The sequence below is a fragment of the Rhinolophus hipposideros genome, assembly GCF_964194185.1.
Source record: "Rhinolophus hipposideros genome assembly, chromosome: 9".
Classification (NCBI taxonomy): Eukaryota; Metazoa; Chordata; class Mammalia; order Chiroptera; family Rhinolophidae; genus Rhinolophus; species Rhinolophus hipposideros.
The window spans coordinates 85258093-85388781 of record NC_138055.1 but is presented as its reverse complement, the minus strand read 5'-3'; the positions used below and the strand labels follow the sequence as shown (position 1 = coordinate 85388781).

At 39.0% G+C, this 130689-nt stretch overlaps 2 protein-coding genes across 8 annotated transcripts; one reads left to right on the top strand and one right to left on the bottom strand.

Annotated features, from left to right (window-relative positions):
• Positions 1-14068: 14068 nt before the first annotated feature.
• MRPL42 (mitochondrial ribosomal protein L42) lies at positions 14069-84805 on the bottom strand. 6 transcript variants are annotated; one of them, XR_013994094.1, is made up of 10 exons: positions 84680-84730; positions 82962-83125; positions 78111-78174; positions 75458-75542; positions 68823-68986; positions 28146-28217; positions 24953-25198; positions 19541-20670; positions 14835-14892; positions 14381-14686 (listed from the first exon to the last, which is right to left on the bottom strand). XR_013994094.1 is itself a non-coding variant. In XM_081061171.1 (9 exons), the coding sequence occupies exons 2-8, from the start codon at positions 83029-83031 to the stop codon at positions 14880-14882; spliced, it is 714 nt and encodes a 237-aa protein (XP_080917297.1). In that variant the 5' UTR covers positions 83032-83125; positions 84680-84730; the 3' UTR covers positions 14069-14686; positions 14835-14879. The 6 variants fall into 6 exon arrangements, 4 of the variants coding, with proteins under 4 accessions (XP_080917297.1, XP_080917296.1, XP_080917298.1 ...); XM_081061171.1 differs by lacking the exon at positions 19541-20670 and having other exon boundaries at positions 14069-14686; XR_013994095.1 differs by lacking the exons at positions 14381-14686; positions 14835-14892 and adding an exon at positions 34120-34258 and having other exon boundaries at positions 19894-20670.
• A 16839-nt stretch (positions 84806-101644) lies between these two features.
• UBE2N (ubiquitin conjugating enzyme E2 N) lies at positions 101645-130212 on the top strand. Of its 2 annotated transcripts, none has more exons than XM_081061568.1 (4): positions 101645-101891; positions 127351-127597; positions 127770-127910; positions 128512-130212. In XM_081061568.1, the coding sequence occupies exons 1-4, from the start codon at positions 101862-101864 to the stop codon at positions 128550-128552; spliced, it is 459 nt and encodes a 152-aa protein (XP_080917694.1). In that variant the 5' UTR covers positions 101645-101861; the 3' UTR covers positions 128553-130212. The 2 variants fall into 2 exon arrangements, with proteins under 2 accessions (XP_080917694.1, XP_080917693.1); XM_081061567.1 differs by lacking the exon at positions 101645-101891 and adding an exon at positions 102352-102588.
• The last annotated feature ends 477 nt before the right edge of the window (positions 130213-130689 follow it).

The window sequence follows — 130689 nt, the reverse complement described above, 5'->3', positions numbered from 1 at the left end:
GGCCTGCAGACCCGAGAGCGCGCGTTTCTGCGATTTCCCGCTAGGCGGGCGGGAAGTTCGGAAAGATCAGTCGTTTGTTCTCTGCCCGGGGACCCTTCACCTCCTCCCACCCGGATGGAAGTCACCTAGCCTCAGTTGGAACACATCTCCTTGCCTGCACGCCCGCCTCCGAAATGTGACCTACTTTAAATGTGACCTACTTTTTAAAAACCATTAACACTCGTGGGAAAACCGGATCCAAAATTTCGATAACCATTTTTCTTTGAAATACTGTTCTATTGCATCATTGCTCAAAAGCTTGAAAGGTCAATGGCCACTTTTAGTTGAAGCGGTGGCTATGGGGAAGTTGGGCGAGGAAGCAGGAGGATCCGTGGGGGAGGCGAGGCTCACAAACGTTGCCTGGTGCCCCCCCTGTTGGGTCTGGGAGGAAGCGTGTGCTCCCAGCCTTCCCCGCCGGGAGTTGGAGATGGTTGGTTTTCTCAATATTAGTGCTTTTGAGTCAATAATTATGCAAATGATAGGCAGGTGAACCAGGGAGGGATGAGGCATTTTCCAGCTAACAAAAGGCTTTCTCAACGATGGAGTCGTGTGCACAGAATCATGTTTGTTAGGGTCTTTGATGTGAAGGCAAGAGCTAATTGAAACCCTCTCTAAAGTAGCTGAAGACTTTGCAGGGATCATTTACTGTCTTTAGGCCCTTGACCTTTTCTCTAAAATTAAGGGATTGGACTCCGGTTCCGGGTGAGCGACTGGAATGAATGAACAAACCAGATTTCATGTAGAGCTTGAGTGTAGTCTGAGGCCCAGAGCGTTTAAGAACCACTACATCTACTGGGATTCACTATGTTCTAAATTATTACATATGGCTTCTCCCTCCTTGTTAGAGAATCCCAGAAGAAGGGTGTACTCACTGTTCTGTAGTTTAAATTAAAAGTTATTTAAAATTTTTTTCAAAGATAAAATACATTTCTATTTAGTTGTCAATTGAAATGAATCTGCCAGGAACGTTTCTTTAATGTGCTTTCCTCTTGCTTTCTAACACAGGCTGTTCCAGCCTCTCCTTAGAATGCCCTGCCCCAGGCTGCATGACCAGCTCTCATCATTCAGGTCCCAGCTCCGTCACCTTCCCAGAGAGTCATTGTACACAAGGTTACAATAAGTACAATACAGAACTTTGTACTAAAGTACGATTTTCAATTTTTGTTTCTAAAATGTTTCTCAGCATTTTGTTGTCCTTTTTCATTCCCAAGAAGCACAAACGGGAGCCTCTTAGGAAAAGGTTTATGGGATCACATTAAGTGAAAAAAAGTAGAATTTGAAATTGTATCTATGCTATTACAACATTATAACATTTATGTTTGCATGTGGGTAAAAACAGGAGGGAATGTGGAGAAATGAAAGCAGGTGTTTGTAGGGTGGCAGAATATAGGTGAAATTTTAAATTCGGCTTTTCTTAATACTGTTCAAGTTTTTTTGATACAGTCATCATTTTCCCAAAACGTGGGTCAGTGTCTTCAATTACTCTAAGAGAGTAGAGTAGTTTATAGGGCTTATAATTCCACTCCTGATGGACCTCTCTCCTGAACTCCAGACCTGCCACTCAGCATCACTTTCGAATATCTGCTAGGCATATCCAGTTTAATACGTCCCAAACCAAAACCTGAAAACCTCTAAAAACCATCTCCCTTTAAAACAAAAACCATTCCTCCTTCAATCTGCCCCACCTCTGAAAATGTCAATTCAGTCGTTAGTGGCTCAGGCCAAGGCCCTGACTGCTCTGTCTCACCATCCCACATCCCACCTGGCGACCGATCCTGGCACGCTGATTTCACAATAAACCAAACATTGAAGCATTTGCCGCCTCTCTACCACACACAGTCTAAGCCCCCTCATCTCTGCCTGGCTTAGTGCTGTAGCCTCTGCTGCCCTCCCTTACAGACTCTCCTAACAGAGCAGGGAGAGTGAGTGATTCTGTTTAAACTCAGTCATTTCATGTCCCTCCTCTGCTCCAACCCAAACGACTACATCACACCAGAGTAAAAGAAAAAATCCTAATAGCCACTCCCAAGACCTTACAAGACCTGGCCGCATTTGCCTCTGATCTCATCTTCTACTCTGTTCCTTGAGCACTTTGCGCAAGTCACATTGGACTCTTTCTAGAACATGCTGCCTTCGCTCCTTCCTCGGAGCCTTTATTTATACTGTTTCCTCTGCCTATCATGCTCTTCCTTTCAGATACCTGCATCGTTTGTTTCCTCGCTTCCTTGGATCTTTACTCAGGGTCACATTCTCAGTGGGACCTTGCTAGACCACCCTATGCAGAATCGACCCTCCCCCCACACACTTACCTCTCTTCCCTGCTCTAGTCTTTTCCTTTGCAGTGATCACTACCTAACCTAATTTATATTTTATTTATTGTTCTGGTTTCCTGTCTTTCTCCCCCATTAGAATGAAAGCTTCATGAGGACATGTATTTGTCTTTGCATTGTTCATGGCTGTTCGCCTTAAATAGCTCCCAGCATGTAGTAAGCATTTCACATAATTGCTGAATGAATGAATGGGTGGATGAGTACTCTAGTAGAATAACTTTAAAGTTAAACTGCCCAGGCATGAATCCTCACTCTGGCACTGCTTGCTACATATGTGATCTTCGGCAAATTATTTAGCCTCTTACAAAGAGGAACTTACTTTATAGAACTGTTGTGAGAATTAAATGAGATAATCTATGAAAAATGCTTTGGCACTCAGTAAGTAGTAGATATAAGCTATTATTTCAACTATCATCCTCTTACTCTTGGTGCTTTTGGATTTTTCTCCCCATGGGTAAGATCATCATTTTTGTCTGTAGACATTCAACAGTCACCCTCCCGTGGCTGCCTGAGAATTTCTTGTAGTTTATTCCCTGGAGCTCATCTTCAGCTTTAAATTTATAGGGTAAAAAAGAGGTTTCATTTGTTCCCAGATGTTCAGAAACATATCTGTTCTGTTCAGTGGGGCAGGTGCGTGGCTGCAGTGGTGAACTGTCACTCTGCTTGAGAAGAAAGGGACAGGGGTTTTCACAAAGCTCGAGAGTTTCTTCTGTTGCTTGCATTGAGGAATTGCCAAGGCTCGAAAATCCTCTCTACGTGCCAAACCCGACCGGACATTCTTGGTTTTGCAATGCACATGTTTTAATACTGGAATTGACGAGTACTCCACACTGAGCTTCTGCCAAGTTGCAGGGAGAGTTTTCAGTTTTTGTTGTGAGGATCGGGGAACTATAGGATGGTCCTTGGCTGTTGTGTTTGAAGCACTTGTGGGCAGAAGGTATGCTTTTAAATGACCACCATCCCTTCCTGTTACAGTTTGCTATCTCACCACCACCACCACCACACACACACACACACACACACACACACACACACACACACACACCCTGCCCTCAAACTCCCTGTGATTCTGGGACAGACTTTTCTGTAGAGCATGTGACCCAGGATAGACAATAGGAATACCTCATGCTCCTAGATACAGGGGTCTATCCAGTATCACAGCCCAAGAAGACTATTTTATTTTTTTAGGATTTGATGTAAACGGTGCAAGAGAAACAATCCCTCCCCTTCTGAGATGATGAGCAGTAATGACCGTGTAAGCCAATTCTTCTACCACTTGGAGAGGGCCCGTCAAAGAATGAAGGTAACAGAGCCAAAAGCAGAGGTTCAGATGAGAGGAGGAGATTCCTGAGCACTGAATCCAACATGCCTGAAGCTGTGCTACCCTGGGGCTTCTCAGATACAGGAGCCAATGAATTTATTTTTCCCAACCTGGTTTGATTTGGGTTTCTGCAACTTGTAATCAAAGACACTCACATGGGGTGTAGTGGGTTGGATGTGGAGGGTTCATGGGAAAGAGTGGAATGGAGAACTGAGAAAACAAAGAAGAGAGATAACCATCTATTTTAATGAGTATCTTACTTTTCCTCTGGTATTTCTCAGCACCAACTTCCTCTATAATGTCCGATTTGCTCCACCCCCATAATGGAGGACACTCCCTAGTGAACAAAGGAAGAGGAAGAGGAGCTGATGCTGCCGTCTTCAGTGCCCTGGGTTAGGGATGGAGGGAGAGAGACACCAAGCAGATGGCTTACCCCAAGAATTTGGGGACCTAGGAACATGGGAGATGGCCATGCCCTTGGTCTTTGCTCCCACAGAAATTGAGGGGAATCCTGTTCTAGGACAGTGGTTCTTAATGTTAAGTCACAGATCTCTTAGGAATTCTGGTAAAATCTATAGAGCAGAGTTCACAAACCACCTGTCTATGGGCCATATTTGACCCCTCCCCAGGGTGTTATGGTTAGTATGCCAGGATTCTAAAGGGGGAAAAATGTGAATCAAATTAAAAATCTGGAGATTTCACCCTCAAAGAGATCTAGATTTCTGCCTTCTTTTAACCAACCCAAGATGTGTCAACACTGGGTCCTTCTCCCTCAAGGCAGTGATCAGCTAAAGCCCAGTGGTGGCTGCCCCCTTGGAGGGCACGTTCACTACAGCCCTCACCATCCTCCGTGGTCTCTTCAACACTGAATACTACTTGCCATTTGTAATCACCTTTTCATTGTTATTTTGCTTACAGTGGAGAAGTATTTTTCTGGACCCAAGTCTCTACCAGAAGCAGGGAAATAAAAGACCAAAAAGAATGAATATTTCGGGACACATGGGAGTGAACTTATTTTTCTGTGGAAGTGAAGCATATTTCTCTGTGTTCAATAGGCAAAGTGCGGCTGGGTTCTCACACCTGACCTATTCCATTATTCTTTATTCCTACCTGGCCCTGTAGTCATTTGTGTGCAGGCTCCATCTAAGACTTTCTCTACAGGTGTTCTGGGGGCACAGACTTGGGGGGTTAATCAACAACCTGAAGCCTGATTATGAATCCACAGAGACCTATTGACCTCAGGTGAGGTCCTGGGGTGGATGGTCGTTTCCATTAAAGTACTCCTGACAGACGAAGGTCTGCCTGCAGCATTCTGTGGGACCCTCTTTATTGGAGTTGGTCTATCTAGTCAGAGGATCACCATCAATCATAAGACTTTGGTTCTGGATTTCACTAGTGCAGAATACTTTTCTTTATCTCCTTTCTTCTCCCTCATGATGCTCTAACCCTCTGGGCTCCTTGTATCTCAAACACACCAAGCATGCCTCAGGGCCTTTGCACTGGTTATTCTCTCTGAAATGCCCTTTCCCTCATATTCTCATGACATCACTCCCTCCCTTCATTCAGTCTGTGCTCAGAGAGGCCTCCCCTTTCTTATCAGTGACTATTTCTTTCCTCTGCTTTATTTTTCACCCCAGCACTTAACACTACCTGACATTTATAACAGGTTTCCATTTGTCATTTGTTTAATGTCTCTCCCACTGGAATATAAGCAGAGACTTTGTTATATTCACTAGTGCCTAAAATAGTTCCCGGTCCGTAGTATATACCTACTATAAATTTATTGAATGAATGAATGAATGAATGAATGCACTATAAGTGAGGAACCTGAAACACTTTTATTACCTTCTTCATGGCCTGGATCCCTTTAACGCTCGTCTTCCTTTACTTAGCTGTGCTTCTCATCGTAATCTATAGCTTAGTCTGCAGATTCTGGTCTGCTACCAAGAGGAGCTTGGCTCTCTTGGAGTTTCTCTTTAATCTGCCTGAGCCTGGCCTCACAACTTAGTACCTAGTAGATAGTATGTGAGAGACTCACCCACTCAAACATTCATGAGTCCTTAAAATGTTCCAGGTCTCATGGACAAATATAACTCAGCCCACTTTTAAGGAGTCTAGTGAAAGAGACACCATCAGCACAGCATTTTAACAAAGGGTGAAAATTCATGGAGGAATGCACAGAGTAGTTTTGCAAACAGCTGGAAGGCACCACTACAACCACATTGGGAAACCCCGAAAGGATTCATGGGAGAAGAGACCTTGATCAAAACCCTTGCTTCTCTGGATTCTTGTTTTCTCATGAAAAATTTGGATACCATGAGCTGTTACGTTTTCTTCTCGTTCAAATCACTTTCCAAGCTCTGTTCCATGACCTCACAAAGAGCAATTGATGGTATAATTAGAACTAAGCCTGGGAAGATTCTAGGTATGTTTGATTTTTCCAGAAAAGTTCATGAAGGTCAAGGCCTGGTGTGATGATGTGGTAAGTGGAGCAGGCAGAAGAGATAGTTATTAGTAAATAATAAACACCACTCCTGGCTTAGTCATGGAATTCTGAGAAGTAGCAGCACCCAGTGAACCAACCTGGAGATTGGCAATCATGGGTGAGACTAACTTTAACCAAAGGCATGTGGCAGAGCTACAAAAGGCAAGCTGTAAACAATATAAACAGTAGCCACCTCCTCAAGCCACAGGACAACCTCCAGGTCCATACCATGTGGAGAGGACAGCTAATTACACACAGGCCTTTTCTGCTATCCTAGCACATCAAAATTATGATGGTCATACCCTACCGTAAAGCAAAGCAATGTAATGTCATCAATGTGCCTTTATGTGATGGTTTTACTCTCCCTTCACCAATACACCAAAGTATGTAACTGATTTTATTCTTATAACAATACTTTGAGGATGATGGAAAAAAATGCCTACTTTACATATAAATAAATTAAGCCAAAGTAGATTAAGTAGGATATTTTGTACTGGCAAACAAATTTGTCTTTAGGAAAGCAGTATAGGATTTAATATGAACAAAGAACACATTTGCAGTGGAAAAGGAGGTTTGAAGGTAAGTTGCTTTTAAAATAGGTCATTCAAATCTCTGACAGTGCTATTCTAACAAATGTAGCTGTAATATTTTCAAAGGTTATTTACAATATTGAAACATAAACTTGGGATAAAGAATTGTGGGAGAAAATTAGGTTCATTCTGTTTTGTTTTAAAGTACTCCCAATCAGGAAATTGTAATATTTCAGTGTGTGCCAACAATTCTAAAACAAACACTAAAGTCTTCTTTCTTATGAGATCCAAATAGATAGATAGACAGATGACAGATAGATAGATAGATAGATAGATAGATAGATAGATAGATAGGTAGATAGAATCTATGTAGAAATAACTGTGGGAGGAGATGCCAAGATAGTGGAGTAAATAAATACTGTGCCTGCTGCCTTCTGTGAACATATTAAAATTACAACTAAATTATAGAACAATCAACCAAGAGAACCATATGAAGTCTGGCTGAATGGAAGTTTTATAACTAAGGATATGAAGAAGAAGCCAAGTCAAGACTAGTAAGAGAGTCACGAAACTGGCTGGCCCCAAATCTCCATGTGAGAATCAGGAGGGATAACTCAGCCACAGAGGTTTCCTTCCGAGGAGCAAGAGACCACAGCCCCACACCAGGCTCCCCAGCCCAGAGTACTGGTTCTGGGAAGAGGAGGCCCCACAATATCTGGCTGTGGGAAACAGTGGGGATTCCAACCACCCGTGGGGGATGAAAGGTGGTGGGAAACCCAGGCATCCTCTCAAACGCCCAAGCACAGACTCTCTCACTCTCACTCGCAGGCATTCACCTTGTGCTCTGGTGAAGGAACAGTAACTCGGGAGGCATTGCAGGCATAAGGCGGGGGGGGGGGGGGCACCCTGAGGTGTGTGGCTTCAAGGTAAGGGCTAGAGGACAGTTGCCATTTACCCTGTGTGAGGACCTTCTTCCATGCAACTGGCAGGCAGGCGCCATCTTTCCTGTGTTGAGCCCTCTCCCTCACGGAAGAATCTGAATCTGATTGGTCTGGTGAGCTCTGCTGCTCTACCTGGCTGACTCACTGGGACCCCACCCTACCCAACTCCCCAAATGCTGGAGGCACTTTCTCCGAGAGCAGCCACCACCACCCACATTGCACTCTTTCTTGAAAAACTATCAGAGTCCGCAGGACCAAGGTGGGTGGCAGCTGACCTCAGTCTGCTCTGAGACATTTGCTAAGTAGCTCCAGGCTCAGCACTGGCACCAAACCAGAGTCTACGTTAACCCAGTGACCACAACTCTTCCCACTCTAGTGACTCCCTGAGACCCTACCTCACCCAACTCATGTACCACATGAGGCTTTATCAGTGGCTGAACTTTAAGGGAGTTGGCAGGTGGCAGCAGGTCTCGGTGAATCCTGGCTTTTTGCAGAGCTACCCCAGGCCCAGTACTGGTGGCAGCTGTCCTCAGTTTGCAGTGTGGCCTCTCCCACATGCCTAAAGGGTTAGCACCCATGGTTGCTTTGTAGCTCCTAGCAGGTAGTCCCCGACCAGACACAGGCAGTTGGTGGCCTGCACCAAAGCCCTCCCAAGAGGCACAGAACCAACATACGTGGAGGTTGGCTTCAGACTATGGCAGAGCAAGACCCAATTAGCCCCAGAAGAGACACACCCAAAGGGCAGTCTCAACAGGCTTAAGAGCCCACTGGGGCAAATCCCACTCGGTGGGTAAGCCCCCCACACAGCTGCCTGTAAGTGTAGACTTGGCCAAACCACATAGCCAATCAGGCTGAGGGTCAATCTCACACACTGATGTGCTAATAGCAATCATGGCTCAACTATTAAAGGAGGGCACATACAACCCACACAAGGGACACTCCTGGAGCACCCAGAGCAGATGACCAGGGGGATTGTGCCAGGGCCCCACAGGGCACATCATACATAAGGCTAAGACTGGGAGACATAGCAGATCTACCTAGTACATAGAAACAAACATAGAGGCAGCAAAAATGAGGAAACTAAGAAATACATCCCAAGTGAAACAACAGGAGAAAACTGCAGCAAAAGAACAAAACAAAATGAAGGTAAGCAACCTATCAGATACAGAGTTTAAACAATGGTTATAAGGATGCTTAAGAAACACACAAGTTCTGACAATTAAGTTCATGAACTTGTTGCAATGCTGTTGCTAACCTTTTTTGATATCAGACGGATTATTTGTTATCAATTTGTACCAACTGGACAAACAGGTAACCAAGTTTACTATATGGAAGTGCTGAAAAGGCTGCATCAAAAAGTTAGATGACCTGAACTTTTCGCCAACAATTCATGGCTCTTGCATCACGACAATGTACCACCTCACACGGCACTGTCTGTGAGGGAGTTTTTAGCCAGTAAACAAATATCTGTATTGGCATACCTCCCTACTCACTTGATCTGCCCCCCAATGACTTCTTTCTTTACCTGAAGATAAAGGAAATATTGAAAGGAAGACATTTTAATGACATTCAGGACATCAAGGGTAATACGATGACAGCTCTGATGGCCATTCCAGAAAAAGAGTTCCAAAACTGCTTTGAAGGGTGGACTAGGCGCTGGCGTCAGTGCATAGCTTCCCAAGGGGAGGACTTTGAAGGTGACTGTAGTGATATTCAGCAATGAGGTAGGTAGCACTTTTCTAGGATGAGTTCACGAACTTAATTGTCCAACCTTTAACAAAGGTCATTGTTGAACTTTTGTTGTGTGAACTTCAACAAAGACATGGCAAACCTACAAAAGGACATAAAAACCTTAAAAAAGACCCAATCTGAAGAATACAATAACTGAAATGAAGAATGCACTAGGGAATCACCAGAAGGCTAGATGAAACAGAGGACTGAACCAGTGATTTGGAAGACAAGCAAAAAACACCCAATCGGAACAGCAAAAGGAAAAAGGAATCCAAAAACATGCAGATAGTTTAAGAGACCCCTCGGACAAATCAAGCATGCCAACATTTTCAACAGAGGGGTACCAGAAGGAGAAGAGAGAAAACAAGGCATTGAGAACCTATTTGGAGTAATGATGACTGAAAACTTCCCTAACCTGGTGAAGGAAATAGACATACAAGTCCAGGAAGTGCAGAGAGTCCCAAACAAGATGAATCCAAACATGCCCACACTAATACATGTTAAAGTTAGAATGGCAAAGGTTAAAGACAAAAAGAGAATCCTAAAAGTAGTAAGAGAAAGGCAACTAGTAATTTATAAGGGAGCTTCCATAAGATTGTCAACTGATTTTTCAACAGAAGCTTTAAAGGCCGGAAGGAATCGGCACAAAGTATTCAATGTGATGAAAAGCAAGACCTACAACCAAGGGTACTCTACCCAGCAAGGCTATTATTTAGAAATGAAGAAGAGATAAAGAGCTTCCCAGACAAGGAAAAGCTAAAGGAATTCATCACCAACAAACCAGTATTACAAGAAATGTCAGTGGGACTTTTTTAAGACAGGAAAAAGAGAAAAAAGAAAAAAAGACACACAGAGACTGAAAGTAAAGGGATGGAAAATGATATTTCATTAAAATGGACACTAAAACATACAAACAAACAAAAAAAGGTGGGGTAGCAATACTTATACCATACAAAATAGACTTTAAAATAAAGACTATATCAAGAGAGTAATAAGGGCCCCATAATCACACTTTTGGGTATTTATCTGAAGAAACCCAAATGCTACTTCAAGGGGACACATGCATCCATTGAAGCATTGTTTAGAATGGCCCAGGTGTGGAGGCGGCCTGGATGTCTGTTGATAGAAGAATGGATAAACAAGAGATGGTACATATACACAATGGAATATTACTCAACCAGGGAAGGGAACGGGTTCTTGCCATCTGCGCGAGCATGGATGGACCTGGAGGGCACTGTGCTGAGTGGAGTATGTCAGACAGAGAAAGACAGATGTAATGTGATTTCCCTTATATGTGGACTCTAAAGAACAAAATTAACAAACAAAACAGAAACAAACTCTTAAATACAGAAAACATTTTGATGATTGCCAGATAAGAGGGGTTTTGGGAGTGTGGGTGAAAAAAGGAGGTGAAGAGGATTAAGAGGTACAAATTTCCAGGTAAAAAACAAATAAGTCATGGGGATGTAATGTACAACATGGGGATTGAGTCAATAATATTGTGATAGCATAGCACGGTGTCAGATGGTTGCTGGACTTATCATGGTGATCATTTCTTTAGGTATATAAATGTTGAATAACTGTGGCATACACTTGAAATTAATACAATATTGTATGTTAGCTATATTTGAATAAAAATCTTTTAAAAAATAACTGAACACCATGCTGGTAAGTCCTGCCAATTTCCCTGTTTTTAAATTAAATTTATTGGGGTGACAATGGTAGTAAAATTACATAGGTTTTAGGTGTACATTCTATAACACATCATCTATATATCAAATTGTGTGCTCACCATCCAGAGTTAGTTCTCCTTCCATCACACATGTTTGACCCCCTTTACCCTCTCCTACAACCCCCTTCCTCCCTTTCCCTCTGGCAACCACTAAACTGTTGTCTATATCTATGAGTTTTTGTTTCTTCATTTGCCCTTTGGTTTTTTCAATGCTTGTTGGGAAGGAGATTTTTATTGCAAATTCCCCCTTTATAATGCTCCCATTTTTAAAACTCATACTTAAAAGAGACAAATTTGTTTGACAAAGTCATCAGGCAAATCCTGTCTTTCTCTACATAATATTTTTAGCCCACGGTTTACAATGCTTTTGACTCTCCCACAACCACCAAGTTTCCTCTGCCACATGTTCATTGTCAACCAGATTAACTGTATTGTAATCTGTTGATTCCAGACATTAAATGGACAAAAATAAGATGGCACAATAAATAAAGATGGTATGAATAAATAAATAAGATATCACTGATAGCAATTAGGAAATCAGAAGACAGTTATTATATGCCAATATCTCACTCAGAGACCACTGCAAATAAACAAATTACCAGCTAACAGAACTCACTCAAGAAGAAATGGATAACCTGTATAGACTCCAGATTCAGAAAGCTTCACTGGTGAATTTTACTGAATACTTACTGAAGAAATAATATCTATTCTACATAAACTTTTCAAAAAATTATAGAACTCATTTTAGAGAAGATACCAAAGAGACATAAGACAGAAAAGAAAATAATAGACCACTATCTCTCATGAGTACAAAATACTAGCAAATTCAATCCAGATATATATATATATATATATATATATATATATATATATATATATATATATATATATATATATATATATATATAAAGGATAATAATGACCCACTTGGGTGTATTCCAGAAAGGCAAGGATGGTTCAACATTCAAAATCAATCAGTAAAATTCACAATCTGAGCAGACTAAAACAGCAAAGTCATATAATTATCTCAATGCATGTAAAAAAATTATAAAATTCAACATCCTTCCATTATAAAAAAAAAATTCAGCAAACTGAGAATAGATGAAAACTTCATCAATCTGACAAACCTTATCAACAAAAAAACCAACAGCTAACATCATTCTTAATGGTAAAAGATTGAATGCTTTCCCCTAAGATTGGGAACAAAGCAAGAACGTCCACTTTTACAATTTCTTTTTGCCATTGCATTGGAGGTCCTAGCCAATGCAATGAGACAAGACAATAAATAAAAGTATATAGATTGTAAAAGAAGTAAAAATGTATTAAATTGCAAACAGTATAATCATCTACATAGAAAATTCTAAGGAATCAAAAATACAAATAGTTACTACAACAAATCTGTGAGTTTAGCTAGGTTTCAGGATACAAGGTCAAGGTAAAAAAATGAGTTGTTTTTCTATTTACTAGCAACGAACTATTGGAAATTGAAAATGTTAAAAATGCCATTTACAATAAATTAAAAACATGAACTATTTTGATATAAATTTAATTAAATATGTGCAAAGACCTGTACATTAAAAAAAAATTAATGCCAAGAGAAATTAAGGAAGAGCTAAACAAATAAAGAGAGATCATGTTCACGAATGGGAAAAGTCAATATTCTTATGATGTCAATTCTCCGCAAATTTGATCTATAAATTCAACACAATCTTAAATAAAAAAAAACCTCAATAGCTTTTTGTTGTTGTTGTAGAAACTGACATACTAATTCTAAAATTTATTTGGAAATGCAAAGAACCTAGAAATGATTTTTGAAAAAGAGTAACAAAGTTGCAGAATTCACTCTATCTGATTTCAAGATTTATTCTAAAGCTACAGTAATAAAGACAGTGCAATACTCATCTAAAGAGACGTAGAGATTAAAGGAACAGACTAGAGTCTCCAGAAATAGCTCCACCAAAATATAGTCAATTGATTTTCAACGAAATTGCCCAGGTAATTCAACGGATAAAGGATAGTTTTTGACCAAATGATGCTGGAAAAATTGGACTTCCATACTGAAAAAGTGAACCTGACCCGTACTTCATACTATATATAAAAACTAACTTGGATCATGGACTTAAATCTAAGAAACAAAACTATAATATTTCTGAGAAAACATAGAAGATTATTTTATTACTTTGGGTTAGGCAAAGGATTCTTAGATAGGACACAAACATCACAAACCACAAAAGAAAAAATTGATTCCATGGACTTCATAAAAAAAAAGTCTGTTCTTCAAAAGATAATATGAACATATCTCAATAAAGTTGCTATTTTAAAAAAGATGGTGTTAAGAAAACGGGGGGGGGGGCCACAGACTTGGAAAATTATTAGAAAATTCTATATCTGATAAGAGGCTTGTTTCCAGAATATTTATAATGAACTATTACAGCTCAATAAGGATATAAAAAATCCAACTAAAACAGGGTCAAAATATTTAAACAGATACTTTAACCAAAGAATATACATGAATGGCAAATTAGTTCATAAAAAGATGTAAATTTGAATTTAGGGAAATGTAAATTTAAACATGAGAAGATACCATTGCACACCCACTAGAATGTCTAAAATTTTTTAAAAAACTGACATTACCAAACATTGGCAAGCATATGGAGCAACTGAAACTCTCAGATTGCTTGTAAGGATGGAAAATGGTAAAACCACTTTAAAATACCGTGGCAGTTTCTTATAAAGTTAAACATGCACTTGTTATATGATTTAGCAATACCACTCCTGATGTGTATGTGACAAAAATGAACTCATGTATCTATTCTTAGATAGGACACAAACATCACAAACCGCAAAAGAAAAAACTGATACACTGGACCTCATCAAAATTAAAAATTTCTGTTCTCCAAAAGATAATGTTATGTAAACATATCTCAACAAAGCTGTTATTTTAAAAGAGGACGCACATGAGTGTTTATAATTTTATTCATAATAACTAAAGACTGGAAACAGTCCAAGTGTTCACCAACAGGTGAGCAGATAAACAAATTGTGCTACATCCAGACCATGGAATAAGACTCAGCAATAAAAAAAGAACAAACTAGTGACACGTGCAACAATATGAATTAGTCTCAAAAGCAATATGCTAAGCATGAGAAGCCAGACGCAAAAGCCTACACATTATAGGATGCTATTTATGTGAGATTCTGGAAAACAGATCAGGTACTAGGAAATGGAGGTAGGTGAGGAGAATGGCTGCAAAGGATCATAACGGGACTTACAGAATTGACAGAAATATTTTATATCTTGATTAAGGCAGCAGTTACATGACTGTATACAATCAACAAAATGCATTGAATTATACATTTTAAAAGAATAAATTATATTTTATGTAAATTATTCCCCAATAAACCTGATTCTTTAAAAAGTAAAACTAGAAAAGAACCACCTTGGAGAAGGAGAAAGAAGGGGGGAAGCTGGAATCTTACGTTATTCAGGCTAAGGAGTCAGTGTACATGAAAGACTCCATCACTGAATGACTTTTCTTTCCTCTAATCCACATTTTGGCATTTGTATGGCGCTCACCCTGGGAAGACAAAAAGGGTGACAATGATTTTTTTTTTTATTCGTACAGCTGATAGGACTAGGCACACCTCCCCACCTTAATTCAGGTTATTCATGAAAGAAGAGTTCAGGTTCAGTGAAACTACAGATAAGAAAAGATACTGACCTACCTTTAGTATGAAAACCAAGTTTAAAAATAGCACACTTAACAGATCTTAAATGTTCTCACTACAAAAGAAAAAAAAAGAGACAATTATGAGACGGGACAGAGGTATTAGCTAAAGCTATGGTGAGAATCATGTTGCAATATATAAATGTACAAAATCAATATGTTGTACACCTTAAACCTACACAATGTTATATGTTGATTATATATCAATAAAAACTAAATAAAAATAGCACTCATATTTCCCCAGAGGAGCTGAAGGTATTTCACACACATTCATTATTAGCTCATGCTACCTCTGTGGGTGGGTAGAAATTCGGGAAGAACAAGGTGATGTGGAAATTGAACAGTTTTGCCCCAGAGAGAGAAAAAGCTGGATTTCCATGTTGGAGAGACTACCTTGGCAGTCATGGTCTGAAAAGTGAATTTGATCAGGGCAAAGTGAGATAGGCAGACATGGTGGTTGAAATTATCCCTTGACAACAGTAAAGCCCTCACTTAGGGCAGTTAGAGGTAACAGACTTGGGGGGGCTATTGGTTGAATGTGAGGGGTGAGAGAAAAAGTGGCGCCGGGGATTACACTCAAGTTTCTCACTTGGTGAAGGATGTTGTTCCACCAAAGGAAACTAAGACGGAAGGCAATAGGGCGTGCCTAGGAACAGGAAGTGTCCCTGTGCGTTGCATCTGGGCCTTTGCCATAAGCCCTCCTTTCTCTTCCGCTGGCAGGGTCCTCTTCTTCTATCTCCCATTACATTAAATAATTAACAAAAATAATAAAGTATCTCTTTTACGTCCATCTCTCCCACTTAAGTAGGAGCTACTCAAGGGCCGGACCAGTGATTTCTCCATTTCTGAGCAAGTGCAAATGCCTGTCATCTCTTACCAGGTCTGCATGCCCTACCTCGGGTGTCCCACACTTCTCCACTAAGCCCTTCTTCTCTCACCGGCTGACTGTACAGTGCTAGGAGTCTCTCTCTGCCCAAAGTGTTCTCCCTCCCCACCAACCCTCCCATGTATGAAACTCTCTTAATCATTTTTCAGGTCTCAGCTAAGCCATTGTTTCCCTTAGGAAAACTTCAATAACCCCCAAGCCTGGTACGGGGCCTCTCCTGAATGTTCCTCTACTACTGGGAATATTAGTAAAACTCTCCATTCTATTATAATTTCTTGTTTTCTGCATTAGCCTGTAAGTTCCATAAGACCAAAGACTGTATCTGTCTTATTCACTGTGGTAGCTGTAGTATTATTATTATAATATCATAATATTATATAATACATAGTATACTATAATTTAATATTGCATTGTTATATTATGTTAATAATAATAATGATATTGGCTAATGTTTATTAGGTACTTAATATATGCCAGCCTCCTTCTCAGTATTTTGATATATTAACTCATTTAGACTTGACAGTAACCCCTCAATGGAGACCCTACTATTACCACATTTTACATGTCAGGAAACTGAAATACCGAAAGGCAAGTAAGTTGCTCTAGGTCAACATTCTAAGAAGATTATTAGTAAACAACAACAATAGCTATTTATGGTGTGCTCCCTCGTTCCTAGCGCATATGCCCATCAGAGAAATGACGTTCCCTAAATGTTTGCAGAATTGATTTGAGGTGAGGAGGTTGTACTTGAACTAACAGGTTGTCTGGCAGAGAAGAGAGGGCAGACCAGGCAAAACTCTCATAAACACCGGGCACCCACACCAAGTTGAAGGGCCCAGGGCACAGTGGTGAAAACATTCTCCAGCACAGCTGCTTTAAGACCATGAAGAAGGGTTTCCCGGCTCTCAGAATACCTCCAGGAAGATGTTATTTGTTACTCATATCCTTTCCAGGAGACATAGTCTAGACACACCCTTGTATCCCTTGTACTACTTTTTCTCACCCTGTGCACACTTGTGACCCTCCTATTTCCCCCCGAAATGATTCCACGCACCATCCTCGCCCTGCCTTATAGCAGCTTTGTGTGGTTTTCCTGACACCAACCACTTCTCCAACACCCACTGAGTGTCCTACCTGGAGTCAGCTGGCATCAGGTCTCACAAGTTATAGGGCTCAGACTCACTTCAGATGCTCCCACTTCAGATGCCATCCTCAAATGGGGTCCCCGGGTGACCCACACTTTCACCTGATGAACTACAAATTCAGCGTTCCCACAAAGTACCCCTCTAAGTTTGATAATTCACTGGAATGGCTCACAGAAGTCTAGGAAGTGCTCCACATAATATTGCAGTTTATTCTAAAAGATACAAATGAATAACCAGATGAAGAGGTACACAGGGCGAAGTCTGGAAGAGTCCCAGGAGCTTCTGTCCCCATGGAGTTGGGGTACAGCACCCTCTCGGCACATGGATGAGTTCGCCAACCTAGAAGTTCCCTGAACCCTGTCATTTAGGGGTTTTGTGGGGCTTTCATTACATAGGCATAAGTGATTAAATCGGTGACCATCGGTAATTGACTTCGATCTCCATCCCCTCTGCCCTCCCCAGAGGTTGGGGAGTGGGGCTGAAAGTTCTAACGGTCTTATCATGTGGTTGATTTTTCTGGTAACCAGCCCCCTCCTGAAGCTATCTAGGGCCCCCATGCAGGGCTCATTCATTAGCATACAAAAGATAATAATTTCTATGTGTTTGGGGAGCTGTGCCAGGGTCCAGGGACAAAGACCAGATACATCTTTTTATTATGCCACAGTCACCAGTCATTCTCCAGAGCTCCTCGTGGAACCCGGCTGAGGCTGCACACACTTCTGCTAGCTTCTCTGTGCCCTGTCCTGCCTCACTCCTAGCCTCAAAGCCCTCCCCCAGTAAAGCACTTGCACACAACCCTCTTCCGGCTCTGCTTCCCGGGACTCCACCCTAAAATATGCTTGCAGCTTTCTACTCCCCACTGCTGTCTGTGCGTTCTTTCTGAGAGTCCTGTGCCTGGGAGTTCCTTGAGACTGAATCCATATCGTCGCCTTCCTGTAACACCTACACAGGTGCCCTGCACATATAAAATTGTCAGTAAATTTTGTGGCATGAGCATTTCATATTTTAAAATTATTTGCATGGCTAGGGAGGATTGTTAGACGACTAACTTATTTTTTCAAACTCCCATTCTGCATTCCCACCTCCAAAACTTGGCACATGGACAGTTTAGTTCTCTCCCTGAAGATGGGGGCAAAGGATTTCAAGAAACTCCTCACCAGGCTCTTTCCGCCTGATGCCACAGATAAAGAGAGCGGGTCAGTGCATTGAGAGTTTCTGTTCTTCCCGATTTCTATGTCCGATCAAGTTAACCAGTCCCTAAGAGTAAATAAATGTGGCAAAGATAAAACAAATATTTTTTCCAATTGGATTGGTTCGTTCCTTGTGTGAGTTCACATGAAGAAGAAGCACAATGTTTTTATCAAATCAGTTGTTGCCATGAAATGATTTGCTTATTTACAAGCGGGCTGTCATATTTCTTGTCATTATCTACCAAAGTGGGAATTCTTGGTATTGTTGAGAGGACTGTTCTGAATAGGAAAATGGCAAGGTACCTTAACCTAATGTTCTGACTATGTTACAAAGTGTAAAAACACTGAATCAAAAGCAATGCCAAGTACAGCCCTCCATAATTGCAGAATATAGAGAAAAGAGAAGCCGTGGGCTTTCTCCACATCTCTTTTACGAGTCTTTCCTTATAGTGCGTTTCTGATAACTCATTCTACCACTTTCTTTTAATATGCTATGTATGCATTGCACCCAGGGTCTACCAGGATTTGATTTCCTGATAGAGGAAATCAATACCATCTTTGGGATTGCTCTCTGTAACTCCCATGATTCTTTTGTCCCATGAGATGCCATTGCATTCATGGCATTGGTTGTTTAGTTATTAATCATCCAGAGTGATGATAAATGACATTTATTGGATGTATCAGGCACTGTTCCAGTTCTTCACATCTTTATGTGGTAGATAACTTTTTATTCCCTTTTTCCACCTCCCCCCACACACTCTGGCTCAAGCCGTTGTTTCTCAGTCTAGTTGTGTAGGACACAGATCCCTGGCTCATGCTGGTATTAGGAGCCTTGCACTCCCCCGAGCTGAGGTAGTCAGTTGTCAGTTGTCGGTCATCCACTCACAGCAGTTCTCGCCGGCTGCCGGCCACTCACACTGGCTGCCAGCCACTCATGTTCGCCACTGGCCACTCCTAGCAGCTCATGGCAGCCCACGCTGACCTCCACTGCTCATGGCAGCCCAGCTCCAGGGAGAGCCATTATTCACAATCTTAGCTGTAGAGGGCGCAGCTCACTGGCCCATGTGGGAATCAAACCAGTGACCTCAGGGTTCGTTAGGTGCAAGGTGCTCCGGTCACCTGAGCCACCGGGGCCAGCCTGAGGTAGGTAACTTTAATATTCCTATTTTACAATAAAGAAAAAGAAAACAACTGGGCCTTGTAAATGTTAAATAACATGCCCAAGCATAAAAGTTCTAAGTGACAGAGCTGGCTTTGACCCCACATAGTCTGGCTCCAGACCCAAGGTTACTACTGATCACTACAGATACGACCCAGTAGTATTAGTCATAATAGCAACTCTTAACATTTATTGAGTTTTAACTATATGCCAGTAATGATTCTTTGTTGTATGTATTAACATCCTTAATCTTCATAAAAACTCCTTCAGATAGACATTTGTGATCCTCGTTTTACTGAGGCACAGAGAAGTTAAGCAACTTACCCAGGGTTACCCAGCAGGTGAGTGAAAGAACCAGGTTTCGAACCTGTTTGGAGTGCTTTCTGAGGCAGCACTCTTGGGCTTTTCTGCTCTTGCTCAGAGGTACAAGAGCTTTGGCTTTTGGAACAGGTGCACACTACTATCCGCATGCTTCATAAAGTAAATTCTGTCTCTGTCAGAAAATATCCAGAGAGTGATGAAATAAGAAGCCACAGAGATCAAGTCTTCACTACACCTCTGTTCTGGTTTATTTGTTTGTCCAGCATTTCGCCCTTGGTTTTGGTAAGAGCACTCTAGTTTTCTGTTGAGGAATGAATTTGTTTTCTATCATTTTCATAATAAACCATCATAAACTTAGTAGTTTAAGAAACACAGATTTATTATCTCATGTTTCTGAAGGTGAAAAGTCCCAAACAGTCTCGCTGAGCTAAAGTCAAGGTGTCACAGGGCTCTGTTCCTCCCGGAGGTCCACAGGGAGGATCTGTTTCTGTGCTTTTTCCAGTCTCTACACATTCCCACATTCCTTGGCTCTTAGTCTCATTCCTCCATCTTCAAACCCCGTGATGTCAGGCCAAGTCCTTCTCATGCTACTCTCTCTCTTGTCCCTCTTCTGCCTCCTTCTTCCACTTTTAAAGACACTGGTGATTATATTTACCTGGATAATGTCCCTAGTTTAAGGTCAGCTGACTGGCAACCTTAATTCCTCTTTGCCATGTAACCTATTCGTAGTTTCTCAGGATTAGGATATAGACCTCTTTGTAATGGGGTTGGAAGCATTATTCTGTCTGCCACAGGGAACCTCTCCTTTTCACTCTTGGATCACATCTTCTGGGTTAGTCCAACTCAACCCTAGCTCAAAGGATGGGCTTGGGACTTTCACTGGAATTCTTAGAAAAGTCCAAGAGCTAATCACTGTTCATCTCCTCCAAATATGGGTTAGGAGCAGGGCCTCTCCCCAAGCCCTTGAGTGTTTTCTGTGAGCTTTTCTCATATTGCAATGGCCTTCCCTGCTGCCAGGGTTGATTTGCCAGTAGCTGCTGTGTCCACCTTTGCCAAAACATGGGAGGGGTATTCCTAACAACGAGGCCTCTTCCTCTTGCTGCTTCTGCTGCTACATGTGGTAGTTGCAAAATCTAAATAAGGAAGAGGAAGAGAAGGAGAAGAAAGGAAGGAAGAAAGAAAGAAAGGAAGAAAAAGATAAGTAAAAGAAGATCTCTTTGATGATACCCAGCTTGGCACTGTTCAGTAGCACTTTGCTTAGCAAAGTTTGTTTGGTGCTTGTTGGCTAGATTTGAGCATGCGCATTGTACATCAGTGTTCAACATTGATTTTGATTCCTTCTCTAGCCTCACCTTCATTATTCTCAGCATTCCTAAAGTTTGAAAAAACCACGGAAAATCTGTTTGCTAAGATCCACCTGAAGGACGCCTCACTAGTCAGATATCACAGCTATCACACAGCTATGTGAATGCTGTGTAACAAGTGACTCTGAAATCTCAGTGGCTCATCAAAAGCATTTCTTTTTCTGTTCTCCACAGGTCTGTGGGGCAGCTGGAGCAGCTCTGCTTTGGGCTGCAGATATGGATCAGGTCTACTCTATGTGTCTCTCATCGTCCTTGGACCAGCAGCTACCCAGGACAGTTCTCATGCGAGAGGACAAAAGGCCAGGCCAAACTACAGGAGTACATTTAAAGTCTTTGCTCACATCATGTCTACTAACACTCCGTTGGCCAAAGTGAGTCATATGCCAAGTCCAACATCAACGGATGGGAAAATCCTCTGGTCTCTCCAGTGGGAGGCACTGTAGAGCAACATGGCAACATGCTTTCCAAGTTGGGAGAGAAGAATTGGAATGATCCTATCATAGATACCCTCCATTTTGATATTGCCCTTCTCTTTCATGGAAAAGGAGAAAATAACTACATTAAAAGGTCATTTTAAGGATTTCTGCAAAAAAAGAAAATTTAAAGCTATTTCCAGAAGTTACCAGGATTAGGATGATTTCATCCCACATTCTACCTGTAGCTTCTCCATCGTGGGCCTTGTGTAGGAGCACAGGCCCCACTTGGAAGGGCCCTGTACTTTGTTTAGTGCTCTGCTGTCGCTGTCCTGAAGTTTTTACTCATTTTTGAATAAGGGGCTCTGCATTTCTATTTTGCACCAGCCCCTGCAAATTATGTAACCAGTCCTGCCTACATGGGCTATCCTTATGGTCCCAGATAGGGGAATTAATGCTCAGATAGTAACCCTGAGACCTATAGATTCTAGAATGATTAAAAATTGAATTACAATGATCATGTTCTTTCATTCATTCAATGTTTGTTGAGTGCTGGTATAATTCTAGGTTTTAGAGATAAAAACTGTAACCAGCCCTGCCCTCATCCAGTTTTCACTGTGCCATACTTCCTGTAATCTGCCCACCGGACAGATGACTTTCATGTGCAGCTATTAAGGGGAAATAAGATGCATAACAGCCTGCCATAGATAAGGTAAATCCTAGCCGTCAGCAGGAACTCCATCCATCCCAAAATCTTCCTCTCAAGGAAGCAAATCAGAACGCAAGGAAGAGTAATACTATTGGAGAACTCATCTTAAACCCACTCTGCTTTGTAAAGACAATATATCTTTCACAACTTTGCTACTTTGGATATTATTCTCTAAAATACTATGGATGTTAGTCTCTAAAATGGCAAAAAGATCCATTTTAGAAAGGTTTTCAACCATAAAGACTGACGTCAAAGAGCACACCAAGTTTCTGGTTAACATTTCCCAGGGCTGTGCAAACATTGTGAGAAATGCCACGTTGTGACAGCTCAGCTGAACACCAGCCTTGTCCTTGCAGCGAGTCGCTGGAATGGAAACATGTCAAACTGCTGATCTGCTTGAAAGATCAAAACAAGTGTGTTTCATACTCCAGCCGCGGGGATCCTGCTCTGGGAAGGAACCTGTCCTTTTGCACGTTTGCTTGCTTTGCAGAAATTCATGCCCTTAGGCCCAACACCCTCACCGCCCACCCCAAACCACACCCCAAACCAAACTCGCTGCTCCAAGCAGACCCAGCTAGAACAAATGTGTTAACAACACGCACATACGCCTCCCTGAGACAGATGGCACCACCAGTTCTATCAAAACGGATCCCTCCAGACTCCCAGGGCTGTAGTTCTCAGAATCACCTGTGGGGCCTGTTACACATAGATTTTTCAGCGTGCCAAGAGTTTTGATTCAGTAGGTCTTGGGCGAGTCTCCAAAATGTGCTTTGCTGATGAGTTTCCAGCTGCCTGATACTGCTGGTCCGGGTAGCAGCCTTTGAAAGCTCCTGGTTTAGGGTCTTGGGTCCTAAAAGGCTGCATGAGCGCACTGTGCTCAGTACAAAGAATGTCCCCAAATAGACCCTAATTCTCTTTGGCTTCTGACCATCCCCATTTCAACTTTCCTAAATCCCATTAATTCTTCAGCTCCCTTCAGTGGTCCTCCTGCCCCCCACACCACTGAAAGTATTCTTGATGAAGTCAAAATTGATAAACCTGCTACCAAATTTAATGGACAGGGGACATCCCCACTTACTAGGTTTCTCACCAGCTATGTCATAACTCAGCATGTCTAAATTGAACTCACTGTCTTTCTCCCGCACTGTTCATTTGGTGTCTGAGCCTGCCTAGCTGCATGTGTTCCCCTCCTTCTGGCAATAGTATTGCTCTTATTTGTAGCCACTTCCTCTCCCTGTTCAGTGGAGATCAGATGTGATTCCCAATTCTACCTGGATTTTGGACTTCTGGCCTCCAGAACTGTGAGAAAACAAATTTCTGTTGTTTTAAGCCACCAGCTTGTCATACCATGTTACAGCAGCCGCAGAAAACTAGTACATCCTGCTTCCATTGTAATAGGGGGTGGGCAGTAAACCCTGCTTAACATATCTGACCAAAGATATAGAAAGTAGAAAATTTCAAAGCTTCCTCTGGTTTCTTGAAAAATAGTCCAGTCACCAGCCTATCTAGTATGGAGATAGGTACCATATTGGCACAGATACTTAGCTCACCAAAATAGGATTATCTATCTCTTACAGCGGCCCTGTTTATTTAGTATCTTGAAGTTGTAGGCCATTCTCTCTCTGGCAGACAGAGAACAGACTTTCTTTGTATAGCAAATTAAGAAAAAGTTTGTTTCACTGAACAGCTCCTTTCCCAGAAAGCTTAAAATTAATTTCCTTTTAATTTCCGGTAATAAGTGCTGATAGCAAATTTCCTTGCCAGTTTTTGTAATCCCAATGACATCGCAGAATGCCCATCACTGTAGGAAATTGTTCTTCTAGATGGCTCTGATGACATCAACTGCTAGGAGGGGGAAAAAAAGAAACAACAGGAAATTCTGTGTTCAGCTGTTAACTGATAGATAAAGGAGGGACGGTTTTAAAAATAAGTTCCCTTAACAAAGCAGCATTCTCAATTACTTGGCTTTATTTATAGTCTATTTATTATATTTGCATAACCTCACTTGTAGTCCAAGTACCTAGTCAAAAAATTGGGGAGTATAGACCAGAGCTCCTCACTTTGGGGGTCCCCAGGTCACATTGCATCATATCAGGCATGAACAGAGGGCCTAAAATAAGAGACTTAGGCAAGGGCAAGGAGATAATTTTTAGGAAAAAAGGAAGGAAGGAAGGAAAGAAGAAAGGAAGGAAGGAAAGAAGGAAGGAAGGAAAGAAGCAAGAAAAGAAGGAAGGAAGGGAGGGAGGAAGGAAGGAAAGAAAAGAAATTTCAAAAAGAAATGAAGAGAAAAGAAATACAGACGGCCAATAAACAGACTAATTGTGTTAGTCAGGGTTCTCCAGAGAAATAAAACCAATAGGATATGTGTATATAGAGAGATTGAGATTTATTTTAAGAAATTGGCTTATGCCATTGTAGGGGCAGACAAGTCCAAAATATGCAGGAGGGCAGCTAGCTGGCGACTCAGGGAAAAGTTGACCTCAGTCTTTTCTCTTAAGGCCTTCAACTGATTGGATGAGGCCCACCCACATTATGGAGGCTAATCTGTTTTACTCAAAACCTACCTTCATCTAAAAAAATCTCATCTAAAATCTCATCTAAAAAAATACCTTCACAGCAGCATCTAGACTGGTATTAGCCCAAAAACTGGGTGCCATAGCAGCCACAGCTTAGCCAACTTGACACATAAAATTAACCATCACACTAATTTTTTAAAAGCAAATGTAATTTACAATAAGGTATTTTTCACCCAACAGGTGTGCAGAGATTGAAAAGAACCACACTCAGTTTTGTGGGAAGATAACAGAATACTCATACACCATTAGTGGGACCACAGACACCAAAAACTGTTCTGTAGGACAGTTTGGCAGTATCAAAAGGTCAAATGTACATACCCTTTGATCCCACAATTCCACTCCTAGGAACTTACCTTAAGGGGATATTCAAACAAGTACAAAATGGTGGGTATATGTGGGTGCTCCGCAACTTTATATGTAATAATGAAAATTGGAAGTAGCTTCCATGTCCATCAGCTGGGAGCAAGTTACGTAAATTATAGTACAGGCGAGCCTTGGAGATACAGTGGGTTTGGTTCCCGACAATATTATCACGACAATAAAGTATCACAATATAGTAAGTCGTAATCTCTTTGTTGGTGGAGGGTCTTGCCTTCAGTCTGTAAAAAAGCACAACATCTGTGAAGTGCAGTAAAGGGAAGTGCAATAAAATGAGGTACGCCTAACCATCTATATAATGGAATACAGCCTAAACTTTAGAAATAGGGAGGATGGTCTATATTCTTAGATATGAAATGATCTTTACAGTATCGTGTTATACAAAAACATCAGGTTTCAGAACATTATGTAGAATTTAATATCGTTTATGTACAATTGAATAAGTAAACTGACATATTTCATAGAAAGGACATTTACCGAAATCTTAGTAGTGGTTATCTCTGGGTGGTGGAATTTCAGGTTATTTTTTTAAGATTTATTGAGAGCTTCTTATATGTTACGCATTCTTTTAAGTACTTTACAGGGATAAAAGTCATTTAATAATCTGTTTTGTTTGCATATTTTACAAAAACAAAAGTGTGTATCATTTACCCCAAAACTATGAAGCAGTTTTAAAAAAATCTCTTCTGTTCTCAAACTTGGGTAGCCCTTGTTTCCTAAAGCCCTACAACCTTGGGACCACTGGAGTCTGAAACTGCTCCATGCAGATCCCACCCAGTGTAATTACTGGGAATCTCCCCATTTCACAAAAAACTCCCATTGCTGTTGGAGTGTTCTTTTGTTTTCATGCTCCCTCTCTTGTTTATTATGGACTGAGTGAGTAATGCGTTCCCTTTTAAACCTCATTCTTACTCCTATCCCTCTCCCATAGGCAGCCCTTCTAATGTATTGAATTTGCATCCTTCTGTTTCTGTGTGTTCTTATAAAATACGCATTGTTTGATAAGCTTGTATTTTTAATTGACCTAAATGGTTTGGTCTTATATCTCATTCAAGGGTTCTCCCTGCCCCGCCTTCACTTCCATCCATCCAGTGCCAATTCCCATGTAATGCTCTTCCTGTTTCTGCTACTGCTGCCTCGGGGATTCCTGGAGTAGTAAGTATATCCTCTATCAACCACTCACTCCCAATCCCGTGGCTTGCCTCAGTACTTAAGGTTCATTAGGCCACCCAAAAGGCAACCTTGACTTTTTCTCCCCCATGAGTGTAGCCCACTCTACCGAGAAACATGGTATAAATTCCCCATTTGCCAGGTGGAAAGAGTGCCCAGTCACGAGCACTCCTTGAAGACCCCAAACTAAGGCACCTGGACAAGGCACTATCGTCCAGCTCTCTCATCTCCAAGTAACTCCTCTACCTTCCTGAGACCCTTTCTCTTCTCCCCTGGTGGAATGAGCCTGGCTTCCCAGCTGGTGCTAATGCTTACATCTGGAGGCCTGATCTTCAGCCTCAATATTCCTTTATGTATTTTCCAGAATATCTAACACGTCTTTCATCATCTCCGAGCCTCAGAGCTCAACATTTGCCAAAGGAATAGGAATGTATGTGATGAGTCCCCACTGTGACCTTTCTATAGTTTCTGCCTTCTATTCATCCCATTGGCTGCCTTTAACTTTAGTCTGATTTAATCTGTAGAAAAATGCTAGGAGTGGGGCCTGGTTATGAGGCAAAATAGATAGTTTAGGAAATTAACAACCCCCTCCAGGGTACAAGGTGAGGTGCCTCACAGGTTATACAAATAACAAGTGAATGTATCCACTCCCTGCAGCTGGAGAAAAACAAGAACCAGTTTCTTCCAGCTAGGCTGAGGCCTGTGACCAGGACCTTACCTTTAGCTAATTATAACGTCATTATAGTCTCATTTACATTGTGGTTATTAGGACTCCCATCATGCATCTGATGCCATGACAGTTCCGGAGGAGCCATAAAGGGAAGAAAAAGTGAGAAATGGAGGGTTCCTCCCCAGGGGGAGGAGATGACTGAACCACGTCAATGGGACATCACCAATTCCCAGGAGGAATCAAAAACCCTTGATCGTGACATCTTAAGGGGCCACAAATTCTCTAAGTTTACCCACACTTTCCTCTCAAGTGTGTACTTTCATTTTCAATAAATCACTTTCGCTTTCCTGCATCTGTCTCACTCTTGGATGCTCTCTAGTGCGGAGACAAGAACCCACTCAGCACTGCTCTGGGTTGAGTCCTCTCTTGGACTTCCCCTGAGCCTCCAGCACAGTCAGAAGGGGGGTTACCTGGAAGTGAATAAAGCTGAGTTTCAAAGCCCCTAACAGCTACAGGCCCCAGCAGGGGTCCTAACAAGGCGTTCACAACAGCACATGTTTTTGTTAAATTTGCAAAATTAAGACATTTTAACCACAATCAGTAGAGACCTCTGCTTTTGCTCTCAGACTTTCCTTCCATCACAATCTCCTTTGTGTCAGAGAGCTTTGGTGAGGTCTTGGATGTTATGGGATCTGGCTAAAGGGAAGTTGGCTTGGGGATACACATAGTGGGGATCAGTGGATGTATGTACATATTTCTTAAGTACTGTCATATCTTATTACAGTATTTTTATCCGAAAATTGTATTCTTTACTTAAAGGGGTTCCCCAAATGATAATGCTTCCCTCCACATTCCAAAGCTGGGTCTTCCCCCACAGTGAAGCACAGTGTCATTTGCTTCAGAACCCACAGATTTCTAGGGCTGACTTTGGACCTTGATGTCCTGATCTTAGTTTTGAAACACTCCTCTTGTAGGTGGACCCCTAAATTCCCCTTATCAAGTACAGCCCTTGGCTCAGAGTATGGCTTCCAACCCACATCTCTTCGTTGGTTTTTTTTCTGTACCTCTTCTCACCATCTCCCTACACACACACACACACATACACACACACACACACACACACACACACACACACACACACACCCCAGACACACATTCTTCTATCTATGATTCAGTTGAATTTTCTATTTAAGTATCAGAAGCTGGAGTTCGGATTGGCAAAAAGCCAGTTTTAAAAAATGAGCTCAAATGCACCAGGCAAACACTTTCAAGAATGCCCACAGCTGCCAGTCTTAATTTTAGAGAGCAAGAGTAAAAATCAGACTTACGTGCCAGGTGCTCTGTCTGGGTTTTTGGAACGTAAGCTATTTAATGAGGTAGAAATATTTCCAACTCTCCACCTAACAAAACAGTAAAAGGACAGAATTCCTTTAAATTAGAAAACTCCCTCAAATCAACATCTCAGCAAAATTTTAGCACACATAAACAGTGCTCAAGAACTATTAAGTTAACAGAATCTCACTTTCGAGTAAAGCACCCCTATTATTGCACATGGAATCTGTCTCCATCTAAAGTGTCCTAGAAAAAAGTTCTTCCATTAACCTATTTTCAAAATCAAGTTTTTGTGGAGTTTTTTTTTTTTTTGGTTTTGTTTTTTGGCGGAATGGGTAGGCTTGGTGTGTAGGGGTGAATTGTTTTCATTTTCTTTCCCCCCTGTAAAATGCCTTTCTAAAAGTGTGAACTACTTTTTCAAATGTTAACATTCATTTTTCTGGCAGGTTTTTAAGTCATTTTTTTGGTTTTAAAAATAATCCATTTATGTATTGATTGAACAAATATTTACTGAGAGCCTATAATATTTCAGACCCTATTCTATGTGTTTCTTTCACTAGGACAATTTTCCTATATTATTAAATAGTCTTTGCAAACATTATTTAATATCATAATACTTTATGATAAGCAGGCTCCAGAATTCATTTAACCATTCTCTTTTTGTGAAATGTTTAGACCATTTCCAATTTCTTCTCATTGTAAATAATGTGGCAATGACCTTCCTTTTAACAGACTCTCATTTGTATCTATGATTGATTCTTCAGGCCAGATATCTAGGCGAGGAATTACTAGATCAAAGGGTATGAACGCTTTGAAGTTTCTTGTTAAATATTCTGGCAGACTTTCTAATGCATATTATCACCTGGACTTCTTCAATTCCTCTTCAAGTGAAGAATCACCCATCCCTATTTAAAGACAGGCGAGTATATTCTATTCCTTCTGTAGAGATTTGCTGAGTCCTAAAATAATTTCATGTGCTGGTGGCAATAAAAGTCATCTGGTGGTGATAAGATGAACGTTGTTTTCTTGAACACTTGCAGTCAGTCCTTTCCGTACTACACTCACATTCTTAGGATCACATTTCTGCATTCTTTTTTTTTAAATTTATTGGGGTGACATTTGTTAGTAAAATTACACAGATTTCAGGTGTACAATTCTGTATTACATCATCTATAAATCCCATTGTGTGTTCACCACCCAGAGTCAGTTCTCCTTCCATCACCATATATTTGATCCCCCTTACCCTCATCTTCCACCCCGTACCCTCCTTACCCTCTGGTAACCACTAAACTATTGTCTATGTCTATGAGTTTTTGTTTCTCATTTGTTTGTCTTGTTCTTTTGTTGTTTTTGGTTTATATACCACATATCAGTGAAACCATATGTTTCTCTGCTTTTTCTGTCTGACTTATTTCACTTAGTATTATACTCTGCATTCTTTTTGCAAAAGCAAAACACTTCAAGAAGAAACCATCCACACACTCATCTGCAGATTACTATTACTCCCAGCCAAGAAGTCAACCCAGGAAGAAATCATCCATGAAAATACGAAGTCATGTGAAGGTATGTAAGATTGCAGTAATCATCTTCATTACTGTGCTATTGGGATTTGGAGGAGTAGGGAGGAGGATACGTAGCTAAAGACATCTCTAAATAGCCTTGCTCACAATAACAGCACATTGAGTAAATGAGCCTTCGTAGCTCATCAGCATCTCAGCTCAGGCCAGTTAAGTAGTAAAAGAGCCTAATGGAGGAGCATTTCAATATAAATAGAATTTTATTGCATACAATTTTATCCTAATATTTTTTTCTGGAATTTCGTTGCTTGACTCTCTACTGAGAAAAATTCCTACTTTCCAAGAAAACCAGTGCCATTTTGAGAACCCCCTATCCCCACCCCCAGTTCTTGGTGGGTAAGAAGAAAAATTAGGGCAAACAAACAAAAGCAGGATCCAGTCCACTTGGCCTAGTCCAAGGTGGAATATCCGCTAATGGCGTTGTCTTCTTGTCTTATTTGAATCGAAGCCCCTGTAGCAGGAATTTTGTTTATATATGGTCTGCTAAGAACAAGACCTATTAAGATTAAAATTCAAACTCTTCTCTTTTCTGGAAGTCAGGCAGCCTGAACATCCCTGATTGCCTGCTTTTTCCCTCTAGCTGAGTCAAGGCTGTGGAGAAATCCATGATAAGGACAGAATTTCTTCTCTGGAAAGATGTTTTTCCAAAGTACAGAACAGAATCTGTGGTAGGGTGAAGGAAAGGCTTATTCATTCATCCAACAATAACATACTGAATGCTTAGTAGGTGCCAGGAACTAGTCAAGGTGCTGTGTGAATAAAACAGGCCGATAACTGCCCTCGTGCAGCTTGCTGTTGAGTAAGAGGCTAACGTTAAACAAGTAATCGTGTCCAGAAGTATAAAACTGCAGGCTCAGGAAGTGCTGAGGCATCAAGAACACAGAGCCGTGAACGCTCATGGTGAGGGATTTACCTTCCTGCGGAAGGCGGGCAACTGGGCTGGAAAAGAGCATTTCTGGCAGAGGGAAAAGCATGAAGAGCGGAGCTGAAGTTCAGAGAGTGAGTAGAAGTGGGGTGCATGCAGGACGACTCCAGAGAAAGGATCAGGGCCATGCAGGGTTTGGGTCTTCATTGTAAATGAGTGTTTAGAAGCTGAAGGCCCCTACTGCTTGACAATTTTACTCTGAGGTATTTACCCAAGAGAAATGAAAACGTATGTCCCCAAAAGAATTAACATGAATATTCATAGCAGCCTAAAAATAGCCTAAACCTGGAAACAATCCAAATGTCCCTCAACAAGAGAATGGATAAATAAATTGTGGTATAGTCATACTCAATTGAAAGGAATGAACATAGAACCACATGAATACTCTCAAAAAGATTATGTTGAGTAAAAATAGCCAGACATTAAAAAAAGTCCATACTGTGTGATTATATTTGTATGAAATCCCAAAACAGGCAAAACTAGTCTATGGTGATAAAAATCAGATCATGGTTGCCTGGGGGTGTGAGGGGCAGGCAGAGGGCAAAATGACTAGAAAAGAAAAGCAAGGGAACTTTCTGAAGTGATAGAAATATTCTATACATTGTTTGGGGTTGTGTTTTCACTGGCATATCCAATTATCAAAACTCAAACTGTACTGAAGATAGGTGCATTGTATTATTTGTATAATATATGTGAAAGTTTTGTTAAAAGTACACTATACACACATTAAAGTGTTTTAGGCATGAAAATGACATCATATTTGCAATGTGAAAAGAACCACATGGCGGTGGTGTGGAGAAGGATACGGAGAGGCAGGAATGGAAGTAGTTAGATGGGTTCCTCTACTTTACATGAGTGACCTACAAGCCAGAACATCCCTAAGCATCAATGCATATCAGCCCCTCACCTGTGCTCAGTATAGGAGAATTCAGACTTCCCCTTGGCTGGCCTCCCCTAGGAACTGTACAGAATAGTTGTTAATGGGTTGCAAAGGAAATTTAGCTAGAGAAAAAAAACCTGGGAAACTTGTAAGAGAACTAAGGAACCCACAGGCAAAGGAGATAGATTGAACCATGCTTGTATTACAAAGAATCTTTCAAGGAAAGATTAAAGTAATCATGTTTGTTTCTAATATTTCAAATGTGTCAAACCCTTTCTTAGGTTCTCTTCTCCACATCTACAATTTTCTTCTGAAAATTAAGAAATCTAGCAGTCTGGACTGGTGGATGCAAGAGGATGGCAAAGATTATCTTTTACCCAATTGGAATAGACAGAATTAAAATGAGATAAGATAGAAGCAGGTTATGTCTCAAACACAACATGGGTGCTATTACAGCAAGAGAACGAATAAATAAATTGTGGTGTATTCATACTCAATGAAAAGTAGTGAACATATAGCAACATGGAATACTCTCAAAAAGATTATGTTGAGTAAAAATAGCCTGAAAGAGGGTTGGGGACAGGAGGACCAGGTTGTCCAGTCAGGTGTAGGATCCTAAAGGATTTATCCTAGACACTAATACAATGTTGGAAAGGCACTTGTTTCCTGAATGTTTAAAAGAACCACAGAATCAAAGCATTTTGGAGCTGGAAAGGATTCTTAGAGGGCATTTCAGCCTACACATTTCACAGATGAAATGCAGAGGTAAAGGGACCAAATTACCCAGGAATATTCATAGCTAACATTTAATTAGAACTTTACCAAGTACTTCCACATTTATTGCCTCATTAAATTCTCATAAAGTGCTGGCAAATAGCAATTTTTAATTCTTCCTTTCAGAAGAAGAAATTGGGGCTCAGAGAGTAAAGCAGACAAATCTCTCACCAGTATTTGAGTTTCTCCTCTTCTTCCAGGGCATGCCACTAGATCACAACTCCTAGCTCTCTTGCGGTTATCGGAGTGGGCTGGCAGAGTTCTAGCCAATGGAATATGGCAGAATCCCCCTCCAGGGCTGGCTGCTAAAACCTTGCATACAATCCTTTGTTTTCCACATTTCTTTCTTTTCTATTGCCTGCCACCTAGATGAACAGAATCCAGTAGAGGAGTCCAAAGCCCCAGGGGATGGTAAAGCCACCACTTGGTAGAAGCCTGGGTGCCTGAATGACTTTGTGGAGCAGAGATGTTTATCCCCATTCACTGGCCCGATTTAGAGGGTAACAGGAGTGAGAAATAAACATTTTTTGTGTTTAGGCACTGAGGTTTTGGTGGTTGCTCTACCAATATTATAACATAGAAAAGTTAGGAGTGTCATGGAAAATCCATGTATTAATTTATTTAACAGAAGTCTATTGAGCATTTATTATATGTGCCAAACATTGTGCTGGGCATCGGGTGTACATCGATGAATTAAGACAGATCTGGGCCATCTCCTCATGGAGCTTACATCTCGTAAACCACACAGTTATAGACAGGGCTAGAACCAAATAAAAATCTGCTAACTCTCAACTTCTTCTAATTTCTACTCCACATGCTTCCTCCCAAATCATTTGAATTAAATGTATGACTTTTCTCAAATTTTCCTTTGAAAAATAGAAGATTTGTCCCATCATGTGAGTTATAGAATGGAGAAAAAGAGCGAGGGGTTGTTTGTTAAGCTTCTATGTTTCTCCAGAACTACGGAGGCCCAGCCATGGTAAAATTCCCTCCTAGAGCCTTAGTCAGTAAAAAGGACTAGAAAGCCATTATTTTCATATATTTAAATGTTTAGTTATTTAAGGATTAACCTAAAATATGTATTTCTATTTATATTGTTGAAAATGGCACAAGTCCATTTCCCTGCATTAGTAAGTAGTAGGTGATTTTAACTCCTTCAGACCAAAAATTCTATGAGCCTATTAATCTTTCTCTCTAATAACTGTGGCCTTCTGATGTCTCATGGTCACTGCTCAGAATAACTGTTCTCATTATAATGCATCGTTAAGGGACTGGGTAATTCTCTTAGACTTGGGATATCCCAAGCATTTGGTTGGAGTTTTTAGAACCTAGTTTCTTACGCTTTACTCTCTTTTCTAGACAAGTAATTCTGACAAGAATATAGGACAAGTTGATGTGGCCAATGGATTATAAGTTTTCATTTATTTCTCAGATCTTGCTTTAAAAATCAGATACATATGATTTATCCAATTTTTCTTCTTATTCAAGTGAATGTTAAATGATTATTATTACATCAGTAAAGACTCTTTTGGTTATAAATAATAGAAAGATCTACTCAAATGGGCTTAAACAAAAATTAAATTTTGGTTCAAGTAATTAGGACCTGATTTCTCTTTCTCCATTTCTCAGCTTCATAGCACATCGGTTAGCTCCATTCTCAGACAGAAAATCTCCTCATGGTCATAAAATGGCTGCAAGAATGCCAGCCACACAGCCCCTTAAGTTCATATTCAGTGGAGAGGAAAAACATAGCTGCTGGTAGCATTCATAAAAGTCTTGAAATGCCCACGGATTGCACTGTGTAGGTCACTTACCACCTCACGAAAAACGTGCAGGTTTCCTTGGGCCTGGGTCATGGCTCCATTCTTGATGTAAGAATTAGAATGCCCCTGAGACCTCATAGAGTGAGAGCAGGGAAAGGACAAATCCCCAGAAGAAAACCAGAGACTGATTCTGTAAGGAGAGGTAGGCAAAGAAAACGGTGGAATGTAATGATCAACACTGTATTGAATGATTATAAGCACTGAACCAAACTCAGATTCTTTCTAAAGAACAAAGATATTAACCAGCTGGGTTAGCTGTCCTCGAACTAAGCAAATGTCTGGGTAAACGTAGGATTAGGGTTTCTACTTAGCCTTAAGGACTGGAAAAGCTAAAAGAGCAAATAGGGATAGTAAAACTTGTTAAAATAACTCTTGGTTAGAGAAAGTATAAGCTTGAGAAGTCACGTAGGGAGTTGTTTGCAACGAAAGGGAAGAAAGATATGAAAATGTACATATTTTCTCTTACAAATGATTTACTTCTTGTTGCTTTAGAAAGGAAGTATTTGATAAATTGACAAGATCATATACATTCAGTGCAACATTGTGATGGGAGCAGTGAGGAACGGAAATACAATATAAACTAAGGTTGTTAGTAAGAAAGATGCTTGGGAAAGTGCCTGGATAAATGTTCTAATATTAGGCATAAAAAGAGACAAAATCATTTTAAACAACTGCTGTTTTTATTAGGAAAACTTCAACAGCTATTTACATTCACTTTATTTCTTGCCATTTTGGGTGGGATGTTGGAGATACTTATCGAAATGAAGTCAGCTTTTGACAGTGTAAATATACCTTTGATAATGTAAGTTAAAAGCAGAATTATTTGAAGTCGTTGTATGTGATAAGTGACTGAAACACAAGTCAAACTAGCTTAGGCACCAAGGATCTGTGTTGGAAGGTGCATAGAGCTCTGCCATGTCAAGGTCACACCTGTTCCTCACAGACAAGGAATCAGAGATTCAAACACCACCTGGAGTCTTCTCTCATCTCTTCTCTGTTTCTCTTGCCCAGGCTTCCTTCCTAGGAATTATGCCACCCACTAATCGAACGTCCCGCCTCCTCTTTGTCCAGCTCCATTTGTTCAAACCACGAGGAAGGATTGCTATTGGCCTGACACAGGCCATGTCTTCACTCAGGACCAAAACGCTGTGTTTCAATCAGCCCTGCTTGATGTAGTTCCTCATCTCTCTAGTTCAATGGCCAGGAGTTGGGCCTCCCAAGATCTGTTTGTGGTAGGAAAATGGGAATTTTCCAGGAGAAAGATGGTTGGAAGGCTGGGTCAACAAAACTAGAGATGCTCACACCAAATATCCACTTCTTTTCTTAATAATGAAGACTATTAAAGGCAATAAATATAATTATCACTTTAATAAGTAGAGGGTTACAATTGCAACGCTAAAGCCCACATGCCAGTATAAAATGCTTGGCACAGGTAGATAACCCAAATATTTCACGGGTGGTTTCAGGCTTTGCTTGGTGCTTGGCCTTGGCAGACGGCCTTTCTCCCCTGCTGAGATCATTTAATGCCTGTTGAAAGGCAGAACTCTGCCCAGATTCCTGAAATGAATCCTAGCCTTAAAGATACCTTTGGAATTTTATGTACCACTCTCAGACTCAAGGTCAAATCCAATCATCTTTAACCTGCTTCTAACCTGAAGTTTCAGCTCTGATAACAGACCTCTCTGCTTTGCTCATCTTTACCTAAAACAAGTCCTCCCCACCCCATCCTTCCATTTCCTTGTGGGACTACAGCATAGCCACAGCCCTTCCCAGACAAGCTTCTTAAAAGGAATAACACACCAGATCTTGGTTTCTAAACACTGTTTTTCCACTCAAAGGAAAAAGAAGTCCTTAGAGAAATGTCTGATTCCGGGGCTAGGGGAGAGTTAGTGTAAGAAACATTTCAATGTGCCAGAAAGTAAGAGGTGCTCAAAAAATGATGGGAATATGTCAAACAGCTTGAAGGGCTCCTTATCTTACCTGGCTTTTTAGCAGCATATAAAACTAATCTCATCCTCCCTCTTGAAACGCTCTCCTTCTCTAACCTCTGTTCTGTTTTCTACTTCAGATTCTGTTCTTTCCTCAATGACAGCTCCTTCTAAATCTTTTCTGGGTCTGTCATTTTCTGCCCACCTCATAAATATAGGTGTTCCTCAGGGTTTTGTCCTCAGCCCTTTCCTCTTCTCATTCTATTTTTCATTCCTGGTGATCTTAGCTAATCCCAGCTTCAATTACTATAGAAAAAATAGCTCTCAAATATATAGTTTTTAGTATATTTATGTATGAGTAGAAACCATATATTCATCCATTCGTCACCTGGATATCTCCACTTAGTTTAACCCACTGATATGTCAAAGATAATCTGTTAAAAATTGAAGATATTTTCTTCTTCTCATCTATTACTCATTCTTCTTTGAGATTAATATAATGTTTAATGTAATAAAATCAAATTAAAGCAAGAACTACACCTTCTAAATAAATTATCAGAAAAGAAATACACTCCTCCAATGCAGATAATAAAGTGAAAAATAGTGAAAAGGTACTTCAAACATAAGAAAAATGACATAGAATATCTTGGCAGAATTAAAGCCAACAACATTTATTACAGCAGTAATTGGTATAAATGTGTCCATTAAAAAGAAAAAGATCCTAAAACAAAATCCATCTATATGTTAAAAATGAGAGCTACAGAGGATTTAAAATGTAGAAATTCAAAGGAGGTGAAAAATTATACCAAAAATAAACAGATTGAATGAGTTTAAAAAGTAGAGGTATGCTATTAATTAAAACAAATAGATCAATTCCAAATAATAGAGTATAATTCAGAATGAAGACCTGTCATGAATTACCCCAAATAAAACAAATTTAAAACAATTTTTTTAAAAAAGAAGCAAAAGTAACAGAAAATACTGAGGGAACTTTAGCACAATAGCAATAGGAAACAGTAACTTAATTCTTTTGAGCCAATTATCTTTGAATCAGCATTCCAAGGACAACTAAGGACAAGCAATGTTTCTCAAACTGTAATGAAAAGAAAGGAGTACTGGTGAAATTACCTGGTGTGTGTGTTAAAAAATGCATATTACCAGGCTCCAACTCTGGCTTATTAAATCTGAACCTCTTGACATGAAATTTGAGAGCCATTGATTAATAAGATTGATGTAATAGACAAGCCAGATTCTTAATCATAAAGCAGAGAATATAGCTGCTTCTCAAGATCTACGAAATACTTCTAAAACTCAATGTCAATAAACTTCAGATTCACAGCAGTAGTTACATTCTCAGACTGCAACATAATTAAAGCAGAAATTTAATAAAAGAGTAAGGACGAAGGGCATCTATAGAAATTCTAAAGTTAACACCACACTCTATGGTGAAAGACTGAATGCTTTTCCCTAAGAAGGAAATCTGTTCTCAATACTCCCATTCAACATGGTACTGGGATGGGAATACTCCCATTCAACATGGGCCAGTGCAATAAGACAAGAAAACTAATTTTTGTTTAGAAGAGGGGGAGAGAACAGATAACTAAACACCCAGAAGTTTAAAAAAATATATTCTCTCTCAAAATACTTTTCATTCAAAGAAGTAAAAACAAAATTGTAAGTATTTTTCTAAATGATCATAAAACCACATATGAAAACAGAGCTAAACTGAAGCTCTCCTCTGGTTAAATTCCTCATCTTGGGTGATTCATATCTCAACTTAAATTCAGACCTTTAGAAAGGGCTTATGTGAGGTTGGTCCCCCTCTCATTATCTATTATAGCAGTATCTTGTTTTTGTGCTCCAAAGAATCTACCAAAATCTGTAATTACTGAACCTATTTGGTTACTTGTTTTACATCTGTCTCTGCCCCTCACTCCATGACAGGTCTGGCTACACAACGTGCAGGGCTCACGGCAAAATGAAAATGCAGGGGGGAACACTTTGTTCAAAATTATAAAGAACATTGAGATGGAACCTCAGACTATTAAACCAATCACAGGACCTTCCTGAGAGCAGAGTCTTGGGTGACCGCACAGGTCCCAAGCCCAAGAAGTCACCCTGCTTCCTCACTACTGGAATATATGTCTGTCTTATACATAGCCATCTGACTCCACAAAGAGTACAGGTTCTATATAAATAATTGTTGGAGGGAAGGAGAGATCAAGACTGAAAAACAGTACACTCATAACAACCCTAAATCAACTATTCCTAAGAACATGGTGAAAGCCAACGATGCCTTCCCCAGAAGGTACATCAAGCCCCCAAACACTTTTTGCATCCAGCTTAAAGCTTACAGAGCCCTCAAAGAAACTCATCCATCAACCTGATAAGGTCTACAGAGACTCCAGATAAGGGATCTCTAGTTTGGGAAAGGCAACCATATTCATGTGATCAGGTCCCACTTAGGTGAAAGATCTGACAGGCAACCTTCCTCATTAGCTCCAGGGAAAGGAGAAAATTCAGATGAAAGTTACATGTCTTCTTATAACTCATTCTTTATATCTATTACTGGTACTACCAACATAAGATTGTCCAAGCAAGAAACTCTGGGATTAATCTTACGTCAGTGCTCTTCAGTCTGAGACCACCAGGAATAGATCGCTAGTTGAAGTTGAGTTAATTACTCATTGCAGTGAAGCAGAAGGCACAGCATAGGGAACTATGGGACTCAGTAAAGAGAGTGAAAGAAAGAACTTATAGAATTTGGAATTTGGTTGAGTGATTTGAAAGAGTATCTAAGGAAGCAGGGGTCTGCTCTAGATTGGAAGCTGTCAAAAAGAAAGAGCATTTTATGATTGGGATGTCAATCTATTTTATCTACAGGAAGGACAGTCCAGAGCAAGAATAGTACTATAATTGGTAAAGAAATAGCATTACACATGTTAGCTGAGAGAGGGGAATGTTTGATATTTTGTGGATGGTACAGTGCCCCTTTTTTTGTCCATGCTTAAACAAAATTTTGAAGTGAACTTCTTCTATGTCATGATCTTTTATGATTTCAGAATAATCTTGTCTGATGTTGGTATTCTGTGAGATTTTTATGCCCAACAGGAAAATAACACAACCTAGCTGTGAATGCCAGATCAGCTTCTAGATATCAAGAGCTGTTTTTTTTCCCCTTCCCATTCATTCCTCTCTGTCATTCTCATATAAATTAGTTACCAAGTCCTATTAATTTTACTTCCTGTATATCTCTGGAATCTGTCCCTTCTCTCAATCTTTTCCTGCTTTTCTAATCCAGGCCATTATCATTTGTCATTTGAATCACTGCATCAGCTACTTAACAGTTTACCTGACATTTCATCTTATTCCTGTTCTAGTCCATCCTCTACCTTACACGCTTTAGCCAGAAAGAAGTTTCTAAATATAACAACCCTGCTTAAAATCATCTTTGATTACATTACCAGCCATGTTGCTAACATTTAAACAGTAAAATTAAAAATCAGTGAGGTTAGCAATAAAAATAAACTTTTCTCTTTTCTCCCTAAAAGGAATCAGAAGGGTGGAAAAGTGTATTCATACAAGGAATAAGTTGAAGTTGGAAACTATTTTGATATTCTGATTCCCTTTTGAGAAATTATGACTCAATACAAATCAACAGAGTGACATGGCTGCTAAAAAAACTTGATTCATTATTGGCACATTAACAGAAGTATATTGTCCAGAATAAGACAATTATGTTCAGTTCAGTTCTGAGTAATATGTTTTAAGAAAGGCATTATTAAAATAATACATCCAGAAGAGGTCAACCAGGACAGGATGGTTCTGGAAACCGTGTCATACAGATAATCAGAAAAAGTAGAGCTTAAAGAAAAATAAGGAGGGACATGACAATGTTTTCAAATATCCGAAGAACTGTCATATGTAAGAAAGAGTAAACTTATTTTATATAGCTTCAGGGGCAGGATCAAATCTGCGGATTCTAAATCATAGAAAGATTGACTTCTACTCAATATAAGGAAATACTTTCTAATTTTTAGAACTGTCCAATAATGGAGTTAGCTTCCCGGGAAGGTAATGAACCCCTAGTTACTAGAAGGGGTCAAGCCAAAGCTGAATAATCATCTGGAAAGTACATTGCAAAACAAAAGTTTTTAAATCATCTATGATGAAGAGACAGTTCTTTAATCCACTGTGGCCCAATACTTTTAATAAATTACAATAAAACTAAATTAGTAGAAATAAAAAGAAAAAAGAAAAAAATACAAGCTCGATTTTTTTTTATCTCATTCAGTAAAAAAATTAAATTTCAATAAGTAGATTTAGAACAAACATAAAAGGGAAAGAAAATAATCACTTAAAAAGTGTTGCTTATTGAAAATGTATATTTAAAACTAACGTAATTTTTATAACTTTTTGTTGTTTTTCAATTGTAACTGAAGAAATTATGAGTGAATTAGTAATTCTTTAGATTAGACCATTTTATATTCATTCCTTGAATAAACACCCTGCATATTAATAGTTTTAAGTTTTTTTAAAGATATTATTGGGGAAGGAGAACAGGACTTTATTGGGGAACAGTGTGTACTTCCAGGATTTTTTCCAAGTCAACTTGTTGTCCTTTCAATCTTAGTTGTGGAGGGCACAGCCCAGCTCCAGGTCCAGTTGCCGTTGCTAGTTGCAGGGGGCGCAGCCCACCATCCCTTGTGGGAGTCAAACCGGCAACCTTGTGGTTGAGAGGACACACTCCAACCAACTGAGCCATTTGGGAGCTCAGTGGCAGTTCAGCTCAAGGTGCCGTGTTCAATCTTAGTTGCAGGGGGCACAGCCCACCATCCCTTGCAGGACTCAAGGAATCGAACTGGCAACCTTATGGTTGAGAGTCCAGTGGCCCATGTGGGAATCGAATCAGCAGCCTTCGGAGTTAGGAGCATGGAGCTCTAACCACCTGAGCCACCGGGCCAGCCCAATAGTTTTAAGTTTTTAATGTGATAAATGAGCTTCGTTTCTTTCTCCTTTAACTATCTAATCCAGGTTGGACTGACAACAATGCTACTTACTCTCAGGGAATGATGTTTATCTAAAATACTTCTATGTTTTGTTTTAGTAACATTCATAAGAACTAGGTTTACAAAGGAACGATGATGGGAATAGAAAGAGATTTTAAAATAGTTTTAGCATGCTCGGTATATTCATTTTTAACTTTGTCTGAAATGGAGCAAGTGATGCTGTATTTTCAAAATTCATTTTAAATTCTTCATTAATTGCCAGTTAGAATAATGTACCCTGTAAGTTTATAGTTAAATTTAAATCATCTTTTGATGAAATAAATGATTCCATATCTATGAATTTGCTGTATGTGGACAGTCTTTAATGGAAAACAAAATTCAAACGTTCTATCAAACTCATAATGGTTTGATAACTTTTTGCAGAGATGCAGCACCAAGAGAATCACCTACCGCATTGATAATTGATCTTAAATTATGTAATAACATATAATAACAATCTGTAGAAACCTTATTCTTCCAAGCTTCTACCTTTGGTTTTGCCCTTTGATTTTACCTGCCATCGTAAAACAGGTTGCATTCCTGCCTCGCATGGAAAAATTATGAAGATGAAATTCTGAAGGTATCAAAACATTAATAACTCTTGTTGGCCAGTTTATACCTTTAAAAAGATGGGACCAAGCCAGTTTCTTGCAGCGATGCTAAATGCTCAAATATGCTCAATAGAATATTCTACTTCGATAACCATCATATCTTAGCATGTAATCACAGTTGTTTATGATTGTCTTCCATATTATCACATAATAAAAATAATCTCGATTTTACTGTATTAGCCTTTATATAATTTATAATCTTTACTAAGTCACTAAGTATAGTTGATAAGCTTTTATCAACTTTCTCAAAGAAAGAAGCAGTATGTTGACTTACATTCTGGGACAAGCTCCTTAATTTAGGTAACTATTTCAGAATGTTTTGTTGTCATCCAATTGTATTCCTACACTAACCCACAAATCACATTCATTGACAATGCAATTTTTCATAGTTTTCTGTTGTTTAGAAAACTACATTGTGTTTATAAGCAATGAAGTAGAAACAGAGAATTCTTCATATTACTATCTTATTTGAAAAGTATATAAATTAAGAGAATTGACATATTAGTAATATGTACATAAAAATAACTTATTGGCTTTATTCATTCTTAGTTAATCTACTTGCATATTTCAAATTGTTGTGCTGTTGTTAAGTGATATTTGAGCTACCTATTTTGCCAGATTCTCCCGACCTTCCTCAGACAGAAGTTTTGATGCAGTTTTCACTAATGTCTTGACAATGGTGTATATATATATATATATATATATATATATATATATATATACACACATATATATATATAATTATTTAAGTATAATATATATGTGTATGTACCATATAATTTATACACATATATACATATATTACATTTTTAAGACACATTTTCATTTTATAAGAGGTTTCTTGGAGAAAAAAACGTACTATATTAGATTGTAAGATGCAATCCAGTTTCAGAAACATTAAAATACCACAAAATGTGCATCTTAGAGTTGAAGAAATATAGTAATAATGAAGCAAGCTTTGAACACTAATGGCTCTGCCTGAGTCTTCTGCTGGAATTCAGAATGGACCTTCCTTTGTCTGATTCCTCTTCCGTTTCCTACGGTATGTATTCTTGTGACGTGCCCATAGTTTTAAACATTTACCCATGTTGGCGGTGTCACTAGTTTATTCATCTTCACTGTCCATGGCATGCATCTACCCCAACGTATTTGTGCATTCTGCCTATGAGAGTTGCGTACTGAGACACGGGTGACTGGATCAGTTTCTCACCTCAGGCTTCAGAGCTATCTGAAGTCTATTCCTGCACATACACTTAATGTTTTCTTGCCCACGCGACTTCCTATGTGTCACAGTAGACTTCCTCCTAAAATATACCCTGAAACTTATTGGATGCACTACCTCTCCAGACTCTTTTCTTCTACTTCCCATAGTCTACTTCATACGCCAAGCATATACTGAATTACTGCAGTTCTGAAAACTGTAAGTCACCACACTCTCTTGCCTGGAGGCCTTTGCCTATGTGGCTTTTTCTGCCTGGAATGCTCATTTTCTGCTAACTCTTGTCCACCTCTCAGGAATCCTCTGGTTAGAAAAGTCTTTCTCCACAACATTCCAGTTTGGGACCTTTTTCTTGAGCTCACAACAGACGGGGCTTCGTGCCGTCATCTCAGCATTTTGTCAGAGTTTACTCCAGCTTTCCAAAGTGTCCTATATACATACGTATTACCGAATAAAACCCCACAAAATAAAACCCCAGTTGGTTCCTGGAAGGGCTGTATAAAAGGTCTGTTTTGTGTAGTTGTAACTTTAATGAACAGGAAACATGGAAATAATACTTAGAAATGTCAGCACCAACTTTTAAAATGTCTTAGGTTAGGGGTAAATCACAAATCACATCCTTGTTGGTAAAAGAGATAGAGATACACATATTATTTTCCTTTGCCTTCAGGACTTTTAGCTAGATTCCAGAGGACTTTCTCCAAGAGCAACAAGATAAAACTCTGCCCTGAGTTAGTTTTCTGGTATGGGAAAGAAAACATCTCATTTGGTTCCCTCTTCATGTTTTTCTTTTTTATTCAATTTATTTAAACTTAAAAACCAAAAAAAACAAAAACAGTTCACCCATTTCTCCCATTCCCAACTCTCCACCTTTGGCAACCATCAATCTGTTCTCTGTATTTATGAGCTTGGTTTTTCTGTTTTTCTTTTTAGATTCCATATATAAAAGACATCATATGATATATGTCTGTCTCTGTCTTATTTCACATTGCATAATGTGCTCGAGATCCATCCATGTTGTTGCAAATAGCAAGATTTCATTCTAAATTGTATGGCTAAATATTTCATTGCATATAGATGCCACAAATTCTTCATCCATTTATCCATTGATGGACGCATAGGTTGTTTCTGTATCTTGGCTATTGTAAATAATGCTGTCATGAACATAGGGGTGCATATACCTTTATGAGTTGTTTTCATTTTCTTTGGATAAATACCCAGAAGTAGAATTGCTGGGTCATAAGGTAGTGTTATTTTTAATTTTTTGAGGAACCTCCATACTGTTTTCCATAGTGGTTGCACCAATTTGCAATCCCACCAACAGTGCACAAGGGCTCCCTTTTCTCCACTTCTACTAATGTCTTGACAATTGACAATATTTAGCAATTTAAATTGTTTACATTATACAAAGCCTATAAAGCATTAGTGTTCATTTTGTGAAATGTTGACTATCTGCTTTTTCAGCGTTTTAAATTCATTACTCTTCCTTTCAGAGAAGTCTTATGATTTTGGACTTACCACTTTTTGAGTTTTGGGTCAGGATTGAGGAGAATTGACAGCAAAAGGGCATCACATAGATAACTTGATAATTTGGGAGTGGTGATAAAAATATCCTATACCTTGATTGGTATTATGGTAGCAGTCATATGGGTGCATATATTTACCAAAGCTCATCAAACCGTATATATATTTAAAATGTGTGCATTTTATTGTATGGAAGTTATACCTTAATAACGTAGATTTAAAACATGTTTCTCCATGAAGCAAACTTCCCCAACGGACTTCTTTTTTCTGAACTTGAATAATGGTACACAATTTACCGACTGATTACTTAATGTCTTCTTTTGGTCTCCAATTGTTAAGCGGCCAACGGATACTCAATAGATAACTGATGCCCTGTAAACTAGCTCTGTCCTCAGCCCCACCCCATCCTTAGCTAACTGGTATGTGTGGAAAAGAGACAGCATTAAAATATGGTTTCAATTGATAAGGAAATTATCAGTTATTGAGTATATCAATGAGTGATCATTCAAATAGAGATGATTTATAAGTAAAAGTTATGAATTTTTTTTGGACATTAGCAAAGAAAACTCCAATTAATTTCTGATTGAGAGCCAACCATACTATGTACACTCTACCATGCTATAGAAACAGGAATACAACCTACACCCAGAAACAAATCAATTAAGCTTTAATGATTCCTGTGGCAATTGAATGGCCACAGTATTGTATTTGCTGCTTCTCCCATCTTAAGGTAGATAGAGACTCTTTCCCACCCCCGGAATGTGGGATGGCCTTGTGGAAGAGGTGTTGTGCCAGTTCTGAGACTAGGCAGTTGCCTTGTAGATTCCAGTTTTGCACGCTGGGAACCCTGAAGTCATATGAACTAGCCAGGGCTGGCTGGCTGGATAAAGAGAAACTCATCGGTCCCCTTACTGTCCCAGATGACAAGCACTCAATCACCAGACATGTGGGTGATGCCACCCAAGACCAGCCCGCCTATCAACCCAATTAATGATCTCAGATGCATCGACAAACCCAGGCAGAATCACCCTGACTGAGCCCAACCTAGATGAGAAGAATTACCCAGAAGAACTGTGAATTAAATAAGAGGTGTAGTTTTAAACCAACAAATCTGGCGGTGATTTGTAACTTAGCAATAGATAACTGATACTCAAGGATTCATCCAAAGTTCTCTTAAAAACGGACTCTTCAGGCAGTTTTAAATATTTATAAACAAGTCGTTAAACCCTTAAAAGAAACTGAAAGTGAAGGCTGAAGCTGACATGCAAGGAATAATTTATTTCTCCCTGGAAATATTAATTGGAAAATGAGGTAAAGTGCTCTGGGTAGATAACTAGAATAAGGGAGGAAATGAACTAATGTTTTAATAGTAAATTATGATTTCAGTGGCACATGCAGTGAAATGCTAGAGCTGGTTCACACCAACCTGTGAGATCCAGTCACTAACTTTTCAGGAATTTTGCGAACCAGTTGTTAAACCACTGGTAACTTAAGTCAGCTATGCTGAGAGTATTTACAACACGGAAATTGGCAAACAATACCAATCAGAGCCAGTTGTTAAACCTTTACTAGTAGACCACTGGGCACACCTATTGTTGGAGGCAACTTTCATCAGAATGTGTACATAAATATACACATGAAAACATCCTTACTGCTTAAAGAAGACATTGGTTCTTCTACGATATGTGATCTTAAGGAAGCCAATTAATCTCACTGGATCTCAGTTTCCATATCTGTAAAATCAAAGTCTGTGCCCAAAAATCATCTTTAAGGTGTGTTTCAGCTCTACTATTCTATTTTCTATGATCCTAGTGATGAGAGCTGTACCTGGATGGCAACAATCGAAAAGACCAATGGGATCAATCCAGATTGTCACACTGACCGTGTTACTACCACAAATGATGGTCTAATTCAAGACAAATTAAAGTGGTGTAATAGTAATTCAATATGCTTTAGATTATGGAAGAGGAAGGACAGGTAAATTATGACTAGACAGACGGGAAAGAAGGGGAGGTTTGGGCAAGCTATTCTGTCAATCAGTATGGAGTTCTTATCTTTGAATACATAGTGGTTGGAACTCTATAGGTGCTTAATGAAATTTGCTGAAATGAGTAGATGCCTGGAGAAAACATTAGAAAGAAGATATAATCCTGCTGAATTGAAGACTCAGAAGAAATTAGAGGGATTCTACTTGTGATTTCAGATGTAATTGTGAGACTCAGCCTCAGTTTCACCACGTAAAAGCAGGCACTAATTTACAAGCAACACTACAAAAATTCAGGCAATCGTGATGGTGAAGCATTTTAGGCTTATAAATATGAGGTGATGTTAGTTAATAAATCAAAGTGAATGCCTTGGTGCAAAACTAGAAAGCACACTGCATGCTCTTCCTGAGCATTTCTTCCCAGTGCATTAAAAATATTCTTACTTTCTGAAGGTTAAACAGTACATTAGAAAATAGTAGAGGATAATTGGCTGAGCTATAATTGGGAAAATACTAGTGTGACATTAGAATATTTGCAATCATTTTGGTAAGCAAGTCATGTTGAACTTCTCAGAAAAAAAAATCTAAGAAATTATTCTCTTTGTCTATAAGCAATGGAGACATTTATTTATGCCTTCAGCAAATAAAATAGTTTGTTAATTCTTGTGTTTGTGCACTGATATTCAAGTTGGCTCGTTTCTGGAAATGAAAAAATACACATCTGAAACTGGAAAAATGTTCCCTGGGTAAGGGTTTGCTTAAAATGCTAGAGCCATCCAAAACAGGCACATCTTATTTTCTTCTTTTCTTAAAAAATGTTTGGAATCTAATTAAGGTTGCTTCCTAGAATATGTGAAAACCACACTTCCTATCTTGCATATCAGTATCATTCCAGTATAAATGTCATTATGTGCTTAGCTGCAGGCAAGTAAGAACTAGGGCAAGACGTGCCACAGTCTTTAATGAGCTGCTGAACTACAGACCCTATCCCCAGGAAAATACACAGACACACATTCTCAAAATTTGACACAATTTCAGGAGTTTCACAGATACCCCCCAATCCCAAATCTCATTCATGGGATCCTTAGGTTAAAATACTTTGCACTAGAGCAAGTTCTTTTATAAAATCACATTGAGATGCTTGTGGTACCATGAACGTACCAGGCCACATGAGGCACTGGGGACACAGTAGTACACATAACCAGTCAGGTCCTTGCAAGCCGTGGAGCTTACAGTCCAGTAGACGAAACCGACATTTATCAAATAATCACACACACAAAAATGTGTAATTACAAATTTTGATCAAGTGCTATGGAGGTGGAAGAATTACATCCCACCTCTTCAGACATCATGCAAACAAGAGAATGGAGTGAAATATTTAGTGTTGAGAGCAAAAAAACCTCACCAACCTAGAATTCTGTAGCCTGCAAATTCTGTATCATTTGCAGGAAAAATAAAGACTTTATCAAACGAAACTCGAGGGGATTTGTTGCCAGTAGACCTGCCTTGCCAGTATAAGTTCTTCAGAGAGAAGGAAAATTACATAGGTCAGAACTTGAATCTACATTTTTAAAAAAGGAAGAACAGTGGAGGAGTAAGTGAAGGTAAAATAAAAACTTCTATTTTTCTTATTCTTCAATAACCTAACATATAATATTGTTCAAAAAATAAACTATGTATTTGATTATATTTGTTTACGTATATATGCTTATATGCTTATGTATAAGAGAAGTTAAGGGCAGCAATGATACAAGGGATGGGTGAGAGGAATTGCGATTATTTTATTATTGTTAGGCACTCATACTACCCAGGAAGCAGCATAGTGTTTTTTGACAGTGGACTTGGCTTAGTTACAAATACATATTGCAAACTCTAAGACAGCCACTAGAAAGATTTTTTTAAAAAGTGTAACAGATATGCAAAGAAAGGAGAGACAATACAATCACATAAAATGATTAAGTAAAACCTCAAAGGGTTGAAAAAGAGTAGAAGACAAAAATAGGAACAAAGGACTAGGGCAAAAAATAGAAAACAGTAACAAATATGTAGATAGTATTCCAACTGTATTAATAATCACTTTGAACATCAATGGTCTAAATGCACCAATTAAAAGAAAGTGATTGCCAGGGAGGATCAAAAAAACAAGACCTAACAATATGTTGTCTGCAAAAAAATCCTACTTTAAATATAAAGACACATACAGATTAAAAATAAATAAGGATATACTATATTAGTACTCTTCAAAAGACAGCAGAATTAGCTATTGTAATTTCATACAGAATGGACTTCAGAACAAGTAAAGTTATCAGGAAAAAGGACATTAAATAACGATTAAAGGGTCAATTCTCCAAGAAGACATAACAATTCTTAACATGTATGAATCTAACATATACGCATCTAACAAAAAAACCTCAAAATATGTGAGGCAAAAACTGATAGAACTGCACAGAGAAATAGATGAATCCACTATTACAATTGGAGACTTTAACATGCCTCTATCAGAAATGGACAAATACACCAGACAGGAAATCAGTAAGGACATGGTTGAACTCAACCACACCATGAATCAATAAAATAAAATGGACATGTATAATCTACGTCATCCAACAACAACAGAATACATATTCCAAGCTCACATGAAACATTCATCAAGACAGACTAAAATCTGGGCCATAAAAAAACAACTTAACAAATTTAAAAGAACAGAAATCATATGGTGTCTCCTCTCAGGCCACAAATGGAATTAACAGAAATCAATAAAAACAACAACAACAAAAAAAAAGTTGGAAAATCCCAAAATACTTGAAGATTAAACAACACACTGCTGAGTAACACATGGATCAAAGAAGAAATATCAAGAAAAATTAAACAATATTTTGAACTACATAAAAAAATAACATAAAATTTGTGGGGTGTAGTGAAAACAGGCTTAAAAGAAATTTTATCATTGAATGCATATATTAGAAGAAAAGAAAGATCTAAAATCAATCATTGTAAGCTTCCACTTTAGAAAACTAGAAAAAGAGCAAATTAAATCCAAAGTAAGGAAAGGAAATAAGAATTAGAGCAGAAATCGATACAATTGAGAACAGGAAATCAATACGGAAAAAATCAACAAACCGAAAGCTGATTCATTGTAAAGATCAATAAAAATCAATGAACCAACAAACCGGGCTAACTAAGAAAAAAACCCGAGAAGACACAAATTGTTAATATCAGAATGAAAGAGGGAACATCACTACAAATCCCATTGACATTTAAAAGGGTAACAAAAGAATACACGAACTCTATATCCACAAATTTCATAACTTAGATGAAATGTATCAATTCTTTGAAAGACACAATCTGGCAAAACGCATACAAGAAGAAACAGACTACTTGAATAGGTCTATATCTATCAAAGAAATTGTATCAATAATTAATAACCTTCCAAAACATAGACTGCCAGGCCCAGGTGGGTTCACTGGTGAATTCTACCAAACATTTAAGGAATAAGTAATACTAATTCTCTACAATCTCTTTCAGAGGATAGAAGTAGAGGGAATACTTCCTAACTCATTCTATGAGGCCAGCATTACTTTAATCAAAACCAGACAGAGGCATTACAAGAAAAGGAGACTAAAGGCCAGTATCTAAAATGAACACAGATGCAAGAATCCTCAACAAAGTATTAGCAAATCAAATCCAAAGCGTATGAAAAGAATTACACACCATGACCAAGTGGGCTTTATTTCAGATACGTAAGGCTGGTTTAACATTTGAAAATTAATGTGATCCATCAGTATTGAAGAAGAACAAAGTCAGAGAGGACTGCCACTACTTGACTTCAAGACTCACTATAAAGCTACAGTCCTGGTGAAGGAACAGACAAAGCGATCAATGGAACAGAACAGAGAGCCCAGAAACAGACTCACATAAATATAGTCAACTCATCTTTGACAAAAGAGTAAAGGCAATACAACGGAGGAAAGAGAGCCTTTTAACCAAATGGTGCTGGAACTGGACAGCCACATGCAAAAAAAAAAAATGGATTTAGACACACAGATCTTAAACTTTTCACAAAAATTAATTCAAAATAGATCATAGATCTAAATATAAAATGCAAAAGTATAAAACTTTTAGACAATAACATAGGAGAAAATATAAATGATCTTGGGTTTAGTGATGACTTTTTAGATATAATACCAAATCATGATCCATGCAAGAAATAATACATCAGCTAGACTTCATTAAAATTTTCTGCTCTGTGAAAAAGACACTGTGAAGAGAATGAAAAGACAAGCCTCAGACTGGGAGAAAATATTTGCAACACATATCTGATAAAGCACTGATACCCAAAATATACAAAGAACTCTTAAAACTCAACAAGATAGCAACCTAATTTAAAAATGGGCCAAAGTCCTTAACAGACACCACACCAAGTATATACTCAGTAAATAAGCATACGAAAAGATGCTCCACATCGTAAGTCATCAGAGAAATGAAAATTAAAACAAGATACCACTACATATCAGAGTGGCCAAAATCCAAAACACTGACACCACCAAATGCTGAGGATGTGGAGAAACAGGAACTCTCATTCACTGCTGGTGGGAATCCAAAATGGTCCAGCCACTTTGCAAGGCAGTTTGACAGTTCCTTACAAAACTAAACATAGTCTCACCGTATGATCCGGCAATTATGCTCCTTAGTATTTCTTCAAAGGAGTTGAAAACTATGACCACACAAAACCCTGAACACGGATGTTTATAACTGCTTTATTCATAATTGCCAAATTTGGATGCAACCCAAGATGTCCTCAGTAGATGAATGGATAAACTGTGGTACATCCATACACAATGGAATATTCTTCAGCACTGAAATGAACTATCAAGTCATGAAAGGATGTAGAGGAACCTTAAATGCATATTAGTAAGTGAAAGAAGTAAATATGAAAGACTACATACTGTCTGATTTCAACATGTAACATTATGAAAAAGGCAAGACAATGGAGACAAGCGATCAATGGTTTTCAAGGGTTAGGGAGGAAAAGGAGGGTGAACAGGCCAAACACACAGAATTTTTAGGGCAGTGCAACTCCTGTGTATGATACTGTGATGGCAGATACATGCCATTCTACATTGTCCAAACCCATAGAATGTGCAACACCAAGAGTGAATCCTAATGTACACTATGGACTCCGAGTGCTGTGTTAATACATCACTTGTAACAAATGTATCACTCAGTGGGAAATGTTTACAATGGGGGAGGTTAGGCAGTGTGGAGACATGGGAAATCCCTTACACTCAATTTTGCTATGAACCTAAAACTGGTCTAAAAAATAGTCTTTTTAAAAAAGAAAAAGTATCCACCAGGTTGTTAATAACAGTATTATTTACAATGGGGAACAAACATAAACAATGATTATATTCAACAGTAGGGAATTAATTAAATTACGACAATCCAGGTGTATCCATTAAATAAAAGTATGTAATCATATGGCAAAAAAATCATAATATTAAATTTAAAAAAAACAACAAGTTACAAAGCAGCATGCACAATAAACACTATTTTTATTTTTTTAAGTATATTTATGCAGCAAAACAAAAGGAAAAAAGGTAAGCAAAAATGTTAGTGTTATCTTTGGGACAATTATGGGTAACTTTTGTTTATTTAGTGTCCAATTTTTAATAATGATGTATTATATTCATGGCTTAAGAAAACAATATCATTAGAAAAATAAAGTAGCTCGTTAGATACGAGTTCAGTAGATGCTATGGTCTTTAAGAGACTGTATTTTGCTATTGGCCTAGCAAAAAGTATAATGACTCCTCACAAGTCATAAGGGTTCAATACTTGAAAAACTACTAGATCGACAAAATAAATAATGGCCTCAGAATATTTCAACACTTAATTTCACTGCCATTTAATCTACTAGTCATTCTTACCCAAAGAACATCCAAATATGCTCTGCTGATACTTGGATGTTCTAGCACTACCTTTGGGTGTGGGATGTTCCAATCCAACCTATGTGAGAGTGCCCTCTGGTGGTTTCACCGACAACGTTCTTTATCAATTTGAGGTGTGTTAATCCACCTCCCCAATGGAAATACGAGAACAAGGACTGGGTAGTGTTTTTCATGAAACTATGTTTATTCCATTTGAAGGACCATCCCACCTTACATAATTTTTAAATTTCTGAAAAAACAAACAAATAAGTGGATCTTTCATAATGACTAAATAATGTTAGTGATGGTGGGTTATTACTACCCCTTAGGGTGGGAGAAGAGGGGAGCTGAGGGTGGTAATGGAATATGTACTTAATTAGCAAAATTAAAAATCAGTAACCCATGAGAACCAAAATTCTAGGAACTACAGTATTAATCTTTATTTCCAGTATAATAAAACCAAAGTTAATTCTCCAAGGCATTGACCTGTGAATGTGTGGTTTAGGCATCTTTTGGTTGAATAATCTGTTTAGTAGCCTTTTGTACTTGAAGAAAATCTGTCATTTAATTAATCATTTTTTATTCTCTCTACTTCTATAATGTGACATTGCTCAGTCTTTCTTTCCCTAAAAATTAATAATATATTAATGAAAAAAAGTTAACCCCTTAAAAACATTTCCTTTCAGTAACAGAGGGTGGCCATTATTTCCTTTCCTTTCCTGGTCACTATTCCTTACATTTCACTGAACACTTGAACCTTCAGCTACAGTTCTTTTATTAAAAGAACTAATTAAACAATAGACTTTAATGTGAAATCATTTTTCACATCAATTTTTTAAATATCACAAATATTTTAGAAATTTGAATAAAGCACCTTTCCACCCTCTTAAAAGATTCTTCGCCTCCTAAATAGAAATCACTGGGGCAGCAATGTTATTAAGGACCATATACAAGCCAGTAGTGACAACCCATATCAAGACAATCTGCTAACATTCTCAGAACACTAGTTTAGTGATACTCACATTTTGATGGCATGTGTTCCAAAGCTAGCTTAACTTTAAGATAGTTAAAATAAGTCTCAAAGCAAACTATATAACGTATAATATTCTTTATAGGAAAGTACATTCTGGGATGAAAGAAATCCCGCCTGTCATTGTGATGCACTGTGAAAAAGCTTTCAAGCCTGACAGTCTGGGTCCTGGCACCCCACTTACCAGGTAGGTAGGTCACTTAGCCTCACCTGTAAAATGAGCATGATGCTCTATCTGCAAAGGATTATTGTGAGAATTTAATAAAAATGCATGTAAAGGCCCTAGCTGATAGTAGTAACTGATTAAAATGTAATTGAATTATTTCCTAGAAGCCACAATAAAGGAAATATTAAAACATCTATTTTTTGGATGGACCGCTTGAGTTTCTTTTCAAAGGCAATTTAAAAATCTCCTTCAGAAGGAGAACCATGCACATTTTTATGAATCATATTTGCAGTACTAACAATACTTGGCTGATAATATAAAATACTGAATCATACTAGTCACATAAAAATAAACAGTAGACCAATATCTCAAAGGGAAAATAAAGTAGGTTTCTCTCAATAATGTCAAATCCAGAATTACTTACCATATATAAAGAAATACACACTCTAATAGATGAAACGACATTTTATTATTTTACTATATAACATATTAGTGAATAAACGTGACTACATTTTCTCAAATGGTAAATGAGACACAGGATAACATTTCTCTTTGATTACTGAAAACCTCAACATCATCTGTCTTTTGGAGGATTCAGTTTCTTACGACGTCTATGATACCTTGAAAAGAAGAAAATATTTAAGATAAGATTATTTTAATACAAGTTAACTGTCTTTAATAGAAATATTAAATTTCTATGATTAGTTTTCTGTTTATTAGTATTAAATTAAATCAAATCAAACTGTGTGTGTGTGTGTGTATGTATGTGTTTACAGTTAGATATATCTCAAGTTTCTTAATAAGCCACATTTCCCTATAATGAAAAGTATTTTCTATTAATGAAACACTTTAGAAAATCACCTTTCAGATCTTGAGGATAATTTCAATATGGTAACCTGGATGACTGATCTTTAATTAAAAACAAATGATTGTTTTTATAGTAAAGAAACAGCACATTGTGAACATGCTAAACACGTTTAAAGTTTTAGCTAAAAGGAGATGTTTTCCTCTAAATGGAGGGCTGGCGCTTAAGTGGCAAAAGCATGTTTTAATACACAATAGGATACAATTAGTAATATGTACATGGAAAAATGTGTAATGTCACAAAAAATAGAAGAAATGAAAATTAAAAGTGAGGAACCTTTTACTTGTTTTTGCAATTACAAATGTTTTTAAAGTCATAATGCCCAATCCAAGCAGGGGTGTGGTGAAATAAGCAGTATCAGACCTGACTGGCTAAAGTATTAATTGGTACAATACTTTTAAAAAGTAGTGTGGCAATATATATCCAAAAAACTTTTTTAAATAGTCATAACTTTTGATCTAGTAATTCCTCTTCTGGAACTCAATCCTAAAGCAATATAAAAGAATGGTTAAATTTTTCATTGGGGGAGGGAGAGATACAGTATGCAAATTTATATGTAGCATAATTATAACCATATAAAAATAGGCAAATTAACATACATGTGTATAGATACAAAGAGAGAAATGAAATGTATTGTTAGCAGTGATTATCTGAGTAATTTTACCATGGAGAATTTTTCTTTTTGCTTCACTGCATTTCCTTATTTTCTTTATAGATTTAAGAAAATTTCTATACAGAATACCGGTGTTTTGGTGATGAGTTCTCTTCAACGGCCAGATTTTGGCAAGTTGATCTGAGTTAAAAATGTCTGTATCATCAATGATAAGACAATGTAAACTATGCTCTTTAGTTGTTATGATTAATCTAAAGTATTTTTTGCTTGTTTTAAAGTTTCATACAGGCAAGTTTCCTATACATTATTTTTTCTGATGTTGATTTTTAAAAATTTGCAAAATACAGAAATTAGGTTGAAAAGAACTATATCTATATATAGTATCTATATATATACTAACATGGAACACTAACTGGTAGAATAATACATATATCATTTATGTAAATATTTCTACATGTACTTATAATGGCATAAAGAAAATTACGTTTTATTATGGGTTCCAGTTACATGTCAGATAATCAGATTTTATAAGATTTTAGTACTAGATATTACTTCCTAAACACCTGATGCTTTGAGAGAACACATGAAAGATATTCTTTCAAAGCAGCAGGGTTTTGGGAAGTAATATCCTTTCTGAAATTATTTATAAAATTTTTGAACATGTGTTTTTCTGAGAAGTGGATTCATACTCGTATGTTTCATCAAATTCTCAATGAAGTCTGTGGCCCTAAAAATGCTAAGAACTATCCTATAAAAATGTGACTTAGCTCACATTTAATTGCTCAATTATTTTCACTACTCAAGACTGACTGAATATACTCGAGACCCTGATAGCCCCAAAACTAACAAAATCAAGTTCTAAAATATGCTCAATAAATGTCAAATAGCATTTACAGATTTCTGGTCATGCATGAATATCAGTATTTGCTACAATCACTAACCAGAAGTAAGCACATTAATATTTAGGGTGTCCTTATAACTTAACATCCAGAGTAGAACCCTTTAAAGCAGGGGTGTCCAAACTGCGGCCCGTGGGCCAACTGCCGCCCGCAATCCATTTTTAATTGGCCCGCAGCAAATTCCAAAAATACATTTAGTTTACTTAAATAAACCAGGTGAGGCAATACGTACTTCACCTCGAGTGAGTGGCCCGGCTGTTTGTGTATTTTACTGCATATGGCCCTTGGTGAAAGCCGCTGAAAAAAGTTTGGACACCCCTACTTTAGAGGTTAAACCTGTCCAATTAATTAACAAAAAAGTTAAGTTGAGACTGTTCCTGGCAAACCAATACATATATTGTTATCCTTCTTAAATGACACAATGACTCAGTGATATGTAGAATATTTGTCCAGTTTTTAATCCAGAGTAGAACTTTAGCTCCTGGTTCACACTGTAGCTAGGTCTTCAAATCTGTTTCCTACTGATGGTAGTGGCTAATTTTTGTTGCCTCCATGGGAAAATACTCATTTGTACACTTATAGGATTGCTCTACATTTCAGAAATTTAGAATTACTTTCCAAATCCTTCTTACTTTCCATCTAGCCTTCTTTTCATCCTTCTTTCTTTCAACGTAACTTTACATTTAGTGGAGCTATGTTTGCTTCCTACTATTTTATTTAATAGGTATATTGAGCACACAATGGAGTATACAGAGGTTGTATTATAAAGTTGTACACATGAAACTTATATAATGCTATTAACCAATGTTACCCCGATAAATTTAATTTTAAAAAAAGAATCAGGACCATCCATTTATTCATTCATTTTATAATGTGAGTATCTATTATGTGCCAGGCACTATTTCTAGGTGCTAAGGATTCTGTAGTACACAAAACAAGACAAAACCCCCACTCTCATGAAGCTTACATTCCAGGTGCAGAAAACAGGAAAACAGTGTAAGCTTGTAGGCCAGGGAAGGCTTCACTGAGTAAAAACCTGACGCAAGTGAGAAAGCTAGCTAGCTTTGCTGGTGTCAGCTGGAAGAGCATTTCCATGCAGAGTGAACAGCAAGTATAAGGGCTCTGGGGTGGAAGGAAGGGAATGTTCAAGGGACAGCAAAGAGGCCATGTGTCTGGAAGACAGTGAAGAAAGAGAACGGCAGGAAATGAGGTGGACAGGTGAACGGGGCCTATCGCTTGTCTCTGAGTGAGATAGGAAGCAGGTGGAGAGTTTCAACAGAAAAATTATAAGAACAGAAGTTTTAACAGAGTTACTCTGGCTGTATGCTCAGAGCAGACTGCAGGGGGGGCAAAGGCAGAAGCAGGAGACCAGTTAGAAAGCACTTCAATAAGCCAGGCAAAGGATGGTGGCAGAGGGAATGGTGACAAATGGTCAAATCGGGATACCTTTTGGAGACCGAGCTAACAGGATTTGCTGACGAACAAGATGTTGAGTGTGAGACGGAGAAGAGTCAAGAGTGGCAGCAAGGTTTGTGGCCGACGCAGTGAGGAGAATGGAGCTGGCATAAGCACAGACAGGGAAGGCTGCAGGAGAAGCCGGTTTGTGGCAAGCCATCAGAACCTCACGCAGACACATTAAGTCAGGGATGGATGCTTATTAGACATGTCGAGTAGGCAGTTGGATATACAGGTCTGTAGGTCCGGGAGAGGTCCTCACCAGACAGACTCAGGAGCCACCAGCATGCGGATCAGCAACGAGACTGGGTAAGATCACTGTCTTAAAAAGAATGGGACAGAAAAGAGGAGTGACCCAAGGGATTAATCCTTGAAGCACTCCAAAATTTAGAGATAGGTGGAGATGAAAAGAGATCAGCAAGAGAAACCAAAAGAATCTATGAACTTTAGAAATGTAAGAAGAGTTTCACAAAGTTCTTAAGGTTGAATTAATGAGAAAAACAGATACCTCACATACAACCATCAGGAACTCTGCAATATTGCAAAGTGATATGTTCTGGAAAGAATTATACTGGAAGGAACGCTCCATCTTTTCTGTTTTCATGCCAACTGAGGAAGACTGAAGAAAGAACCTGTACACAGATGCTGGCAATTGAGAGGACTGACAAGTCCTGCTTCCGGGGGACCAGCAACACTGAAGGCCAGCAGGAGATACCTCAGGAGCAGCTGTGAAGAGCAAAGAAACTCAGAATCCTGACCTCCACATTTGGGCTACCAAACGCACATTGCTGTAGGGAATACAAAACAAACGGATTTGTGTAAGGGAGCTTTTCAAAGATATGTTCCAGTTCAGGCCCCATAACTTCGGGTAAATGTAGCAGCCTAGCTAATTTGTTTTCATCTCCTGTAGTATCATCAAACAAAAAGTAGCAGGAGCCTCAGGGTTATATTTGCTTTTCTTTTTTAAATCAATCTTTGCACAATTGCATATAAAAACAGTAATGCAGGCAAAACCAGAGGATGGGAACTAAAAGTTCAATTTAACCCCAAATCCAGCGTCATGGGCTTCTTCATTACCCATCTCCCACACTAAGAATTCAAAGAAAATCTAAAATTAAAGAAAAGTAGAAATTATAAAGTAAAATCATAGAGAGCTCATTTAAGCTCAACTACTATAAAAAAAAAAATTCAAACAATTCTAGCACTCAGTCTTGGTATAAAGCCCAAAGCTAAAACTCTGAATTGCCATCCTAAAGCAAACAGGATTACCAGAATGAGGAAGAAGCAAAATTCAATTCACAGATTTAGCAGTAACAACTTTAGATCTCCAGACTTCAGATAATCTAATCACCAAAGCTTATTGGTCATTAGACTATTTCAGTATCAATTCTGTACAGTCATACTACCTACCTTCCCAGTCCACCCACCTAGGGTGAGGCCAATAATTAGATGCAGGTATTTCAAGACTGAATGAGGTCGGGCAACACCTTGGCATCAGAAAGCCTTTGCTGACCTTGATTAAGAACCTGATAACGAGGAACACCTTTGTGACCCACCTAGCTAAAATGGAAATTACATCAACCCACGGAACTTGATCGCTGAACTCTGACAATAAAACTTCCAAGGACTATTGGGAAATTTACCAGTGCACCATCCCAAACACTACTGTAAATAAAGTACCACTTCAAAGAGAAACTGTACAACTTTCAAGAAGGTGTGAAGATAATTACTGTGTTTCTCCGAAAATAAGACCTAGCCGGACAATCAGCTCTAATGTGTCTTTTGGAGCAAAAATTAATATAAGACCCGGTATTATATTACATTATGTTAGATAAGACCTGGTGTTATATCAATTTTTGCTCCAAAAGACGCATTAGAGCTGATTGTCCGGCTAAGTGTTATTTTTGGGAAAACACGATAGGTAAGATAATATTTCATTAGACAGTAGTAACTTAGCACCCATACATTGTATTAAAGGCCCTATGGAAAATTACAAAATGGAAGATACATTCCTGATGAAGATAGAATAATCTAGAGCAGAAGACGTAACCAAAAATTTACCTACACATGACATTAACAAATATCTAATAAACAATAGTTATATATAGTTGTGCTAATAGGGGTAGTAGCTATTCAAAGTGACTATAATCAAATGAAATTTCATGAAGGAAGTGAGTTAGAGCAAATGGCAGAGGAAGAGTGAAAGTATTGAAAATCAAAGGAAAAAGCACTTAAGATGGCTTGATACTGAAAAGTTAGATTGGAAAGCAAAACCCGACTATACACTACTTATAAGAAACCCACTTTAAATATAAAGACACAGAGAGGATGACAGTAAGAGAATAGAAAAAGATATTTCATGTAAGTGCTAATTAACAGGAGGCTGGATAGGCTATGTGACCAGACAAATTAGATTTCAGAATAAGAAATATTAGCAGCAAAAAAAAAAATACTTCATAAAGATAAAGGTGCCAATTCATCAAGAGGATGTAATAATTGTATGTATACACTTATCAGGGCTTCAAAATATATGAAGACAAAGTAGATAAAATTGAGAGAAAAAAGAGAAAAATCCACAATTACAGTGGTGGATTTCAACATTCCTCTCATAATAATTGATTAAATAAACAGAAAAATTAGTAAGGATACAGACAACTTGAACAACACTAGCAGCCAACTTGCCCTAATTGAGATTTTTAGGACACCATTCCCAAGAATGGCAGAAAATATACTTTCTTTTCAAATGCACACAAAATATTCACCAAGACAGACCATAATCTGGACCAAAAATCAAATCCCAATCCATGTAAAAACTGAAATCATTCAAAGTATATTTTGTGATCACAACAGAATTAAACTAGAAATCAGTAACAGAAAGATTTCTGGAAATTTTCAAAATATTTTGAAATGAACACACTGCTAATAGGTCAAAGAAGAAATCACAAGGGAAATTAGAAAACATTTTGAACAGAATAAAATGAAATCAGAACATCAAAATTTGTGGGAAATTTTGCAGTGCTGAAATGGAAATTTACAGCATTAAATGCTTAAATTTAAAAAAGAAGACAGGTTTACAAATGAGCCTTAAAAAACTAGAAAACAACAACAAATTAAACCTAGAGCAAGCAAAAGGAAGAAAATTACAAAGAGCAAAAGCCAATGAAATAGAAAACAGAAAAACAATAGAATCAATGAGACCAAAAATTGATTCTCAAAAAGATCAGAATAACAATACCAGAAATGAATGAGGTGACATCACTGCAGATTACAGAAATATTAAAAGGATAAAAGGGAATATTATGAACAACTTTGTGCAAAGAAACAATTTAGATGAAATGGAAAAATTTCTTGAAAGATACAAACTTCCAAAGCTCTCTCAAGAAGAAACAGATACACTGAACAGCCCTATATGTCAACTACAGTAACTGAATTTGTAGTTAAAAACCTTCCCACAAAGAAAAGTCCAGACCCAAATGGTTTCACTGGTGAATTCTAACATTTAAGAAATAATACCCAGTCTACACATACTCTTCCAAAAATTAAAGAGGAGGGCATACTTCTAAGCCTATTCTATGATGCAAGCATTACTCTGATACCAAAACCACATACAGCCATTATAAAACTACAGACCGATATTTTTTACAGACCAAAATTTTTACAAAGATGTAAAAATTCTACTTAAAATGTTAGCAAATTGAATTCAACAATCCATAAAAAGAACAACATATCACATTTAGCTTAGAAATAAAAGGTTGGTTTAATACTTAAAATCATTCAATGTAGTTTATCATAATAAGGACTAAAAAAGAAAACCCGTATGATCATCTTAAGAATGAAAGAAAAAGCATCTAACAAAATTCAACATCCATTCATGATAAAAACTCTCCACACCAGAAACAGAAGGGACTTCCTGGACCTGGTGAAGGGTGTGTACACATAATGCACAACACACTTAATGCTGAAAGACTCAGTGCGTTCCCTCACTAAAACTGGGAAGAGACAATGACGTCTGCTCTCAACACTTCCATTCAACATTAAGTACAACTTAAGGTCCTAAGCAGTGCAATAAGGCAAGAAAAGGAAATAAAAAACATACATATTGTAAAAGAAGAAGTAAAACTGTCTTTATTCAATGATACCATGATCATCTATGTAGAAAATGCTAAGGAATATATAAACACGGTACTAGAACTAGTCTTAAGATCACAGGATACAAGATCACAGGAAGTTGTTGTATTTCTACATACAAACAACAAACCATTGGAAATTGAAATTAGAAACCCAATACCATTTATAACAGCATAAAATTGTGAAACGTTTGAGATAAATTCAACAAAAAATGTACAATATTCATGAACTGCAAACTATAAAACACTGTTTAGTGAAATTTGAAGACCTAAATACATGGAGAAATATACCCTTTTCATGAATGGAAAGATTCAATATTGATAAGACATTAACTTTTCTAAAACTGATCTCTAGACTGAATGCAATCTCCTTCAAAATCCCAGCTGTCTTTTTGTAGAAATTGATAAGGTGTTTCTAAAGTTTCTGTAGAAATGCAGAACTAAGATTGCTGAGACAATTTTAAAACAAAGAAGTTAGAGGACTTTACCTGATTTTGGGATTTACTTAAAAATATAGTAGCCAATACAGTGTGGTATTGCAAAAACAGACACATATATTAACAGAACAAAATAGAGAGTATACGACCCATATATATGATCAACTGATTTTCACCAAAGTGCTAGGACAATTCAATGGGGAAAGATAATATATTCAATTGAAGGTGTTGGAACAACTAGATATGCATGTGCAAAAAAAAAAAAATACACCTCAATCTATGCCTCATACTATATATAAAAATTAACTCTAAATGGATTATAGACCCAAATATTAGAGCTAAAATTATAAAAATTCTAGCAGAAAACATAGGAAAAAGCCTAGTGACTTTGGGTTAAAAGATTTTTAAAATAGGACACAAAAAAACTGAACTAAAAGGAAAATTTGTACATTGGACTTCATCAAAATTAAAAAATCTTTTTGATCATCAAAAGTAATTTAAGGAAAAGATAAGCTACAGACAGGGAGAAAATATCTGCAAAACATATCTATCTCATAGAGGACTTTGATCCACAAGTTTTATACCTTAATAAGACAACCAATTTACCTCTTTAAAAAAATAGGCAAAAGATTTGTACAGCCTTCACCAAAAAAACCAGAAAGTCTCAAACATACAAATGGCCAATAAGCATATGAAAAGATGTTCAACATCTTTAGTCATTGACAGAAAATAAATTATAACTGACCACTGTGCTGTACACCTGAAGCTGAAGTAATGTTGAATGTCAAATATAATCAAAGACAGAGGGTGCCAAAAAAATGTATACACATTTTAAGAAAGGAAAAACTATATTAAAATTGTAATACTCAATATATATCGATAACAAAAGATGAATACAAGTCATATTTGACTTCTGCAATTACAAGAGGTACTCAAAGTGGTTACCATCAGCGTAATTTTAATACAGCTTTTTCCTTTCTTAAAATGTGTATACATTTTTTCAGCACCCTCTGTGTGTGTATGTGTGTTTGTGTGTGTGTGTGTGTGTGTGTGCATGCGCGTGCAAGATGTAAAGTACAGCATAGGGAATATAGTCAATGGTACTGTATCAACTATATATTATATAATGTCAGAGGGGTAGTAGACTTGGGTTAATCACTTTGTGAGGAGTGTAAATGTCTAATCATTTTGTCATTTTGTACACCTGAAACTAATACAAGAAAATTAAATTAAATTTTAAAAACCCACAATGAAATACCACTTACCCAACAAAATGGCTAAAATTAAAAAACTGATACTATCAAGAGCTGGAGAAGATGGAGAGCCACTGGAACTCTCACACATTGCTGGTGGGAATGCAAAATGGTCAATCACTTTGACAGTTTCTTATGAATTTAAACAAATCCTTATCATAAACTGAGTAATCCTACTCCTAGGATACCCAAGAAAAACAAAAACATGTCAATACAAGACTTGTACCCAAACATTCATGCAGCTTTATTCATAACAGCCAAAAATTGTAAAGAACCCCAAATGGCCATCAATTAGTGAATAAACAAATTATCATCTATCCACACCAGGGTATACAACTGAGAAATAAAAAGGAACAACTACTGGTAAACACAACAACATGGATGAATCTCATTAGCTTTATACTAAGTGAAATAAGCCAGACACAAAAGCTAACATACTGTATAATTCTATTTACATGAAATTTTAGAAAGGGTAAAACATGACATTCTAGAAATTCATAAAATTCTAAAAAGTGATAGGAAATAAATCAGTGGTTGCCAGGGGTGGGAGTTAAAGGAAGGGAATTGACTGCAAAAGGGCATGAGAACACTTTTTGGAGTGATAAAATAGTCTATATTATGACTGGGGTATTAGTCACATAACTGTATACACTTGTCCGAACTCATCGAATTGCATACTTAAAACTAATGAATTTTTCTGTATGTCAGTTATACCTCACAAGAGCCTATTTAAAAAAAGATTCTTCAAAGAGAGTGAGTTAAGAGGAAAACTATGAGTAGGAGACAATATTAGTAAGTATCATTACCATATTATTACTGATCATATACCATGTGCCAGGTGCTTAACCTATATGATTATATTTATCTCAAAACCACCATACAAAGTAGGCATTACTATTTCTGTTTTCTTTAATAGATACAAGATTGAATAACTAGCTAGTAAACAGCAGAGACAAGACGATTTGAGTCAGTCCAGGCCTCTGCAACACAAAGTTGTACTCTCACAAGAGTTTTACTTCACGGAGTTCAAAAAGCACCAAATTGATATGTGTGTATAGACATGAACTATGAGTATACTACAAGGTCGGGAGAGTTTAACAGTGTTTGTCTATAGGAAGAAGGGTACGAGTAGGCATTGAGATGTCCATAGTATACTTTAAATATTTCTGCATTGATTAAAAATACCTTTTTAAAACAAGCCTTTTTACCTTTTAATAAAAACTTATTTTTAAAAATATATTTTATCCCCAATTATTCCATTCATAATGGGTCCATTCCTTTGACTGTTATAACTTCAAAATGGTGAAATATTTAGTAAAACAACCTTCTAAATGCTGCCTGCTGTTTAGAAGTGGTCTCTGACATCTAGAAATCAACACCTGAAAATGGCTTACATTAACCCAAAATATATATGTAGATGCCAAATAAATACTTGTTGAATGATCAGTAATCACACATTGCCTTATTTAAGATTCTGAAACATGACATATCACAAGGGCAACACCTACAGGTTAATATTTTCTTTATATAAATAAGCTAGTACCTGGAGTTTTTCTGCTGAGCTCTTTATTTGGATAGATACTGGGACAATTAATTGCATTTATTAAAGTCTGCTTACAATTGAAAATGCCTGGTAATTTTGATGGGACAAAACATACCAGGGAATTAATTAGCAATCAAAGGCTAATTAGCAGTAATAAGGTCAAATAAATAAGATGGGGTACCAGACATAAAAATCTGAAGATAACAGGCTTGGTTTTATGGCTCCCTATTGGTCATCTTACCTTCAGCCTTTTTTTTTTTTTAAATTAGTTTCAGGTGTACAAAACGATATAATAGTTAAACATTTATATCCCTCACAAAGTCATAACCTCCCTCCCCCAATCTACTACCCCTCTGACATCATGTATAGCTGTTATAGTTCCACTGACTCTATATACTTCACATCCTGTGACTATATATGTATATATTAAATTATAGTTCACATTCATTCTTATTCAGCTTCAGCTTCAGGTGTACAGTGCAGTGGTCAGGTACCTACACCGTCTCCCTAATAAGTAGTCTCCCTAATAAGACAAGTGTCCATCGGATACCCTACAAAACCTTTGCAACATTATTGACTGTATTCCCCAAACTGTCTTTCGTATCCCTGTTTGCCTTCAGTCTTGCCACCAAGTTACACACCTTTAGAGGGTTTTCAAAACTTCAGTTATCATTGATGATGACAAAAGATTGCAGCAATACGGAACATGCAGGAAGGAAACAGATACTGAAAGCCACTATAAAAGAATTTCAAGGCAGGGCTTAAATGAAAATATCTAAGTAATGGCACAGTAATAAAAAATAAACATGAGAGATGTTATAAATCATGGAAAGAAATCTTAGAATACAGTAATGATTTAAATTTGGGGCTATGAAAGGGCTTGCAAATTTGTTTTCCCATGCCCTAACTTATAATTACAAAAATAGGAGGAAAGCCAGAAGCAATCATAATAAAGTGGGTTAGGAAAGAAAAATCAAGGAAGGGGCTATAAAATAGAAGCAGGAATTGGGAAACCATGGCAGCCAAAAAAAATCTCAAATTTTTTTTTCTTGGGAAATTGATATAGAAATATCGCTTTTATTACAGAAAGACTAGGGAGGGACTTTTTTAAGACAGGAAAAGAAGAGCTGTGTTTTGTTATAATGAGTTTTAAACTTTGAACATATATCTAGTTTGAAATATTCTAAGAACAATGATACTGGCAATAAGACCCAGGAAATAAAAAAATGCGTAACAAAGCAGGTTGCATGTCATCTACATAACAAATGTAAATAAAACTGTCAGAATGAATTTCAGCAAGACATGGAGAAACTAAAAAAGTAAACTGAGCTCCACATCCCTGGGTGGGGAGGAAATTACCCAAGAGCAGGAATATCTTGGATGGCTAAGGAGCAACATGCACATGCATTAGGCCCTTTTGGCTCCCTCACCTCCTGCAATAAACCAATAACAAGAGTTACTTTAAAAAAACAAAACAAAAAAACCTGCTGCTTTAGCTTCCATTAAGTTCACGAACTTTGTTGCTAACCTTTTTTGATATCAGAGGGATTATTCGTTATAAATTTGGACCAACTGGACAGGTAACCAAGTTTACTATTTGGAAGTGCTAAAAAGGCGGCATGAAAAAGTTAGACAACCTGAACCTTTCACCAACAATCCATGGCTCTTGCATCACGACAATGCACCAGCTCACACAGGACTGTCTGGGAGGGAGTTTTTAGCCAGTAAACAAATAACTGTATTGGAACACCCTCCCTACTCACCTGACCTGGCCCCCAATGACTTCTTTCTTTCCCAGAAGATAAAGGAAATATTGGAAGGAAGACATTTTGATGACATTCAGGACATCAAGGGTAATACAACGACAGCTCTGATGGCCATTCCAGAAAAAGAGTTCCAAAATTGCTTTGAAGGGTGGACTAGGCGCTGGCAGCGGTGCATAGTTTCTCAAGGGGAGTAAGTCGAAGATGACCATAATGATATTCAGCAATGACGTATGTATCACTTTTTCCAGGATGAGTTAGCAAACTTAATTGTCAGACCTTGTACATATCCCCCTGCTTTCAGAATTCCTTCCCACCAGAGGTTCCACAGACCCTTCAGACTCCATGTAACCACCAGGGGCTTCATCGCCCTAACTCCCAAACCTGTTTCCCTACTTGTACGAATGGCAACACCATCCACCCAAACACCTCTGTCAGAAACTTGAGATGTCTCCTATCCCTTCCTTCCCTTTCCCCCCCACCCATATCCAGCCGGGTCACCTGCTGCTGTGCAAGTCCTTAAAGATAGTCTTCTTTTATTTTCCCCCTTTCTAGTCCCTTTGCTGGTTCTTCCACTTAGGTCTTCAACATTTTTGGCTGGACTATTATCATAGTTTCTTAATAGGTCTCTCTGACTCCGATCTTTCCATATGTCACCTTATCAGAAATACAAAGCCTACTTAATGACTTTCAAATGCATAAAAGTTGGGCATTTCAGGTTGCTTCTTAAAATTTGGCAACGCAAATAAAATATAAATTCCTCTGCACAACATAAAAGCTTTCATAAGACACTTTCCTACTTTCCCTGCTCACATTCTGGATCCTTTCCAAGCTGAACTACTTGCAAATTCCCCAGTATGTTCTAACACATGCTGTTCTCTCTGCTTGTGGAGCCTTTTCCCCATCCTCCCAGCGTAAGTAATGACCATCCTTAAGGTTCAATCACTCGATTTTTATTCCACTATCTTTTCTCTTTGACTATAAACAACTTCAAAATAAGGATTGTGTTTCTGATCACCCAGCACTTAGTAAAGCAGTTCGTTGAATGTATATTCATTAATTCCACAGTGTGGCCTGCCATAAATGGGCCAGTCCAGTGCTAGTTATTAGGTGACACAAGTAAATATGAATAAAGGGTGCTCAAACAAACATAAAACAATGAAAAAAGCCACCTCATAGTTTTGGTGGGAGGAAGAGAAGAAGGGAGGGAGGAAGGAAGAAAAAAAGGAAGGAAGGAAAGTAGGTCAACAGAAGAAAACTAGGGGCTGGCCCGGTGGCTCAGGCGGTTAGAGCTCCGTTCTCCTAATTCCGAAGGCTGCCGGTTCGATTCCCACATGAGCCAGTGGGCTCTCAATCACAAGGTTGCCAGTTCGATTCCTCAAGTCCCGCAAGGGATAGTGGGCTCAGCCCCCTGCAACTAAGATTGAACACAGCACCGTGAGCTGAGCTGCCTCCTGGATGGCTCAGTTGGTTGGAGCGTGTCCTCTCAAACACAAGGTTGCTGGTTCGACTCCCGCAAGGGATGGTGGGCTGTGCCCCCTGCCACTAGCAACGGCAACTGGACCTGGAGCTGAACTGTGCCCTCCACAAATAAGACTGAAAGGACAACAACTTGAAGCTGAATGGCACCCTCCACAACTAAGATTGAAGGGACAACAACTTGACTTGGAAAAATGTCCTGGAAGTACACACTGTTCTCCAATAAAGTTCTGTTCCCCTTCCCCAATAAAATCTTAAAAACAAAAAACAAAACTACAATATAGTAAGTGATCTGGTGGGAATGGAAACTGGTGCAACCACTATGGAAAACAGTATGGAGGTGCCTCAAAAAACTAAAAATGGAACTACAATATGATCCAACAATTCCACTTCTGGGTACTTAGCTGAAGAAAATGAAAACACTAACTCAAAAAGATATACATTCACTGCAGCACTATTTTTAATAGTCTAACTGTCCACCAATGGATGGATGGATTAAAAAATGTGATAGATATAGATATAGCGTGATATATATATATGATATATAAGTGATTTTATATATAGGTGTGTATATATATATATATATCATATATATATATACATATATCATATATATATGATATATATACATATATATATATATCATCATGTTGTGTGCCTGAAACTAATATAATGTTATTGTCAATTATATTGCAATTAAAATATACAGTAGGTGATCATACAGGGTGTTCATTTCCACATACAGAAGTTTGTTAATGCAAGGAAAATCACACATTCCTTCAATGTGTAAGGTGGGAACTGAGGAAAAGAAAACAGAACTTACTCTCCACGAGGATACCAACGGTGCTTAGTGGTGAAGAACATCTTGCTAAGTTGTTCTATCATGGGTCCTTGCTCCAAGTGTTCACCTTTTTCTTCCAGTCTGGTTTTCAGCACTTGATCCTGTGTTTCTTCATGATTATGCACAGGATCGGGCCGAGGGATAGGCTACAAAATAATCAGTAATGAAGAGCATGGAAATGTAGGGCTGTTAGTCAGCATTTGAGTTTACAATAAAACAAATACCATTCTCAAGAATTCCTTGTAACAACACATCAAGGTGGATAGATAAGTTACCAGAACAGAATTTCACTTAGTTGAATTATTCACTAAAGAATCAGAAATATTTCTCTTTTCACATCAAGTTTTGAGTTTCTTTTCCAAAAACAAAGACCTTATTTAAAGTTGTTTCCCCCTCAATTACAAAGACATTACTTTAGCATCTATTTCTCAAAACTATTAATTATACCTATTATTACTTTTTAACTTAAAAGCTTAGTCTCTACCTTGTATATCATTAAAGTGAGATACAATGAAAAATCTTTCACTGAAAATGACATTTCTTATATCCAATGCAAGCAGGAAAAATTTCAATGTGTTCATTTTAGATGACTGTATTGCAAAAAATGATGCTTTATGGTAACTTGAGTATACGCATGTTATAGCATATACTTATATTTATTTAGCTTATGTACATAAAACAGTAAGAGCTCTTTACAAGGCAATAGATAAGTGCATGAAGGTGGCACAAGTACATCAGAAATGTAAAGTAACAAAGATACAGTGAGAAGTAGAATGGGAGCCAAATCAAAGTCTTGTCACAGAATGCACAATGCATTCATTCTACAAGGGATAACAAACATGAGTAAAGGAATGCAGATGAGGACACATGATGAAGAGGTATCTTAAAAAACGGATATCAAGAAACCAGACTATGAAAAGCCTTCAAAGTTAAACTTAAAAGTAACAGCTTGACACAAGTAGAATGAGAGGGAATAAGGAGAAAGTATAATGAAGAAGTTAAGAAGTTAGGCTTTGGCCTCTGATTCTATCACTTAGTAGCTCTGTGACCTCGGGCAAGTTATTAAAGCACTTAATTTCCCTTTCTGTAAAATCAAAGAAGTAATATCTACCTAATAAGAGTTTGATAAGGATTAAGTGAAATAATAATATTAATATATAGAATGCTTAGCTGTGTCTCACTCTCTAGGAGTTCAATAATGGTACGTAGCTATTAACGTTTCTTTTATGTCCTAGAGGATATAAAAAAAGTGATATAAGCTTATTTTAAAGAAAAAGTGCTCCTTAGACATTGAAATATTATAAAACAATATTAACATATCTTATATGTAAAGTCATTTCTTTTAGCTTTAAAAAGTTTATGTAAAGTAAAATATTAATAACTGTCTTTGCAAGTTACTATCAGACCCTGAGGAGTAACAGCAAATATGGGATTAGAGCTATATTTTCTCTTTTAGGTTATTATACTTGTTGCTAAAGATAAAATGTTTTAAATATTATCAAAAAGTAAAGTTATTTTCAAATGTTGATAAATGTTCATGGTCTCTGGTCCTATTCCCAAGCAGGCTCAATTCTAATATACCACAAATTCTCTCTGTTTTATATGATTAAAATATGCCCCTCCGTCCCGCACATAGATAAAAGACAAAAGGCATTGGAATTAATGGATTCTTTGAAGGCTATAACCAAGAGCCTCTGGCAGATTCAGTATTGATTTTTAGGTAGTATTTGATCTTCTTGATCAATTTCAAAGAAAGGATACTTGAATGTTTCAGTAAATAGGAAAAACTAAAATAAAACTGAGTATCAACTTTATAAAAACATTCATCCTGAATTTCCCATTTTTCTTAAGAATTTTAAAAATTTGACATTCAAAATTTTCCATTAAATCAACTACCAAAAAGAATTGCCTATTACTTACATTTTACTTTATTTTTCCAAGTCATTAGTTTTTTGCTTCTGGTATGTCTTTATTTTCCTGAATTAGAAATCTTAAACTTGGAAAACATTTTTTGAATACTGTTTCCCCAAAAATAAGACCTAGCCGGACAATCATCTCTAATGCATCTTTTGGAGCAAAAATTAATATAAAACCCAGTCTTATGTTAGATAAGACCCAGTCTTATATTAATTTTTGCTCCAAAAGACGCATTAGAGCTGATTGTCCGGCTAGGTCTTATTTTTGGGGAAACACAGTCTTAGACTAGACAGGCCCCAGGAAGGATGCCAGCCCTGGACCTCCCTGACCGACTCCCTCTTTCCTTTGTTCTTCTTATGTACCTATAAAACCTTCTGCCCATTCTAGAAACTGAGAGGTAGCCTTTTGACACTAGTCCACTACCCTCCCAGAATGCAGGCATTCTGAATAAACCTGCTTTTCTTTCCACCAAACTTGTCTCTCAATTTTTAACTTTTTCTAGCAGCAGGCCTCCGGACCTTAGCGCGGTATCAAAATCATTTTCACTTCCTTAAAACCAGTCTTAGTTGGCATTTCTACACATGACCAGGATCTCTGTATGCAACATGCTTTCCAGGACCTAGAGTATCAAAGGACCTACTAGAGTTGTAGCCCTACTTCTAGGAGAAAAGAGGAAAATCATAAATTTTAAGTCATATCTGAGAATATTTATTTAATGTTATATATTATCATTATGAGATTTGTAAATCTGGATTCAAAAAGAATATACTTTAACAGTAATATGTTTTTAAAAATGTTTCTTACTGTGCAGCCCAATCTATAATTTATTGAGAAACCAAAAAAAAAAATCTGTGTCCCCCCATGTGAATGTTTGTTAGCCCTAAAACAGAAAAAACCCTTAAGCCTGTACAGGGAGAAACAAAGTTATTCATTTAATCAATAAATATGGATTGTGCATCTAACAAGCAAAAGGTATTACTCCAGGTGCTGAGGACATAGCAAGGAACAAAACAGACAAAGCTTACCTTTTAGTGGTGGGAGACAGACAGAAAAACAGTGTGCCAGAAATGAAACACGCTATTGAGACAAGTAAAGCAAAGAAAAATTGGGAGCCCAGGGGCGAGGATACCAATTTATAAGCAGTGGTCTAGGAAGGCCTTACTAGGTAATGAACAGGAAAGATCTAAAGGAAAGGAAATTAAGTACGGGGATTTCTGGGGGGGAAGCATTTCAGGCAGAAGAAGCAAAATATACAAAGGCCCTGCAGCAGGAACTGGCCTAACATACTTTACGAACAGCAGGAAGGCCAGTGTGGTAGCAGTGGGGTAATTCTGTGAGCGTGACCGGAGGTGACCATCCAGACCAGAGAGCAGAATACTGCTGATGTGGGAGGGGAGACAACTGCTACAACAAAGGGAGTGCAACAGAAAGAGGAAGTAAGGAACTGGTATGTATGCAAAGGAATGGTTACAATGATGGAATCTGTGCTGGGTAAGAAGTGAGAATGTGTGAGATACATGAGGGACTGTGAAAAAGTATTCAATTAGTATAGGTCTCAATGAGGAGATGAATAATTCTTGGGGCTGAAAGACTAGGGGCAGTTGGTAGTAAGCTCGTGGCATTATTGAAATCAAGATTGGGAAGATGACAGTATCTCTAGGATACAACCACTGGAGTGGGGACCGAGGTAGGGAGAAAAGAGCAAGAAGTGAGAGGCCAGGGTATTAGGTCATCTACATGGATACTGAAATAATAAAGAATTAGGACAGAAACAGTGTGGAGAGTGTGACAGTTTATCTAAAATCTTCAAGGAAGAGTGCAAGGATGGAGGGAGGGAGAGAAGTAAACTGTAGTCTGGTAGATGACAGCAACAAAAAAATGGTAGTAAATGGTACAGTTTATTGATATAAACTACAAAGCTAGAAATTGTTTGGGAGAAGGAAAAAAGGTCTGGATATGACCATGAGGAGCTACAGAGACACCTACCCTACCTACTGCTAGGCCCAGGAATAAAAGTACATAGGAGAGAAAACAGCAACTCCCTCAAAGATTCCCAGTGACGCACTGGCCCCAGGGTACAGCCAGCTTGGTCTCAGGCCTGAAGGTGAAGGCAACATTTTGGAAGAAGTTAAGTTTCTGCAGGATTCTGCTGTTGACAGTAAGTTCTACAAGTGCAGTGGAGACGTTTTCAGAGTTGGGAACGATAGTGGAGGGTCAGATTCAGGGATGCAAAGAACCGTATGTGCATGAGAGTCTGGATGCTGAGAAATGACCTCTCAGTCTTGGGCTTCTTGGCATAACTACTAAGATAGGATAAAGCATGAAACTAGAAATATACCACAAAATAAGAGTGGAAGAAGTTACAAAATTGTGTGAGCGGGAAGGTTTATAGGCCAAAAGTGACTGACTTAGGCCTATTTTCTACACATTACAAAGAAATGAAACAAAAGAGGTACTGGATTATTGCCTATGATATGTGGCTAGATTGCAAAGCAGGCAGACCAGATGGTGAGGTTAAAAGGGGACTAAAGTGGAATCTAAAGAAAAGAATAATGAATGAACTATCAGAAACAGTCTCAGAGACATAGAGGAAAAACTGAGGGTTGCTCGATGGGGGGGGGGGGGGATAAAGAGGAAGGTGAAGAGATTAGAAAGCACAGTCAGTAACCACAAGAGTGCCACGGGGTTACAAAAATCATTTTGGGGAATATAATCAATAATGTCGTAAAGATCTTGTAGGGTATCCTATGGACACTTATCTCGTTAGGGAGACCACCTCAGGGAAGATTTAGATGCCTGATCACTGTACACCTGCAGCTGAAGCTGAACAATAATGAATGTCAACTACAATTTTATATATACATATAGTTACAAGAAGCGGATACAGCATTAGGAATAGAGACAGTGGAAATGTAATGGCTGTATGCGATGTCAGAGGGGTAGTGGATGGGGGGAGGGAAGTTGTCACTGTGTAAGGGATATAAATGATAAATGTCTAACTATCATATTGCTTTGTGCACCTGAAACTAATAAAAAGAATGAAAAAAATAAGTAATTAAAAGTGAATCTGTCAGGAATCTGAAGATAGAACTACCCTATGATCCAGTAATTCCACTCCTAGGCATCTACCCGGAGAAATCCAAAACTCCAATTCAAAAATCTGTATGCTCTCCTATGTTTATTGCAGCACTTTACACAATAGCCAAGATATGGAAACAACCGAAATGCCCATCGGTCGATGACTGGATTAAGAAGCTGTGGTACATTTATACAATGTAGTATTACGCAGCCATAAAGAAAAAAGAAATCTTATCATTTGCAACAACATGCATGGATCTAGAGAACATTATGTTAAGTGACATAAGTCAGAAAGAGAAAGACAAGTACCATATGATCTCACTTATATGCGGAATCTAAAGAAAAGAATATGTGTATGAACTAATCAGAAACAGTTTTGGGGACACAAAAAACCGAGAGTTGTTAGATGGGCGGGGGGGGGAGGGGGTTGGGGATAGGGGGAAGGGTGAAAGGATTGGGGGGCGGCTGGTGACCACAGGATGGCCTCAGGGTTTTTTGAGAATTACTTTGGGGAACTTATTCAATAGTGTTTGGGGATTTTGTTGGGTATCCGATGGACGTGTGTCCTGTTTGGGAGACCACCTCAGGGATGCTGTGGATGCCTGGTCATGGCATTGTACACCAGAGGCTGGACATTAATGAATGCCAACTATAATTTTATGTGTATAATGTGATGGCTCGGTATGAGGTCGGGGTGGTGGTGGATGGGGGGAGGGGGTTCACGGTGTGAGGGATGTAAAAATAAAATAAATTTTAAAAAATTACTTAAAAAAAAAAAGTGAATCTGCTTAAAAATTAAATAAATAAATAATGAAATTTAAAAAGGGGGGGAGGACTAAAAACTAGCAAAATAACATTAATCTACCTTGTCAAATCAACCAGTACTCTGGCCCTAGTAATAATTTTTAAAAATAGGTACCACTAGATGCATCATGTGATGACTTGAATTATCTAATTATTTTCTCCTCAAAAAGCAAATCAAACATTACCAAATATAGTAAAAGATGGCTTAAAGAAATAGGAGAAAGCATTTCAAATATAAAATTATAAAAAGACTTCGGCCAAGTTAAGGTAAATTTATTAAAAACAAAAACAAAATTTCTTCTATCTACTCTTGGCTTTTAAAGAAATATGGAAAAAAATTAAACCAGGCCCATGTTGGCTAAGCAGGAAAAATTAGCAAAAAAAAAAAAAAGGAAGGAAGAAATTTACCAAACAGTAAAAGGATTATCAGAACCAACACAATATAAAAGTTATGAAACAATACTCTAAAATACAAGTTTTTCATAATTCATTAGCTTATAATATAGGATAGTACGAGACAGTGTGTTTTATAAGTTTATGCCAGGTATGTTTGATCCTTAGTGATAAATCTACCAAACTTTATACCAGAAAACTGATGCCATAATTGTGTTTAAATGGTTCTCTCTGTGTACTACAAATAGCCATTAAAGATGAAAAACAAGAGAAAAATCAAAACAGTAAAATAAAATAGCCAAAAGAAGATCTAAACCAAATTTAAAAAATCAAATAAAAGAAAATCCCTCTCTTTGGATACTGTAAAAAAGTGTGAATATTTCTAACAGCAAATTAAAAATTATAAAAGATTTTCTCATACATACTTTTGTGTGTTCATATGGAATGTCCACAGAAGGATGGCAGCATACTATTGTCCTGCCATCAGATGTCAAAGCAAGCTCCACTTTGCTAAAAAAGAATGTTTTAGAAACAGAGTTATACTGTATTCAAAGCAGAATGATTATTCTTTTTTTTCTTTTTTATCTTATTGGGGACCCATCAGCTTTCCAGGACCCATCAGCTCCAAGTCAAGTCATTGTTTTCAATCTAGTTGTGGAAGGAGCAGCTCACTGGCCCATGGGGGAACCGAACCCGTGACCTTGGTGTTATGAGCACCGCACTCTTAACCACTGACCCATCCGGCTGCCCCAGAATGATTATTCTTAATAGCTAAAATTAATTAATCATGAATCCTGGAAGAAGAGATACCATGTCACTAGACTGGCAAACCTGGTACCCATATTATAGATGACAACTCCGATCATACCACAAAATATATCAGTTTAACTACAGCAAACCTTTAATTACCCACTATTTTATCTAAGTTATTCTTCAAATTATTTGTTTTTAGACTATCAAAATCTTTGAAAGAGACTGTCATTTTTATTCATCACTATTATTGGAACTTCTTTTCCTTACCTAACAATTGACTTCAAAGAGTTATAAGAAGAATATTACTTGGTTGAATTAATAAAGTTGAAGATCAGCAAGGGTAAAAGATCACCTGAATTTCTAATCATCAAGACTGTAGCTGAGCACTTTTCTAGATCAGTATTTCTCCAAGTGCCTTTGGCAGAACAGAACAACTGTAAGAAGCTTCCCATAGGGCGGTGGGTTGGCTCAGTTGGTTAGAGCACAGGGCTCATTATCCAAAGGTCATCGGTTCGATTCCCACATGGGCCAGTGAGCTGCGCCCTCCACAACTAGAGTGAAAACAACAACTTGACTTGCAGCTGATGGGTCCTGGAAAAACACGCTGTTCTCCAATATCCCCCAATTTAAAAAAATTAAATAAAAAAAAAGAAGGTTCCCATAAAAAGGGTTTTCTGGTCAAATAAATTTGGGGGTTATTGAACATTATCCCTTCCCTCCATTAATATCCCTCAGAAGAACACATTTTGGGCAATACTCTTCTAAATATTTCCAGGAGTTCTCTGTCTGGATTTCATTCCTTCAGGTACCATGTAACCAAGCCTGTTTTTCAAAGACTCTGGTACCTGTTAGGTTAATGCAACAGTGATTGAGGTTTAAAAGGTTAAAAGTATCTGCAAAAACCGCAATTACTTTTGCACCAACCTAATACTATTGTACTTAGATCATATACATTCCAAGGAGCACAACTTTCAGCTTTTATCAAACTTACGTGTTCTCTAGATATCTATAAATTCAGGCTTCTAGGATGTCAACACCAACCAGATTTGAGCCAGACTAGCAATTAAACTAAAAAGTGTATTTTAACTAACAGGATAATGTATTAGGTTGTTTCACCATGATTTTACGACTGAATACCATAACATGGCTATGGAAAACATTTAATCTATCAAATGATTTGATGAAGGATGGAGTTTTACATAATGCAAAACACTTATAAGACTCATTCTTTTCAGGTTCAAAAAGCATTACCTATATTATCTTGTCAAATTTCATCACTATCTTAGCACTTACTATGGTATTTTGCCGTGTATAATGCACTCCAGTGTATATTACGCACACCCAGGTTTTGGCCCAAACTTTCAGGGAACAAAATTTTTCATTTTACTTTTTTAATTCAAATTTTTATTTGTTTACATTTAGGTACTTGTTTTTTGTATTATAAAGGAATTTTAGCATTTATTTTTTAACGTATTATGGTACAAGAAATTCTATGTACCGGTAACAAATTTACAATATTTACACATCATAAAAGGACAAGACTCTTCATCGTTGCAAGTTCATCGTAAGTTCAACAAAACCGATTATCATATTCCAGGGTACTATTTTGCATAATTGATTTCTAGAGTTACACTTTTAACTCATAAGCATAAATAAAAGAATTAAAAACATTTTTATAAATACGGAATTAGTACTACCCATGTATAATGTGCATCCTTATTTTTCCTTCACCTATTTCGGCAAAAAAGTATGCATCATACACAGCAAAATACAGTAAATGTACAATTAAAACTAGGTAGTGTTAAGAGGAAAGAAAATGCATTTTTACTAAAATTTGCAATAAATAATATAGCTTAAGAAAATATCTTGCAATTTCTGCACATCAGACACTGCTATAAAGGAAAAAAGATAACATCTTACTCATACATTATTCCCAGCAATGACTAGAACTGAATAAGTATGAAATAAATTCTGGTTGAATTAAATATTTGTAATTTAGGAGTATTCAGTGTAAAACAAAAGTAAATGCATAATCTAACAGATATGAATCCTAAACATATAAAAACTAAATAAGTTTTCAAAGAAGCTACATATCTGTCTTACAACAAATTAGTAGTCACTGAAACAAAATGATAATGATTTTTATTTAAAACATTTATAGGCCCAGATACTGGGTAAAGAAGATCATTGAAATCATTTTAAAAATAAAATTAAGGAAGGAATAATCAAAAAAAGCAGAGAATCCCCAAAACAAGAAACAAAATTAAATTATTTCAGATACAGCTAACAGACTGTTATTTTTTTCAATTAAATTTTAATACATACCAATTATAGTCATCTGGAAGAGAAGAATACGTGGATTTATGACAAGCCCAATAAATAGCTCCATCTGCAAAAATCCCAAAAAGTAAAGTGGCTTTAGTTAATTTGAGCATATATTCTCACATAAATGTAAAGCTGGTTTCACTCATTCAACCAATATTTAATGTTTACTATGAAACAGGCATGTACCATGGGCCAAGGATTCAACAAATAAGATCCAGTCCCTACCCTCGGAAAGGGTACAAGTCTGGTGAGAGACAGACAAGTGAACAAACCATTCCGATATAAAAAGATAGGCCCTGTTGGGATGGGTAAACACTGGGATAGGTAAGCACCGGGGTGGGTGAGCACCGGGGTGGGTGGGCACCGGGCTGGGTGGGCACCGGGGTGGGTGAGCACCGGGATGGGTGAGCACTGGGGTAGGTAATCACTGAGATGGGTGAGCACTGGGGTGGGTGAGCACTGGGGTGGGTGAGTGCTGGGGTGGGTGAGCAATGGGATGGGTGAGCACTGGGGTGGGTAATCACTGGGATGGGTGAGCACTGGGGTGGGTAAGCACTGGGGTGGGCGAGCACCGAGGTGGGTGAGCAATGGGATGGGTGAGCACTGGGGTGGGTAATCACTGGGATGGGTGAGCACTGGGGTGGTTGAGCAATGGGATGGGTGAGCAATGGGGTAAACACTGGGAGAGAGAAGAGAACAGAAGAAACAAGTTACAAAACAGAACTGTGCAGGTTTAAGAATGCCTTTCCAGTGGAGATGACATCCAAGGTACCTGAAGGATGAGGGAATAAATAGGTGTTGTTGGTAAGGGGTGAATATAATGTTCCTTGCAGAGAGACTAAGTGCCAAGGACCAGAGGTAAGAAAGAACATGAAATATTTGGGGATTCTAAAAACTTTCATGCGACTGGAGTGCATAGCTCATAAATGGGAAGTGTTAGGTAATGATACACAAAATAAATTGTTCATAATTAATTGTCCTTAATCAAACTGATCGTATTTTAAAGCACATTTTCCTTTTTTAGAATACCTACAAATCCAAGAGCCATAAGTACTTTAAAAAGTTTGTGAGAGATTCTCCTATGTTCAGAGAAAGGGTGTTCTGACATAAAGAAAATATAAAGAAAAAATGTAAATGTAGCTTATATAGTTAAAAGCAAGTTCTGAATATCTCTTGGCTAAAGCCAAGGAGGAACTTCTATCACCTGAGCCTCTTGCTCCTCAGTATGAAACACCATCCCCATTTTGTTCAAACGTCACCCATTTGGCGTCCTTCAGAGCCAAATGCTACTCTTCCATGAAATCCTCTCCCCCTCCCTGTCCCACAATCTGATCACAGAGGGAAGAGTTGTCTATTGTACATATCCCAAAACCAACGCTTCATATGACATTGCTAGACCTTCTTTGTAGTCATTTTTTTCTGCATCAGTTATTTATGTGTATCAAAGATGTGTAAAAAAGATGTGTCTTCCATCTTTGTATACCTATCCTTTCCCCAAGGACTGCATACACTCAGAGGTCTAAATATAAATTCTGACAGAAACCATAAAAAATACCTTAACAACATTCACTATCATCCTAAAAGATTGTTCAGCAAAATGTCAATCCCCGGGCCGGCCCGGTGGCTCAGGCGGTTAGAGCTCCATGTTCCTAACTCCGAAGGCTGCCAGTTCGATTCCCACATGGGCCAGTGGGCTCTCAACCACAAGGTTGCTGGTTCAATTCCTCGAGTCCCGCAAGGGATGGTGGGCTGTGCCCCCTGCAACTAAGATTGAACACAACACCTTGAGCTGAGCTGCCGCTGAGCTCCCGGATGGCTCAGTTGGTTGGCATGTGTCCTCTCAACCACAAGGTTGCTGGTTAGACTCCTGCAAGGGATGGTGGGCTGCACCCCCTGCAACTAGAAACGGCAACTGGACCTGGAGCTGAGCTGCGCCCTCCACAACTAAGACTGAAAGGACAACAATTTGAAGTAGAATGGCACCCTCCACAACTAAGATCAAAAAAAAAAGGACAACAACTTGACTTGGAAAAACGTCCTGGAAGTACACACTGTTTCCCAATTAAAAAAAAAAAAAAAGTCAATCCCCAATTTCTATTCATGTTAGATAACAAAATACAAGGAATGAGAAATTTGACCTCATCTCTCAAAAGATTTATTAATTTTCAATTATCTGTGCTAACACAGAGGAGCATTCAGTAAGACAAATCAGAGGACAAAGTAAAACACATGTACACATTTTATTTTCTTGTTTGACATTGTTGAGGATCTTCCTAACTATGCATAGATTAATATTAAAAGAAGTTTTATTCTCTGAATACAAACCAGGTAGGTGATGTACATGTCATGTTCGCTGAAACAGGGTTGGGTGGCAGCATTAAGATAGTGTTTTTAAACAGGCAGGAGGGAAAAGTCAAGACAACGGTATTTCAAGAAGAAACCCTATGTAAAATGTCTGCTTTGTACTTACGGACATTTGATTGCACCCTCATGACTTACATCACATTCTACCTCTTATTCCAGGTCTTTCCTGTTTCCATCGCTGTCCCTCGCACCCGCGAGTCTACATAAGTTCCTCACAACCAGGAACCACACCATGTTACTAGTGTGTCCCCTACAGTGGCTACTAATAAAGCGATTGCCAAATTGCCTCTAAAATGTTACTTTCTACATAATTAACACTTGAAAAACTCATATGAAATCTTATCAAGAGAAAAATTCTAGATATGGATAGTATCAGAGGTTCTAAATATATAATTGGAACTGATGCCAAAGTTAACATCAATCAACTCAAAGCACCTCAATGTGCCAAAAAGAGTTTCAGTGAGTCAGCCCTCCATAATTTATCTATGTCACATCGAGTGTGTGTATATGTTTAATTGCATTTTGATAAGAAACATAAAAGCTGATAGCCCCATTTAATTTACAAATGTACAGCAGAAAGAGTATTTGACAAAGTAAGATGGGGAGACCTAGGTTTTGATCAGTTTTCATTTACCAGATATTCGACCTTGGGTGAGTTTCTAAGGAGCAGAGATCTCAAATTTCTTTATCTTCAGAGAACATACCATGTGATATTATTCAAAGTTGTAAAATTCAGAGCTGTAAAGGTTAAGTGGCTTACTGTGCTTGAAAAAACTGTAAAACGTTCTGCATTCCCATGTTGACTGTATATTTTGGAAGGTTTTAGGAGTTCCTTCTAAAATATAGGGAGGCCTTGTTATTTTTGTTCATTGAACTTTCTCCCTTAATCATTGTTTTGCTTTGCCTCTAATCTTAATGTCCTTCCTTTTTGTATAAAATATCAACAATAATAGTAACAATACTATTACAATACTTTACCTTCAATAATACTAATGATAGGAATTGCGCAGAATAGGGGCTTTGGGATGCAGGAAGTTAGGTAGTTACTGAGTACTAGGGTGACTAAATGACAATGGAATAATTTTCTGGGTGAATTAACCTATTTAACTACTTATTTTGACAACTCCAATCCACTCAGATCAGTTCAACAAACATTTATTTATCACCTACCATGTATGAGAGGCACTGAGGAAACCAAAATAAATTAAGACACTGTACAAATTTACAATGTAGTGGGTAAAGGACACATAGACAATTTTCACTTATCCTGAGGCAGATTAACTGGATTTCAGATTAACCCGAGTGAGGACTGATTGCTGTTTCAGGACAGGGACTAGGTAAAAACTGATTAGGTCTGATTTCCCATCATTCCTGTCCCGGCAAAGGGAGGCTAAGCAGCAGGGGTCTCACTCCCATTTCTCAACAACAAAAATGCTCCTAGGTAATCAAGAGCTAACTGTAGTTTTGTTTTGTTTTGACTCTGATTTTAGTTTATGTCTAATGTCTGTTAGCAATCTCCTCCTCCGTTTACTTAGTTTATCATACTTTTACTTACACTTCTTATTCTAGTTTTCAAACAACTCTTTTCCCCTTAACAAACAAATGTGAAAGAAGAGATTAAGGTGAGGAAGAGATGTGTAAATAAGTTGGCTGATGTCGCTAAACAGGAAAATGCAAACTTACTGTAGCCCTCTAACTATCTCTGCTTTAGAAATGGGAGAATCTGCCACAGACAGTGGCAGAAAAAAGTGAAAGTAAGGTTGGCTTGGAAGTAATATTTTATTAATTTATTTACCTATATGGGTCAGTATTTTGACTATCAAACATGTATTAATAGGTTTTGAAGAAAAAAACTATGTATATTTCTTCAGGAAAGTAGAAATTACATTTTACTTTCTTAACAGTTAAATACATAGGAAAAAACACAAAGAGAATATAGTAAAATACTAACAATGATTATCTTTGTAGGATAGAATTGTAACTTTGTCCTTTATTTGCTGATTTTAAGTACTACTAAAAAAATATGTGAAAATATAGTAAATATAAATGATTTAAACCAGAGAAAGCTCCTCTTTATTAATCCCTCACTTGCCGTCAGCTATAATGCCACTGTAGTCTACAGATAACCTATTTGGTCCATATTTTTTACTCTGCATTTACACACACACACACACACACACACACACACACAAAGATGTTGTAGATCAACTTTTAAACACACGAATGGGATCATACAATAGATACTGTTCTGTGACATATTTTTCCCCCTTCCGTGTGGAGAGCTTTACACATAGTGAAAATGTACCATAATTTATCTATCCCTTTTTGATAAACATTTAGGGTTTTCTCTTTTTTCATTATTGCAAACTCTCCTGCTATTAAAAGACATATACAAGAACTAAATGCTTAATATTTTCTATAATGAACACATATTTTTATATTTGAGGAAGTTTTAAACTCTTCTAAAATATTAAAAAACTCACTTACTTTGAATTGGACATAAACGTTTCAAGATAGATGTGTTTGACAGCGTCCATTTTACGGCCGCTAGCACCATGGTGAATCAAGATGCTTATCAGGAGGTATGAGAAAAAATGATCTGAAGGGAAACTGCTTTTAAAATTTCCTTCTGGGCGTACCTATTTTCATCCCTGCATAAACGATAAAAATAAAAGTAAAAATCAGTGCTCCCTAAATTAAAGTAAATTAAAGTGACACGATATATTGATCACTCCAAGAACGCGATAGGAATCACTACCCAGAACCACAGGCTCCTAATGCAAAACTTATAAACAACCTTCCATTTCTATGCAATATAAGGCAATGAGCAACATCATCAAAATATAAAATCAGAAACCCCAGAACTACGTCCATTACAATTTCTCACCTGTGCGGTTCTTCCCGCTCACATTTGCTCAGCAAACGCGCCATTGCTCTTAGACACACTCACACATCCGCCCTCATGACGCTCCTGTGTGTCTCCGTGCACATCGCCCGGGCACCACACACAAGCTCTCAGTATTACATCCCTTTAAGGGGTATTCTGTTTCTGATTAAACGAAACGTTAAACAAGAAGGCCTCCCCTTGGCCTGTTAAATACTGATTTAAACAAACACACACGTTAACACACTGAAGTCCCAAATGTAATTCACCACCTTACAGACGTATAAGGTTCTTAACTTTCCAAGGTGTTTTCATTCCCATTTTATTCCTCGCTCATATTAATCCTATGAGGTATCTGTGATTCATGAAGACAGTAAAGTACAACGTTTGCATGCGCAGCTTCCAGGAACGTTGAGTCAGTCCCTTACACACCGGGAAACACTGGGCAAGTCATTAACGAAACGAGCCCCGGTTTCTTCCGTGGGGAATGGGGCAAACCACCACAACCTGCGTGGCTGCTGTGACTAAGAGCCCTACAAGCACTGCCGCATCCCTGGTTCTCAGCGGGCCTGCATGGCTGTCACTTCCCTTACCCACGTGGATAGAACGGAACGAGGCCACGGGCCGCACTGTCTCGCTTGCTAGACTAGACTATGCGGGTTGGTTCCGCTCATTGTCAATAAACTAGGGCCCCGCATTTCACACAGTGTGCTCTTTAGAGGTTACGACCCGCTTGCCTACACATTACGAGCTTTTGCACGAGGCTGCGGAGAAGGCATCTTCATTTCACACGTTCCGGGCAGAGGCTCAGGGAGGCCAAGCGACGCGCGTGCCCACAACCCCACTGCTTGGCGAACGGCCAGCGTGCGCTGCAAACCCGTCTGCCGAGCAGGGACCGAGGGCCAAGCCCTCTTGGGGGACGTGGGTCCCCTGTGCGCGGGGCAAGCACACCCAGCAGGGGAGATGGTTATGAGACACACACACACACACACACAGAATTCAACCCCGAAGCAAAAACGGCAGAGGGCCTCGGAGCGCCCCAAGTTCGAGCACGGGGACTAGCACCCAGCGGCAGATCCCAAAGGCCTCCACCTGGGGAGGCCCCCGGAGCCACCGGCCGAAGCACGAGGGCAGGCCCACAGGCAGCGCGCGGCCAAGCGTCGGTCCTTCTGCGGGACGGGCCGAGTCTAGTGACGCCAGGGACTTTATTCTGGCGCGAACGACAGGTAGGAGACCTCGACAACTGCCGATGACCCTTCTGGGCCTGCCCAGCTTAGCTTCTAGGGACTCCCTCACCCACGGCGGGAAGGGTAACGGTTACCTGACAGCCGCTCACCGTGAGCCTGCCATCTTGCCTGAAGCCGGGTCCTGCAAGACCCGCGTCTACGCGCCTCCCTGGCGTGCGGGGCACTCTGGGAAATGTAGTCTTGCTGGAAAGAGCCTCGGCTGCCGCTGGAGGACGAAGACCCAAACGCCGTGCTCACACGTTAGGTCGCTGCAGCTTCCCTGCAACTTTACCCATGTCGCCCCCCCCAAAAAACAAAATCACTGCCCCACGCACACATCCTTAGAAAGTAACAAGCACTATTTTAAAGAAAATGTTATACTAATAATTGAAGTAACTGGAGATCCCTTCTTGGTGGATGAGTTAAGGTTTCCGAGGGGAAGAGGCATTCAGAGAAGCACTGGAAAGAAGTGGGGTTGTCTGGGGTGTTTGAAATGGGGAAGTGGGGTGGGCCTCCAATCCAAAAACCCAGCACTTTGTTCTGAGAACTGTGCTGGCTATTCAGTATGGGAGAAAGAAAATGTGCAGAATCCTGACCTTTGCCTTTTATCTTGGGGGAACAAAAGGCCCCTGAGCCTTTGCACTTGCTGTTCTCACTGCCAGCAGTGCTTTTCTCTCACTTCTTATGACCATTGCCTTACTTCCTACATGTCTGGCTCAATTACCATCTCAAAGAGGACCACACCATTAAAATAGCCTCACTCACCCTTATCCGATTGCCCTCTTTTATTTTTCTTCATAAAATTTACCCTTATATGACATTAGTTGTTTCCTCGTTTCATGCTAGAATGCAAGCTCCACGAAGGCAGAGACAAGTATATATCTTGTTCTATACTGTGTACGAAACCAACATCGACAACTATTCTTGGCCTCTCTATAGGCCTCCAGTATTTGTTAAATGAATGAAATAATTAATTAACACTGCAAATTATCCAAGATAGTAGATGATCGAGTGCTAAACTAGCAGTTTAACCTGAATGTTACCTTTCCCCCAAGATTTGCAAAGTTGTGTATTAATGTGCATTTTTCTGAAAATGATTCATAGCTTTTATCATTTATTTCAGGGGGTTGACAAACCCCTCAAAAAGTTAAGGGCCATAGTGCTGAAGTGATTCATATTAAAAATAAGTGATCATAATTTCACAATAAAGAAAAATAAATGTGTGTCGCTGTGGTGTCTCTCCTCATTTCCCACAGAATATCAGGCTCCTTCTGCTGCTAATCTTTGCTCCTGTGGAAGCACACACTGAGGGCCCATAAGTCCTTTCTAATCTCATCCATCCTTCAAAGCCACCCTCTAATGTCTTTCTGCACTATGCTGTAGAAGAGGCAGAGAGCAGAAGCAGATTTGAATGATCAAGTGAACTTGTCAAATATTCACGGTGCAAAGTGGAAGAGGGATGAAACAAAGATGACTCCAGAGGACATGTCTTGATGGTTGTGACCAGAGGAGGGGGCACTGACTGACAGGGAGGCTCACTCAGTGGTGAGGAAAGTGCCAGGAAAGGTTCACAAAGCTGAGACCTGGCAAGAAACCAACCACAATTATGGGAAAGAGAGTAGAGACAGCTCTAGGCTGAGGGAACAACTTAGAAGTCTAAAGGGGGTGGAAATATGCTGGAGTATGGTGTGGAGGAAAGTGGCAGGAGATGAAGTAAGAACCACATCGCGTTGGGCTTTGTAGGCCGTGGTGGTGATAGCATGGAAGTAGGACACAGGCCATATGAGTAGATGTTATTCTAAATGCAGTAGACAGTCACTGAAGGGTTTAACACAAAAGAAGCGACATGATGTATGTTTTTAAAAGATGACTCTGGCTGCCCTGTGAGGAGTGGGAAAATTGCAAGGCTGTTGCTATACTGCAGTCAAGTCAAGAGCTGAAGATGATAATGTGATGGAGGGTGGCAGCAGTGGAGATGGAAAGAAGGGAAGAGAGTCCAGATTGATTCTGAAAGTAGAAATGATGATGGAACTTGCTGATGGATTGGTTGGATATGGGAGTTGAGAGAAGAAAGACGCTTCGGGTGACGCTTTGATGACTAGCTTGAAAAAAGACGGAAGGAGGAGCATGTTTTCGGGGTCTGATAGGGGTGGAAATGAATGATTCCATTTGAGAGTTGTTCGGTTTGAGATACCTCTGAGATATCCAAGTAGAGATGTAAAACGATGCAGGTGGTTAGACAGATGTGTCTGGAGAACAGAGGTTATAGGCTAGACATAGATTTAAAGCCATGTGAATGTTAAGTGTATGTAGGGGGAGAGTGCAGAAAGAAAGAAAAAGGACATAGAACCGCCCCCCGGGAATTCCCACATTTAGAGGTCAGGTGGAGAGAACAGCCAGCGAGGGCCTCTGAGAAGTGGCAGAAGGAGAGGCAGCAGGAAACCTGGGAGACCATGAAGAGTAGCTAAGAGAGGCAGGTCAGGAAGTGTTTCGTAACTTTAGAGTTCAGTGCCAGCAAGTTTAAAACTATAATTTCCAAAAATACAAACTTGAAGTACCAACAAATAACTTACATTGGCATTTATGAAAGCCGTTTAAATTCATGCTAGTAAAATGGACAAAATTGTAGAGGTTGGAGTTGGCTTCAAATGGCTTCAATTGAAAAGGGGATTGTGTTTTTCTTTTCTAACTTCACAGAATAAAGTCACTATACAAATCAGAGATCAAAGACTCCAGAGCAACCTAACTGCCAAACCATTAGGGATGATCTTTCTAAAAGCTTTTTAAATTTTTTTATTACATAAAATTGGCTATTTTTGAGCACTCACCGTGTGCCAGACAATGTTCTTCAGATGCTTTCTTCTGTTAGCCCTAGGAGCTAGGTATAATTATTGTGACTGTCATTACACAAATGAAGTAACAGAAGCAGACTTTGAGTGATTTTGAACTTGGTATGCAAACTTTGAACAAGGTTATGAAAAGTACAAGTGGTAGAACTGTGCTTTGCATCCAGAAACTACTGATAGTGACACGCATGAGCTTAACCATTGTGGTACACTGGGCCATGCTCATTTCCAAATAGAAAATGTAGATTAAAAAAAAAACACTAATACAGATTTTAAAAACAAAACCCCAGAGATAATCACTGCTAACGTTTGGTGTGTAACTTCTCAATTTTTGTCTCTTCTTATATCTATATTATGATAATAACTAACACTTACTGGACACATTATGTGTACTATTTTAAAGACCTGTAGCCAGTAAGTGGTGGAGCTGAGATAGGTATGGGACTCCCTGGTTCTCCTTCAATTTCCCACTCTTTCACACAAACACACTATATTTAGGTTTTCTTTTATTCTTATTAACATACATACACACATACATACATACATAAATATATAAAATACACATATATATGCATATGTATATATAGATTTGTTAAAAAATATATCTTTTCCCCACTTAACAATGTATCATGAACATTTTTCTATGAATAGCCAAAATATTGTCAGTTTCAAACCTCCAGCTCATCAGGACTTATTTAGATTATTAAAGATCTTTACAATATAGTTTTCATTTTAAAGTTGTTTGATTATTAGGTGCTTTCCTGAAACTTTAAAATTTTAAATTTATTTATGGAGCACCTTTTAGGTGTACCAGACACCAGAGCAATAGTTTCTGTTTTCGTAGATAATACAACAAGAGAGAATGACAGATATTAAATACATCATTATGTAATTGTTTTATTATCATTATGCTGAGTGTGTCCGAGGAAAAGAATGCCATGGGGCATATAACTAGTCTATTGGCATCTGACTAGTCTACCGGGGTTAGGAAAGGTTCCTCTGAGCATATGAATTTAAGCAGAAATCTGAAGCCAGGGTAGAAGTTAGGAAGATAAAGAAGGCAACAGGGAACAGCCTGTGTGAGGGCTCTAAAATAGGAAATAGTATGATTCTTTCAAGAAACAAAAACGAGGTCGATGTGACGAGAATACAGAGTGGTAGCAAAAACAGTGGTGTTGGCGATGAAGGCAGATCCTTTGTATGTTTCTAAGAAATATGTCACAAACCACAGGTAACACTGAAAAAGGGCTTTCTGTGTGTCCTCTTTGCAAAAATATCTATTCATATGCTCTGCACATTTTTAAATCAGGTTAAATTTGGTTTTTGTTGTTGTTGAGACAGGCAGACGGCCAACAGGCACATGAAAAGATGTTCAACATTATAATTGAGGAAATGCAAATCAAAACCACAATGAGATATAACCTCACACCTGTTAGAACGGCTATTATCAAAAAGACAAGAAATACCAATTGCTGGTGAGGATATGGAGAAAAGGGAACCCTTGGTACTGTTGGTGGGGTTGTAAATTGGTGCAGCCACTATGGAAAACAGCATGGAGATTCCTCAAAAATTAAAAGTAGAATTACCTATGATCCAGCTATTCCACTGCTGAGTATTTATCCAAAAAACATGAAAACAGTAATTCAAAGTTATATTTACATCCCTAAGTTCATTGCAGCATTATTTATAATAGCCGAAATATGGGGGAAAACCTAAGTGTCCATCAATGGATGAATGGATAAAGAAGAACTCCTCAACCATAAAAAGGAATGAAATCTTGCCATTTGTGACAATATGGATGGACTTTGAGGGTATTATGCTAAATGAAATTAGTTGGATGGGGACAAACACCATATGATTTCACTCATATGTGGAAGCTGTAAAAACAAGCGAACAAAGAAAAAAAACAAACTGATAGATGCAGAGAACAGACTTGTGGTTACCAGAGGAAAGGGGGTTGAGAGGTGGACAAAATGGGTTAAGGGGTCAATTGTATGGTAATGAATGGTAACTATACTTTTGGTGGCGATCACTTTACAGTGTACACAAATGTCAAATTATAATGTTGTACGCCTGAAACTTATACAATGTTATATATCAATTTTACTTCAATTTAAATAAAAGCCTTTTTAGGAGACCACATCTATTTGAAACTTACTTAACCAAAAAAAGACCCTGTTTTTCTTTTAAGCATTGAATATTCTCCTTAAAAAGTATTTGCTTTGCCTTCTTAAGATAAATCTTATGCCTTTAATCACATCGATGAATGATCCCAATGGAAACTGAGAAATTTATATTATAAACTGCTAGTTATTACCCAATAAATATTTCTCCCTTTCCTCCATATTAATAAAACCCTTAATCTTTGACTGGGCATATGGCTGCTCTGAATTTTTAAATCCACATTTCCCAGTTTCCTTTGCAATCACCGCTGTGGTCTTATGACTAAGTGCCAACCGATGAGGTGGAAGCAAAGGTGTCTTGCAGCAGCTTTGGGTCTCTTCCTTAAATACAATTGCTGTGAACTCTTCGCCCCTTTTACTTTACCCCTTACTCCACCCTTTCTCCTGAAATGTGGGTGTTATGGTCACTATCTTGGAATACTAGGATGAGGGCCTTCACTTTGGAATGATGGAACAGTCAGTCAGCAGGAAGGAGTACGGGTTTTTGTGGACCAGAGCTCTCAGTTCCTGGACTTCCTGCTTTTGAATTTTTACAAAAGAGAGAAGTAAACTTCTATCATATTTAAGTCATTGTTACGTTGTGCCTCTTTTACTAATAGTGGAACCTAATCCTAACTGAAACAACGGAATGAAAATAACTCAAATCACAAATGATTCAAGAAAAATATACTAAAAAATTAGTACTAATTAAAACGTAAGTGCCTCAGTAATACTAAGCACAAAACAGAGCACAAGGTATAAGCTACCTTTTCCTCAAAAGTTCTTTTATGAACGCTCCAGGTGATTTTTACATTTATGTCTTCTCTACGCATAGAATCTTAGGCTTCCTGCATGTAGGCCCATCCTACTTCTCATCTGTATATGTCTTAGAGGTCCAGCATGATGGGAGGGAGGCACTAGAGTACCAAGCTTAACAAGGAGATTCTGAGAATCTCTCTGCCTAAATTTGAATCTTGACTTTCTTCCTTCCTAACTACGTTATTTGGGGCTATTTACTTACTTAATACTTTTGAGTCTCAGTTGATTTATTCTTTATCAAAGAAAGAGAATATGATATTCCCTACTTTATAGAATTGCTGGGTGAATTAAATAACAGAAGGTAAGTAGAATGCTTAGCAAAGAACCTGACATGTAATAAGCACTGAATCAATGCTAGAATAGTTGTACCTTGTAAGATGTCTAATAAATACTTGTATGATAAATTTCTATGAATATCTTGCCCAAGAAGATTACTTATTTCTTAGGCATTAAAATATAATCCTTTCCTTTTGCCTGTCAGGAATAATTTGATAAATGTAATTAAAAATGAAAAAAAAATGAATTTAGTCTAAAATGGAGAGTAATGATTTCTAGCTTTAAACTGGTATGTCAGGTAGGGCCTCAGCAGGAAACGGATGACATACTCAAATTGGTATAATTTCAGGAGGGTTTATTTACAGAGGGATTCTTTACAGAGGTGTGACTTGATCACAAGGAGTAGTGGTTGTAGTATAACCTGGGCTTAGTAACACCGGCTGTTCCTTCCAAGCCAGAAGGGACAAAGAGGGGGAGCAGGTGCTGCACCCCAGAAAGAGAGAATCCTGTAATTGGCTACTTTGAGGGGAGCAGTAATTCTCTGTTGAAGAGCATAGCCAGCCTGAGGTGATCTTGCCAGAAGCAACCCAGGGTAATAATTATTTGAACTCCCCACCCATACCCTCCCCAGACCCTGCAGGGGCTCCTCAGGGCCCAAACCTAACAGAAAACAGAGGGCAAGGAGGACTCCCATGCAGTGTAGTTCATTCAGGTCAACTTCCTGGGCAGAGAGCAGGGTAGACAGGTGAAGAGCAGATCTGGAGCCGTGAAAGGGAGGTGTCATTAGCACGCTGTTGGTGTTGTGACTGTAAAGCCAGATTGGTGCAGAATCCAACTGGACGTCATTTAAATATAAGCAGTGTGACCTTCCCATATTGAAAGAATGTGAAAAGAATTCCTAATAGTTTCAGGGAGTAAATAGCTTTATTGACTATGTTGGTAAATCACATAGTGAAACAACCTGGGTAGGAGGTTAGAGACTCATATCACACTTAAGAATTAGCTAATATGTGCAGCCCGAATTCAGTGACGGGGCACTGAGACCACCGCATTTGGAGGGCCTGGGCTTGGGATTCCTACTGGCGCAGCAACAACCAAGAAAGAGGACTCTGCTTCTCCCTCAAGTTCAGGCAGATGATGATATTGGAAGTCTGCACTTCTACACCTCATTCTCACAACCAACCTGGAAGACACCCCCAAATTGCTTGTATGGATAACCCCACATGACTTGGGTGTTAGTAATTGTTTCCTTGGGTGTAAGTGACTTTTAGCTCCACAAACATTTGGAATTAAATGTAGAAATGATGAAGTTAATCAAACCCACCTAATAGTATTATTTTCCAGTTGGGTTTGAGATACACTCATAAACGTGTGTATTCTATGTTTATATTTAAGTATGTAGGCTATATTCGAGAATTTGTTGTATTACATTTGCTTTGTGGCCTGTTAGATTAGCTTTGTGATTCTAATTTTTAAAAACTTTTTATGACAGAAAATTTCACGTACAAAATTAAAAAGAATATTATAATCAACCACCCATCACTCAGCTCCAACAATTATCAGCTCATGGCTAATTTTGTTTCATCTATATTCCCACCATGTACCTTCCCATATCTTGTTTTGAAGCAAATATCAAGTAACCTATAATTTCATCTAGAAATATCTCACTAAGAAATGCTGAAAGATATAGTAGACTCCTTTTTTTCTAACATAACCATATCATTACACAACTGGAAAAAAATTTACAATGATTACTTAATATCATTAAATATCCAGTCAACACACAACTTCCAAGTAGCTCATAAATGTCATATTCTTTATTTAGTTGGCTTGTTTGAGTCAGGATCCAAATTAGATCCACACCTTTCAGTTGCTTAATATCAATTGCTTTAAGTCTCTTTAATTTAGAAGTTGCTCCTCTACTTGCCTCTCCCTCTCTTTTTTTCCCCTTGCATTTATTTGCTAAAGAAACAAGTTGTTTGTCCTGTAGAGAATCCCACAATCTGGACTTTGCTGAGTGCATCTTGAAGCAAAGTTTAATATGTTCCCCCCGTCCCTTGTGTTTTCTGTAAATAGTGATTCCAAGTTGAACTTGTCATTAGGTAACTGATTTAGGCTTGTGATTCTAGGCCAAGGGGTGTAAAAGAATTGTATTGAGTTTGGAAGCAGGATTAAATATTTAATAGAAGCCTCGCTATATTTCAATTTTTTAATTTATAAGAATTATTAGGTACTTGAGAATATTTATCTGTCAGAAAATTGAAAGACTGGAAAAAACAGTTGAATATGTTTACCTTTATAAGTGCGACTTAAAATGCTTTAATGTGTTTAATGTACTTTTACGAAAGCCTTTCTCAAGAATTTTATTTTAGTTGCTAGTTTCATAAAAAGAATAATAAGAATTGGAAATTGACCTTGAAAGCGTCAGGAAGAAGACTTCACTGTTCATTAAATTGAAGGTTAACCAAAAACTAATCTGTGAATAGTGTCCTTGTGCTGGAAAGCTGCCTCAAAGACACCAAAATACTCATATGAGCACAAAGATGTTTTTGCACTCTTCTCTCAGAAATGACACCTGAATAACTATGAGAACAAGGGTGGAAGCCAGCAGATGTAGGCACCTGACTTAGCAAAGCAGAGGAAAGTTATGCCTGCAGGTTGCACCAAGGCTCAAATAATTCCTGGCACCAAGTATTTAGGAAAAGGGAGTAAGGAGGGGGCTGGAAACTGATGGAATGTTGGAAAATCAGTATAAGGTACAATTAAACCTCACCCATGAGCCCACCCTCGTCAGAAAAGGGAATCTGAATTCCAGAGGCTCTGAACTCAGGAACACATACGTGGAGGAGGGCAGGGAAGAAGTGTCCAACAGAAAACTGGTGAGGGGAGTCCCCTGGCTCCCTTCTTTGCTCAGCTCCATACATGCTAGCACCTTCTGTTTTCTATGTCTGAACCACCCAGTGTCCTTCCAACGAGTTCGTTTTCTGTTTAACTTGGTCTAATTCAATTTCTATGCCTTAAACCAGGAATACTGAATAACATTTCCCATTTATCTTGTAATAGTTTAATTAATATATGTCTGTATCCATTCTTCATGAGAGTAATTCCACGTCTGATTTGCTCATCATTTTATCTGTGGAATCTAGTACCGTGTCTGGCACTTAGTAGGCATTCACTCCATGTTTATTGAGTACCTAAGCGAATGAAGCCTTCCCTGTACCTTATATATACTCTTCACTGTATCTTAATGTTACAATTGCAGAACTTACCACATCAAATATATTAATTTAAATGTCTGTTTCTCCTATTAGAAAGTAAGTTCAAGACATCCTACCTTGCTCATTTTTAAAACCCAGTCATACTAGATAGAGGATGAAGGAAGGTGGAAAGAGAGAATATGTGCCAGGCGTTATGTTACTGCTGGACGCACAGCAAAAAGAATGTGGTGCTCTCTACCTTAGACGGGTGTGCAGTGTGGTGATGGAAATAGGTGAACAGATTATTACAGTGAACATTTGTTAGAACATAATGTGCAAGATGTTTTGTGGAGGGTGGCAAAGACTTCTGGGAGGAGGGTGTGAGACCACCGGGCAGATGGAGCAGGAAACCACGCGTGAAAAGGCAACATGATGTGAAAATTATGGTGTTAGAGTGTAGGTGTGATTGACCACAGGATATTCAAAGCAACGTTGAGATTGTCCAGACTGTTGGTCTAAGGTTGCCTTTGGGGGGTTGAGATGGAAAGTAAGATTAGGTTAAGAAAATGTCAAGTGGTCTGATGATTAGAAGGTAAGAGGAGTAAGTTTTCTGACGGGTGAATTTAAAATAATGAACTGAATCTGCTCAGCCTTGTCTCTTTCTCTCCTCTCTCTTTCTCTCCCTCCCCTTTCCTCTAAGTGACTGGGTGACTATGCCTAAAATTGGAGAGCTGCTGGGGGGAATATTAGGAAAGCCAATTTACTGAAGATTTAGAGCTGTGTTCTCCAATCAACTTTATTGGTAATGAAGGCAGTGTTTTGATCTCCATTTCTTTCAATTGGTTATAATTTCAGGAGGGCGAGGGGGGCTATTTATTGGTGAGGAAAAAGTGAAGATAGAAAACATATGAAATGGATTCATTTTAACTAAGCTGCTAAAATCATTAACATTATGAAGGTTGATGTATGAGGAAAGACTATTCTTGTTTTAACTAGCCTGGGAACTTAAACTTTTTTAACTTTCCAGTCCTATGTCAATACCTGTATATACATTTGGACATACGAAGTTAAGTTCGCAAACTCATCCTAGAAAAAGCACTACATACCTCATTGCTAAATATCACTACGGTCACCTTCGAACTAACCCCCTTGGGAAGCTATGCACCGATGCCAGCACCTAGTCCACCCTTCAAAGCAATTTTGGAAGTCTTTTTCTGGAATGGCCATCAGAACTCTCATCGTATTACCCTCGATGTCCTGATTGTCATCAAAATGTCTTCTTTTCCATATTTCCTTGATCTTTGGGTAAAGAAAGAAGTCATTGGGGGCCAGATCAGGTGAGTAGGGAGGGTGTTCCAATACAGTTATTTGTTTACTGTCTAACAACTCCTTCATAGACAGTGCTGTGTGAGCTGGTGCATTGTATGATACAAGAGCCATGAATTGTTGGCGAAAAGTTCAGATTGTCTAACTTTTTCATGCAGCCTTTTCAGTGCTTCCAAATAACTGCTTGTCCAGTTGGTGCAAATTCATAATGATATCCCTCTGATATCAAAAACTGTGAGTAGCATTGTTGGGACAAGCTCGTAAACTTAATTGTCAGACCTCATACATCAGACCTCCAGATGACCCTCTGATTACCCCCTCACATGTCCAGACCATCTGACATTCATTATTCAGACCACTGGATGTGACCAGACCTCCTGGCGTTCATCGTCTAGACCACCTGGCACCATTTTCCAGATTGCCTGACAGCTGAATGGTAACCATCTTGGACCAACCCTAGGGCTAAGAAGGCAGGACTGCTAATTGTCAAGAATGCACTTTTTACTATAAGTACTTTTCACTTTTCTTTCTTCTTCAGAACACTTCTGGGCTTTTGTTTAGCAACTCTAAGACCCTTGAATAAATCTTTATCGTTTATTTGTAACCAAAACCCCCAGACATTTTTTTGAGTTAGTTCAATATTGGCCTCCTCAAAACCTGACAATCTGGAATACTGAACACTTGGGCCCACTTAAACACCAACAATCTGGAATATCTAACACTTGGACCAAGAGAATTGGAACAGGCAGGAAGAAATATATGGGTATTGGGAAAGAAGGATCTAGAAAAACAGGAACAAGAAAGTATAAGTTAAGGTTGTTGTTGCAACTGTTTTTGTTTTCTTGCAGATCAGAAAATGTAGGACAGTGACTGTCAAGCTTTGGGCACTTCAGTGGTGCCTGGGAGCTTGTTAAAAACATACAAGCCTGGGGTCTGTGACTGGCCCTCAGAGGGTTCCCTCCACCTGTATGTTTAACAAGCCTTTGAGGTAATTAGCACTCCAAAGTGTGAAAACCTCTGCTCCAGGGTATATAGGATCCCAAGTAATTGTAGCGAGAAGCAAAACAAAATTTTCAAAACATTTCCAATTGTACTGGAATCAGGTGGGCAATTTTCTGCAGAAAGCAAGTGACGCGACTGAGAAGCATATGAGAAAGCAATAGGACTTGAGAGAGGCAGGTGATGGGGGGCGGGGGGAAGAAGAAAAGTGATGGGATTGTCTGAAAAGAAACTTGGGTAGGGCACACGAGGTGGGAAGAAATGGGGAACAGTTCAGGATGGATAGGTTGAGTATGCAGCCACAGGGGGAGTTATGCAGCTACTGCAGCCCAAGCATATGGAATGCCAACAGTTCTCTTGGGAACCTGAAATGGTGGTCTACAGACGCTGGGAAATGAGCCTTGCTTTCAGAGTTCCTGTTCCAGTCAGGCTTCTGGCCAAATGTCTCGAGTCCTACCCTCTGGAATCCTGTTGCCACTGGGAACTGGCCCAGAGAAAGAAATACCCCTTCCATCTACTTTTATAAAAACATTTTGGAATCAATAATGGCCTCTGCAGAATGCCTCCAGTGGCACTTACAGGCTCCGTGGGTAAGCTAACATTCAAAAATGCTTTGCAAAGCATAAAGCACTAAACCAAGGTAAGCCTGATTACTCTGATTCTTCCGGATCTCATCTTTTCTCCAGGCCTTCCACCTTGAGACAGAGCTTGTGGGGACAAAACCCCAAAAAGCAGTTTCCAGGCTCTCGGCCTCACATAGAAAGGTACTGGCTCGGGTAGTAAATGGCCATCAACTGTGATCAGATGCCAGCAGCTGTGGCTAGTTGGCCGTCAGCTGTAACCCGTAAGCCATTGGCCACTAATATAACGGCTGTGGCTATGCTAGCAAAAAAAGGAATGGGGGCTAGCAAGAAGATGGTGGCTGGCAAGCGCGGACTGCTGTTAGGCAGATTATGTAGATCCTGCTTCCTGTGTCTCCAGCCCAGCCGCCAGCGAGAATATATTGGTTTGACTCCCCTATCTATGGCTCCATGGGTGTTCCTTTTTGGCCTTATCGTGTCCTGCGTTCTTGGGCGGGGAGCGGGAGCTGAGACCCTGCACGACAAATGGCGCAGCGAGCAGGGTCCCCTGCGTGACAGAGCTCCTACCGATATGACCCGGAATGACCCAGCTCTGATCCTGTGTACAGGCTGGCGATCTGTAAAAATGATGAGACTCAGTGCTCAGATGTTTACATTGAAGTCACAATATGAGGCAGCAGGCGTTCCTTCCTTTTTAAAAAATCAGTGTGCAATGTTTTCTTCCTCTTCCACCTACTTCCTCCCTGAGTCAGTGTTCATGAACCCTTTTCTCACAAATACTTGTCTTGATCGCCCACGAAACAGTTTTCCTACGCTGCAAGAAACAAGAGTACTTGCAAACAAATACTTCTGCCTGATGGCTATTGCTCATGAATTGAAACAGGACTTCTATTAAAGGTGACTGATCTACCATTTTCCAAATTGATCAACTCTGTGTTGTCTCTGCCAAGCATGAGACAGTCTGTGAAAAACAGCTCTGTTGTCCTCCAGGAATTCAAGTTGAAAGTTTAGGGATGAATATAAAGATCCTGTGCTTTCTGTAAGCATTTACTTATGGATCATGAGTCAGTGTCAGCCATTCTCAAACAGGCGTTTATTTTCAGCCTGCAGTCGTTGATTCATTCCCTTGACAGGTATTTTCTGGGAGCAGGCCCTGCACTCAAGCTCCAGGGATACAGTGACAACCAAGATGGAAGAGATCCATGACTCTGAGGAGCTCAAGTATTAATGTCCTAAGATATTATCTGCAGGGTAAATAGCACTTTTGCCTCTGTTATTATAGGGCCAAAGTAGCAAACCCGGAATATTAGGGGGTAAGAGGTGGAGAAGTAACAGGAAGCAGTAAAATAATGTTCTGAGCAGTAAGAGAGTTGCATAGAACAGGATTCCTCTAATGCCTCCAATGCAGCATTCTTGCTTTCTCTTTCCCTACATCATAATTAAAAGCCACCTTATACTATGAGTCCAGAAGGAGAAGAGACTGGAAAAAACATGGCTGAGAGCAAGGCCTGATGAAGAGCTAAAGAAGACTGATTAGCTGAGTTCTGCCTCACACTGTTCAGCTTAGTGCAGCTATATGGTCACTATAATTTATTCAATACCATGAACCAGCATCTTTTGGCTGAGTTTTGAGTGTATAATATCATTCTTGATCAGTGTTGAAAGAACTCTGAATACCTCTTAGAATGTTGACATTAATAAGTTGGAGTCTTATTTTATGTTTTGAATAGGTTCAAAATCCAGAAGGTACAAGATTATAGAGTGAAAAGTCTTCCTTTTACCTGTTCTCTTGCCCAGCAACCCTCCCCTGAAGAAATAGATTCAATTAGTTTTGTGGATATCCTTATTTGGTCTATATTTCATGGGTATCGTAATGAGGATTCTTAACCAGCTTTCTAAATTGAGAATAAACCTCATCTCAGCCCTGTGGCAACTTGTCCTTCTAGAATATATCCTGTTCTACAAGACTTTCATGAATCAGAAGTTCAGATTTTGTTTTCCTGATGAGTATAGTGTGAGCTGCTCCTAAGGAGGAAAAAAGAGTGGGAATACTGTCAAGTTTTAAAAATCTGGTTTTCTAAGGAAAACTATATCTGGTTCTATCAAGATTACAAAAATAATAGCACTTGCTAAGTGCTATGTCATCTTCTAAGCTACATGTATTATTGAAACTTCACAACAATCACAATGAAGGAAGTATATTTTATAGGTGAAGAAAACAAAGGATGGGCAAATTTCAGATCTGGGCTGGGGCTCCAAACCCCACAGTCTTTTTTTTATTTTTTATTGGGGAATATCAGAGAACAGTGTGTTTTTCCAGGACCCATCAGCTCCAAGTCAAGCTGTTTTCAATCTAGTTGTGGAAGGCGCAGCTCCCTGGCCCATGTGGGAATCGAACAGGCGACATTGGTGTTATGAGCACTGGGCTCTAACCAACTGAGCCCACTGGCCACCCCACATTCTTAATCTGTATGATACTCACTATCCATTCTGATAGAGAATAGCAAGAAGAAGGTAGATGGCAACACTTTTTTTTTTAAACATTTTGTTCTTTATTCAAAATCTTTTGTTCTAAAATTTTAGGACCCACCAAAATTACTCACAATGTTTAAATGCAGATACCCAAGCCTCAGCATTGACCTAGAGAATTAGAATATCTGGAAGGAGGGCTCTGGTAATGTTTATTTCAACCAGCACTTAGAATCATAGGCAGGTGACTCTCAAGCAGGTGGTTTGTAAGCATACACTGACAAATGTCGTACCTGTAATGACAAAGTTTGTTTTCCAAAGTTGGCCACAGCCATATCTCCCATCACATACGCACACACACTGACAGTTTCTAGACTTTTGTCACTCCCCAAAAGGTGGAAATTGGGTGGGCTTTTGTGACTTAGTTGACCAATAGATTATGGTGGGAGTGATGCTATGAGACTTCCAAGGCTAGGCCAAAAAAGATGATTTAACTTCTGCTTCTGCTGTTGCTAGCTAGAACACTCACTCTTGCAACTTAGCCACCATGCAGTGAGGAAGCCCCATCTGCCACAAGGAGAGACCCACTTGGATAGGAACTAACAGCCAGCACCAACTTGGCAGCTCCGAGCCACCTTGGAAGTGGATCTGGCCACAGCAGGACTGCCCACACTGATGTAGCATGAAGCAGAGAGGAGCCTTCCCTGGCCAAATTGCATATTCAAGAGCTAAATAAATGATGGTTGTCATTTTTTAGCACTAAGTTTGAGCAGGTTTGTTAGGCAAAAATAGATAATTGCAAGAGCACACTTCTAACCCAATAATCACTCTGCCAGTCTTCCTATCAGGGTGAATTCTCCTGGGCCCTTTCTAGAATATTCTGAAAGTTTCCTTGTCCAGTGTTATTTATTTTCTCAGATTCTTTTAATCACAGAACCGCTCGTTTCAGACTTCTGGTTATTTTAAGTTCTCATGATTCCCTCTGAAGCTTCATTTCTCATCTAAAGAGCACTGGTAATAAGCAAGGCTACCTTATAAGTTTTATAATTGAGATAATCCATGTCATCATTTAGCATTGTGCCCGGCACATAATGTTTTCTCTTATTATTCTTACAAGTTTCTTGCATCCATATTGTTTATTTCTTTAATGCACTGTTTTGTTTCCCTTTATAGCTCAATGCCATTTCACAGGCTATTGCCCATGCCTGGCATGCTCTACCCTACCAGGTCAGTTAGATTCTGACCTCATTCTTTAGGATTCCGCTTCTCCTCTGTGAAGCCTTCTCTTATCTCTCAAGCAATTAATGCCTCTCTGCACTCAAATAGCACCTTGGAAGAACCTCTGGTATAGCCCTTAACACATTGGATTGTAATTAATTGTTTACTTGTCTTTCTTCTCCACTTGACTCTTAAATTCCTGGAAGGCGGGGTCAGTTTCATTGTATTCTCATCCCCTAACATAGCACCTGGCACATCTTCATTCATTCACTATGTCTGTATTACGGTGCTAAGGAAACACTGTAGTTAAGCAGTTGAAGGGGTCCATTTGGCAGGCCTGCCTGGGAGTTAACGGCTCCACTTTCTCCTGCATAACCTTGTAAAAAGTTAGTTAACGTCTCTGGGTGTCCCTGTCAAGATTGCTGTGAAGATGAAGTAAGATAGTATCTGCAAAAAGCCCATCGCATAGCAAAGCAGTCATCAGGCTGTCGCGAGACGCTTCCCCAACCATGTCATTTTCAGGCACCCCCACTCCAGTCTTCATTTAGGATCCCTGCACTTCCCGGGGAATCCTTGTCCGGGATTACGCCGGGCTCTCTGATCCTGTCTCTGGACTTTCCTCGGGCGAGACAGTTCCTCTGCGTCACAGCCACCAGGTCCAGGCGGCCTGAAACCTTTCTTCCCTGGCCTCAACTAGCTGCAAACAGCCCTCTCCGAGTGTAAGGGCTGTGTCAAAGAGGCCCGACGTAGGCGACATGTAAACATCAAAACTGTCTGGCTCCAGTTTCTTCCCTGGAGAACTTGCGAGACCCAAGCCATCACAGTTGGGAGCTTTGCTGCCGAGCGGTGGTCCTCCCCTCCCTGGGAGCGAGGAGCGCGCGGATCAACCGGACCCCCTCGTCCTCCGCGGCGCCAGCGCACGAGGCAGGCACGTAGAACGAAGACACGAACGAAGGAATGAACGAGCTCCCTCGGCAGCCGGGCCTCTGTTACGTCTCCACCGGCGCGGGCGTGGCCGTGGCCGGACGCCCGCCGTGTGCGGGCAGCCCAGTCCCACCTTCGCGCGGCAGGCTCACCCGCGAGCGCCGGAGGTCGGCACCGCCCCGCGCCACCTCCCCCAAGTCCCTGCCCCGCCGCTGGGCGTCACTTCCGCCACCTCCAGGCCGGGGCTGGGGCGGGGTGAGTGTGGGGGGGCCAGGTCCGAGGGAAGCCCGCCCGCGGCCGAGCAGGGACTACATTTCCCAAGGGGCCTCGCTGGCGGCGGCGGCGGCGGCGGCGGCGGGCGCGGCAACGTCCCCCGGAAGTGGAGCCCGGGACTTCCACTCGTGCGTGAGGCGAGCGGAGCCGGAGTCGAGACCAGAGGCCGAACTCGGGATCTGACAAGATGGCCGGGCTGCCCCGCAGGATTATCAAGGTAACCTCCCGGGCCGGCCTGCGGCTCCCTGCTCCGGTCTCTCCCTCTTGGCGGGTCGGGCGGCGCGGCCGCTCGCTTCCTCCGGCCCGCGGCCCGCCTTGGGAGGCCCGAGGCTGCACGGAGAGGGTCCGACCGCGGCGGCGAGGGAAGTCGGCGCTGGGGAGGGGGCGCCGGGCAGACTTCCGGCCGCGGCGAGACAGCCGGCGGCGGGGACGCGGGGCTTCCCGGCGGCCCCCGACGAATGGGTCACGCCCGGCCTGCGCCCTGCGGGAGGGTGGGGTTGCGGGGTTCCGGGCTGGGGTGCGGGCCTCCGCCGTCTCTCGGACCACCCCCGACGGAGGCCGCGGCGCGCGGGAACCGCGGCGGGGCCCGCACTGCAGGCGGAGGTGGCGGCCAGACGCGGCCTCTGGGTCTCGCGTCCCCCACTCGGCGCGCGCGGAAGCGCAGGGGTGCGGCGGCGCCAGGCGCAGAATGAATGAACCGGGAGGGGAGGCCGGGCCGGCCCCGGGCGCCGGGAGGGCCGCGCGTGCTGCGCCCGCCGCACAGGCTCGCCCCCGGCAGTCGGGCCCGGGCAGCGGGGGGTCCGCGCCCACGGTTCCAGCTCCGGCGGTGTCCTCGCCTTCAGATGTGTTTCCCCTCGTTATCTCCGCGAAGTGATTTTACTCTGGTTTGCACGCGCTTTGAAGACCTGTTTCTGGTCAGAGGAAATAGTTTAACACGAGACTTGGGGCGGGGGGCGCACGTATAGGGGACCTTGTGAAATCTTTTGCTTTTCGATCTTGTGCCCTTTAATTATTAGGCCGTTCTTGGACTCTTCGTTAATGCTGTACTTTGACAAGCATATATGGAATCATGAAAAATTCGGCGTCTCTGTTTTGTAAAATCTTTATATAATGTCCAGTCCTCAGATGTGAAATGTTTCTTGCAATTTACAAAACAAAACCTTGGCATTTGGGGTCAGTTTTAACGAAGGAAGTGAGGTGCATCTATCTCTGTTGCTCAACATGCAAGTTCAAGTGACTAAGTTGTAGCATCGTTTTGCTCGATACAACCTGGCGAACATGTGTGTAATGTTGTTTGCTTCAAAAGTTTGGGCGACTGTTCTGCCTGCCAAGTCCTAAGGATGGAGGCCGTGTGGCTGGGGTACTTGTGTCAAGTCCAGAAGGGGGGGGGCAGTGTCCCTCTCCTACCTCTGCCAAGACATGATTGAAGGTCAAGTTGACTCATGTAGGGCAGGTACTTTTCATGCTGCAAAGAAGTTTAGAAGAGTCTTTCAGTTGGGGATGTGACAGGTAGGTAGGACAGGATCCCTTAGGATGGGAAAGATACTGGGGAGAGGAGAGCTGCCTGGCCCCTAGGAAGCACAGTGAGGTAGAACAGCTCCCCTCCTGAATCTCCAAACTAGCCTCGCTTCCCTGAGTCATCTTTTTTCTAGCATCCTGTCAGATCCCTCAGTGTACTGATTTTCCCCCTTGTGTTAACTATACCAATATTATTTTTTTAGCAATTGAAATGCACTTTTTTATTTCAACTCAATCATGATTTTAAGTATAAAAAATTTATAGACTGTTAAAACTACTTTTTTGTGTATTTTTAACCACTTGATGTAGCATTGTCTATTTTATTCTTGTGAGACTCTGGTACAAGGTGTGCCACTTCATGATATTTCCAAGATGCTGGGCCTTTGGATGTGTACGGTAACCAACTTAATGCTAATGGTCAAAGTAAAAAAAAAAAAAAAAAAAGTAAAAAAAAAAAAAAAAAAAAAAAAAAAAAAAAAAAAAAAAAAAAAAAAAAAGTTTGGGCGAGATGCGTGCTCCGTGAAAGACCTGTTGAAGGACGATGAAATGTAGTGCTTCGTACAATCGCAATTAAATGTATGGGATGGGGGGTGTCTCTGATCTGAAGATGCTGGATTTAGAGAACAATAGGACGTTTTATAAAGTAGAAATTCTTGGAAGTCAGAGAGTAGGACGAATTGTCATTGTGTGCTGGAGTGTAACGATGTGAACCGTCACAGTGCAAAATTTGTTGTACTGTTTTATGGGTTTGTCTCGGACTCTGTCCAAGGCAGTTTAGTTGCTGTATGCATTGGAAGGTCCTTACAGTGTGGGTTTACTTATACTGCAGTCACATGGCTCCAATGGTCATGTTCGTTGAGGCTCCGGTTGAAAATGAGGGGTGGAAGATAGAGCTCTACAATAAATATCCTTGAATTATTACTTACTGTTATTTAGGTTACAGACTAAGTACATAATACAAATTGACATTCAAGATAATCTCCAAAATACATAATGAACTAAAGACTTAACAAATATTTTTCCATGTTTGCTTGATTCTGGAGATATTCTGCAGTAACATGAAAGCCTTGGATGAAAATTAGTTCCGTGGAACCTTGTTCATAAACTTACAAAAATGATTTAAGGCAGTTAGTTGAAGTCCTCATAATTCAATTAATTTGCACACAATAATTTACACTAGGTATTTACATTTTACTATTTAAACCAAGAAAGTGATACCTCAGTTTTAATTTTATAGTATCCTTTCTGATGAAAGGTGCTGTGATTTTGGGTTTTCTCTTGTAAACAGATAGGTGGTTAATGCTATTTATAGCTTAAAAGAATTGTTTTCTCCAATTCCTAGGAAGAATTAAAAGATAAAAGTGTTTTTTCTAGTGCCCAGGCTTGTATTATGTAGCTTTTTCCATAATCAGTGAAAATCTCTATGTTTTTAATATCATAATTGAAACTAAAAGTTTGCCTCTTCTCTGACAATCTCAGTACGAGGTTCTGTGTGGAATATCATGGGGATGGTAGCTGTACTGTCCTGAATGACAGGAACTTACCGTCTTTCACTGGATATTTATGAATAAGGTGCTATCTCAGAATAGTCATTATTCACATTTCCAAAATTCTTCAGCCATTTGATACCTGCAGGAATCCCGAGAAGTAGACAATGTGTTTTATAGTCTAGAAACCCATTGTCATAACTTTCCTAGGGTCTTAAAACTGGCAAGAGGAAGAACTTGGACCTTGACTCACTGTGACCTTCCCCAGCCTCTTGTTATTATGAAATGAAATAATCTATGTGTAAAAATACCTTGAGACCTGTAACAATTATACAAATATAAGATGATTTTTTGAATTACTCTTCTCCCAGTTGGATTCCCATTTCAATCCAGTAGCAAATTTTGTAGACTCCACTTTCAAAATGTATCCTAAAGCAGATACATTTCACCATCTCTCTTAAATCATTGTTTTGTTCCCTCCTTTGTTGCCTGCCCTACTGTATTAGTTTCTTTTTAAGCAGCAGCTGGTGTTACTTTTTTAAAAAATAGGGCATGTCTTTTCCTTGCTTAGAACTCTACAAAGTTTCTCCATCACACTTTGAATAAAATCTTGACTTTTTTTTCCTCCCTAACTACAAGTCCTTCTTGCATCTGGAATCTCCCTACCTCAGATTATCTCCTGCACTTCTCTCCTCCGGTTGCTCCGCTGCAGCAGCCACCCTATTGCTTTGCTGTACCCTAAACACTGGAACCTTGCTTGTTCCAGTCACAGAACTTTCATCCTGTTTATTTCATTGCTTTGTGATATTACTCAGTTCTTGGCTCACATGTCATATCCTCTGAAAGCTTTACCTAAGGATCCTAAAACACAGTTTCCCTGCCACCTACCCCATGGTTTCCCTTTATCCCCATATTCCCCTTTATTCTGTTTACCACTTAACCACTACTACAAGTTGTGTTATTTACATTTTGTGTCTGGTCCTACTAAAGCTCCATGAAGGCAAGGACTCTTGGGTGACTTGGGCATTGCTCAAATGCCTAGAACACTTAGTAAGTAGACTCTGAAATGGTGAATGAATGAATGAATGCTCATCAATCTCTGGTGTAGAAAGTTTTAGGGAAGTTATTGTATATCATAATTTGACTTTGTTACTGCTTAGTAGATTATATCTGAACCGATGTCAAAGCTAAAAGTTTCTGATTCCACCCATAAATTAATTAAAAAACAAAACGAATCAATCTTTTATTTTGTTGACTAGGAAATACATAGAGCACAACATTTGAAATGTGCTCAAGGTACATAGAGGAAAATTAAGACTTTCTCAGCTGTCCTTCAGCTTTCCAGCGCCCCTTCCCAGATAACCATTATTTTTATTGTGTATCCTTTGAGAAAGACCATAGAGACTCAGTACATATATGTTAGGCCTATTTCCTTCCTCATGCAGATACTTTGATTTCCTCCCACCCCCAGTATACCTTGGAGGTGACTAATTTTTTTTAAAGGGCAGCTTTTTGGAACCTTGTGGTTAGACCTTAATTTAGCTAATTGCTTATTGATAACTTTTTAGAGTGTTCCTAAGTGTTGCTCTACAAGGAATGATGTAATGAATAGTCTTATATGTAGTAGTATTTTGAACATATGTGAATTTCACTGAAGCTTGGCAGTTCTGTGTTTAGCTAGAAGTTTTAGAATTTTCTGTTTTCTCTCTGCCTCCTGGGTCAAAGCTCTTTTTAATCTCTAAAAGTGACTAAAGTCATATAGGTTAAAAGGTACCTAAAATAAGAACTCCTCTCTAATCCATCTGTCATAAAGAAGAACCAGAGTTATTTTGGGAACAAATAAATGAGATCTGTAATTGTGGCCTTGGTCAAAAACAAATTTATTTTAGCTGTACATGTTGCATTGAAAGAGTGACATTCCTTTTCTCAAGTTTAATCATGAAAACAATAAAATACAGCCTTAGGAAGCCATAGTTAACTTACTTGAGGAGTTGGTTTATTTGATTAAAACCTACCAGACCAGCCTTCTGAGATTAGTATAGCACCAGACTTGCCTAAAATTTACTTTTCTGTTTGGTGAAGTTCAGTTTCAATTTCTTAAAAACCTGGTATGCTCTGACTTTGCATTAAGACTCGAATTCTGTTTACTTTTTCTTTAATGATTTTGATTTTAAAAAAATACAGGTAGCACTTCTTCCTATCACTACTTAAAATTCACTCATTTAATATGTATTCTAGTTCATAAGGTAATTTTTAATAATAAAAGTGAATCAGAAAACTGGGCCTTTTTTTTAAGCCATGAAAATGTTTGGCTGGTGATGTTTCTCCCCCTCATTTTAAAAAAAGGCATGACAAACGTACCATGAAGATGGACTTATAAGTTGTAATAAAAGCGTCCTTAGGAAACAGATAAACTCACGTAGTAAAAATTTGACTAGAAACAGGTGGTTCTTAGCTCTTTTGGTAGTCCCAATTTTAAAAATTTTCTGACATTCTTCCTAGGACAGTAAGTAAACCATATTTTTTTGCATATGACTTCTGAGGATTCAGGTTCTGGTAAAGCCTATTTGTGAGTTCCCTTGGTCTCCATGGATTTCAGGTTAAGAATCCCTAGGCGACTTTTGGTAATAATTAAACTTTCAGGCCATTAAGGATATTATTTAATATACTACCTGATCTTTTGATTATGAAATGTGGGCATAATTGAAAGTAAGTTAAAAATAGTCAGCTGAGTATTATTTTTTAAGTTCCTCTGTATCAAGCACTTTCTTCAGTCCAGATTGATCAACTTACACACAATAGAAATTGAGTTTTGTCAAATTATCAAACACTTCCTGAGTATCCACCATGCTTTTGCTTTGCAGAAGTTCTGGGTTCTTCCGTACTTGTGACCATATACAGCTAAAGTTACACAGTAAAGAACACCAGCTTTTTCCTTTTCTTGAGAGTCTGTGGGCCAAAGAATTTGGTTCACTAGGATTCCTGACTTGAAGGCAGTAACACTGTTGCTTTCTTTCTTACACCTAGTAGTTTGGTTTATCTGTGTGTAAATGGATTTAAGAAGAAAATATCTTACGCTACAAATTCAAACAGTACGGATTCTGCACATACATTTAAATCTGTTCCCATGTGTTTTGGATGCATGTGCACTATAGAAATAAATGCCGGAGACGAGAAAATGAGGTGAGTGCCCACAGGGGCTTTGGGCGTGACTTGTGGTCCTCACGGTAGTGTGGGTGCCTCGGTGCTGTGACATATGATTTTACTTTCTAAAAACAAAACAGGTCTGAAAGGCATAGTGTATGTAACAATGTGCATCAAGAAATATTTTTTTTGTATGAAAGATGAGTTGGACTGGGATGAGTTGTATTTTATTATACAGTTGCAATTTTCTTTCAAATGTAGTGTATGAAGGACATCAGAATGGATATACAAATTAGGAGATGGAATAATAGGGAATCAGTTAATGTTAGCCAAAATCTTAGCAACTTTTAAAAATGCTTCCCAAGTGAAGTTTTTATTTTAATGTTAAATATAGTCATCTTTAATTTGTAGATTAGATAGGATGCAGGACCACCATCGCCATAGTATGCTAAGAGAGTGAGAACTGTGGCCCTGGCATCTCTGGTGGCAGAAGCCATTAATGTGTGGTTGGAAGAACTGGATAACTGGTTAAGAACGCTCAGAAAAATCTGCAGAAAGAATTCTTTATTAACCATTCTTCAAGAGCTATAGTACATCATTCAGGGCATTGTATATTTGTTAAAATCCTGGATGTAGCTATTCTAAAATCCCCTGAGGGTACTTAGGCATAGAAAACCATAATTCTGAATCAGCCTGTAACTCAGCTGTTTGTATATAATTAGGATTCAACTATAATTTATAGTACTTTTAGATATTGGTTTCAGAATCTAATGTTGACATAATTTGCCTTTTTTAGAAATTGACTAATTCTTCAGATTTTCAAACTCCTTTAGTTTTCAATACCATCACAATATGCCAATCTCAGAGATTTGGTCGTTTTGGGCAAATCAGTTTTTATTTTCAGTCTTTACAATCTAGTGATTGAAGGCATTGTCATCAAGAAAATACTAAAAAGAAATATAACTAATGTTATCTTTATGTCTTGACACTATAGGTGCTTTTTGTTTCTTTACAGCTTTCTAAGTTTTTTTTATAGCTTATACTAAGGAAAATGTTCTCTGTAAAGTTGCTGTGTTTTTAGTTACCCTTAAGGACTATTTGGGAATACCATCTTCTCCACCCCCTTACTATGGGGCCAGGGCAGAAGTGGCTTTAGTAAGGTAATCAGAGCCCAAGGCCAAACTTCAGTCTTTCTCGTAACATTGCAATTTGTCTGTCTTTTTATTATCCATTCATAAGATGCGTTTCAGTTCAATTAAATGGACACTTATTGAATGCGTAATATGTATTCAGCACTAAGCCAGGTGAACAAGATAGGCATGCCTGTCTACTGGAAAACAGTTGTGAAATAAGAAGTTACAATGGGGTGTGTTAAGAAATGTGTGGGACTTAAGGATGTCTGAGGATGAAGGAAAAGGATCTGTTGAAGTATTTTTAAATTTGAAGAGAAAGAGGGAGAATGAATTTTGGGCAAATGGAATAGCAGATATGAAAGCTGGAAGGAGAATGAATGAATATGAATGAGAATAATATAAATACATAGCGTATTCCAGAAATCCAGTATATGCAGTATATAATATCTTAAAGAATTATTAGGGTTCCATTATTAGGGTTCCTGTTTAACTATTAGGTTGGCTTTAAAAGGTTAAAAATTGTAAAAATTGCAATTACTTTTGTCCCAACCTAATGCTAGTTCAGAGAGTTTGCATCAAGCACTGTTGGGCAAACCAAAGCATTATTGCATTTTAAATTGTTAAATTCATACTTAGTCTATGAATCATATTTACCAGAGTGTGATGTGGCAACTATTCTCGATGTGAGATTGGTCATACAATGTTTATTATGTAAATAATAGACAACTTTTATTGAGCACTTACTGTGTACTGGACACTGTTCTAAGCATGTTACACGCATTAATGTACTTAATTCTAACAGCAATCCTGTGATGTGGATATTAGTATTATCCCTATGTTACAGATACGGAAACCTGCACAGAGGGGTTAAGTAGTTGGTGGAGCTATGATATGAACCCAGGCAATCTGATTCTGTAGACTCCAGGTACTGTAGATGTAATGAGCCAGAATATATCTGCCCCTACGTAATAACTGGCAATGCCTGTATTTTTGTATTTTTATCATTTGGACAAATGAAGTGCACACATGTTCATGTGGAGAGTCTAAGTGTTTATTTAGCTTTTTTTAAATCAGAAGTCTCCTTATTGTAGTTTAATTGGAGGTTTTTGCTCAGGTGAGTCCCTGTTTAGTGATGCAGTTTGCCCTAAGAGGGAATGCCTGTGGCCTGCCGCAGCACGTTCCTCTCCTGCCCCCTGGGTCCCTGGGTCCCTGGGTCCCTGCATTTGGGGAAGTTTGGAGTTCTGGTGAGAAGGAACAAAGGAGCAGCAGTTCCTTTCTTTCCTGCTATTTTTTTTCCAGGAAAACACATTTGAGGTATCGCTGCATCAGACCATAACGACTTTAATGTTAATTTTAAACAAGATTGTTTTTTTCATTCAGTAAGCCTAAAAATAGATTAGAATTGTCATACACTAGTTTATATGTTAAATTGAATTTTGTGTTTACTACTCGGAGAGTATGTGTACCTACTTAATTTCCTCATTCCTATTTGGAGAGAATAAGGAAAACTGCTTTTCCAGTATAACTTCCCCTACACCTGCACATATGATAGTCCTTGCTTTAGCTTTTTAAAATAAAGAGTCATTTCACAGTTGGAAGCGCAATGATTTACAGCTATAAAGCTTGAAGTTTCTTACCTCTGGCTATCAAGGACCTATATTACATATATATATGTGTATATGTGTGTATATGTACACAGACATACATACAGAGACACACGTATATACTGTTGGGGTTCAGATAAAGGTTAAATTAAAAGTGCTGCAAGTTCCTTTCAGGTTCCTGCCACTGGTTGTGATTAGAAAGCAGTGAATACTTGGCCAAACTTAGCCTTTTTCTTATCAGATTCTTCTCCCACTTTGATTGTATGGGCTGCTAATGTATTGAGTGGTAGGAGCCAGAAGATATTTTCTATGAAAACTTGTTTTTAACCTGAGTACTTAGTTCATGGTTGTGTATCAGAATTATGTGGGGCATTTATGAATTTAACAGTTGCCAGCCCCAACATATTTTTTTGTTTTAAGATCTCCAGATGATTTTAGTGTGCACCCTTGCGGAAGCAGTGGCCTTGTGCGTACTTGGTTTCAGTGCAAAGATGGGTAGGATGTGGGGGAAACAAGTCAAATCATACAGTTCGTACCTTCTCATGTATAGAAAACAAAGGCATCAGTGAGGACACCAAACGTGACAGTCTGTGTGGGGAATCCCTCACGATTGGTTTAGGGAAAGAGATTTTTAGAGCGGTGAGATTTGAGCTAAATTTTGAAAGTTAAGTAGAAAAGTGGGGTGGGGAAGTAGAATGTCATTCCAGGTTAGATCTGTCGAACTTTAGAAACTGCTGAAACTACAGTGCTGAAACTATAACGTGAGTCAGCGTGTTTTTGCCTGGACCACAGACACTTCAAAGGCAGTCTTTTAATTTGAAAAAGTTTTCTTCAGAAGTAGTTTATGAATTCATTACTGAGCATTCAGTTAACATAATAAATGTTATATGCTGAAAATAATCAAGTAGTACAGATAATTATTTCCCTTTCACTTTCTGTTCCTAATCTTCTAAACCTTCCTTAATCTTGATTTTTGCAGCTTACCTTTTCCTTTAGATTCATTTGACTCCCAAATACGTAAAGGTGTTCCCTCACACGTTCATACCAGTAAACCACCTTTTGAATCCTGAATTTGATTATTTTCTAGTTTTTGCATGTGGGCATTGTGGTTTCTGTCTCCTGTCAAATGGAAGGGCTCCCAGACATTTGGGGACCTGAGGTGCTTGCACGGGCACCCTCTAAGGTTGGCATTTCCTTAACTGGCATAACTGCCCTTCTGCTTCTCAGCTGTCCTTTGTATCCTTTGCTAAGTCGAGGACAAGCGGCGTGGGGTAGTACTAGGTTGGTGTGCAGGTAGTTGGCCTAATCCTTACTCTGGCAATTCTGTGAACATGTGGAAACTGTCACATATGTAAAGTTGTTACTTAAGTGACTGAAAGAGAGAGGAGAGAATTTGAAGGTATTTTGAAGTTAGCAACTATAGAAAGCAGCTACGACTTCTGTGTCTGTTGAAATTGTTAAAATTTAGAAAATTGAGAGAAGGAGCCCCGGCTGGAATCCAGACCTGAAGAGAGTCTGGCGCTGTGGGGGGTGGGGCGATGATTAAGTTGGTGCTACAGTGTGGTATAAACTGGCAGCTGGACTAATGTGCTACAGGAATGGGTGTTGGGTGACGCTCACAGGCGCCTCGGGGGCCCGCCCAAGAAGCCTGGGAGCGGCAAGTCCCCCCTTGCAGTATCTTCTAGGTATCCCCCACCCCAACATCTGCAGAGCTTAAAAGGGAGTCCCTGGCAAAGCAGAAATGTAGTTTTCAGAGTCCTACCTCAGAATCACAAAGTGTAGAAGGATAAGTGAGAGAAAATTACCTTACATCTGGCACAGATACATATTTCCCAATGTTGAGGTTTTGAAGATAGAAAGCTGCCTGACACCTGGCCCAGCCCGTGAGAGGTGGTAGTACTTGGCTTGACTTGAGTCCTGCAGAATTAAGAATTTTATAAGGTTTTTGTAAATGTTTGTTTTTGTTTTAAGTTTAGGGGAAGGACTCCCCTCCCAGCACATCTGTCCCTTGTTTTGACTGTTGGGGAGTGTGTGTGTGTGTGTGTGTGTATTAGTATTAGTATTAGTATATACTATAAAGAAATTACTTTGTTCGAAATCAGTTGAATCTTTCCCCCTACTTTTTACTGGGCCAACCCTTACATCTCAACAGAACTGCATGCGTTCAAGCTGGGATGTTAGAGAACAAAGTAGACTTAGAGAAAATGCCAGGAGATCCAGGCAAACGGCGCCTCAAGACTACCTTTATACTACTAAAAACAAATTAAGAACCACTTTCCATTTTTAGCCCTCATGCTCCATTTAGTTGTAACTGTCATTCACCTAACGTGAGTGCACAGGTGGGAAGCGCTGCTGGAGGCTGGGGATCCCAAGTTCTAGCTACGAGGTGTGAAAAGAACCCTTGACTCGGGGGTGCGCTTCTAGACCTCGTTCTACCACTGGAGATGTGCACATTTCCATAAAGTCTTCTCAGAGGTGGTTCTGAGGATGCAGTGAAACAACGTATGTGAACATCCACCGCAGTTTTAAGGATTAATCCTCATGTCAGTCTTTACGCTTTGGAGTTCTAAGTTTATTTGGTTTTCCAGTGCATTAGCCTCTGAAAGTCCAATGTCCTCCCCAAGGTTTGGCCATCTATCAAGTAGTTTAAAGTTTTGAAGTTTCTTTTTGTCTATGGTTTGGGGACCACATGCTGCTAACCTGACACACAGCTCAACCCTTTCAACAGTTTCCACAAAGGAATCCACTAATTGTAAGCATTTTGCAAGTTTTAATGATTTTTATTGAAGAGTTAGGAGTTTAATAGCAAATGGCCATAAGCCACTGCCTTGACTGTTGGTATTTTTTCCTCTCTTTCTACCCATTTCTTTCCTTCTGCATTGCTCCACTGCTCACATTTTCAAATGCCTGGTCAAACTGTTGCTCTGCCCCCAAATCCCAACAAAAAATGCACATGAATAAAGAGCCCTGCCTCTGCAAAGTAGGTAAGACCCAGTGTCTGCCCTCAGTAAACTCAGGTGCACATTACATGTTTTCCTTTTAAATCAACTTTATTAAAGTAAATTTACATGCAATTAAATGTACCCATTTTAAATGTACAATTAGACTTTCAACAAATGTGTACAGCCGTGAAATGATCATCTCAGTTAAGATTTAGAACATTCCATCACACCAGCGCAACACTAATTAAAATATACTGTTTGAAGTGTTTTCACTTATATAGAAGAGATAGTTTTCTGTGTACACATTACATTTGCAGCATCTTTTGCCCATAGGCTTTGATGTGATCTTTCTTCTGGAGGTGTACTGTTGAGCACATACCCAGTTTTTCCTGAGGATAAATTCCAAGAAGTGGAATTGTTAAAAGATGGGGCCAGTTTGTTGTCCCAACCAGCCATGTGTATGGGAGTCATTATTCTCCATAACACTAAATAACGTTGTTTTTTATCTTTGTCTATTCTGAGTTTTAAGGATTGTCTTGATGATAATGAGACATTGTCAGTTTCAAAATAGGGTTACTCAAAATGCTTATTTTCTTAGGTGATTTAAAAACATTTTTTCTTGCATTTTTTGGTAAATAATATTTGCACGTTACAAAATTCAACAAAAGAGTACTATTCATTAAGGGTACTCAAAAGGGTACTCATTAAAAACTGTCTCCTACCTCTATGTCCTAGTCACCTAATTCCTTTTCTCATGGAAACAACTGTTTACTTGGACCATTTAAATCAGTTGTTTTATGATTTTTGTAGCCTATTTTTTTTTCAAGGTGCAGCTTTACACAATATCTTATTATCTCACATTGGTAGCAAGCCCTAAGTCTAGCACTCATATTCTTTAAATATATTGTTGTGTTGTTTCAGGGACTCTGGCTGTCTACATGAAGTGGGTGAGTTTGACCTAGTGTTATTTCAGTTATACAGGCATATATATGTACCTTGTTTTATTGCACTTTGCTTTATTGCACTTCACAAGTGTTGTGTTTTTACAAAAGGAGGCAAGACCCTCCCAGCAAAGATTACAACTTGCTTTTTTATGAAACTCACTTGATGGCAGTGGTCTGGAAATGAACCCGCAATACCTCCGAGGTATGCCTGTACTAAAATCTGAGTTGTCTGGGTCATTTTCTTCTGTAGCACAGGACAACATAATCGTATGAAATCATGGAAGAATAAAAAATCTACTGAGTTACATACTCCAGCTGGATCTCTTAAGATTGTTTAACTTTCAGACCAAATTGATAATCTGTGAAATATGAAAATTTCTAACCTCATGTTAATGCGGTTTCTTGAGCAATTTCATATCAAATTCTTCCAAAAACCTTGAGGTGTAGAGGACTGAATTTTTAACATGCTAACCAGTCAGTATTGAGCAAAGGATCATTATTAACATTGAGGAAATGCCTATTAGATCATCAGAGCTGCTAATGGGGCAAAAGAAACTTAAATCTGGTATCTCTGGAGCTTAGTTTTTGGTCCTTAAGTACACAACCTGTAGGGAAGGTGTCAAGGCCAAAGCTTTTGAGCCAAAGTAGGAAATAGTTTGTGAAGATAGGGTTTGGAATTTTAAAATGTCCTTTTTTTTCTGTATACATCTGGCTCCTTAAAGCCCTGGGCCTGAGGGTTTTGGAAGTTCCTGAACCCCCTTTACTCAGTCAGTAGGATTTTTCTTTCCTTGTAGGGTTGATCTTAGTAGTAGTTACATCTGTTCATTCAACTGGTGTGGAACATGAGACAATCTGTGGTCCTCAGCATTGGGGCTGCAAACATTAGACTTGGGCCTTCATTAGCATCGTTGGGAAGACAGTAGGGTGGCAAAGTATGTGCACCCTCACTTTCCAATAGTGTTCAGTAGCATTTAGTTTCTTACCTCTTAACTGGCAGTTGACTTTCAGAATGGTAGAAATGCTGCTTTGTGAGCAAGATAATGTTTTATGGTTCAAATGGCTTCAGTTTACTTCCTAATTCTCAAGAGCAAAAGGATTTAGGTATGTGGTAGGATCCCAGAATCTGGGGCCAGGGTCTCTGAGTTTGACTTCTAAGCTCTGCCAAATACTAGCTTGGGTATCCTCACTTGACCTCCCTGCTTTATCTGCTTAATATACTAATCTAGCGCTAGCGTGGATGGGAGGTTTAGAGTGCAGAGAACAGAGCCTAATGTAATACTGAACCTTATTTATTATCTGATTTTGCAAAGATGCTGCTTCACCATAAATCGGAAAAGAATGAATGTCTTCCCAGTGTGGGAAAACTGTTCATTATTTATGTATTAGTTCCCACAAAGAGATCACATCAAACATAACCCACTGAAGTGGGGCATAGGTAAATGGGCACAGTGAATGCCCATTTGTCAACAATGGGTAGGAAAGTAGGATGTTTGCCGTAAATATATTTTGATTTTATTAGAATTAACGTATACTCAACTTTCCACGAATTAGATAATAATAGAGTTGATTTTTACAGCTGCTAGACTGAAGTTTTATTCTTTAATTCCAAGTATTTAGGATCTTGCACTCCACAACTTCAGGAGGTGTGATTCATGCAGTAAGCATGCAGTAATCACAAGAGTGGTCCTCTTGGAGCTGTGCAGTGTGGCAGACTTGCTAAAGGAAGCTTATTTTGGAGGAGACAGAAACCCTAATATCTGATTGCTTCTTAATTTATCTCAGTGAGTATGCAGTGTGTAAAAAAACTAACTTGTCCTTCCTGGTGGTTTGGATTTTGGACAAAATTATGTCAGTGGCACAACTGGATTGCAAATATGGACCAACTGTAACTTGTTTTTATTTGTCACACTGAAAATTTCAACTGTTCTGCTTCCATCTGTCTTGTCTATTAATATAAGCATAGGCCTTTCCTGTTAATGGAGTCCTCAGGTATTTAACACTTAAATTTTGTTGTGATTACTACATTTGAGACCTGAAATAACTAGTGATCAAAAAAAAAAAAAGATTGATTAAGTAATACCTGGTAACTGTAGAAGTGTAGCCACTAGCTTGTTGGACAGGAAAAGTGCCTGTTTATGCCATACAAGTATGGTTTGCAAAGAATATTGATTAATGTATCTACATAGCAACCAGGAAAGTAGGGTGCAGTAACAAAGTAAATGAGAAATATGTAAACATTTCTAAGGGCTTTTGTCTTTATCAGAAGAAAGTACAAACTGGAATGTTAGTTAACCAGATTTTGGTTATTTAGGAGTATGGCTGATTTCAAGTTGATTTTTGTATTTTTCTTTAATGAGCAGGTGAAAAAAAAAACTTGGGGAAAAAAGCGGGTACCATTAGCAAAAATTGCTTCCTTATTTCGATATTGAGCATTGGCATAGATGCTCGGGCGACAGTCCTTGACGTCCCTCCCCTCAGCGGGGAGATGAAGTACTGAGCAGTAAGTTACAAGGTTAAAGACTATTACAAAAGGGCACCTTTCAGTAGATGGAAGCATAAGGGTAAGGCTGAACCCATTCCAGCAATAAAATGTTCCGTCACTTCTAGTGTTAGAGAGAACCTTCGAAATGTTCAAGGGATTAAGTTTCAGGAGGCTGGAGGGGTAAATGAATTTGTATGATGCATAACAAATTGGTACAAGTAGAATTGGGATTAAATTCCGATGTCCTAGCTCTGAATTTTCCCCTAGGCACACCAGGCTCCCTAGTTGGTTAGGTCTCTAATGTGAAATTAGCTTCCTGTGTAAAGACTCCTAAACTGGGTAGAAGTTCTTTGATAAAGAGGGTAGTCAGCTTCAGGGCTCTTCTGCTTTGACCCCATTGAATCCCCAAGAGATACTTAGCTTCCTAACCTCTTCATCACCCTCCTCCCGCAGCCCTCTATTAACTGTTACCTTTTCCTCACTTTCTTCCATACCTAGTTTAGACTTTGTATTTTTAGCAAGCAGCAGGAAGCCAGCTTTTGTAAGTAGAAACAGTATTGAGTTAAGCGGTACCTCACACAGTCTTAAGTTGCGCCAGAGAAAGGTGGTCAGGAGCAAGGCTCAGCCCACATCACGCTGGAGGCTGCATTGCTGGCGCTGCGTGCAGCAGCTGCGGAGGATTGCCGCTGTCCGGTGCAGGACGCTCCACGAGAAGCTCTCCCGGGGCTGGCCGTCTGCGGTCACCATTGCTACTCTCTCCAGCATGGATCCTGCTTTTGTAGTTGAGCTGCTGATGCACAGGTTTTGACTAAGCCTGGGTCTCAGCGTGCTTAGCTGCGAGAGTTAGAAAGGAAGACTAAAGCTTCTGTTGCGGGAGATGGGGATTCCTAAGATTGCGGGGGAGTGTTATTCCCAAACACCAGTGCTCTAGCTGGCAGGTGGCCAGGAGAAATGATGAATGTTCACTTCCAACTTCATTTTGCCTTATGCTGCCAGGCAGTCAGTCCTATGTGACCACAGATAAGTTTTTCTATTTCTACAATAGTTACTTCATTCTCATTGTTATTAAGCTCCCAACTCCAACATTACCCTGAGGAAAGGGAAGGAAGATACGAATGAATGGGGGAATTTTTACCATTGCTTGATGGTAGACAAACTTATGGACAGATGACTAAAATTACATATAGGGGCCTTGAAATGAATTGTCAACTTCAAATAACAAGTTAAAAATTTAAGAAACCCACTATCTAGATCATTTCTAATTTAAAAGCTGATTTTTTTAAAAGTACAAAGTCACTGTTTTTTGCTAATGTATCATCCATAATTTTAGTGTACGAAGTCTGACAATTAAGCTCGTGAACTTGGTTGCAACAATGTTGCTGATTTTTTTTTTGATATCAGAGGGATTATTCATTATGAATTTGTACCAGCTGGACAGGTAACCAAGTTTACTATTTGGAAGTGCTGAGAAGGCGGCATGAAAAAGTGAGACGCCCTGCACTTTTCGCCAACAATTTATGGCTCTTACATCACGACAATGCACCAGCTCCCACGGCACTGTCTGTGAGGGAGTTTTTAGCCAGGAAACAAATACAGTAGTACCTTGGTTTTCAAACGTCTCTGTTGACGAACATTTCGGTTTATGAACGCTGTAAACCCAGAAGTAAATGCTTCGGTTTTCGAACATGCCTCGGAAGTTGAACACGTCACACGGCTTCCTCGAGTGCAAGATCCTGAGGCCTCACTGTTGGCTGTTTTCCAACGTTTCAGAACTCGAACAGTCTTCCAGAACGGATTACGTTAGAAAACCGAGGTACCACTGCAGCTGTATTGAAACACCCTCCCTACTCACCTGATCAGGCCCCCAATGGCTTCTTTCTTTACCCAAAAATAAAGGAAATATTGAAAGGAAGACGTTTTGGTGACATTCAGGACATCAAGAGTAATGTGACGACAGCTCTGATGGCCATTCCAGAAAAAGAGTTCCAAAATTGCTTAGAAGGGTGGACGAGGCACTGGCGTCGGTGCACAGCTTCCCACGGGGAGGACTTCGAGGGTGACCGTAGTGACATTCGGCAATGAGGTGGGCAGCACTTTTTCTAGGATGAGTTCGCAAACTTAATTGTCAGACCTCATACACCTACAGAAATGGGCATTTGAAAAATTTCCGTAATTTTTATTCAGGGTGCAAAAAAAACCTTCCCTCCCCCACCTACTAAGTTACATACTTCCTCCCAGAATCTAACATACACCAGTTTTGTTTTGTTTTTAATGCCTTTTGATGGATTTGTTAACAGTGCCTACGGACCTTGGCACAGCGGCAATCTCAGTGTTCCTAAGCTAGGTCTGCTCTTCATTCAGTTTTAGGACATAATTCCTAACACACGATTCATTAAGACATAAGACAGTTACATTATTCAAATACTGAAGGCTTATTTTTATTTTTGGGTTGGTGCTAAAGAAAGTCCACGCAGTGAAGCGTCACATCATCCGTCAAATCAGAAGCCAAGAGAAAATGGGGAGCTTGTCTCCCATGAGCCTGCTTGTTAGAGCTTCTGGGTATCCAAGACCCTTAAGCACCAAGAATTTCACGAGCGTGTTATGAAGGCGGAACTGCCACTGTCTTTGACTGTGACACCAATGTCGTGAAGTCTTTCAAAAAACAATGAGAAAAAAAGATGGATATGTAAAGTTCTTATATTTCCAGAAAACGTTTTAAACTGTCTTTAAACAAGAAGATAATAGGCCCCAGTCTAGCCCTGTAGGTGTACGTAGTACCCTTAACTCAGGCCCTGTGCTTTCTCTCAGACCTTGGCATCCCCATTCTAAAATGTATCTTTCAAAAACGGGCTTTTATGTGTACTTTGTACTCAAGACGAAATGAATTCCTGGGGGCAAGGGACTGTTTTACTCTTCTGTTGAGTTATTGATACCACAGTGCCAGACATTTGTTAGTAAATTCATGTTTCAGAGTCACGGTGACACTTCAGAGCATTATGGTTTCGTGCAGTGTCACAGATAGGCAACGCGGCTAGGCATATAATAGATCATTCTGGTCAAATAGTATATTACCAGTTTTCAATCAAACTGCAGATTTTTTCCCTTCCTCATCTTAAGACTATATACTTCAGTTGCCAGTCCCAGAAGAAAAAAGGGGGATGGGTGACATTATGACTTAATTTACCTCTTTCATATAAAGCACTTTCATGAATATGAAGGACTGAAAATAGCCTTTCTTTAATTTCTGTGCTATTTATTGTCCTGCCTAACATTTGACATTTACTGTTCATGTTGTTAATTGTCCTCCTATATCCCATTGAGATTAAGAAAACAGTCTCTGAAGCCAGACTGAAATAGAGCCCAGGAGCCTGGACTTCAGTCCTGGCCCCACCACTGGCTCCTTTGGTTATACTGCAAGGGGTCAGTCTTACTTTCTCATTTCCCTCAGTTGTAAAATGGGTATGAGGGTTAAATGAGTTAATGATATGTGTAGAACACCTAAGTCAGTATTTGGCAGTTTTTGTGACTTGAGCTTCTGTTGATTCTTTGCATTTCTGGGAACAGTGCTTGATAATTACATAGATTCCCTGACATGGAATTTACAGACCAGTGGTGGGAGGGAAAGGGGAGAAAAAGAAACAAACTGTGTTTAGTGGGGCAAAAGAACTAGGGGGTGGTAGACAAGGAAATCAAGGGATCCAGCCTAACAGTGTTCCATGGTAAAAGCAGTTTGTTAGTTATCATTATCAGTGATTGGAATCTTAAATGCCATTCCTGGGGTGGAAGTTACCAACTAACAGCAGGTATAGTAATCTCTACCTGCTATCTATAGTAATCTGTAATATAGCTCTGTGGTACCTAAGTATGCATGCATTTATTTATTGAATAAGCATTTATTTAGCACTTACCATCACTATTTGCTAGCTGGAGTTCCCATCTTCAGATAGTTTAGAGTCTGACAAGTAAACCTACAATTACTGTGCTAGTTATAGTACGGGGTGGTAATGCATAGGAAACTGGAAGTAAGGGGAGATACTTCTGGACTAATTACGACCTGAGAAACAAGTTGTTTGGATATTCTTAGCCTTTCAGAAGTCCCTCTCTGGCTCCCAAGTCTGTTCCTTTTCACTGAACTTCACAGAAGTATTGATCTGGTCTTGGGTTGAGGAAAAAAATTAGAATGTAAAGATTTCTAGCCCAAATCATCCCACCCCATCTCTTGACTATTACTCCAAGTGGAATGCAGGGGACTTTTCTCAGTCCAACTAGAAATGAAGCCTTCTAATGTCTTCTAAGATCTAATCCTTGGTACAGGTTCCTCCATTTTTCCTCTTCTGAATCTGCCACGTAAGAAATCCTGAGTAGTTAAGTGTGTGGGTGTAGAGGGAGAAAACAGAAAAAGGAGGAACATATGAGTTTAGGATAAGCAATTTCAAAAAAGCTAACTAGGGTAAAATAATTAACTTGAGCTTTAATTTTGCAAAGGAAATAGGATTGAAATAAGATGATATCTTGCATCCACTAGGGAGGTAGTGTGGATTGTGAAAATTAAAATTATTCCTCAATGATTATTTTATCATGCAGCTGCTTTGTTTGAATTAATTTTTGTCCATGCAGTGGTTTTTTTTTGAAATTGCTACAAATAGTTTTCAAACACAATCTTGTTACTATAACAAACAATAACACTTATTATACACATTCCTGTTATTCATAATTCAGATGTTCTGACATGATTTTGTATAAATTTTTTGAGGGGAAAATAGTGATGCTTTAAAATTTTTCTGCCAAATTTTACTCACTATATGAAATAAGTTAAATTATTCTTAATGACCTGTAAGTAACATCGTTATAACAGGATTGCTTTGCTTTAACTGTTCTTTTGGGTAGCTTCTAGCCCTGTGTGGCTATTGAGCATTTGAAATGTGGCTAGTTCAAATTAGTGTGTGCTGTAGGTGTCAATTACACACTGGATTTTGAAGACTTAGTATGAACAAGGATTGTAAATTAAGAATGTTTAAGTTGATTACATGTTGGACTATATTGGGTTAAATAAAAAATACAATTAATTTTACCTGTTCCTCTCTACTTCTTAATGTGGCTACTATTAAATTTAAAATTATATTTTTGTTGGACAGAACTGCCATAGAGGAAAGCATTCAACAACCATTTCTTATTGTGGTGTACCTCTAGCTGGCCTTAGGATGTCCAAGGAAATAGTGTGGTGAGGAAACTGAGCACAACTTTGGTTCTGTTTTTAATCCCAGCTAGAATACATACAGTCAGTGTTGTTGTCCATGAGGAGACATGTTTTCCTAAAATTCTCTGTGTTAAGCAGAATTGTGTGGGAAAAACCACAGGGCTAAAATGTTAGGGACACAACACTCAAAAACGTCATTGGGAACATTTTTTTAAAAACCTACTGACACATATAGAGGGTGAACTTGTAGATGCCCTCAAGTAGTTTATAGATGTGCATATAATGAGAAATTGACTTTTGCTTTATTTGTAAACGTCCCAAAGAAGCCCCTGCTTGTTAACATTTTAGAATCACTTAAAAGATGTAGTGACAGAGGTTGGGATAGACAGAATAGGCATCACTGGGCATCTCTCAGTCTCAAAAGACTTATTTTTATAACAAAATTGATAGATTTATTGAGTATAGTCAGATACTAGAAATGAGCTAAAAGTTCCACAATTGGCATTATTAATCAGACATTGCAGTCTTGTTTCAAAGAATATTTAATTGGAGAAAAACCTAATTACTATACAGAGATGTGGTGGGGGTATATATAGTTATTAACTGGACCAGCTTTTCTCACACGCAGATTGCCACTCTTTTAACTTAAAGTTTTACTGTATATAATACAGTCATTACCTTACAAATTGTATAATAAGACCTTACATTGCTCCATAGCACAAATTGTTATTGAACTTAAAATGGGAAAGGTTCTAGTGAATGGAGTTTAGTTGACAGAATGTCAAGTGTTGTTACATAGTTCACTGTGGTAGAATTCTGGGATTTGCTCTTCTTGTCCCAACAGATCTATTGATAATCAGATCAATTTGATGTGTTAATTTCTTTTTAAAGTATTTGCAGCATGAACTGCTATACATATTCTGTAAGATGAGATAGTTTCCTTGAGACTTAATCTTGTTACCGCTTAAATCCGTACTCTACTTTTATGTACTTCCTTTTCTACTTTTTCGTAATAATTTCCTTAGCAGAGGTTCCAGTGCTTTCTGTTCTGCGTGGTCTAAAGCCCAGTTCTACCTGCGATTCAGTCCTAGGATTGCTTTTAAATAAGTATGACCACAGAAGGGCAACTAAGGGTTATTCTCTTTTCATTAAAAACACACACTGTTATTTAATAAATCTTGAGGTTTGTGATTGTGTTTGTTATTACCCTACATTCTTTTTTAGTTGGTTGTCTATGACTACGCCCTTCTTTTGTGATCTCCTTTGTCAAGTCCTTTTGTCTCATTTGATCTTCCCAGCAACTGGGTATGAGGGGCAATGTTAATTGTATAGATGGGAAGCTGAGGCTCAGAGCAAAGGAAATTACTGCCTCAAACATAGTTAACTAGCAGTGCAGTAGGAATTTGAACCCATTCCTTCTAGACTTGAAGAAATCACGCTGTACTTCACTGTCGCTAGCAAAGAATAATATAAAACTAGAAAGTGTTCCACAGTTAGCCGTAGGTGAATCATAGCAGGCAGGATTTTACTTCCTACTCAGTTTTTGCCTTTTTAGGGAAAAAAATTGACACCAACTTCTGTGGGTGAGACTTGTTCCCTTTGGTTTGGATTTTATTCTTTTTTTCTTCCTATAATTTATGCTGTGGGTTTGTTTGGGAAATCAGTGCCATGTAGTGGAATAATTATGCGTCTTTTCAGTGTATGAAAATCCATTGGAGTTTGAGAGCCTATCAAACTATTTCAAAAAGTTTTTTACACCTAAAAGCTTATTCTAGAATGTGGTCCAGTTAAATCTTATAATTGATCAGGTCACATGATATGTTTAATATGTACATTTTTAAAAAAAGACTATCTCTGATTTTGAGAGTTAACTGAAGATGAGGAAATGAATAGCTGTAGCTATCTCGCTGTGTACTGAGAGTGATGTTAAAGCTATTTTGGGATGTGGTCTTGGAGGCCCTTCTGGCAGCTTTTTATAGCTTTGAATAGAGCTGCTACTATTTTGTGTAATCAGGGAGTGTGTTTCGGGCTCTTGGATCTCAGCTTTCTCCTTTTTTCCACTTTCCCTCTTTATGGCTTTCTAAACATAAGGAGATGTGGGGCAGAACAAAAGGAGGGTGGAGGGGAGGAGAGGTCAGAATTCCAGTTCTTTTCTCATTCCTTTCCTCGTACTGTTCATCCTTAGTAGCTTTCTTTTTCCCTAAAAATGAAGACCAGCCTCTTTTGTTTTTCTAGTTACATGTTGGAGGACTTCCCAAGATGGGAGAGGTTTCATTATTGCCTCTTGAGATATTTTTTAGTGCTCTAAAAATGTTTTACTTTGAATCTAAAGAACATTTTGCTGAAAGCAGTTTACATTTTAGTTTTTCATTTGCCCTTGCATTGCCACGATTAAAACAAAATGAAACAAGAAAACTAGTCTTGAATTAAAGTACCATTACTCATTGACACGACTGTGGATAGATAGGTTCAACACATTTGGGGGAAGGAGTAGATGTTGTATCAGCATCTTATGACTGTTTCAGTACGTGACTGCTGACAGAAATCCTTTTTTAGTATATGCATGTAGGCTGTAGAATGAAATGGTGTAGGGTGTGTAATTTTTCATAAGTGAAAGCAGTGTAAGTACAGTATTTTCATTCATTGATTGGTTTTCCTACCTAAAAGCTTAGATATAGCAGTGTTCTAAACATTTTTGACTACACATGCCTATTCAAAATGTTGAAAATGTATTACTAATATGTACAATTACACATACTATTCTCAGTTTGTATATTGAATGTTAACGTTTTATGAGTAAAAATAAATTATAAACAGAAGTCAGTTTCTTCCCACACCTGAAATGAACTTTTGTTTTCTTCTGTGAGGTGCACATCCTGCTTTGAATTACACTGCTTTAATGTTATAGATGAAATTCTGAGTTTATTCCTCATTCTCTGTAACATCAAATAGATTCATAATTCAACGAGTATTTATTGAATATCTGTGGTGCCAGGCACTGTTCGGAATGCTGATGCTATGGCAGTAAATAAAACAGGTGAAGTCGCTCCTTTTACAGTAGTGCCACTCTGAACAAACTAAGTGAGCTACGTGACATTAGTAGTGCTTTGGGGAATAAAGTGGGAGGGCAGGGATAGTGAGGGAGGGCTGGGCTTTGCAGTTTCAATTATGGAGGCTTCCCTGGGAAAACACATCTGAACGGAGATCTTAGGAGCTGAGGGAGGGAGCTGGATAGACATTTCAGGGCAGAAGAGCAATTGCAAAGCCTGAGGAGGCATATTCTTGGCAGGTGGAAGATGCACAAAGAAGCTAGTCTGGCTGGTGTGGCTGGGACGTACGGGTGGGGTGAAGGTAGGAGGGGGCAGCACAGCTGAAGATGAGTGAGGGGGTGGAGTGAGGGGTCCTGTAAAGCCTCTTTGGGGGGCACATTCTAAGGGCTTTTATTTTGAAAGGTCTGTGGAATACAACCCGAGAGGTCCGGGAGCAAGGTCAGAAACGGGGAGAGAAGGGAGGAGGCTGTGCGTTTGCCAGGTGAGTGTAGCGGTGCGCAGGTGAGCAGCAGGCCAGTCGTGGGTAGGTGGCAGCATCCAAGCTAACAGAATTCGCCGACCAGCTTAGATGTGGGGTATGAGGGCAAAGGTAGACCAATTGGAAGGATGGGTTTATGGTTAACTGACATGAGGAAGGCTTTGGGGGAGGAGCCAGGTAGAGGGTGAGGGTGCTCATGCCAAGGTGCTTCTTGGATATTGAAGAGGAGCTGAGAGGCAGGCAGCCATGGATAGAAGAGGCACAGCTGGGAGAGATCTGTGCTGCGCATGCATTTGGAGAGACTTCAGGATGGACCGAGTGCATTTAGTATTTCAGTTCATTGGACTGGATGAGATCACTACGGAAGTGTGTAGACAGAGGCAGCCCTAGGACAGAGCCCTGGCTCACTTCATTAATGGGCGTTGGGGAGATAGGGAGGAACCAGCAAAGGAGTTGCTGCCAGACAAATAGGATGAGAGAGCCAGGAGAGCGTGGCTACGGGAAGCTGTGTGAAGCCTTGCAAGGAGGAGGGCCAACCAGTTGGGTGAGATACTGCATTTAGGTCAAGTAAGACGAAGATTGAGCATTGACCATTGATGTAACCGTGTGGGAATCATTGGTGACCTCAAAGAGCAGGTTAGCGGCTAAGCCTGATTGGAGATGTGTGTTCAAGATAGGAGGGGAGGAGAGAAATTGGAGACAAGCAAGTACAGATAACTTTCAAAGAGGAGCAAAGCCATGGGCAGTAGCTTGTGAGGGAGAGTCAGGTCAAGGTCCTTTTCCCTTATTGGGAGAAATAACAGCGAGTTTGTACACTTTGGGGAAAGATCCAGTAAAGAGGGAAAAATGGATGATTCAGGAAAGGAAAGAGATCCTTGAGTAGGTGAGGAGATAAAATCTAGTGCATAAGAGGAGAGGTTGGTCTTAGCCAAGAGGGACCCCATTTCATCTGCAGTGACAGGGGAAAAGGCTGAGCACGTGGGTGGACAGATGCATGGAGGGAACTCCAGGAGGGTTTGGCTTTCTGGTGAGATAGAAAGCAGGTCCTCGGCCAAAACTGAAGAAAGATGATGTTTGTTGGAAGTTTGAAGAGAGGAGAGGAAGAACGTTACGGTGTTTTAGGAAAGAGGGCGACAGATGGAAGAGAGAACTAATGGTATGATAGTTGGGGAACAGTAAGGGTTCCTTTTAGGGTCATCGTCAGTCATTTCTCCAGCCCTCCAGTGTTTAGATCCTGTGCTTTTGTCCTTCCTTCATTCCACTCTATTTTTCAGGAGAGATTTTCAGTGGCTTTAATTTTACTTTATAAACAGCGTGGTTTTGGTAGAATTTAGACAGGGCAAGTGCCTTACCGATATGGTAATCCTAGTGTTATTTTCTTTCTCCTTTTTCATTCTTTTCTGTTCCTTGGATTTAAAATCAGTTTCATTAGCCTAGTTTTATTATCAACGTGTGTAGACATTTGTAGCTAGAATGTATATGATACGTCACCAGTATTTGCTTGCAGTTGTATTCAGCTGATTGTGATTATTTAAAGTCTTTTTTTGAACTTTGTATTTTATAAGCTAAATAAAAACCATATCAGGAGATTGGAGAGGTGCAGTTACGTTCAATTTTAAGAGAAGAACTTTCTAGTTTTATTTTGGTATTTAGCAAAATGACATCTTTCACAGACGTGTTATGTTTTTCTGTTGCAGGAAACTCAGCGTTTGCTGGCAGAACCAGTTCCCGGCATTAAAGCAGAACCAGATGAGAGCAACGCCCGTTATTTTCATGTGGTCATTGCTGGCCCCCAGGATTCCCCCTTTGAGGGAGGGACTTTTAAACTTGAACTATTCCTTCCAGAAGAATACCCCATGGCAGCCCCTAAAGTACGTTTCATGACCAAAATTTATCATCCTAATGTAGACAAGTTGGGAAGAATATGTTTAGATATTTTGAAAGGTAAGTGTTACCTTTATCATTCTGTGCTATTCCGATTTCTCTTAAGCATTGCATATTGAGAATCTGTGCATTGTCATCTGGCCCTTTGTAAAGACCACTGGGGTCTGTGGGAGGGCAATGGAGCCGTTCGGGCCGCTTGTCTGGTGTGATCCCTCGGCCTTTGCCTTCGTAGATAAGTGGTCCCCAGCGCTGCAGATCCGCACAGTCCTGCTCTCCATCCAGGCCTTGTTAAGTGCGCCCAACCCCGACGACCCGTTAGCAAATGACGTCGCGGAGCAGTGGAAGACCAACGAAGCCCAAGCCATAGAAACAGGTACAGTAAGACATTCATGCTGCGTTTCAAAACTGTCTTACGGTCTTAACAAGAAAACGGTATATGTGTATATTAAAAGGAATAAATCAGATCCTGCTTATAATATGTAAATAAATAACAAAAGATGGTCACACTCTATCTTATGACCTGCGTGACCCCCCAAATTTAAGACAACATATAATTGGGAGGTCCTGGACTCTTGTAAACTACACCTGATTAAATAAGTGCTGAGGGTCTACCATTCCTCTAGCAGTATGTAAAGATAATGGGGAACTTTTGAATTCATTTGAGCCGTTTTTGCAACACGTTTGATTAAATTGCATTAATTTATAGCTAGGGAGTTTGAAATTGGTAAGCTTCTTTTACAGATTGTAACCAAATTAGTAGGGAGCATTATATATCTAGAAATAAAGGCGACAACTCTCCTCATCCTGTTGTAATGTATTAGTGATCAGACATAGACAATTTTTCTGCCCTGATGCAGATTATGGAAAGTGGCATTTCCATAATTAACTTCACAGTGTTTGCTTATTTTTTTAATTTGGAAAGTAACAGACTGAACTAAGTAAAATAATAATCGCATGTTTGTTTTTGTCTACAGCTAGAGCATGGACTAGGCTATATGCCATGAATAATATTTAAATCGATCTGATCATCAGTGTGCATCATTTCTCCTGTTCTGCCAAGACTTCTTCCTTTTTGTTTGCATTTAATGGACACAGTCTTAGAAACATTACAGAATAAAAGCCCAGACATCTTCAGTCCTTTGGTGATTAAATGCACATTAGCAAATCTATGTCTTGTCCTGATTCACTGTTGTAAAGCATGAGCAGAGGCTAGAAGTGTCATCTGGATTGTTGGGAAAAGTTTAAAAGCAGTGGCCCCTCTCTGCTTTTATTCATTTCCCTCATCATGGTTTAAGTATAAAGCACTGTGAATGAAGGTAGTGTCAGGGTTAGCTGCAGGGGTGTGGGTGTTTTTCTTTGTTTTTATTTTTTTTGAGGAGGGAGGTGGTTTTATTTTAATTTTATGGGCTCCTTCCCTGCCTTTTATGGTGATCTAATTGCATTGGTTAAAAGCAGCTAACCAGTTCTTTAGAATATGCTCTCTAGCCAAGTCTAACTTTATTTAGACGCTGTAGATGGACAAGCTTGATTGTTTGACCCAAAATGGGAACATTAAACAAACATCACAGCCCTCACTGATAACATTGTGACTTTGCTGTCAAGTGTAGAATTCTTCCTTCAAGAAAAAAGCTTGTGACCATTTTGTATGGCTTGTCTGGAAACTTCTGTAAATCTTGTTTTAGTAAAATATTTTTTTGTTATTCTACTTTGCCTTTGTACAGTTTATTTTACTGTGTTTATTTCATTTTCCCAATGTGACAATCGTATTTAAAAATTAAAACTGATGAAACATTCTGTTCTGGTCTTCACCATCTGACAAATTGAATGGCAAGAGGTAGGTTTTGCCAGTTTCTTTTCACTGATGCAAATTTATGTTTAAGATATCACTGAATGGAATATTTTTAAGCTGGCCTTGAGCATATATAAAGCATCGATACCTAACAATTTTTTTACTGCCTAGAAAATTGAAATAAATGTGTTTGTGTTGTCTGATTAGCTAGATGATCATTGGTGTCTTGCCACAGTGTTTGAAAATGACTGTCCATGCGAGTCATAGCAAAGCAGCAGTTGTGACGGACTTTCACATGTGCCACATTTGTGACAGGTATTTTGGTTATGAACTTTTTCTTAGTTCTTGTCTGAAGACTTCATGTGTGACCACTGGTGTGTATTATTAGGAAACACCAGTCTGATAATCATTTGGGGTTTGCTGAGGCATTGGCGTCTTCTTTAGAGACCTGATGAGCAACTCTTAAGCAACCAGCTTGCAAAAGTGTCATCAGAAAGGCTTCTTCGCTTGAGAGCATCAGATCCTGTTACTGATTCTTACTTTCATCCTTCTAGTATTTGCTGTGGGAGCTCCTTTTAGTTTTTGATATTCAGTAATTTTTTCTGCATTGACCGAGTTCCTCCCCCGACACAACTCTTCTTTCCCACCCTTCTCCATGTCTAATTCTTGATTCTTGTTTTTAAGTCATCAATGTAGCCAGTCCTAAATATGTATGTGGGTTGGAACCCTCTCTCTTGCAGTTTGAAGATAATGGATATTATAACCCATCTGAATTTCCCCCACTCTTACTCTCATAACTTCTGGAGTTTCTTCAGAATGTGGTGTATTTTATTGTGCTCCTATGTAAGATGGAGAATTATCTATTAAAATTACATTTTCAACATAAAGTTTTTGATGACTGGTAAATGGCATCCTACTAAATAAATGCATTGCTTGGAAACAAATGTAAGTAATTCGGAATAAAATTGTTTATAACCCTAATATTGTAAAGTTTAAAAAAGCTATTTAACAGCACTTGTCATTTATAATAAGTGTTTGAGCTGTTTAGAGTGTGTCTTTCAACTAAGGAAACTGAATTTCATTCTGGGGACAAAATGAACACTCAGGCAGTCAAGTAGCGATCAGCTTTACTTACTGCACATGGCACTGCTCGATGGCTAGTGTCACAGCGATTTCTAAGTGATAAAAGTCCACATTTAAATCTGTTGCACTATAAAAATATCTAAAATAGGACTTATGTCTACTCCGTTTGTGATAGAAGTACTGAAATAGAATAATCGTTTTCATTTCAAGTAGGAGTTCGTCATTTCATAGCCGTTTTTTTTCTTTGTAATTTTGATGAGTCCCCACTGTTTTGATAACA

Coding starts and splice junctions, on each gene's coding strand:
- UBE2N (XM_081061567.1), top strand. CDS start 102,367: ATGAACCGGGAGGGGAGGCCGGGCCGGCCCCGGGCGCCGGGAGGGCCG. Junction 127,598..127,769: donor ATGTTTAGATATTTTGAAAG/GTAAGTGTTACC, acceptor TTGCCTTCGTAG/ATAAGTGGTCCCCAGCGCTG. Junction 127,911..128,511: donor AGCCCAAGCCATAGAAACAG/GTACAGTAAGAC, acceptor TTTTGTCTACAG/CTAGAGCATGGACTAGGCTA.
- MRPL42 (XM_081061170.1), bottom strand. CDS start 83,031: ATGGTGCTAGCGGCCGTAAAATGGACGCTGTCAAACACATCTATCTTG. Junction 68,987..75,457: donor TTCCATATGAACACACAAAA/GTATGTATGAGA, acceptor ATTATTTTGTAG/CCTATCCCTCGGCCCGATCC. Junction 28,218..68,822: donor CGTTGGTATCCTCGTGGAGA/GTAAGTTCTGTT, acceptor CTGTTTTGTTAG/GTGGAGAGTTGGAAATATTT.